This window comes from Erpetoichthys calabaricus, chromosome 15 (genome assembly GCF_900747795.2).
Source record: "Erpetoichthys calabaricus chromosome 15, fErpCal1.3, whole genome shotgun sequence".
NCBI lineage: Eukaryota > Metazoa > Chordata > Cladistia > Polypteriformes > Polypteridae > Erpetoichthys > Erpetoichthys calabaricus.
In genome coordinates this window covers 53,127,782-53,271,960 of record NC_041408.2, presented here as the reverse complement: position 1 = coordinate 53,271,960, position 144,179 = coordinate 53,127,782, and the positions used below count along the sequence as shown (strand labels likewise).

The 144,179-nt window shown below is 38.7% G+C and overlaps 3 protein-coding genes across 4 annotated transcripts in view; all 3 read right to left on the bottom strand.

Moving 5' to 3' along the window:
- b3galnt2 (beta-1,3-N-acetylgalactosaminyltransferase 2) overlaps positions 1-16,026 on the bottom strand; it is a 49,190-nt gene extending 33,164 nt beyond the window's left edge. The window contains exons 1-3 of the mRNA XM_028820871.2: positions 15,737-16,026; positions 7,991-8,123; positions 2,987-3,087 (exon numbers count right to left, since the gene is read on the bottom strand). Of these exons, the coding sequence (XP_028676704.1) occupies positions 2,987-3,087; positions 7,991-8,123; positions 15,737-15,842 (340 nt within the window). The 5' untranslated portion in view covers positions 15,843-16,026. The remainder of the gene's footprint in view (positions 1-2,986; positions 3,088-7,990; positions 8,124-15,736) is intronic.
- Positions 16,027-57,762: 41,736 nt separating this feature from the next.
- On the bottom strand, positions 57,763-99,858 carry LOC114665830 (guanine nucleotide-binding protein G(I)/G(S)/G(O) subunit gamma-4). 2 transcript variants are annotated; one of them, XM_028820467.2, is made up of 3 exons: positions 99,479-99,858; positions 89,861-89,966; positions 57,763-61,566 (listed from the first exon to the last, which is right to left on the bottom strand). In XM_028820467.2, exons 2-3 carry the CDS (start codon positions 89,957-89,959, stop codon positions 61,438-61,440), a joined length of 228 nt encoding a protein of 75 aa, XP_028676300.1. In that variant the 5' UTR covers positions 89,960-89,966; positions 99,479-99,858; the 3' UTR covers positions 57,763-61,437. The 2 variants fall into 2 exon arrangements, with proteins under 2 accessions (XP_028676300.1, XP_028676301.1); XM_028820468.2 differs by lacking the exon at positions 99,479-99,858 and adding an exon at positions 98,919-99,027.
- Positions 99,859-126,414: 26,556 nt separating this feature from the next.
- LOC114666077 (lysosomal-trafficking regulator-like) overlaps positions 126,415-144,179 on the bottom strand; it is a 125,588-nt gene continuing 107,823 nt past the window's right edge. Inside the window, exons 19-23 of the mRNA XM_028820815.2 lie at positions 138,606-138,745; positions 138,159-138,256; positions 136,833-136,989; positions 133,245-133,316; positions 126,415-129,234 (exon numbers count right to left, since the gene is read on the bottom strand). Of these exons, the coding sequence (XP_028676648.1) occupies positions 129,096-129,234; positions 133,245-133,316; positions 136,833-136,989; positions 138,159-138,256; positions 138,606-138,745 (606 nt within the window). The 3' untranslated portion in view covers positions 126,415-129,095. The remainder of the gene's footprint in view (positions 129,235-133,244; positions 133,317-136,832; positions 136,990-138,158; positions 138,257-138,605; positions 138,746-144,179) is intronic.

Sequence of the window (144,179 nt, the reverse complement as noted above, 5' to 3'; positions counted from 1 at the left end):
GTTTAATGTTTAGTTTCTCAAATCCCATCTTAACTAAAGTAGCACATTAAATGCTTTGTTTTGTATTTGATGGATTAAAGGCCAGAAGTCCACATGAGGACCGTCTGAAGTTTTTTTTTTTTTTTCTGTCCTCCCTGGCCATCGGACCTTACTTTTATTCTATATTAATTAGTGTTCCCTTATTCTAATTTTTATTTATTTTGTCTTTTTTCTCTTTCTTCATCATGTAAAGCACTTTGAGCTGCATTATTTGTATAAAAATGTGCTATAGAACAACAACAACAAAATGTATTTATATGTGCTCTGTGTGTGTGAATCACTACGTGCTTCCGGGCTTTCTCTTCCTCCGACAGGACACAGAATCCATTACATTCATAATATTACAACTCTCTGAATAATTAAAATACTGAGATGAATACGTGTTATCATTTTCATGATGATAGAAGTTAAAGCATGTTATTAAACATGGGAACACAGTGGCTCAGTGATTGTTCATGTCTCACGCAAGATGTTTGCTGCGCCATGCGCATCCTTCGATGAAATACTTTATTGCAGCAGTACTGTCTCTTTCAAATGTACTAACCCCCAATTCCTGTCCTTACTTTTCTTTCTCCAAATACCCAATCGCCACACAATCAGCTCTGTAATAGACATTAAGCCATCTGTAAGCTGAGAACACCGATTCTTCAAAACTTTTAAGGAACACTGAAATATCTTCATAGTACATGTTTAATTATTCTATCCATCTATCCTTCCAGCACCAGCAAGAATATAGCACGAGGCAGGAACAATCCGTGAATGGAGCGCTAGCGCTGCGGCACCGTGTCCTCACATGTTTAATTATTAACAATATAGATTATTTAAATGACGTTAAAGTTTTATTTGTATAATAAACATATTTTGCTGCATTTCATCTTAAAAATGATATCGTCATCATATGTAAATATGCACTTTATAAAGTGACTCAGGTTGTGCAATATTATAACTATCGCAAGTTTACAGTGAGGTAATTGTATTTATAGGTACAAACAGTTCTACAAGGAGCACTTGATGGACTGACTGAGTGCATTTATAGTTCTTGGGATGAAACTGTTTCTGAACCGCGTGGTCAGTACAGGAAAGGCCCAGAAGCATTTGCCGTGTGAGAGCAGTTCAAATAGGCAACATGGCCAAAGCAGCATGTGCTTGATGCTGTATACCGATAATTCTCTTTCCGATCAGCTGCTGTACAGCTGTGATTCCCCACTCAGATACAGTGATATAAATACTCTGAGTGGTGCAGTGAGAGTAATATGGAAAAAGATGATCCGCTGTGGCAACCCCTAACAGGAGCAGCTGAAAGAAGAAGGCGCAGTGAGAGTAACAACGCTAAAGCAGCTATTGTATTTAGAATAGTTTGACCATTCTGTGGACCATTATATTTCTACAGGTTAATTACAATCAGATGCATTAAACTAATAAACAACAAGCGGTTAATTTCAGTGTATTTATAAAGCGGCGTCAGATATGTGGATCTAAAAAAGGGTAACCACACAGGAACAGTAGCACTACTTTGACGCTGGGTGCCGCCAGTCTGCAAAACCGAGCGCAGAACTTGCGAAAAATTGTGGAAATGTGCGTGGCTTTACGCCAAGTTTAGGTTTTATACATCGCGATTTGAATGTGGAAACGTTCTTACGCAACATTTGTGTTTGTACGCACCATTTATACATGAGGCCCCTGGTCTGCAAAAGAAATAAAATCGTGCAGTACGTCTTTATATTCCCTGCTCTATGCCCCAGTTAATACAAACTACTGTCATTACACTAATAATCCAATTACCCTTCATTCTCTCAGAAAATGAAACCAATTTAGGAAGCACTTTAAGACAGAAAAGCTTTTATCTGCTGCACCTCTACATTTCAATCACCATTTTCACCCCTCTCAAAAATTACGCACTATTCAATGACTAGTAAATGTCTGGTATTTAAACACTTACAGACTTGTACATATTTTTGCATCATACAAACCATTATGCTTCAAATACAACTTCTCATCAACATAATTTCTCCACTACCTTCAAGCTAGAGACTTTGCTAAACAGAACCTGCCCAATTTTCCTCACCTTCCACCTTATATTGATCAGTCTTGAAGACTCAGATAGCATATCTACAATTTATAAAATATTTTAAAGTTTGTTCCTTTCAAAGACCCTAGAGTACATTAGGGAAAGGATCTGTCACTCAATATTTCAGAAAAAGAGTAGAGGGCAGCCATGCACAGAATATACTAGAACTCCACATGTGCAAAGCATTCAGTTACTCAACTTAAAACAGAGTGCATTTATCTTGTTTAAAATTGTCCAAAATGTTTCCAGAGCAAGATTCAACCTATGGACGTTGCAATCTAGACCCAGCCTCATTGGGCCACTTGTTCTGGGTGTGCACCAAATTAACAACATTTTGGACAAAAATCTTTGTATGCCTATCAGACAGCCTTGGTGTTACAATCCCTCCTAATCCATTACCAGCCATGTTTGGTGTACCTCCAGATGGGCTTAAAGTGGAAAAGGACAAACAAACTAGCACAAAGACTTATCTTACTCAAATGAAAGAATCCCACCCCACCACTCTTAAGTCAGTGGGTAACCGATGTTCTATACTACTTGAAATTGTAAAAAAATCAGATTTCACTTAGAGGATATGTTCAAAACTTTAAAATACGGTAGGATATAATCAATAACATTTTAGAATAAGCTTCGATTTCAGGGAAAAGCATACCCTTTTTTTCTTGCTCCTTTTACAGAGTAACTTTGGTTGCTGGCTCCTCTCTTTTTCTCTTGGGTGGTAGTTGAATTTGCTTTGATTTGGTAAATTCAACTTGACTGTATGGTATGTTATCTGTTTCTAATTAAAATCAATAAAAATCTAAGAAAATAATAATAATAAACCACAATTATTGTGGACACTAGTTTTAATGGCCCCTCTCAATATCCCAAAATGGTTACCTGGAGCAGTAAGATTAAGGGTTTTGCATGAATAGGGGTCTTCTCTGTCCTCCAAAGGGACATCACAGCCATGTATTCCAATAATAAACTTTACAAGCACCCTGCAAATGAAGACCAGAATATGTAAATTATGCATAATTACCAAGAAGGCACGTGTTTATATATCAAGTAGCTCAATTTCACTATAGTAGTTTGGAAAATGTTACTGTGGCTAACTCCATTAACTACAGTAACTCAGTGTGTGCCACACAGTTTTCTTTAACATTTCAATATGAAAACATTCAAATTGTTGCCATTTCTTAATACCATTTTTTAATTATACCCTCTTCAAAATGGATAAACATTGACAACTGCTCTTTCCCAGAAAAAACAAACATGCAGAAGAAGCGTAACTGTATTTTTCTCATAAGCATGCGTTTCTCTATAATTTCCGGCTAGTGTTTCATTGTTAGTTGTCCACAGGTAGAATGAATTTCAGTTGTCAGTAGAGTCTGCCACATAAATGCTGAACTTCTAGAATATCACCAGACTCCACAGGAATTGAAGCACAGAAGTTCAAATAAATATGAGGCAGCTACTTTTGTGTAACTTGTAGCAGGTCTTGGAATGCATCTGTCAGGGGTGTATAAGGCCTTTCTTCAAGAAAATGTAGAACATTAACTTATAGACACATAATGACACCACTGTGGCCTCACTGATGTCTTTACATGCTCTCTCTAAGATGATGGGGCAGTCTGTCAATGTTATATGCAGGCAGTGTGGATTTCAAAAACTATGCGTTGTGGTTTGAAATCCTGCTACTAATGGTGTATAAGGTGACTATGGTAATGTCACTTCATCTGCCTGTGTTTCAACTGGAAAGACAAAAAGAAATGCAACCAATTGTATCTTAATGTAGTAGCATGCCTAGGACAAAGGAGTCAGCCTAGTAATAATACTACTACTAATAATAATAGTAGTACTGTACAAGGTTCACAAGTAAATGACAACATTAAAAAAATTACAAAATTGCAAGTTTAAAGCACTTGCTGAGTCAGCCTAAGACTGAGGCACTTAGTGGACTATGATCAGCAAATAATATTTATAACATATGCCTTTTCAAAATGTTGATTACTGCCATTGAGGCAACACATGGAGGTCCTCACAGCCTGACTAGGTACACGACTCAGTCCACATACAATATACATGCAACTGACATTTTACCTCTTTGAATACTTTACAATGGTTGTTTCAAAGAATGAAGACATGCTTGTGTTCTTCTGTCACACTTGATCAGGTTCCTTTACTGTTCACTGCACTACTTTATTTTATTTGCCTTCAAGTGAGGTGGCCAGGGAGGGCGGTCTTAATTACCCAAATTCAGCTCTGGCCTCAAATGAGCACATTCTACTAGATCACATGACAACATTCAACTGCTTCTCTGCAGCTACTTTTAAAGTGACAAATATTGCACTCTGGGCATTATTTATCTTAATTGCTTTACCATCACTGCATTACTAAATGCCCTTACTGCATGATGAAGTGAAGCAAAGATGAAGTATTACTAAAAGGAAATGAAAATTTGTTATAATCACACTGTATTAAGTAACCAGCAGACACAGGACTATAGTAGGAATGCTTATGTATAGCTTCATGACTACTATTAGAATATTTAAAAAAAAAATGGAAGAATGGTGAACATAAATATTTTAACTATAAATACATAGATACTGAAAAAACTAAATGAAACCTTTGCAAATTTTCCTATTAAAAATAATCAATTTTATCCCAAAACATTCAATAAATGGGTTGAATTCTTAGATTTATACTCAATATGTAAATCCCATGGGCTCACCACCTATGAGAGGGGCCAAGGAGGTCAGGTGCAGTGTGAGTTGGGTGGTGGCCGAAGGCGGGGACCTTGGCGGTCCGATCCTCGGCTACAGCAGCTGGCTCTTGGGGCGTGGAATGTCACCTCTCTGAAGGGGAAGGAGCCTGAGCTAGTGCGCGAGGTTGAGAGGTTCCGGCTAGATATAGTCGGGCTCACCTCGACGCACAGCTTAGACTCTGGAACTATTCTCCTTGAGAGGGGCTGGACTTTGTACCACTCTGGAGTTGCCCCCGGTGAGAGGCGCCGAGCGGGTGTGGGCATACTTATTGCCCCCCGACTTGGAGCCTGTACATTGGGGTTTACCCTGGTGGATGAGAGGGTAGCCTCCCTCCACCTTCGGGTGGGGGGACGGGTCCTAACTGTTGTTTGTGCGTATGCACCGAACAGCAGTTCGGAGTACCCCCCCCTTTTTGGAGTCCCTGGAGGGGGTGCTAGAGGGCATACCTTCTGGGGACTCCCTTGTTCTGCTGGGAGATTTCAATGCTCATGTGGGCAATGACAGTGAGACCTGGAAGGGCGTGATTGGGAGGAATGGCCCCCCCGATCTGAACCCGAGTCGTGTTTTGTTATTGGACTTCTGTGCTCGTCATGGATTGTCCATAACAAACATCATGTTTAAGCATAGGGGTGTTCATATGTGCACTTGGCACCAGGACACCCTAGGCCTCAGTTCGATGATCGACTTTGTGGTCGTGTCGTCGGACTTGCGGCCACATGTCTTGGACACTCGGGTGAAGAGAGGGGTAGAGCTGTCAACTGATCACCACATGGTGGTGAGTTGGCTTCGATGGTGGGGGAGGATGCCGGTCAGGCCTGGTAGGCCCAAACGTGTTGTGAGGGTCAGCTGGGAATGTCTGGCAGAGCCTCCTGTCAGAAGTAGTCTCAACTCCCACCTCCGGCAGAACTTCGACAATGTCCCGAGGGAGGTGGGGGACATTGAGTCCGAATGGGCCATGTTCCGTCCCTCTATTGTTGAGGCGGCTGACCGGAGCTGTGGCCGTAAGGTGGTCGGTGCCTGTCGTGGCGGCAATCCCCGAACCTGTTGGTGGACACCGGCAGTGAGAGATGCTGTCAAGCTGAAGAAGGAGGCAGCTAATAGGTACTGGCAGGCCAAGCGGAATGCGGCTTTGGTGGTTGCTGAGGCAAAAACTCGAGCGTGGGAGGAGTTTGGGGAGGCCATGGAGAACGACTTTCGGACAGCTTCAAGGAGATTCTGGTCCACCGTCCGGCATCTCAGGAGGGGGAAGCAGTGCAGTGTCAACACTGTATATGGTGGGGATGGTTCGCTGCTGACCTCGACTCGGGAAGTTGTGGGTCAGTGGGGGGAATACTTCAAAGACCTCCTCAATCTCACTAACATGCCTTCCAATGAGGAAGCAGAGCCTGGGGAATCGGAGGTGGGCTGCCCCATCTCTGGGACTGAGGTCACCGAGGTGGTCAAAAAACTCCTTGGTGGCAAGGCCCCGGGGGTGGATGAGATACGCCTGGAGTTCCTCAAGGCTCTCTCTGGATGTTGTAGGGCTGTCTTGGTTGACACATCTCTGCAACATCGCATGGACATCAGGGACAGTGCCTCTGGATTGGCAGACCGGGGTGGTGGTCCCCCTCTTTAAGAAGGGGGACCGGCGGGTGTGTTCCAACTACAGAGGGATCACACTCCTCAGCCTCCCTGAAAAAGTCTATTCGGGGGTTCTGGAGAGACGGGTCCGTCAGATAGTCGAACCTCGGATTCAGGAGGAACAGTGTGGTTTTCGTCCTGGTCGCGGAACAGTGGACCAGCACTACACCCTTAGCCTGAGTCCTGGAGGGTGCATGGGAGTTTGCCCAACCAGTCTACATGTCTTTTGTGGACTTGGAAAAGGCATTCGACCGTGTCCCTCGGGGAATCCTGTGGGGGGTTCTCGACCCCCTGATAAGGGCTGTTCGGTCCCTGTACAACCAGTTTCAGAGCTTGGTCCGCATTGCCGGCAGTAAGTCAAACCCGTTTCCAGTGAGAGTTGGACTCCGCCAGGGCTGCCCTTTGTCACCGATTCTGTTCATAACTTTTATGGACAGAATTTCTAGGCGCAGCCAGGGGGCTGAGGGGGTCCGGTTTGGTGGACTCAGGATTGGGTCACTGCTTTTTGCTGATGATGTTGTCCCGTTTGCTTCATCAGGCCGTGATCTTCAGCTCTCTCTGAATCAGTTCGCAGCTGAGTGTGAAGCGGCTGGGATGAGAATCAGCACCTCCAAATCCGAGACCATGGTCCTCAGCCGGAAAAGGGTGGAGTGCCCTCTCAGGGTTGGGAGCGAGATCCTGCCTCAAGTGGAGGAGTTCAAGTATCTCGGGGTCTTGTTTACAAGTGAGGGAAGAATGGAGCGTGAGATCGACAGGCGGATCGGCGCGTTGTCCACAGTGATGCGGGCTCTGCATCGGTCTGTCATGGTGAAAAAGGAGCTGAGCTGTAAGGCAAAGCTCTCAATTTACCAGTCGATCTATGCTCCTACCCACACCTATGGTCATGAGCTATGGGTAGTGACCGAAAGAACGAGATCGCGAATACAAGCGGCTGAAATGAGTTTCCTCCGCAGGGTGTCTGGGCTTTCCCTTAAAGATAGGGTGAGAAGCTCAGTCATCCGGGAGGGGCTCAGAGTAGAGCCGCTGCTCCTCCGCATCGAGAGGAGTCAGATGAGGTGGCTCGGGCGTCTGACCAGGATGCCTCCCTGGTGAGGTGTTCCAGGCACGTCCAATCTGGAGGAGGCCCTGGGGAAGACCCAGGACACGCTGGAGGGACTATGTCTCTCGGCTGGCCTGGGAACGCCTTGGGATTCTCCCGGAAGAGCTAGAAGAAGTGGCTGGAGAGAGGGAAGTCTGGGTATCTCTGCTCAAGCTGCTGCCCCCGCGACCCGACCTCGGATAAGCGGAAGAGGATGGATGGATGTAAATTCATTTCATATTATGCAAAAAGCTTATCTTACATTAGTCATTTGTTGTCAGTAAACTACTTGTACAAGCAACATTTCTTTAGTACAAATGACTTAAACTTCAACAAAATTCCTGGCTACTAGTTGCAGTGGACTGCAATGTCCACAAACTTTCAGTACCAAAATGCATGCGCCTGCCCAGAAGTGAACAATAAAGACATATTACAGACCGATGTTGCCAGTGGGGATCCTGCCTCAGGTGTCCAAGCCATGTGCTCCTTATTGCGTCTCGGAGCTCATAATGATGTCGTGCTGAGAGGATTCCCACAAGTACTTCATAGGAGTGCAACTCTTGTTCTTTAACTGGTGGAATAAAACCACAAGAGCTTTCTAAACATTATATTCACACATGACAACACACAATCTAATTTAGAGTGTTCACAAGATTAATATCAGGACACAAATTAAGTGGTCCAACTATATTAATTTTATTCATTTTTAATTAAAAATAACAGAAATGAATTTAAAAACCAAAAGCAATTTACATACAAAGAACATCTGAACGGCACTGAAAACAACAGGCCACTCAGTCAAGCCTATTTGTCTAATTATTCCCAAACGGCATCAAGTGAACTTTTAAAAGTTCCCAAATCGCTACTGTCAACTACAACATTTGTTTATTTTGAATTTTAAGAAAAATGTTTGTAACCTTTATTCTTCCTTCTGTGCACATTTTAAAAATGTTATCAAGATTATAGATGTGTTTCCTGCCTCAGTCCAAAGACATGCAGGTTAGGTGGATTGGTGATTCTAAATTGGCCCTAGTGTGTGCTTGGTGTGTGGGTGTGTTTGTGTGTGTCCTGCGGTGGGTTGGCACCCTGCCTGGGATTGGTTCCTGCCTTGTGCCCTGGGATTGGCTCCAGCAGACCCCCCGTGACCCTGTATTCGGATTCAGCGGGTTGGAAAATGGATGGATGGATTATAGATGTACACTAAAAACTGGAACAGCCCCAGCACTGAGCCCCATAGGACACTGCTTTTAACATCATGAAGCACCTTATCAAAAGCTTTCTGAAAATCAATATAAATAATATCTTATGCATCACCCTGGAGTCATATCAGCCAAAAATACAAAATGTTCGCCTGGTGTTTTCACTAAAAGCCTCTTTGCTCTATAAGCTGGAATGCTTTTCACTTTTGGTTTTCTTTTCTTAACCCTGCAAATCTTGTCTGACTGATGTCCGTCACATACTTATATTGCGGTTATCCTTCTCTGCTTAATGGACTATTAGCCATTAACAATGGATGAAGTTAAACAGATAAGTTTATAAAGAGGTTTAGTGCTTCAAGCTCAAGCAGTTTATCAGTTGATATTCCCTTTTCAGGATCAGTCAAACTACCAAAGAGTGAGCTGCAGATGCACTGCAACAATGTACATTCAGATATACTGTTGGAAGACCAATAACTCACAAACAGGCACTCATTAGTATAGAAATCAAAGCAGAGCTGCATGTGTGGTCCTTCCAAAAGAGAAATTCAATATATTGTATAATAAGGAAAGACTGCAGCATTCCAAAATCAGATCTTGTACTATGAAAATGGGGTCAGAGAATGGCTGGGTAGCTTATTCTTCTGCTATAACAAGTGGGCACTGATGATGGATGGGCAAACTGATGCACCCACATTTCCAGAACTGTAGATTCTCTTATTTATCATTTGTTACTTGTCTGATAGACTCAAATGTCCACCATTAACCTCAGCATCACCACCAAGAACATCAGCTACCTACAATTAAATGCATTTGTTTCATTTTACAAACATAAATGAGTACAATTTACCTCACCTCATTCACCTCATTTTTACTTTGGTAAGAGAATTTATTTTCAAACTAGCTGTACTACCCATCTAAGACAGGTTGAAATATATATAAGTAATCAACATAGGCCTCAGCCTATTCAGCTTTAACGTTTGCAGTATACCATCTATTGAAATATATTTGTAACATATGAATTACTAAAATGCATTACTTTTTCATTCCAAATGATGGCATATCCCATACCAAATGGCATAAAATGGCGATATAGACACACAGACACTTGTCCTTTTAGTAAGGTGGTTTAGGTTATTTTAAGAGTAGCACCTGTTTATTACAAGGATTATCAGAGCAAAGTCCTTACTGTATGGACTTGAACAGAATGTAGATTTTAGCAAATATTTATGCAAACAATACTGGAGCTTTTCCTCATGGAATTTTGCACAAGGTTTCAGGAAAGCACTATGGAAACAGGAGTAAGTAGTACATCATGTAAGCTACTTTATGTTGTCTATTATATCATGTAAAATGATGTTCTGTAATTTTATTATATTCCTGTTTATCATGGCACAGCAATGAGTTTCATCACAAAATGTCAATTTTATAAAACAAATAAATAAAAATAGCACAAATATTAAGCCACAACTTGAATTCAACTGTGAAGCACCCATGAGAGGTGTGAGGCATACAAAGACAGTTTTAGCCTTGTCACATCGTTTTATACCCTTTGGGTTAAATTAAATCTTTTTATCTACAGCTTCTATCTAATATTGCAAGCCCACTTTAGACAGCTAGCAAAAGTTCCTAAACCTCCAACAACAATTTTAATGGCTTAAAATTAAAGAAAAATAACTGCAATGAGGCATACTGAAGAGTTTTCACACCCATTCTGGTGTTATTAAACCTGTGAAAATAATGCTGGAGTCATCATATCATAATTTAGAAGAGATAAAAATATGATTATATTCATTATTACGGAGATCATACTCTGCCAAATGATATAGATAAAAATAATCGTACTGTTGTAACCAGAGAGATAATTACAATTAGAACTTTAGGAAAGAATTTGTAGAACGCCTTCACCCAGCTGCAACATGAGAAGAACCAACACTGGCCGACCAGGATGTCACACCATGAGCAGCAGGGCCCTTTTCTGACAGCTCCACCACGACTTGACAAACACTGCAGAGGCTAATGCGTTAATGAGCCGGCCAATCGCTCCAAGGCTTATCGTAGGTCAGGTGGTGCTGGTCACTCAGACTGCTAACAGTTCACCGCTTCAGACAGTACTGAGGGAGGACAAAGTCAGCTGCAAGGCCCTACACCTGGCTGATCTACACCACTGTCATGTTGTGGTTGAAGAGATAATGACGCAGACTTTTTTCTTCTTTTTTTAAATAGGAGTTCATTTCTCCACTTAATTACTTCTCTATGCAATTATCACAGTGCCTGACTGCTGCTCACTTATAATGGTGCTCTTCCTGCTTATGACACTAATTACTTCAAATTTCAGCCACTTTGGTTAAAAGCACCTGCAAAACTATATGTAAATTTAAATCTAATGTATTGCATAAATTTACAAAGACAGATTTTATGGTATATTTCTGTCACAAAGTTTTTTATTTTTACTCACACATCAATGCATTTATATAAATTAATGGAAAAAGAAAGCAGTACTGTACCAGACTACCTGGACATCACTCTGGTGGCTTCTTTTGGGAGTTAGCAAAATCCAACAGCTCTACAACATACATGACAGCTTTGGTGATCAATATACTTATCAAAAACTATCACATACAACAAATAAAACATTTTCTGTATATGATGGCACAATCTATTTTCCAGGATTACAAAAATTAAATGACATAATTATGTGCTTATGGTAATGAATTTTTAAAGTGCTTTGTGATTTTATGCTTGGAGTACAAAGCCAATCCAGATTTGAGATCAGAAGATGTTTGATCCCCTGTCTCTATAAACATTGCAGATTAAAGATGCAATTGTCGGGGCATCATCAATTTTAAATTGAGAACTCAACATGACTATTCTGCACTTCCTGTAATCTTCATTTTGGCTACAGAGTGTCCTCATTGTTAACATTCACAAACTAATAAAGTATGAAAGTACGTTATTTAACATAGAAAAGTCCAAATGGACAAATTAGTGACTAAGAAACCAACCTTATCAATCTGGAAATTCCCTGGCTTCAAAGAAAATGTGTGGCCCAAGATTTTGAGCACAATGATAAATATATTTTTTATTCCTAGTTGGTGGCCATTTGTTGTATTTTGTTTGTGGTTATCGTTCCGTCTACATGTATTGTTATTTTTTTCGCATGATGGTGCAGTGGTTAACATTGCTGTGTCGCAGTTCAGGTTACATTTTTGGCCCCAATAATCACTCCAGCACAGTTGGCCGACACTGCCCTAGTCCTCAGCAACACTTAAAATACCATTACACCATCACAATTCCCTCAAAACAGCTCCTTCTTCTCCATTGACTTCAGTGCATTAAATGAAGTTTGACAACATTCTCTAACATGTCCATGATTTTGCTGAACTTACAATGAGGTGATCTGCTTATACAGGCTTGCCCTCTCCATGACCATGAGTGACCACTCCTTTGCTGAAACATTACCAGGGTGGCACACAATCCACACACAGAAAAGACTCAACGGTGCCAAGACATTTCACACATGGTTTCAAAACCTTTTAGAAAAAACACAATGGAAGCAAACCAGGAACCAGACTTTGGTGGAGGTTGCTAGTCGAAAAACAACTCTAGTGACCCACAAGTATTTTGCAGGAATAGCAATCATAAAAAAGCCCCTAAAATGCACAGTACTTCAGAAAACACAAAGGCCCAGGAACGAAGGATGTAGATAAGTTACAAAATTAAGGGTAGAAATAGGCCTTTAAAGTAACACAATTAGAAAAGATGAGGAACCAAAACAAAGTGTGCATTAGCTTTTTGTTCCAGTGGAGTAAAGCATACTCAAATCTACATAACCTAGGGCCAGGTGGGACAGAAGCCTATCACTACAGCACCATGGGCAAAGCCGGAAGGAATGTGGGACGGGGTGCACTGCCCAAGGGCTCACAAGCGCACACGGCCATTCACAAAAGGCCAATCTGGAATCACCAGTTAACCGTACGGAGTAGAAGATTTGTTTATTTGTTTTTTTTATAAATTGAATCAACTCTACAAAGAATGACATATTTCATCAATTTTTTTGCCCTCTACTCTGTCTTCAGTTACAGAAGCACATACAATAAGGTTATATAGACAAAAGACAATCCACATTAAAAGATTAACACTTGTAATTAGGACAGTTACAACTCTTCAAACCTGGAATCTCATGGAATTCCTTGTGAACAAATGCACACTCAAAACAAACATGGCAGACAACAGTCAACATCAATTTGCTGCAATAGCTTGCAAGTTATTTTGTATTGTAAAACTGAAATGACAAAAGTTAATGTTGCTCTGCAGAAATAGGCTCTCTCTTTGCAGGCCTGTCTTCTGCTCCTCTCTTTATGGTTATCAGTTTTTCACATTTCAAGACAAACTGCATACAGGAGGAGGAGTATAGAAACCTCATCAAGGACTTTGTTAAATGGTGCGACTTAAACCACCTACAACTGAACACCAGCAAAACCAAGGAACTGGTGGTGGATTTTAGGAGACCCAGGCCCCTCATGGACCCCGTGATCATCAGAGGCGACTGTGTGCAGAGGGTGCAGACCTATAAATACCTGGGAGTGCAGCTGGACGATAAATTGGACTGGACTGCCAATACTGATTCTCTGTGCAAGAAAGGACAGAGCCGCCTGTACTTCCTTAGAAGACTGGCATCCTTCAACATCTGCAGTAAGATGCTGCAGATGTTCTATCAGACAGTTGTGGCGAGTGCCCTCTTCTACGCAGTGGTGTGCTGGGGAGGCAGCATTAAGAAGAAGGATGCCTCACGCCTGGACAAACTGGTGAGGAAGGCAGGCTCTATTGTTGGCATGGAGCTGGACAGTTTGACATCCGTAGCAGAGCAACGGGCACTCAGCAGGCTCCTATCAATTATGGAGAATCCACTACATCCATTAAACAGTGTCATCTCCAGACAGAGGAGCAGTTTCAGCGACAGACTGCTGTCACTGTCCTGCTCCACTGACAGACTGAGAAGATCATTCCTCCCCCAAACTATGCGACTCTTCAATTCCACCAGAGGGGGTAAACGTTGAACATTATTCAAGTTATTGTCTGTTTTTTACCTGCATTTTTTATTACTCTTTAATTTAATATTTTTTGCTGCTGGAGTATGTGAATTTCCCCCTGGGATTAATAAAGTATGTATCTATCTATCTATCTACAAAATGAAATCAGAGCCCAACCCCCCTCTGCTTACTACAGGACGGAGTCATAAATACTGAACATTTGTAATATTTACAATTTGAAGTTGGGTGGCTCCTACTGCCTTGTCATTTAATCAGTGGGGTTAAGATGTATCACCATGTTACCTCATATTAAAGGATAACTTTTAAGATTAGCCTGAAATCAGGGCACCTTTTATAAATGAGAGCAGAGTTGGGCCAGTTATCCTTGTAAGGCCGGGGTTCTCCGTCACAGTCAGTCCTGGAGAGCAACAGTGGCAGCAGGTTTCGCTTCAACCAATTCCTGTCTTAGGACTCATTTATTTGCGGCTTCATCTTGTAATTTTAAGCAGCTTTATTTAAATTAATTGTTTCCTGTTTTCTTAACCAGCCAACAGTTAGTAACAAGATGCAAATAAAAAAGAAATCATCAACTCTCCTGTTAAATTGGTTTCATTTAATAGTGTGTATGTGCATCATGAAGTATCAGTGATAACAAAATGTTTAGAAATAAATGAGAGAAAAGGGAAGGACCATGAAGTGAAAATCTGTTCTGGCCCACAAACCACTTGGGTAATCTACAGAGTAATTAAAATTTGTCTTGGATGAATGAAAGCACGAAGAGACCATATAGTTAAATACAATGTTTCATTATCAGCAAGGACGATCTTCTAATTAGGAAACTTGTTGGAGAGAAAACCCGCAGTTACTATGGCCCTTCAGGATCATAACTGAGGACCCCTGCTGTAATGTTTGCCCAATATAATGCACACATCTTTAGGGATGTGGCATGAAACTTGGTGGAAAACCCTCTTAGACACAAGGAGAACTTGAAACTTCACTAGAACAAAACGTGGTGTTATATGCATGCCTCTTATTGTATAAGAAAGCAGACATAATCATCAAATTGATGTGTCACATACAGTTACTATGTGACATTTTGATTTGATGATTATCTCAGCTCTCTTATAAAACGAATTCAAATACAGTAAATATTGAAATGTTTAACAGCTGAACTTCAAGAGTCTGCAATAAAAGAATATAAAGAGACAATAAATAGTAAACACCAAACTCTATAAATATCAATGTGCAATAACAGCATTATATTAACATTACACAAATATATATTAAATAAATAACTTAGAATTAGAAATAAGGCGTCATGTAGCTCTAGGCACTGCCCTGCACTGTGGAAAGAAGGAGCTTCTAATGAACAGATCAGAAATGCGATTCTGCTACTGTTGAGAAAAGTAATCACAGACCATGTGTTATTAAAATTTAAGAACACTTCAATAAAAAACAACTTTATTAATGGATATGAATTAAATGAAGATTTACAATGATTCAAGTGTAACTTGTTTTTATTAAAAGGAGTGGTGTGCGATATTATTAACCGATTCTGAAAGTTTTGAAAGATTTTGCCTGGCCACTTAAGTTACTAACAGCTGAACCCCGCAAACCCATTCAAGTTTCCCACCTTCATTGAAGGCTGAACTGCGAATTCGGGAGGTAGGACTGTCAAAGCAGACCAGGACGGACCTCCTCCAACAGAGTAACCGATTCTCTACAAACCAGTGAGCAGATGAAATGCGGGCGCCCAGAGAAACCAGTAAGCAGGCGCCGCTACTCAAGACGGTGGTGTCACTGTGGCTTTAAGTAATACGATACGGGCATGAGCGCTCAAGGTCGAAGTGAAGACGGGCAACGGTGCCCAGTTCTTAAAGGAACGAGAGGCAAACTGTCCGCTATACTCCCTTGAGGCAGAGTCCACAACTTGTGCCGGCGCGGGAACAACGTACCTGCGTAAAGGAAATCCAGGAATGAAGCCGTCCGGTTTATCACCATCCAGAAATGCACCACTACCGCGACAAGACACGGGCACAGCAGCACTGTTAGACTTCGCATGGACAGTCTCCGTCTGTGTATTGAAAAAACAGCAAAAAGGAAAAACTCATCCGGCCTCAAACTTAGTTCTGTTCCAAGAGCAGGTGCGATAAACTGAAAGACTCCCGCAGTGCTGAATTTCTAGAGGTAAAGATGATACCTAGTCAAGGCTGCCTGCTTGTCGTAACGTATTACGTTGTATTGGGACGTTGAGCCAATCAACGGCAGGGCCCACGTCGCAATGAATCATGGATCTTGTAGTTCTCGATCGCAACACGGACCTTGACACGCCTGAGGGTGGTCCCTCAGTTGAAATGTTATTTATTAAGAATCCCTTAGTGCGTCACATTTCATACATTAATGGCAGGCCAATATAAATTTACACAAGGAAACAAATTGAATAAAAGGAAAATAAGCATAAAACTGCAAAATTAGTTAATTGAACAAAATGTTGGCCTCTTAACCGTTACAATTAATGCGCATTTCAGATAATTTTTGTAGCACCTTCTTACCTGTCTAGCTATTGAGTAATTATTTCTATTTTTCACAACTGGAACGCAAGCTGGTTATATGGTTTGCAGTGAGAGGTATGGGAATGAGCCAGCAGCCTTGACGTTTGCAGTCCATCGCACTAACTGCACGGTCACACTTCACTTACTCGAGCACTTGGTGCAAACAAATGACAAAACACAATTCCATTTACATTTTCACACAGAAATAAATTTAGCTAAACTAACTTACGATTTAAAATGTGGCACTGGAGAGGCACTCTAGAGTTTTCAAAGTTCCTGAAAAAAGTCGGCGTTTAGTGGTCCACGGCCCAAGTCAAAGAGTAGGCACATTAAGCCAATTGGACAACCCGTTTCGCAAAGTAAATTTATAAAGGAGCAAATGTTAGTATCCATAATGGCAATGTTCTTGAACCTTTGTGAGATTTTTTTCCAGGTGGCAGAAACGCGAACTGTTCAGTAGCACACAGCACTTTCAAATCTCCCGGGGGCAAGTACGTGCAGCGTTACTGTGGGGAACAGCACAGACACGAAGCGGTGCCGCCTGATTGACAGCGAACTCTCTAGAAGCATCCCGTGGTCTCTTCAACGGCTTCATATGGAGCGCTGTCCAGGGGCCAGGAAACCCGTAGTATGAAGTACTTAAACGGGAACCCCATGAGGGTCAAGCGCCCGGGCGTTTCTAGCGGAAGGAGTTGACGATGTTGAGTGGTCTGAATTGTGGCGGACGAGGCGTCGGGGGCCGTGACGAGCCACGTGTGGAGAAAGGCAGCCTAAAAAAGTGGCAGATGCACGACAGAAGAACGGCTGGCGATCACCCCGAGGTGAGGCGCGACTTGTCTTGGTGTTTACCACCCTATTTGTTGTTTTCCGGTGGTGTTCTCTGTGGCCCCTAACAGCGGGGAACTTTGGCACAGTAGAATTGAACAGTGTGCCAGTTGTTTTGTTCTGTGCCCGACTGTTTGAAGGCTCAGACCTGCCTGGTATCTCGCTGTGTGTCCGTCTCTCCGTCTATCTCTTACGTCACCGTACTTGTTACAGTACAATGGCATGATGCCAGGCAGAAACTTTTTAAGTGATGATCATTTAAGACCGACAACTGAGGGACGCGTAGACTGTGAACTGCCAGACTAGCGTTTAATACTAAAGAAAAAGGAAACCCGAAGAGCCATTCAGTCAGGTGGCCTGGTTAATTCGTCACATTACATACAGATTTTACATTCATCCATTTGCACAGGTGCCAGGACTGAAGCCTATCTCAACAGCAAGCTGTGCAAGCAAAGCAGGAGCCAAGGTGACCGACTTGTAGGATTGAGCAAAATTCCTAAATAAAAAGCGTATAAAATTTACATTTGCATGATACCTTTATCCAAGGCAACTTGCAACATTTATGATACCATTGGTTTTTGGAGTACAGGCAGGTCAAGTGACTTGCTCAGGGTCACTCAATGTTGGTAGTGGGATTTGAACCCACAACTACAGATGTTGAAGTCCAGAGCCGGGCTGAAGTTCAAAACCTTAACCACTACACCATTAAATGGTTCAGACCTTCGGAACATCAACACAAAATGCTGCTCCTCCAGTTTGCATCTTGCTCAGTTTAGGAACAGAGAGCAGGCCAACATTTAATGGACTTTAGTCTCTCAAATCAGTATACAATGGATAACAAAAAAACATATATATGAAATAAAAGAACTAGAGCTTTGTTTAAAAATTGTTTGAACTGTTTTACCATTAATGTGGATTTCCTCTGGGGGCCCCAGTTTCCTCTCATAGTCCACTGCAAAGACATACAAGTTAGCTGGAGTGGCAATGCTACGTTGGCCCCTGATGTGTGTGTGTGTCACCCAGTGATGGACTGGCGCACTGTCCAGGGACTGTTCCTGCCTTGGATAAGCAAGTTCACATGGAATGGATGGAAAGATGGAATTATTGAGTGATTTATGAAATGTGTTACTTAGAATTTTACCTTTATTTGATTCTGGTAAAATAAAAGAAATGCCATCATTATTGGGGGAATATCCTTGGAGTGGAACATAATATGTACAGATTATAGTAGTACACTTTTGGAAAAACATAGAAAAGAATGGAGAGATTAAATTTTACTCTTGAATATACAATTTATGACATTGGTATAAAAAAACAGTATGGACAGTTTTTAAATTTGACAGCCCTTTCCCTCTCTGGTTGAGCTTCTCTGGGTGACTTGGTTTCCTCCCACATCCCAAATGCATGCCTGTTAGGCTGTTTGGGTGAATCTGTGTCATATTAAAAGTCATTGATCTTGCACACTTCAGTGAATGCAGTTAAAGACACCTAAGATTCTAAGATTAATCTTCTCTATTGTTAAATTAGATTATCTGGCATCATATAAGTGATAATAGTGCATCTCTTTCAAGGCCTCATTTGTACAGGGCTTGGGTGAAGGATCCATATCCATATTACTAAACGAGAATGGTAAACTGGATTTGGACGCAGGGACCTGCCCGTGGACACAAAAGACATAGTGCGCAGGCGCCACACAAAGGCCCCCTCCACTAACAGAAATAAGAAATGAGGTAACGCGCCCATAGCACACAAAAAAAAAGGAGTCAGACGCAGGCGCCACACAAAGCCCATAGCACACAAAAAAGAGGAGTCAGACCCACGTCCCTGAGTGAAACGGGACAGACTACGGAGTCCACAAAGGGTCACCCATCAAGCCCGAGATCATGGCTCAAAAAGAAAACAGCAACCGCAAGCAAACACCCGATATCATACAGAAACTCCACAAATACGGACAAAACAACATATTTGAATTACATTATCCCCACCCCACAGTGAAACGGGGCATACTACGGAGTCCACAAAGGGTCACACATCAAGCCCGAGATATTACGGAAAGCGAATTGTAGTACGGAAAACGGCAGATGCTACGATAGGAGCATTCGCCTACAACGCGCGTCTGAAATCAACGTACACACTACACAGCATAATCCATGCACTTCTAAAAAACCGCAGGCGGACACCCGACGTCATACATAAACAACAAGAAACCGGACTACACTACATATTGGAATCACATTACAGTAATGCAATATTAACAGGACAACCACAGATAACACAGGCGCAACACCTGATGGGTAATAATAAGAAGAAACGAACGCTCCATATTAAACATACGTCATCTGAACACGTACAAACTATACAGCATAGATAAATCTCATTACAGTGATGCACTATTAACCGTACAACCACAGAAAACGCTCCATATTAACAGTAAGTGCGATCATCCTTATTACTTACCCATATTACTAATGATAAAGAACAGACAAGTCATGAATTCACGGTCACGGGTGCAAAACGATACGGCTCGAGTAACGGGACCACAAAGACGAGCCCGCATGAAAAAAAAACAATAAACGTAGGCGCCTACAACGCGCTTCTGAAACCGCGGAAGAAAAACTGTCTCGGCTCCAAAAACGAAAAGCTCGACTAACACAGGTACAGAAACGAGCCCAAATGGACAGATACAATGAACGTGGATGCGTGCAGCGCGCATTGGAACAGTGCGCCCTGAAACAAATCACGAACGCAGATTTGCAGAAATCTACATCTTAGATCCAGATGACGCAATCTATCAACGAATGAACCTTCCTGAAAACAAACAATGCACGGAGCTTATACTGAGAAACGTCACTAAGATCATAAACAATCACCCATTACCTAAGTCTATAAAAATGCTACATGAGATTGAAAGAGAGGCCAATACAAAAGCAACCTACGGCTGCCCGGCGGGCACGGGTTCAAAACGCCGGGGGTAGGTGAGCGAAGCAAGCAGGGGGCTCCCTTGTTTACATATAACATGGCCACTTGCCCAGTTATTTTCTTCTTCTGCCCACAGAGCCGAAGATGAAGACCAGTGACGTTGCCTCTGACCCTGCCTCTTTCATTCCATCACTTTAAATGTCTCCCAAGACAGGAGGCCACTGTCATCAGAGAGCAACATTTAGGAACAAGAACAATGGTGGTTGCTTTTTCTTCATTTTTTTCCAGACTAGCCTGTTTTACCTATGGCTACTAAACAGTCATACCTATGGTACCACAACCCCTAATTAATGCTCCAATAGCCTATAATTAGGGCAATGTCATAGTTAGAACTATTAAGTGTGCGTATACAGTCTGTATGCTAAATACAACAGGTATCCACACTGTAGCAGTAAAATATGGAAAAATCTAACAGGGCTGGATACTTTCACATTTCACTACACTGTATACATGTGACAATAATGACCCTTTGAAACCATTACCCTTGGTACATTTTTCATCATTTTGTATCTTTCAGATATTTTTTATATTTATACATGATTTACATGTGTCAGGCGTCCATCCTGACCTGGGTTCGCTTCCCGGGTCCTCCCTGCATGGAGTTTGCATGTTCTCCCCGTGTCTGCGTGGGTTTCCTCCCACAGTCCAAAGACATGCAGGTTAGGTGGATTGGCGATTCTAAATTGGCCCTAGTGTGTGCTTGGTGTGTGCTTGGTGGGTGTGTGTGCCCTGCGGTGGGCTGGCACCCTGCCTGGGGTTTGTTTCCTGCCTTGTGCCCTGTGTTGGCTGGGATTGGCTCCAGCAGACCCCCTTGACCCTGTAGTTAGGATATAGTGGGTTGGATGATGGATGGACGGATGGAGGCGTCCATCCCTTTGTTTATATTTGTTAATTATTTTTTAGTTGTTTCTTTTTTGTTAGTTAGTTGTTTTCTTTCCATCTGTTCTTTTGGTTTTGTTAATTGCTTTCAGGTAGTTCCCTCGGTATCTGCTAATTTCTTCTCTTTTCTCTGCTGTTTGAGTCTGGCAGGGAGAAAGTAAACTGGCACAGCACCTGACTCCCACCCTTGGCCTTGAGAGTGGTGAGCCCCACCAGTTTACACGAGTCATCTGGCCACCAGGTGCTCACCAATGAACTCCACTCCCAGTCCTGGCTTCAGGGGTGAGCCTTGGTATCAACGTTCCAGACTAGGTTTTAATCGGTAAACTCAGACTGGTAAATTCTGGAATGTTTTTTGTGGGTAACCCTATCAAGAGCACCCATCTTCAGACAACATGGCTCTAACACTCCCGGAGGCATACCGACTAACCTACAACACCAAGCACAGAGTCCTAAGACGGGTTTCATTGTTTCCAAATATGTTACACTTTTGTGATTGGTGAAGATCAAGAATAGTAACTTTGTACCCTACAACCAGTGCAATAATTCTCTGTTCTGCACCTTTTATTTAGCTGTATTAAGTTTCTTGAAAAAGAATACAGGTGGGTGCATTTTCCCGAAATTCACAAAATACTGAATCAGAATTTTATTGTTTGTCTTCTTTTAGTTAGGGCGTAAAGTGGGCCAATACACACCGGAGCACAACACTGGCAGAGCGTCAGAAGTAAATGGTTGTGTACCATTCGATATAATATATGTATATCAGCTCAGTTGAAACTCCATGGGGGGCAACAATCCCCCCCACACCTGCTGTTTGATATAATGTATCAACATCAACACACTTGAAATTCTGACAAGGCAGCTCGATAAAGAAATTGTGTTAAATTTATAAAGTATCACGAGGAGGTCTACAAAGCCTACAAAACAGTGTGCCTGCAATTATTTGTTTTCACTCCAAGCATTACTTTCAGTTGAAGATGCAATGAAAAAGCAGGGCGTCACCATACAGGCGCAGAAATGAATACAACGTTCAGTTTAATCTCTTCCAGCTCTCCCCTGTTCTACTGTTAAAACACGAGGTCTCAAGCCTCCAGTTTGGATCCTTTAATGACTTACTGTATGTGCTGGGAATATGGCATGAGGTGGAGAAGCCACTCTCTCCTTGCCCAGCATGGCGTATTGTTACTCAGGGTGGTTGGCCAATGGGGATGGAAGGATTTTCCCCAGTGGTCTGACAGCTGCCATGGGCCATTTCACTGTATGATATAAATATGAATTAAAATTAGTAATTTAGACAAGAATTTGTATTTTTAATTTACTGAAAATATTAAACTACAATGATAAAAATATGTATTAAAATATATTTAGGTTTAAAGATAGCAAGCTTCATAGGACTATTAGGTCACTACATTCATTGCAACATAAAACTTCACGTGACTTACAGAGAAATTTGGGTTATGAGGAAGAAAGAAGAGATTGTAAAATCTGCAGTAAGATGCATTCCAGTATGCAAAAATAACTGACCTGTTCACCCTAACACCTTCATGTGAGATGGAGAAGGAGTCTGAGTGTGTGATGGTGGCAGCCCTACTCAGCCACAGCAAGTGCCGACTGTGAGAATTCTTAAAGTACTTCAGACCGAGTTAACAAAAGGAGAATAAGACTCTGAATTTTCTTCAATATCACAACCTCATTCAGACAAGTTAGCCAAACATCTTCAGGTGCAGATATACTCCTGGCTATTTCATCAAATTAAACCAACGGACAGAAAAGGTTTATCTTAGTGTGAGAAGATGCGTATTGTCACTGTCTTACACGAGAGATGATGTGTTTATCAAAGGAATGAAGCAAGATAGAAGAGCATGAGGGAAGCAATGCATGTGTAGGGTTCAAGTCCTAGTGCCGTGTTCACTGTTGGTATTTTTTAAGTTATTGGGAAATGATGTCTTAGTTATGGGCCTATGTGACCCAGATTTGATGTCGTAAGAGAAGTGTATACAGCAAACACAATAAACCGAATGCCATCTTTTCAGATTGGATTTAGATCACCCTTCTGTTAGAATTTCACTTCTTTGTAATTTTTCCAGAAACTAGAAAATTCATCTTTGTGGTGTTTTAGGGGGTTAAATACCCAATGAATGTAATTCTTCTGCAGTCATAATTTAAATTAGAGCTTCCATTTTGAAACAATTTTTTTTATTTTCTTTTTCCAACGCTATTTTAGGTTCACGACTGGTGCCACTATTTTGTGGCTTTTGTGTCGGCCGTTCCCATTGAGATATGCCCACTTTTTAACTCCACTCTCTTCCCTGATACTCACGGGACAGCCTTTTTGTCAGGACACCTTCATGTGTGGTAGTAGACAGAGACACAGACAGACAGACAGATATATATATATATATATATACTGTATATACTGTACATATATATATTGTGAGAAGGCGCTATATAGTGCCCGACCCGGCACAGACTGAGACAGAGGCACATACTTCAATAAACACTCTTTTATTTCTCTTCAGCCGTGGGGCACGCCTTCCCCGTGTCCCACAGGCCCAACTCAGTCCCACACAAGCACAATTCACCACAGCAACAATCCTTCTGGCAGCACCACCACTCCTCCTCAGGCTTAGTTCTCCTCCTCCCGACTCTGGCTGTCCCGAATGGTGGTGGCTGGCCTATTTTATACCCCACCCGGAAGCGTTCCAGGTGCTTGATTACCTGGTCCTAATTGAACTTCTGGGTGGGGCTGACGAGTCGACCAGCTGGGCTGCAGACGTCATGCAGCTCCCCCTAGCGGCCATCCAAGCCCCCAACCAGGCTGTGGAGGACTCCATCTCCCATGGAGCCCTGCGCCAGGTTGGGGAATCATCGTCCACCAGGGAGGCTGCCACCAAGCGTCCCGGGGGAGGTATTGAGCTGCCCATGGTGGCTCCCCTGGAACAGATGCAGCAGGGGCGTCCCTGCCGGGCATGGGACCTGGCTGTCCTTCACAATATATATATATATATATATATATATATATATATATACTGTATATATATATATATATATATATATATATATACACACACACACATATACACACACACACACACACATTTTCCAGAAAATTGTGATTAGACCATTCAAACACAGGCCTTATTATACAGTGTATCTCTCTCTCTCTCTCTCTCTCTCTCTCTCTCTCTCTCTCTCTCTCTATATATATATATATATATATATATACTGTATATATCTATATCTACGTGTTGTGGAAGATCAGCCTCGACACAGACAGGCAAACACCAATGCTCAAATCACCACACACGTTTATTTACAATCAATAATGTCCCTGCGCACAACCCACTGCCCCTATACCACACACCCTCAGTCCAGGCCTTTCAAACTCCTCTCCTCTGAGTTTCGTCCTTTTCCATCTGACTCCAACTGATGACTGGAGGGAGGCAGGTGGCCCCTTTTAAGCCCCCCCAGATGTGTTCCAGGTGCCTCCTGACGAGCTTCCTGCAGCACTTTCTGGTGTGTCCCTGGTATTCCTTCCGCCAGCACCTCTGGGTGTGGCGGAAGTGCTGACGTCCAGGGCATACCAAAATGCTCAAAGTTGCCTAAAAGGCAATCCAAGTAAAATGAGTCCCAAAACACAACCCAGAAGAAGAATCCAACAAACAGAGCCAAAAGTAAGCAAAACCAGTAAATCCAATAAACAAAACAAAAGTCACAATTATGTTCAAAACATCACTCAATGAACCACAAAAAACTCACCTCGCAGCCTGCTTTTAATGGGCCGGGGTGGTCCTGCCTTTTGGGTGTTTTCTTGCAAAACACAATGGCTGCACATTTAAAGGTACAGAACCCAAATATTACATTATACTGTAAATAAACATAACAAAAATGATATGGAATCATAAAATATTCATAAGTAACCCATCTATAAAGTCTATAAGACAGAGAATACACCGATCATCCACAGCGTTAATGTGTAGGTCCCACTCATGGCGCGGAGTCCACCAGAGCTCTGGCAGTGTCCTGTGGTGTGTGGCACCAAGACGTAGCAGCAGCTCCTTCAAGTCCAGTAAGTGGTGAGGTGGTGACTCCATGGGTCAGACTTGTTTTTCTAGCACATCCCACTGATGCCTGATTAGAATGAGATCTGGTGAATTTGGAGGTCTAGTCGATATCCTCCTGTCATAAACAAGTCGCACCATTTTATTCAGTGCTAAGTAAGGCATCTCACTACTCTTTAAAAGTAGAGTAGAGGCTGGCGGGGCTCCAGTCACTTCCATTGATAATGGTCACAGTTTATATATTTAGTCTGCGCACAGATGCCCCTTGGTCTTTGCTGCAGTCCTAACCTTCATCGTTTGTTTTGTCTTTTTTAAAGTCTTTGACGGGGATTCTTCACTGCTGAGCCCCCCTTATCGCCACACTCGCCCGGGCTGTTGTTTTGTGTTACTGTGCAGGGCTGCTTTGAGGTTGTGTGTTTTTGTCTCTTTCAATAAATAATTGATGAGGGGAAAAAAAAACTTCCAGTTAACTGAAGACTTTTTGAGCTGCTTTTTTCCATACAATTTTATTTTAGTTTCATTTAGAACTGGTGTTATAAAGGTGCTAAAATTCAATGTTTGCAAAACCAGCAAACATTAAACCTCTCAGAATTAGGTAGTGGCCAATGTTGTAAAGTCAGAATCTTGCTAGAGACCTTACTTAGTCCTAGTAAGTGAAAACAAAATAAAAGTAGAACTGAGAACTGGTGGAACACGCAATTCTCTATCTTGATGTAAATGATTAAATGAGAAAGTACCCAGGAATATTACCAGTTTTATAACTGATAAAAACCAACACAAACTAGATGAGACCATCTTGAAATACAATACAATCTACATCATGTTGTAGATTTCATTTTAAATGCATACATTTGCCATTTTTGCCCATTAATCTGCACTCAATAACCAATAATGACAAAGAAAAAATGCTTTCAGAAAGGTGTGCACATTTATTAAAAATCAATCATTCATAGAAGTATTTAGACCCTTAATTCAGTACTTTGTAGAAGTCCCTTTGGCAGCAAGTATAGTTTTGAGTCTCCTTGTGGAGGTCTCTACAACCTTTGCACACTTGGATGTGGGCAGTTTATCCCTTTTTCCAAGGTAGATCCTATCAAGCCATTTGATTGGATGGGAAGAGTCTATAAACTGCCATGGATATTCTGTGGGCTGCCACCATCATGCGTCACCTTAGGGACAGGACAGTATTAGGCAGGTGCCTGGTCTTCACCGGACACAGTGCTTGAAGTTATGCCCAATGGATGTTTTCTTTTTTTTTGTCATCAGAGCTGAGAATCTCTTACCTGATGCTTTCAGAGTCCTTTAAATGGCCTTTTACTCAAGAATAGCTTCCATCTACCTACTGTACCATAAGTGCTGCTGAGATGGTTGTCCTTTTGAGTTTCTCAGCAGAGGTCTTCATGAAGTTCTGTCAGAGTGACTTTTGGATTTTCTGTCACCTCTCTAATCAAGTTCCTTTTTGTCTACTTCTTCAGTTTGGCTGGATGGGCAACTCTACAAAAAGTCTTGGTGATTTCAGACTCCTGGGATCATTCAAACCTTTACAAATGGCTTGATGCCCTTGCCCTGATCTATGCCTCAACAACATTTGACAAGTATAACCAATTTAATGTGCCACTGGTGGACTCCAGTCAAGTTCTAGGAACATCCCAAGGGTAAGTGAAGCTCACAGGAGGTACCTGATCATAATCTGGCTTGCCACAGCAAAAGCTCTGAATGTTTCTATGAATGAGAGATTGAGGATTTGATTTTTAATAAAGTTGCAGATCTTTTGGAAAACATGTTTTCACTTTGTCATTATGGGTTATTGAGTGCATTATAGGTTTTTGATAGGCAAAATGACAAATGTATCCATTTGAAATTAAATCTACAATATAATAAAGTGTGCAGAAAGTGAAAACTTTCTAAATCTACTATAAATAATATGTAATTATATAAATAAGTACTGCTGGAGAACTGGCAAGCCCAAATGGAATGTCCACATACCCACAAAGGCCAAATGAGATCTTAAGTGCAGTTTTCCCACTTGCCCTACCTTTGATGTGAAATTCATTTTGTAAGTATTGTTGAATTATTAATTCATTTTAGGAGAGATGAGAGCAGAGGAATAGTGCAATTAGTCTTATCAGTAGTCTTGGGTGACCCGTCCTTTTCTAAACCAAGAAAAAAAAATACCTCCTGTCCTGGCAGCCCGAGCATGTCAGACCTCCATTGCTGCCAGTGTGGCTCTGCCACCCCAAGGGCTTTTGGTTGGTTGTCTTCCTGCCTGCCAGTGTGCCAAAGGTGGGAACTATCTATGTACAAACTCATACAGGTTTGGTTGACGCCTTTATCTGAGGTGATTTACAACATTTTTGATACAGTTGGGGACATTTCTTTTGTTTTTCCAATTGGAACACAGAGAGGTGAAGTGACTTGGTGTCAGTAGTGGGATTTGAACCCACAACTTTATGGCTTGAAGTCCAAAGCCTTAACCCACCACACCAGGATCAGATGAACCAGGGCACCTGCTTTCCTTCAAAGCTGAACTCAAAACCTTGTGTTTGTCAGTATAGTTTCTGATACAACAGTCATGATAGTTGTGTTGTCTGATATGCTTTATTATCTTTCTTTTTCTGTTATTATTATTTATCTTTGGTTCTGTGTCTTATTATAACCTTAATAAAACTATGGGTTTGAGAAAGGCACTATATAAATAAAGCTTACTATTATTAATAGATGAGAGGCAAACCGAATGGAGAGTTGTATAAACCGAGGTGGAAGACAAACTTACTGGTGTTAAAGCAAATACAAAACAAAGAAGTTGAGTTTAAAATGTAACAAAGAGTGAAGGACCTAATGTAACTAGAAACCTTTTAATTAAACACATTTAAAGCAAAGTTCCATCAATAATTCTTTTTTATCATCAAACACTCGGACACTGTGAGACGCTCATGGCCATCCTGAATATTGAGCATGTATGAGGTACATGATGACGATATCTGATCATGCGCATAACAAGAGAAACCATAAATAAGATGGCCGAGGATCTCAAACACAAAACAAAATGGTTGTAATCATTTACTAAATAACAGGAAACAAACCGGTGTTGCAATAACTTAAAACATAACCAGAAAGCTGATAAATCATTTAACCTTTGTAATTAATTAATCAATGTTCTGCCCAAACATCAGAGAACACCTGCGTTCTGCCATTCTAGTGGTGCCCTTGCCCCTGTAAACGTTTACAATTCTCATTTTTGCATACGCTGTTAACAATGAGCAATGTTTAATTGTATGTTATTAGAGAGGCCACCATCATTTTCAGCAGTTAATGCAGAAATTATCAGCCCATTAACAGGGCTTTGTCTTAACGGCTCGCCATCCAGCCCAGCACTGGCCAGATGACGTTTCTGTCCACCTTTGACTTTATTTTTTAGCTCTTGATTGTATTTCACTGACCCCTGCCTTTTCTTCTTAGCTTGGCCAAACCTTTTGTGAAGATGAACTACAGCAGGAGCTCTGACTTCTGTTCTTTAAAAGACTGTCTGCTATGCACAAAGATGCCACTGGAGGACAGAAAATCCCAACATTTATTGCATTTCACACCATAAGCATTTTTGAAAGCACTTGTTTTCAATACGGTGTAGGAAAATATGAAGAATAAAACACATGGATGTGAAGTGAAAAGTTGGGTGTATCAGCAGTCTGTGGAAAACAATGTCTTACAAATGAAACATCGTTTGTGTCTTCTTAATGCATCTGACCATTTATATTAATATTGAATTGTATACAGTAGTAGACACCCACAAGTGCTTCAGGTTTACAATCTAAAACAAAACTCATAAACATGAAGGACAGACGCTGGACTTTTCTTTGACCATTCGACACTCCTTTTGATTGCATGTTGGTTGTGACCTCTCCTATGATTGGCTGTTGCTGTCTAACACTAAGCAGTCACATGATGAGGGTGGGAAGGTAAATGAAAGAAGAAGCTCGCAGAGGGATTTTGTTCAAGCTTAATGCATCACGCGCCTTTAAAAGGCCCATGTCACTCTCCCTTTATGTATTTTATGGTTTTTGATCTTTGCCTGTTCTTAGGTGCCATCCACATACATCAGGGAGGTAACTCACTGTCTGTCTGTCTGTCTGTCTGCATGAAAGAACTCGGCTCCAAGTGAACTGATTTTGTTAAAATCAGCCACACTTATCCTTGTTTCACAGCTCCTCATATTACTGGCTTTATAATAAAAACAAGGTAAGAGTGTCAGACCCATTAACCAAAAGTGACAAAGGGAGCACAAATATAATATTCTTTTGAGTGGGTAGCATACATGATGAAAAGATGCACATTAGATATTTTCTGCACGTCTGCCTTGTATTTAGATGGCCTATTATGTCACATTCAGCCCTTCATTCATCATTATGGCACCCGCCTGGTAGGACCACATCTTCCACCAGCCTTTCCTATTTTATGTACACAGTGCTACATCCACAACGCCACATAGGCAGGAGAACTTCTGTGCGCAGCACATAAAGGCAACCCAGCAAGCATGTCTCTGCACCTGACATCATTTTCACAGCAATGTCCTTGCGACCAGTGCAGATCTGTCAGCTATAAAGAAGCTTAATTCTTCAGGTAAATTTGTCAGTGTAATGGTGAGTAATATCTAGCAAATAAGTTTATCTAATTTTAAAAATATTGAATGTGGTAAGGAATCTGTATAAGCCATTCCATGCTTGCACACATTTACAACTAACCAGATCAGATAAGACTTTGGCATGCAGGTGGTTAGCCCCTCGCTAAAAATACCATATCAGATCAAAGGAGAGACGGGCAAACTTTGATTCGCAGCTGTTGACGTTTCAATCAAATGATCATAAGATCCATCCAAGTGAGGCAATGCCCCAGTAATTTGGGTTGGTTGAGATTGCTGACCAAATAATCTGTATAGGGCTTCATTGTAGGAAACTGGTGTGTATGAATGGCATACTGGACAGTTAATTAGAAAACTGTTAATACCGTGTGCTAAAGATGTACTCAATAAAGGGCTCCGTTTATGAAAGGAGGGCCTCAATCTCACTATTATAAAAAAAAACCCTGGAGAGAAACACTAGGGCGTCGAGACACGATCTTCATGTTAAGATCATAGAAGACACTTAAAAGACCCGCGAGATGAAAGAAAATGGCCACAGAGTGTCTCATGGGGACCTTAAACTTGAGACATTGTGCCACGAGATTGACCCAGGACCGTCTCGCGATGACGCAGAACATGAGATTCTTGCAAGACACGCCCTACTTACAACCAACATCAAATAAGACAGCAAAAACATTCAGTCATCTAAAGGATCTGAGCACACACAGATCCAGGGTCTCAGCGCATATAAAGTGTATAAGGACAATATGTTATAAATGAAACGTCCACGACTAAGCGGAGAAGAAAGCAGTGCGGAGAAAAGAGATTCAAAAGTGTTGGAGAGGAAAAAAGAGCAAAAAACAAAAAATAATCGAGGTGCAAATTCAGAAAAAAAGGAAAGTATTTATCAGCCCGGAACAAGTGGAATTGAAGAAAAGCACATCCAGTCGGGCTCAGAATTAAAAGACAGTAAAAGACAAAGTAGAACTTCATAAAGATATTCACAAACGTTGGCGCAGGTTAGAGATTATGAAAGCAGTGGAATTCGAAAGGCTCAAAAAAAAAAAATGTTGGCGCGATACAAAAGTGGAGAAAGTTAAAGAATATGAAAGTAGGAAAATTAGAAAGTATAAAAAAGTAAAGATCGCAGTAGCGCAAACAAACGGAAATTATTACTCGAAAAAGGGAAAATAATCACCATGGACCAGGTGTCATTGAAAATAAAACAGAACAAAGTGAGGTCAGAAATAAAAAACAGAGTAGAAAACAAACATCATAAAGAGGTTAAAAAACAAGGGGGCCAAACACATGGAGAGGAGGTTTGAGATAATGAAAACTGGAATTCAAAAGACTCAAAAAAAACGTAGGCACGATACACATGCTGAGCAAGATACAGAATATGAAAGCAGAAAACAACGACAGTGTCAAGACAATGACAGTAAACATCGCATTAGCGCAAAAAAAGAGAAATTAGTACACGGAGAAATAATGAAAAGGCGAATAGAGATCAAATATATGGACATAGGTGATATGTATATTGTAAGGCTTTGAAGTTTAAGTCAGAGAATTTCAAAAACAGGGTTTACCTCACATGCATTTATTGGTTACTTTGCAAAAAAAATTATTAACTGCTGATGATGTTAATCGATTTGTCTGTGCTGAAATTCCAAACAGAGAAACCTATCCTGAATTATGGTACAAAGTCATTAAACACATGTCTCACGGACCTCATTTAAAAGATTCAGTATGTTGGGACTCTAAAGATTCCAAATATTGTTTTTACAGAATTTCTGAAATAAAAGTGAAACTAAAGAAATAGCAACAATTCAAAGAAAAAAAAAAAATCTTAAAAGTGTGTATCCGGAAAACCAAACACGGGGGTTGGCGAGCGAAGTGAGCAGGGGGTGAAGCCCCTTAGTTAAAAAATAAAACCAAAACCAAAGGGAGTGTGGAGGGAGACCAAAATAACCTGAACAGACAGCCAAGACAGGGGAGGGTTTAGTGAAGGGTGAAGAGGTGCGGAGGGCACATATGAATGCTCAACAACGTCAATCAAGACCAGAAAACTACAACATCTTGCCGTTCAGGAGTTCACTTTGATTTTTTTTTTTCTTCTAAAAAGTCTGGGCAAAGCAGATCTGAAATCAAATCAAAATTTACTTGTGGGGGAAAGAGGGAGCGTGGAGCTAATGAAAGTAATATGGGGAATTATATTCATTTTAATGATACCTATTCAGGAGTGGAGTATAGGGATGAAGGACCAAGAGAAGAAGGAGTCTTTCACATTAGTTATGAAAGGCAATATCAGGTACAAATACAGAGAACTCACTGCCCATGCGTATGTATAGGTGATGGGAAGGAGGACAAGACTTCAAAGGAGTTAAATAGATTAAGGACACAATGAAGATACAAAGGGTAGCATATGGAGATGGACATGATGTGCGATAGATAATGTGTGCAATCAGGTCTGTTTTCTAGACTGCTGTGGTAGAAGGCTGAAGAGACAGGTTGAGGTGTAGGGGACTGAGAAAGGCCAAACCTGTCTGGCACCATTAGAAATTTGGAATGGTTTAGAGATGATTGAATATCTAAGTATAGCTGCAAAGGAAGATGGACGTATGGTTTAAACTAGGGCGGTGTATTGGCAAGAATTTTGCGATACGATATGTATCATAATACAGGGGTTCGATTCAATATATTGCAATACTATAAGCAAGGTGATATATTGCAGTTTTTTTAAATCTAATTTTAGGAAAACTATCATAGTATAAAGAACACACCGCTATATGCATAAAATCTGAGTAAAAAAAAAAAGTTTATATTTTTATGCAATCAGAACAGTGGAATCTGCAACTGCATTTATCACAGTCTCTGTAACTTTAGATTTCATAGCAATATCTTTTGTGTTATCTGAGGAAGGGAATTAATATACTCCTATATCACTAAAACAATCACTGTACTTTTTGATCCTGCTTTAAAGGTTCACAGTATGCCACTCTGTTTCAAATAATTTATAAGAAAATGCATAACATCATAGCACTGTAATCTGACCAAAGGAATTAACATTTGATTACAGTATATCAGTAAAAAATAAAATTGCTTGCAGGATTCTTTAGGTAAACAAATTGAGAAAATTTTAAAAAATCAAACAGTGTTACATATGAATTCAGACAGCATATATATTAAATTCTTTAAAGGTTCACATTCTCTTGTAGTATATAGGCCATTTTTTAATTTTTCAATCTCAAGTGGTTAATAAAAGAAAATGCATTGTCCCTGTAACATCCAACATCATAACACTATATTTTCTGCAATCTGTAAAAAGGAACTACATTTGCCTTTATCAGTGAAAATTGAAAGTGTTCGCAGGATTCCTAAAAAAAATATTAAACAAACGTAAGAAAATACAGTCATATGAAAAAGTCTGGGAACCCCTCTTAATTCTTTGTATTTTTGTTTATCGTTGGCTGAGCTTTCAAAGTAGCAACGTCCTTTTAATATATGACATGTCTTATGGAAACAGTAGTATTTCAGCAGTGACATTAAGTTTATTGGATTAACAGAAAATATGCAATATGCATCATAACAAAATTAGACAGGTGCATAAATCTGGGCACCCCAACAGAGATATGACATCAATACTTAGTTGAGCCTTCTTTTATAAATATAACAGACTCTAGACGCCTCCTATAGCCTTTGATGAGTGTGTGGATTCTGGGTGGAGGTATTTTTGACCATTCTTCATACAAAATCTCTCCAGTTCAGTTAAATTTGATGACTGCCGAGCATGGACAGCCTGCTTCAAATCATCCCATAGATTTTCGATAATATTCAAGTCAGGGGACTGTGACGGCCATTCCAGAACATTCCTCTGCATGAATGCCTTTGTAGATTTCGAACTGTGTTTTGGGTCATTGTCTTGTTGGAATATCCAACCCCTGTGTAACTTCAACTTTGTGACTGATGCTTGAACATTATCCTGAAGAATTTGTTGATATTGGGCTGAATTCATCTGACCCTCGACTTTAACAAAGGCCCCAGTCCCTGAACTAGCCACACAGCCCCACAGCATGATGGAACCTCCACCAAATTTGACAGTAGGTAGCAGGTGTTTTTCTTGGAATGCAGTGTTCTTCTTCCGCCATGCAAAGCGCTTTTTGTTATGACCAAATAACTCAGTTTTTGTCTCATCAATCCAAAGCACTTTGTTCCAAAATGAACCTGGCTTGTCTAAATGAGCATTTGCATACAACAAGCGACTCTGTTTGTGGTGTGAGTGCAGAAAGGGCTTCTTTCTCATCACCCTGCCATACAGATGTTCTTTGTGGAAAAAGTGCTGAATTGTAGAACGATGTACAGATACACCATCTGCAGCAAGATGTTCTTGCATGTCTTTGGAGGTGATCTGTGGGTTGTCTGTAACCATTCTCACAATCCTGCGCATGTGCTGCTCCTGTATTTTTCTTGCCCTGCCAGACCTGCTGGGTTTAACAGCTACTGTGCCTGTGGCCTTCCATTTCCTGATTCCATTCCTTACAGTTGAAACTGACAGTTTAAACCTCTGAGATAGCCGTTTGTAGCCTTCCCCTAAACCATGAAACTGAACAATCTTTGTTTTCAGATCTTTTGAGAGTTGCTTTGAGGATCCCATGCTGTCACTCTTCAGAGGAGAGTCAAAGGGAAGCACAACTTGTAATTGACCTCCTTAAATACCTTTATATCTCATGATTGGACACACCGGTCTATGAAGTTCAAGGCTTAACGAGCTAATCCAACCAATTTGGTGTTACAGGTAATCAGCACTGAGCAGTGACAGGCATTCAAATCAGCAAAATTACAAGGGGGGCCACATTTGATTTAATTTCATACAACTAAATACTGCTTCACTAAAAATCTTTGTTTGGAAAACACCTCAATACTCAGATGTTCATAGGAAATGAAAGACATACCACTGTTATCTTTTCGGTTGAACGGAGAGTAAATTATTATGCAGGCTGAGAGGGTTTCCCAAACGTTTTCATATGACTGTACGTATATATATCGATAGTGGACATTTTCAGGTCATAAACTTGGATTGCACATGTTATTACAGTTTGTATGTATGTCAATGCTTATTTTTTAATGTCAAGATTTTTGTGGAGGAAGATGAGCTGGTCAACATGTCCAGCTTTCAGAACACCACTCTGCAGTAACAATGTCTCCTGTGGTGGAGCTGAGAGATTCCAGTACCTTCATTTTTACCTCCTCGTACAATTTGCGCACAGCGATGTCAGTCATGTGTTTGTCGGGAGGGTATGGTGTAACGAGGCTCCATTTTATTCACCATATTTCGGAAGCCTTCATTCTCTAAAACACTCTGAGGGCACATATCTTTGCAAATGAAATAGAGTATCGAGCGAGTTATTTTGTTTGCTCAAGTCGAGGTCTGGGCTAACTTCGGCGTGTGAACTTGTTCCATAATGAGTTGAGAGGGACCCACTTTTTTAACGCTTGCCGTTTGCTGCTCCTTTATCTGTACATCAGAATGGTGTCTTACTAAGTGTGCTCTCAGATTCGTGGTGTTCCTCAAATATTTGATTTTGGCATGGCACAATTTGCAGACAGCATGACGTGTGTCAATCTCCTTAGTGCCTTCATTATTGTGAAAGCCAAATGAGCCCACACTTCTGCTCTGTACGCTGCGTGAACTGGTCTAACTGCCTCTGGATTCAGCCATCGGTTGTCATGTTCCTAGTTAGCTCGGTTTGTCACTGCACAATCCATGTTGTCTGCCAGATCCGCACGCCTGAGTATTGAAAGCCTACATACGTCAACCCTTACGCTATTTGCTGTATCAATTTATGTTGTTACGTTAGCTACTATCTTGTGATCGGGAGTTTAAACACAACGCAAAATGAACTGTATGCCTTGAATCTTTGAATGTAAACTAGTAATTAAAAATCGATACAATGCTTTTGAGAATCGATGCACTATCAGAAAACATAATATTGCAATACTCATGTGTATCGATATTTTTTTACACCGCTAGTTTAAACCATATTAAAGGAATGCTCCATTCAAAAATTATATATTTGTACATGTTACCTTATGTAGCGTGCAGTGATGGGTAAGAAAAATTTTTAATCTCATGTTTTCTTGGAGAACAGGCATAACAGAGTTTCTAATAAAACAGGATCCAATGTTGACTAATGCTGGACAACAGCAAACTATATCAAAAACGTCCATGGAAAATTTCATATTAGTCATGTTGTATACAGTAATCCAAACGTCAAGTCATACCTTCACAATGTTCAAAACGCATACATTTTTTGGTGTTAAATAAATAACTCTGGAAAATGAAGGTAGTGCATAAACAGGAAGCCAATTTTACACAAAGTTGCACTTCTGAACTGGAAGACACACCTCTCCCCCTCATTCATTGGTCAAGAGTCTTGTCTCTACACTACAAACTACATGGGGTAAAAAACATTTTAAAAAATACTATTTTGGGTGGAGTATTCCTTTACTAATGCTCTCACCAAACCCCTTGGAGAGTAAAACCTGCCATTAGAAGACCCTGTTAATGCAATCAGAAAACTTCTTTGCATCCAATTAGAGAGGAACAACTGGATGTTGGGGCTTTGGAGCAGCATTCATAACATATAGAAGGAGACGTGACACATACGAGTACAACCAGTTTTGTCTGGATGAAGCAATTTGTGGAGAACAAGTTGCAGTAACTTAACAGTGGAATTCACTAAAGAAATTGGGCAACACCTTGTTCATCTGAATGGCTCCTGTGAAAGAATGAGTCTCAACACACGAAAAAGGTCAGGGGCAGCCACCCTTAAATTTTCCCTGGCTGCAAATGGGTATTCAGATGAATGTAGAAGTGCTCTCTTTGAGTTCCAAGACTGAACTGATTTGGTTTTGAAAAGATGGCGGCTTTATAAGTCGAAACCGGAAGTGATGTTGTCTAGGGCCGGAACTGGAAGTGACGTCGTTGATGTTGAATCAGGCAGGTTTTCCAGTATTTGGCCTGCAGAGATAACAGAGGTAGGTTTAGTGCACCCCACCACCCCCTGGCCTGGCGGGTAATTACCTCTACTTGGTCCACTTGGCTCCCTCCTAATCGCACGCGTGTGACACTCCATATCCTGTAGAGATGAAGGAGAATCATGGGCATATTAATTAAGGAGCTCATTTTGGAGTAGGAAATGGTATTTAGTATTTGGAGGAGTGAGGTGGATACAAGGTTCTCAAAGGATAATACCTCTGGTGGCATGCCATTTTGGCTTGATGATTTATTTTTATGCTTGTTTGCAGAGCCTCTTTAAGCTCATTTAACACAAGAAGCAAATCAAGCAGTGATGTTTCCTCCCAGCTAATTTTAGGCAAGGTTAAATGATCCAGGAATGAAGGAAATACTGAGAATAACTCAGATAGTAATCACCACAAGATTTATTAATTGAATTTAGAGCACTGGATTAATAATGACGTGCCTGAGAGTGATGGACTTCAAATTCTTCCTTTTGTTATAGCAAAAAGTTTAATTCTAATCTTGTTTGAGTAATTAGGAGTTTATATTCAGGATTCCAGTGCTGCTTGCTTTGACCAAACCAGAAATGAAACTGACTTTAAAGTTGCGCAGTGCTCCTTAGACTGCCAGCCAAGCACAACAGGGATCATCAAATGTGCCAAGATAGGCTGTGATGAAATTACTGAGATAAGTGATTCAGCATTTTTCAGGAGGGAGTATTAAACATGCAGCAGACAGCAGAGGAAGGAGATGATGACAGATGGAGGTAAGATATGGCTGTTTGGTAGTATAAGAGAGAGAGGCAGCCACATTTGCAATCAAGCAGGAGTTTGAGAAATAAAACTTAAATCACTTCTGGCCTGGGAGTGAATGCAGAGAGAAGAGAAGGTATTGTTTAGTGGAGAGATTGAAAAGGCAAAAAAGATAACTTCAACTCAAAAACAAATGTACACAGAAAAGAGCTGAGTGTGACATCTTGTCATGAACAGAGTTGTACAAATTACTCAAATGATACCCGAGTAAAAGTCAAAGTACTTTGTCAAATATTTATTTTCACCGAAGAAGCATTTAATTAAAAAAATGTATAAAAGTATCTGCCTTCAAAAGTACTCAAGTACCAAAAGTAAAAGTACATTTTATAATAATGAGAAGGTGCAAAGCTTTGACTATCGAACACAATTCATTTCTTCTATTTTTAAACCCCACTCCCACAATATTTTTGCTACAGAACTGCACTACAGAATAATGAATCATGCAAATGCAGTCCTGCCTTTAATCAGAACTTCACTGCAGTCTGTGTCATGGTGATGACCTCAAGTGCGGCACTAATGACTGTGCCTCCCCTACTGGGATACCTGGCAGCAGTAGATAAGGCAACCCTACTTAAGAGAGACGAATAATTAAATAAAATACAAAAAGAAGAACAAAAAATAAGTGGTCAATTCTTTTTTTTATTTTGTTGATTTTATTGTAATCATATCCATGCAAATAGATCAATTTTTACAAAAAATAGGATTGAAAACAAATCAACCCCCACCCCTGAGAAAGAGAGCATGGCCAATGGAGTAAAACTTAAAGCTAGTAAAAATAAATAAATTGAAGAGTTTAATAGGCGGATAAAGATAAATGGAGAAGAAAAAGAAATGGGAAGAGAATCTGCTTCCTCAGTGCTTTAAGAGCTTATTCTAAAATATTACTGATTAGATCCTGCCAGGTTTGGATAAAGTTCTGCACAGATCCTCTAAGTGAGAATTAGATTTTTTCCAATTTCAAATAATATAAAACATCTGTTACCCACTGACTTAAAAGAGGAGAGTTAGGATTCTTCCAGTTTAGCAAAATAAGTCTCTGCCCATAGTGTAGTGAAGGCGATCACAGTTTGTTTGTCTTTCTCCACTTTAAGGCCCATCTGGAAGAACACCAAACACAGCTGTTAGTGGATTAGGAGGGACTGGGACACCAAGGCTGTCTGAAAGGCACTTAAAAATGTTTGTCCACAATGATGTTAATTTGGTGCAGGCCCAAAACATGTGACCCAGTGAGGCTGGAACTTGGTTGCAGCGTTCGCAGGTTGGATCTTGCCCTGGAAACATTTTGGACAGTTTTAGGTGAGACAAATGTGCTCGATATATAATTTTGAGTTGAATAATTGCATGCTTTGCACATATGGAGCTCGAGTGAATTCTCTGCATTGCTACCTTCCACTCCTTTTCTGATATGTAGAGTGAGAGATCTTTTTCCCATTGTCCCCTTTGATATTTGAAAGGGAGGGACTGTAAAATATTTTTATATATTGCAGAGATGCTGTCTGAGTCCTCGAAACTGAGTAATATTTTTTCCAGCATAGAGGAAGGCGTGAGATGAGGAAAATCGGGCAGGTTCTGTTTAACAAAGTTCCTAATTTGAAGATGGTGAAAGAAATGTGTAGCTGGAAAGTTAAATTTGGAATGTAATCGCTCATAGGATGCGAAGATGTTGTCTATATAAAGATCTCTATGTAATTCAGTCCCAAATGTTTTCCAGATATTAAAAACTGCATATGTTTGTGAGGGTTGAAAAAGGTGGTTCTCATGCAGAGGTGCCACAGATAAAAGATTCTCCATCTTAAAATGCTTTCTACATTGGTTCCATGTCCTGAGTGAGTGAAGCACAACTGGGTTATTAGTAGATTTGCAATAACTTGCATTTTTTGGGGCACAAAGCAGGGAATATAAAGAAGTACCTCAGGATTTTATTTATATTGCGCACCAAGTGGTCAATTCTTAACATTATCACCTGAATAAATACAAAATATAAACATACAAGTGAAATTTAACACAGATTGGGTTTAGTATACTTCACTGAAGTAAATATGAATTTTAGAAGAGCAATTATTGCATTAAATAGAAATACAGTAATTTCAGAATTGTGGTTTATCTTTAAGAAGAATTATCTGAAGAAAGCTGTGGTTTCCATTGCTCAGTTTGGTACCAGATTTTATCTTTAAATTACCCCCTTGAGCACTTATGTAAACTATAGAATGAACCACAATTAGACTCAAGGCATGCTATTAACTCTCCAGCATACCAAATGTATACTGGTTGGTTGTCTCGTAATATATATTCATAGTTTTAAAGTACTCTTCTCGACAAATAAATTCTACAGAATAATATTTTCCCCACACATGTAAGCATTAAACCAATTTGCATTAATATTACACTACAGTACTAGGGTGTTGTACCGTGTTAGCCATTATGAATGTAGAGAAAAGCCAAGCAAAATGACACCTTTTATTGGCTAACTAAAAAGATTACAATATGCAAGCTTTAATTCCACATCATTACAACAGAATAAAATGTCAATTAGAAATCTGATAGTTGATGTTCTGCCGAAGAAAGTTCTGGGTAGGTGTCAATTCTGTTAAATGTCAATGCTCTCTACTAAATCGCATAATGAGAAAGACAACTCAGAGAAAATTAAAGTCACACACTATGCAATTCAGTGGAAGAAGGAATAACAGGTATGCTAATATTATCCAATCCTTCACCAAGACAAAATGTATTGCAACTCAAACTTCACCCTTGCACATAAAACTAGAATATTCATTTAATAAGCCACATGCGTTTTCATTTGAGTTTGCGGCTCTAGTAGATTCTGTCTGGCAGGGGAACGTTCTGTTAGCTTTCCCAGAGCTGAAATTCCATAAAGTAGAAACAAAGATGTTTACCTCTGATTAAAGGAATGCTATCACGCCTTTTATTAGCACTCATCTAACAAGGGACAGTAGGACTTTGGCATCACTCCTCCCAGGCCACGAGATTTTGCTGGAAGCCCAAGCCTGTCTTCTCCATTTAATCAGAACTTTTACAGTACAGCTCACTCTAGAATTTCAGTAATTGGGCTCGTTAAGAATCTGCCACAATATCTTGTGGGTAAAAATTATAGATATTGTTCACATGGTATATAACTTGTGGCCTCAAGATATTACTTTGCCCATAAATTCTTGTTTGCACGTGATTAAAAAGACACAGCTTTTTGGAACTTCAAGGTCTCCATATAAGATAGCGTAAGAAGATGGGGAAAAAACCCCACTTATTTCAACTGTTTCTTTAGCCCTTAACTACTTGCACTGGTGTATCTTGTACACCAATCTCAGTTATTTATGTCCAACGTTCTTTTACTTGAACTTACCGGAAGCATCTGCCATCTGTCCTCAGCTTGATTCACTACAAGTACAGAGTCACAATGGTTTCCCTCGAGTGGTCCACCAGCTGGTTTTTTGTGTGGATGCACAGTCACATGTTCCACATGCTGCATTTGGTACACCGCGCAGGTACTTATGTATGTATGACAACGATGAGATGTCCTTCTTGCAATGACTTTGTCATTTTAACAACTGAAGTGAAATGTGATACATGTGCAAATCCTGCAGTGGATGAAAGTGTGACTGGTGATGAATGAGCACTGGAGACGTGGATCAGGTTTATTTTCAGACAATCCTAGACTTTGTCATACTATTCAGTAGTATGGTAATAAATTACATTAAAAACATGTACAATTTAAAACTCTTGCAATATTTTATATTACAATCTCACAGCATGGATATAAATAGCCATTTTAACACTGGTGCATAAAGTACACCATGCAAGTACTTGTGAGATGAGAAATGGTGTGAGCAGTTAAGGGTTAAATTAGAAGTCCTGATTCTTGAAAGTGGAGATTTCTTTAGCTCCTGCTTGTTAATGTAGCCATGGGGAAAGTGCACAGTCTCAACAGTGAGCAGGAACCATAGGGCCGACCTACCAAATGAGCAGTGGAAAGCATGCTAGTGCACTTTTATTTCTGAATGATATGTGGCTTTCTATTGGCTACGCAATGCTGAACTGTAACCCAAGTTGACAACCCAACTGTTTGGTCCCTTTTATGCATTTATAATAGTTTGATTTGTGTAACGAGTTCTTGCTGTAAAATGTTGCCTATTTCATCTAAAAATATAGTGGGATAAAATTAAAAAATAACTCTAAATCAAATTTACTCAAGTACGGGGAATGGGGAAAAGGGGACTTTATCTACGTACAAATTGGCTTTCATTCCAATGATTAGTCAATACTGTTTGAAACTAAGAACTTGTAAGAAGTTATTAGATAGATAGATAGATAGATAGATAGATAGATAGATAGATAGATAGATAGATAGATAGATAGATAGATAGATAGATAGATACTTTATTAATCCCAAGGGGAAATTCATGTACTCCAGCAGCAGCATACTAATAAAGAACAATATTAAAGAGTGATAACAATGCAGGTATACAGACAGACAGTGACTTTGTATAATTTTAACGTTTACCCCCCCCTCCCCTCGGGGTGGAATTGAAGAGTCGCATAGTGTGGGGGAGGAACGATCTCCTCAGTCTGTCAGTGGAGCAGGATGGCGACAGCAGTCTGTCGCTGAAGCTGCTCTTCTGTCTGGAGATGATACTGTTTAGTGGATGCAGTGGATTCTCCATGATTGATAGGAGCCAGATGAGCGCCCGTCGCTCTGCCACGGATGTCAAACTGTCCAGCTCCATGCCAACAATAGAGCCTGCCTTCCTCTCCAGTTTGTCCGGGCATGAGGCGTCCCTCTTCTTTATGCACAGCACACCATGAGCACACCACCGTGTAGAAGAGGGCGCTCACCACAACTGTCTGATAGAACATCTGCAGCATCTTATTGCAGATGTTGAAAGACGCCAGCCTTCTAAGGAAGTATAACTGGCTCCGTCCTTTCTTACACAGAGCATCAGTATTGGCAGTCCAGTCTAATTTATCATCCAGCTGCACTCCCAGGTATTTATAGGTCTGCACCCTCTGCACACAGTCACCTGTGATGATCATGGGGTCCGTGAGGGGCCTGGTCCTCCTAAAATTAGCAGTAAGGGTTAAGGAGTAAACACAGCAAAATGTGATCTTTTCACTGCCCATACCTGGTAAAAGATACAAAAGCCTTCCTTGATTCTCTCTATGGAGATTTTTTCATTTTTAAACTACAATATGCCAGAACAATCACGTCATTCTTGTACAAATCTGCCAAGGAAGAAGCAACAACCGTCATTCTGGAATCATACTATCTATATAAAGTCATATCTGTTCGTTTGTTTGATTGATCATTTTCCAATCCTGCAAAAATAGATAAATCAATTTTTATATACAATAGTATACATAAAACTATATGTGAAAGAAAACTTGCCTGTTTTGCTTACTCCTACGTATTATTTTGAATTACACATAACCAACAGAACAAGGATAGTGGTGGCCTGCTCAGTGCTGGTCCAACATGTAGAGGAATTTCACTGCACTCTGCACACATGACATGACAGTACATTTTTTATTACAATTTTTCAGTCAATGCTATTGCACATCTACATAATGTTACTAAGTGCAATAGAGATTAGACATAATGAGGTCTAATGACACATGATTTTTAAGCGAATGCTGAGACACTATTCAGCATATGGTAGAAGAAGAATGACTGACTGAGGATGGCATTAGTAACTTTTACTGTTTCATGATGGTAGACATTGAATCAAGCTCCACTTATGATGAGGCAATTATAATTTTACACTTTGATGCCAATACAGTGTTGTGATTATAAATAAATGTTGAATTAATCTGCTCTGAATTATCTGTATAGCATTATTGAATATCCCCACTGGTGTTGTCTGCTGTAATAATATGAAGACTGTCAGTGATGCTTTCTCAAGTCCATGGATTCAGTTATTTAACAAAGCTATCCAGCTTACTAATACTGTATGTGATTAAACATTAATTTGTGAAATCACAATAAACCAGAAAATAAAAAGTAGCATTCATAGTGCCAACCTAATGCAGAGTAACATCAATCATGGAATCCAATCACACACAAAAAGAACAAATTCTCATCTCTATGAGAACAGAGAAATTGATAGAGAGCAGATGACTTTTTAAAAACATAATTAGCTGCTTTCTTGCCTTAAGCCATTATATAAATATTAGCAGCATTACTTGATGATAAGTAATGCGAGTACATTCAACAATATTTGATATCTTGCCTTACATGTGTCGTTAGCGTTCCTCATATGTCTTTCCTCAGGATCCTCGTGAGTTTCAATCCCTTTTGCCTGGTGCTTCCTTTTTTTAAGCCTCTCTTCATAAAGCCTGCTGCACACTCGCCTCTTGCTTGTTTTTCAACTACCACTAGTGGTAGAGAGGTTTCCATTACCCACTGTGAAAACCTCATTCATATTCTTGAGATTACTTCCCATCCTTGAAGGGGGCTCTCAGCATTCTTCCTACACCTTTCCTTGGTATCCACATGTGTGTCAAACCCCCCTTTCCCAGAGCTACCTGTCTTGATTACATTTGACTGAGAAACCAAAGGAAAACTGACCAATCAGGACTGGACACACACACGCACGCACGCACGCACACACACACGCACAAACGCACGAACACACACACACACACACACACACACACATTAACATTTCATCATATAAATACCTTGGCAATGCTGGGTATATCGGCTAGTCTCGTGATATTCAAAATGATTTACAGATTTAGGTGTGCGGAATCCATTTCTGAATTTAGAACTTTTATAAAATAAACTGTTTCTGTGAGATATTGGGTTTAATGAAAAAATGCAGTTTTGGGAAAAAAAAAGTATTTTTATAAATATGTCACATTTGTTTTAAGGCATATGTTTTTTTATGTTCAGAATATTATTTAAAGTATATTTTTAGCTGAAAACTGGCAGTAGAAACAACGCAAAATCAAGTAACTGCTACACATTGTTAGAAAGATGCTTTTTTATTGTCCAGAAGAAATTTGCTTTTTAAATATCTTGAACATGAAAAAAGGTTCTGTCAGGCCATCACACAAATGGAGAGACGTTACAGTGGACAGTGGAGTGACTCTGTGTTAGCAGACATTTGTTGGTTAGTGCTCCATGAAACTCCTTCAGAGCACTACAAGGGGAAAAAACGAGCAAGTGACTTACTTTTTTTGTAAGTAATAATAAAATTTAAAACAATTATCTGCATAACTCTTGTCTTTCAAAAACTGATATGATAGAGAAATTCTATTGGCAGATTTGGATTTTTTTTTATTATAAATTTTGTTTAATAAAAATACATTACATAGTTCAAGTATTGTATGGGCCAGGTGTTTTGTTGTTTTTGGCTTTCCCATTTGGGCTCACTCATAACAATACCAGGAGAACAGGAAATTTGTTAGTATTTCAACTTGCAGCATTTTACTTCTCTTTCCAGCTGCAAAATGTCATGATGTGGGTCACAAACATGTCACTTGGAGTAAACAGAAAAAGACATAACTAGCAGGCTTGATTGTGTGGCAGCACTCCAGCACTCACCGTATGCCAAATCTCCATATCCGTCACTAATGAATGTCATTATGAAGATCTGTCACATCCTGTCCTCATCTGGCAACCTGTTGTGTCACTTATTTTAAATCTAAAGAAACATCTGCTTGGAAGGTATCAAAAACCAAGCAAACAACTGATCCCAATACATCAGATTGAAAAAAGGACCCTCTTATGTGCAGGTGATTGACTCTGAATGGTGCTGTGCTTATTTTCCTGTTCACTTTGGCCAGTCTGAGTTTTCTGCAAATCTCAAAGTAAACAAAAGTGTAAAGAACCAAGTCTGCTCAGAATACTTAGCTGGTAGGGGGTGTCAGCTGAATGTTCCAGTTTATTAAACAGCTACATTTATTAAGAACTGTAATACATGACCATATGACGGAGAATTCCCTGGACACCACTTGCCACGAGTACACTCCTCTTAATGAAAATAAAATGGAGCAGAGTGCTCGGTGCTCATGGCAGGGCCCTGAAGATCTGATGTGCTTGTTTCATCTGTAACTGTCTAGAGAAGAGGAAGGAGGGAGGGAGGAAGGAAGCTGAAGTGAATGAAGCGTTTAACAAGTTGTAATGTTTGTTGATTGAATAATCATTTCAAAAGAATGTTTATTAAATCAACACATGAATAGATTATTCTGATTTAAATCTACTATGATCATCAAAACATAGTGCTGGAAACCGCATCATAATCAAGTAACAAAGTAACAAAAAAGGGGGCGCGAAGATGTGAAAAAAAGAAAACAAGAATCGAAAATATGAAAAATACATCTATTGAAACCAAAACAAATTACAGTAACTTAAACTACATTCTGATACTAGAAAAATAAATATAGAGTTAGATAAATGTTAAGTAGGTATAATAAAATATGCATCTATGATATATCATTAATTTTAAAAGAACAAATTGGTATTAGTGAGCTCCTTTCAAAAAAACGTTAGGGGGGTGCGATTAAAACTTATGAAAACTCGGGTCGCAAATACTCAAAGGTTGAGAAGCGCCTTTCATACTTGGTACTTTATCTTAACAAAGCAATTATAATAGTAATAATGAATTCAATAAGGAAATCAGACAATTTAGTTTTAAATGAGAAAATAGATGCAACATAACCCTAAAAGCTTACCTAACAATGCACTAATTGGGCAAGGACAGATTAAAATGAGAATACCAGGCGAAGATACTGAAGACTCCAGAAATTAACAGGAAAGGCAACTTTAGAACTGACCCGGAGCTCCCCTCCTGCCAAAGGAAGACTAGGAGACCAAAACGAGAGACACAACAAGCTCTGCAGAGCACTAGTCATTTGAGAGTGCTCAGACTTAAGCACCACTCTGTCCTTGGCGTCAGCCGGTTCTTCCTCCCACAACATGTAGGACAAATATAGACATGCTTCAGACTTGTACATTTCTAATTCTACATTCAGAATTTGCCTCCCTCAGGTAAAATACAACCAGGGTGCCCCCTGATGCCAGAGATGCCTCAGAGTACCTATTGTTATGATCGATATTTTATTTAATGTTTCCGTTTAGGTCAAAAAATCACCTTGGCACCGTTTGTTTTTTCCCATTTTTAAAATACACTGGTTAACGTTACACCTTTTTGTCTAATTGCTTAGCTTATTATTTTTTCACATCCTTTTAGACACCATGTTGCTTAGTAATGGGCACTGCAATTTTGTGAGCATTTGTGTTGCTCGTTGTCATGGTGATGCTTCCCCTAAAACACTACAATTGTGTAATGATGAAATCATTAGTACAACATTATATACAGTAAATGTCTTCTTTATATCAAGTCATCTGAGACTGTATAAACTTAGTGTTTCTTGCAGCACTCTTTTTGTGATTCCTGGCATTTGAGATTTAGCTCTGAGCCTTTGATTTTTGTTTAGCTATCTGACTTTTAACTTATTTTAAAATATCCACCAAACTTATGGCCCTCCTGATTTTGAAAATGTCAGTCATGTCATCTCTGAATCTGTATTTGCTTAAACAGAAATATTCAGCTCATTCAATCTCTCCTCCCTTTCTCTAGTGCTGCTCTGTATTTTTTGTTATAATAAGACCAAAACTGCACATAGTACGCCAGATGAGGCTTCAAAGTTACAAATTATATCATTTGAATTGAGCCTCTCTTAACTTGTACTCAACACATCCCACTCACCTTGTTAATCATTACTGTATGCTGTCTGGATGTGTAAGGTGAAGGGTCCACTACGAATCCTAGGCCTCATCCTTAAGGTGACTTCACATTGTCAAGACCCCCATATTTGTGTATTCAAATGTAACATGTTTACTTCCCATTTTTGTGTAATACTTAAAGTTAAATTTGCATTGAGTCTACCCAACTCTGAATTCTGTTCAGGTCGATCTATAATGGTTCAGCTGCTAATAGGTTGTCTGCCATTGCACTCAATTTAGTTTCATCTACAAGCTTAACAAGTTTGTTGCTTAATTTTCTGTAAAGTTCATTTACATATATTCAAATAAGCACTGGCCCCTGAAGTGTATCACTTTTAACATCACTTAAATTGGAAAAACCTCCTTACAATTAAATTGCTTCCTGTGTTTAAATCAATTTTTCCGCTCATTCACACACTGCATTCTCTTGCAGTATCTTACCAAAAGCTTTCTGAAAATCAGGGTAGATACTATCACGTGCTTTTGCTCCGTATATATAGAATTCCAACATATCCGTTACATGTGAGTGTCCCCTTCCCACATAAACACATGCTGTTTACTGATACACCAACTTCTTAAGAGGTTTTACTTGATGTTTTTCTTTAATAATTTTTTCCTTTAATTTACCCATAATGCATGTTGAACTTAATGGCCTATAATTGCTCAATCACCTTTTTATACAATGGGGCATTTTGTAACTTTTAATCATTAGGAATGTCACAAGTATGCAGCCATTTTATGTGTCAAGGGTTTACAGTATATATGTACTCACCGACCTCTTTAAGCACTTGAGGATCAATGTGACCTGGCAGTTTATTTGATTTCAGATTTTTTTAATATAATCAGGACTTCTCCCTCTGCATTTTCTAAATCATTAAGTACTCCTTTAACAGTCCCTGTAATTGCTGAGAGGATGCAGACTTCTTCATGTGATAAAACATCATAAAAATGTGAATTATGAATATCAGCTATTTCATTATCTGTATATTTAAGTTTACCCATTCTGGCCTTAATACACTTCACCTCCTCCTTAACTGTTATTTTACTACAAAAACACTGTAAAATCTGGTTTGGTCAGCTTTCTCATTTTCTGAAGGATTTCTCTTTAACTTCCTTGTAGCTTTCCTGATGTCCTTTTTAACTGTTGTTTTCATCTTCTCATAAGCCTTACGGTTAGCACTGAACTTAGCGGTCATGTACGCCTTGAACATCTGTTTCTTCCAATGCATTCCTTCTTTAGCTCTTATTTATCAATTCTTTTAAATTTGACATGGATTTATCCTGCATTGAATGTTAAATGCTTCTAGGCATGCTTCACTGTTAACTGATTCCCTCCACAATTAAAAGTTTGCATATAGGATGTTGAAACCTTGGAGAAATGTGATAATACTCATATGTTATTGACTCTCTGTCTACATTTTATGACCCAGAGCATGTAGTGTGTTTCTGTAGCATGTACTGATATCACATTGGTGCACACACCTTGATAACACTGTCTGTAAATATTTAATGGCAATACTTACACTGTAAAACAGAACTGCCAGGTATCCAAATAAGCAGACGTTTGTATTGGAGGGTGTTGTGTAAAGGCAGCCTATATGCAACAGTGATTTATATTCCCACCTGTATCATTGGGATTTTATTTTTCCAATATGAAACATTTTCAATCTTTGTAGTAAATTTCTGCTACAGGAGCGCACTAAATAATTAACCAGTGTGACAGATGGCCAGGGCCCATGCCAGGCCGGGACGCCCCTTCAACACTTGGTCCAGGGGATTTGCCATGGGCTGCACACTACTTCCCCCGGAACACTTGGTGGCAGCCCCCCTGGGTTGCACTGGGGCCACAGGCGTGGGACTCCGGAGCTCAGCTTTCCCCCACCAGGGGGAGCTGCATGGCTTAATGAGCCCATGTGGGCTGGAAAGCAGCCACACCTGGAAGTACAGCCTGAATTAGGTTAAGTATCACCTGAAGCACTTCCGGGTGGGCTAATAAGGGGCCAGCAGCCACCAATCAGGGAGCCTGAGTCAGGAGGAGGAGGACAATGCTTGCCAGGAGGAATGGTGGTGAAGACCAGTGTGTTTGGTTTTGGTGTATTTACTTTGTGCTTTTGGGACTGTGCAGTGCCTGTGGGACACGGGGAAGACGTGCCCCACAGGTGAAGACAATAAACTTGGGTTATTTTTACGCGTGCCTCCCTGTTTTTTGTGCCGAGTTGGGCGCCTATATAGCGCCTTTTCACACCAGCAAGGGGCAAAGTATGCTCAGCTCATGGTCCTGCCTTGGTATCTCTTCCATTGTTTTCAGACCAGGCTCAACTGTACAACTGATAGGATTGAGAGAGTTCAAAAACTGACGGATGGATGAAGTTCCTGTAAAGAAGAAACTCTGAGAAAAGAAAATTACAACAAGGCAAGCACTTTTTTGACAAATGATTGTAAAGTATACAGTTAAATAAAAAGGGTTAATGGAAGGATAGGCTACATAACAGTTTTAAGTTGTTTTTTATTATTCACAGACAAATGAGACATTTTAAAGTTATTCAAAAACCTTTATTACATTTCATTTAAGTTTGTATCCAACGAAATGGTAACAAAAACTGGGATCTCGTACGCAAAAAAGGTACCATTGTTAATATATGGTGCACAATACTAAATAACTAGGCTTCCAGAGTATAGTGCAAACGTGTAAACATAGGTCAAACAGTACTCGCATACAGGAAGAGTTGTGCATTATTTACAAAGTCTTGAAATGGCATAGGAAACACAACATTGATAATCAGTTTATATCGTGCACAATAAAAGTCAAAAATCAATATATCCAATTGAAATGTGATTTTTTTCTGTGTTAAATGTGCCCATCTAGGGTGCTATAAATAATAATCCTTCTGTGCCCCCAACAAAACAAACTCTTGTGGACAGCATCAGATGATAACGCTACTCCACTGTCCAGATTTTTGTTTTGTATTATCTAAACTACCCAATTAATATCACTACTTAGCCTAATAATTTATAATAAAGACTACAAAGCACATACTAATAAAAAGTAAATTTGTAAACCAGAATTACATTAATAAACTATGTACATATGTGTTATATATATGTGTGTGTGTGTGTGTACTCATTCTTTTAAACATAGTTAAACTATGATAATTAACAATAAAGTACAAAGGAACATGATTGTAGACCAAAAAATTAAAACTTAAAATACAAAGTATTGGTAAACACATACTTTTAAAAGTGAGGGGTTTCAGAGACTTACAACACTGTAGCTGATAAGAGAGGGGAGACACACACATAGGTAAGTTATTTTGGAAAAGTCTTCCTTCCCAAACGCCTTCTCTAAATTGTGTTTTTCAACCCTAGGTGTTTGTTCTGAAGTTCTGCATACCAATATTTGTACAATGTCTTGCTCCAACTGCGGCATATTTGTGTCTACAGCTCTTACATGCTATAAAATAAAAAAACGCCACAAATATAAGTTCTTTACGCAAACTTCAACTTTCTCAACCATCAATTTTTTTTAAGTCCTTTTTAAAGAATGAACTGCTTGTGGAAAATCATCTGTTAATTTAGAGCACTGGTTCCTGAAACCACCTAATGTAAGAATATTGCTTTAAAAAAAAAGCAAAAGTTTCTTTTTTATTATCGTTATGATTGTCACTCTGACTGGCAGACATTTGTTAGATTATCTGAGGTTGAAGGAGGAGGAAATTAGGAGCATGCACTGAGTGCTACAAATATTCTTTTTATAAAGGTGGCCTGTAAATCAATCATCGTGTAAATTTAATAACCTTTAATGATGGCCACTACAGCAGCAAGGAGAGTAAAAACAAAAAATAGAGCAAGAGTTGTATTGTGAAAACTGCATTTTTATTTAGGAAAAACAAGGAAAATTTAATTGTATTATAATTAACACTGTTCAAACACAATTTAGTATTGTTCGAAAGAATAATATGTTGGCTTGTTTAAACTGAACTTCCTTTTCTGTGTGACTTTTTGTAAACTGTAATAGAAAAACATATGAAAAGTGGTAACCTGAACCTGGAAAAATGACTTTTAGTGCTTAAAAAAGCAAAACACCAAGCAAAACTTGGTAGCACAGTACTTGAAGAAAATGTGGATCTGGAAAGAAAAGTGGTGTTCTGGTTTTAAAATCAGCAAAAATACTGCGCTATTAACCATTATATGTGTTTACAAGTTGGCACAGTAGCAGTGTGGGCTTCTGCATCTCTGGTGCCCCTGTGTGGAGTTTGCATGTCCCCCTTTGTATGGGATTCCTCTGACAACCCAAAGGCATGCAGGTTAGGTAGACTGGCTTTAGAGTGTGTGTGTGTGTGTGTGAGAGTGAGAGTGATGTGCTCACCCTGCAATGGACTGGCGTCCTGTCCAGAGGTTGTGTCTGTCTTGTGCCAGATGCTTGATGGAATAGGCTCCAGCTTCCCTGCTCGGGATAAGCAGGTTTGGAAAATGTATGGATGGATGTGTTTACTGTGTGTATATGCATGTACATAAATGTGTGAGTGAGATGCCTGTGCCATAATAAATATTGTACAGTACACACACACACACACACCTAATGATTGGCATATTGGTGTTATACTTGTAGTTTAGATTCAAGATAGCGTGCCTTTTGTATGAAGACTGCATGTTTTCTAGTGTTGTTTCTAGTCCCCTGTTACAGCTTACTGGTGATGATACTCCATTGTCCTAATCCGAGTATGTGTGTACACTCTGATGAACGGGTCTCCTATATCTCTGACTTATGACATTACTGCCGGGACAGGTCAAAAGAGAATAGCAACCACATTTTAGCTTCAAGAAATGGAAGAGCAGCTATACAAATAACACTGGAAAAGATACTTTTGTTTTGTTTTTTTTTGAAAAGTAAAAAAAGTAATTTTTAATGTATTTTGTAATCATTTTCAGGGTTTCACAAAGAAATAAAAGGTATGCAAGAGTAAAAGTGTTTTTTAACATTCTAAGCAAACTATTTTTACTTATTGTGACAATTACATTTGTATTTTCTTTGTCCTAGCTCAATTCCTTTTTCTCATTAGTGCTCTAATCCTTGATAGGTAAGACTTTTTGATTTAAAACATTTGATGACCTGTGTATGTTGGCGAGGAAGGAAGGAATTGTGCAGGTTTTTTTTTAGCAAACATAAAACAACTCCATTAAATCAGAATTGATTGAAGAAGTAGGTTTCTTTTTGGCATACATATTGCTCCCTGAAGTAGTACCAAAAATAAGAATTGTGTACACTTCAAAGGAGTTCACTGTAAGTAATCAAGCATCTGACTTAGAGATTTTTGGAAGGGTGAACCTTCTTCAAAACCTCATTTAATTTAGATTTATCAGTATAAATAAATACTTAATTTCAAAGTCAATTTTACAAACACTGAGGAAAAGAAATTACATTTTACTTCCAGGTAACTTGACACATTTTACAGGGTTTTGCATCCTAAATGTGAGACCCCGATAACTTGTCATTTCTCTCCACCCTGGCAGCTAACATTGTTCTTGGCCAGTCACAAGCAAAGCAACCTCTGAATTTCATGACCTTCAAGTGTTCCATCCAGCTTAAACAGCTGCTCACTCTGAGATTAATCACAGCTCAAGAAGAAACATCCGCGCAGTCATTTATGACGATACTTCTCTATTTACAGAAGAAATCTTATTGCATATTTCATTTACCAGATGCTCTTAAAATGTAACATTTCTTGGATATGGCAAACATATATTTTTTTAAATAGAATACAAGAAATGAATAAAGAGCTGACAGAGAGGCCTACTTGTCTAAATCAATTTCTGTGCCACAACCTGCATCCTCACACTGATCATCTAATATTACCTTCAAATTTATACTTAAAATAAATGTATCTATAGCTGTGCTCAGGTGCTCCTGCACAAAATACCTTAAGATGGTTAGGCCTTCTACACTCTTCAGGATGGACCGATCAGCCATCAGCTAACTGTGATCTTGTTATTTTGTTAGTTTAACATCTAGTCTTTGCCAACTGTAGTGCAAAGCTTCTTATGATCTATTGTAAAATGTTTTTTTTTATTGCTTTTTACATTTGTACTTTTTTTTGAACATCCATTGAAGTGCACTTTTCTGTGTATTTTTTGAGCATTTTAAAAGTGTCTACTGACAATAATACTTTATAAATAGTAATTCAGTTCTTGTGAAAAATGACTGGCATGCTCCATAGGTTACACTTCTATTCTAAATGAAATGTTAATTATCTGGCAAAAAAGGTTACATCTTTAAAAAAATATTGTTTTTAAAAGAAAGTAACTCCCGTTCACACTATCATTTTTACATTGTTTATGAAAGTACTTCCGTCCACAACTGAAAACGCATGTGATGTAGACACAATCACCTACACTGGGCATGCAGTAAAATACTGGAAGGTCTAGTGATGCCGCCTGCCAAGGGATTTAACACAAAACTAAAGCAACCTATAAATTATTTGCCTTTTACAAATATATGCAGCATTCAAACTGTACAAAACACAATGTAGATACATACAGGAAAGTAACATAACAAACCATGGAAAGCAACTCTTCTGTGTCTGCTATGTTCCATGAAGGGTTACCAATCAGGAAGTGTGACATTGTGAATTTCCCATTGGGATTAATAAAGTATCTATCTATCTATCTATCTATCTATCTATCTATCTATCTATCTATCTATCTATCTATCTATCTATCTATCTATCTATCTATCTATCTATCTATCTATCTATCTATCTATCTAAGTGAGCAAGAGCCAATCAGGGAAAGGCCACACAATAAGCACGAACAAATGAAACTGCCATCAGAGTCTGCATGATTGAAAATCTGTGTTTTCACCTGTTCACATTACAACGCTGACATTGCATTTTCAGAAGTTTATGGCTCTGGAGAACATTTCAAATGCCTTCATTTTCATGGGTTGAAAACGGCAGGTTTGTGTGGACAAAAAGCAAAAACTAATGTCTGCATTTTTAAACAAAAACAAACTATTGTGGATGGGGACAGTAATTTCGTATGGAATGACATAACACTGCTCAGAGTAATTAGAGAATGATTAGTTGGTTTCATTTGCTGCTGATTGTCTATTTTTCCTGTTAACTGTTGTCCTTATTCAGAAAAATATCATGAATATTCTACTAAAAATGTATTAATAATTAACATTTTTAATTTTTAAAAATAACTGAAAACAAAGAACAATATAATTATTAAAACAATGAGTAGTATTAAATGGAGAGTGATATTCATATTGTTAACTCACATGCTTCGGAAAAGAAAATCAAAGCAAACTATTGAACTATAGGCATAAGAGTCCAAATTCCCATTTAACATATGCTAAGCACTCATTTGCTAGCTAATCCCTCTGATATTTTTCTGCATCTGTTCTGTTACTATTAGGAAGCATAGTGTCAAATCACTATTTCCGTTAGTTATGAGAAACACAATTAACACAGTAGGGCTTCCTGACTTCATCAACCTTCCAAAATACACATGCTGAGTCAAGACTGGCTGGACAGCCCAGTGCTTCACGAGCACCTTCAACTGAAACAACTATAACACTTCAGATTTTCTTTTTTTTATCTTAAGAGGAAAGACAAGTGAGCCTTCTGTGTAATTGGAGCCTGTGGATGGATGTGCAGTATGTATGAAAATGCATGGTCTGTGTGAAATCCCTGAGGAACGGCTCGGCCAAAGCAGAAATGGATTTCAGTAAGGACCATTCCAAAATTATGAAACAGGAAATATATACTGGATTGAAGTCTATACTGCTCTCATTTCTGCCTATTCCATTAAGCAAGTATGGTTACAATGCCCCACAAATTAAAGTCCATTCACTTCTTAAAATAACATTTTCATGAGCTCACTTTTCAATGAAAGGGAATGATTCTGCTATTGATACTGCAGTGAAGATCTGCAGCTAAACTCAGTAACACTGTGGATACTGGTGATATACAGAATTAAGCAGAAGCTACATTTATACAAACTCAGCACTATGAAGAGTAGGCAGTGGATTATAGTCTTTATGCCCATTATTATTATTAAAGATTATTTCCTGATTGTAATCCCACTTATATTTAATTCAGCATGTTGTCAAGCTTTATTTTAAAGGCTTATTAATACAGTGAGAAGCCTCCTTGAGACCATTTCTGCCAGGGAACAGGTCTCAACTTCTGATGACCCTGAACTAAAAAAAAATAAAAACTTATATATGTATCACAAACCACTAGTAATTTATTATGTCTAGACAATAAAAGGTAACAAATTCAGAAATTATGCCAATTAATACCTGTATAGTTCCCCTGGAATTGTCTTCATTAACTTGAAATGTATAATGTATATAAATATAATGTAATGTATATAAATGTATAACTTGCTAAGGACAAAAGAAGTCACTTTGTAAATAACTGTATTTTTTATAACTGTGCTAATCAGTTATAAGCAGTTCCCTGCAATAGGCTGGTGTCCAGTGGAGGTGTCCTTGCCTTGTGCCCATTAGAGATACAGTAGGTTCCACTTTCCCCAGTAACAACAGCAGAACTGAGCTTGAGCTATACATTTATAAAAGGGTTCCACATTTACATCCTGGAGGGCCACAGTGGCTGCAGGTTTTTGATTTAACCAATTTTTTAAGCAGAACCCATTTATATACTACTAAAGCAATATGTTTTTAGGCTTTGTTTTGGTTAACTTATTTGTTACAATTCAGAACAACTAACTGATTTTTTAGTTTTAGAAAGTTATATTTAAGGTTTTAATTGCTGTTTGCTTTGTTAACTAGTCACCAGTTAATAATAAGGTGCAAATGACAAAGGAATCACCAGCTCTCCAGCTAACATACTTCCATTTAAACCAGTGTGCATGCACCAAGAAGTATCCATGTTAATATAATGTTTTGAAATAAATGAAAGAGAAGGGAAGAACCAACAGGTACAAATTTGTTCCAGACCACAAAACATATGGATAATGATCTCAGAAAACGACAAATCTAGAGTGAAATATAAATGAAAGCACTATAATTAATACAATTAAATAGCAACTTTCATTATCTGCTAGGCCTTGCTTTTAATAACGAAACTGGTAAGAATGAAAACCTGTAGCCATTGTGACCCTCCAGGATGATATCTGAGGACCCCTAATTTACTACATATTTTATAATGCCATTAAAATAGCCCTTAAAATAGAGCCTAACTCAGCACCCTGTGTGTTTTGTCTTTGTAAACTCAGTCTCACCAGCAAGCGTATTGTTGAAAAATTAATTTTACAGCAGTAGTTAAATGGTAATGTAGTAATAAATGATTTTAATAAAGAAGGCAGTTTATCACAAAGATGTGAATACTTTTTAAGAACTGTTTAGAAAGAATTAAATTCTGGGGACTTAAACATTTCAGAAGACCTCAGTCTGAGCACAGATACAGGAACAACCCAATGTAACTAGGCAAGAAGTTCAATGAAACACAGATTAAAGAGTGCTCAGCTTGAGAAGTCCTGCCCTCAAGGGTGTGTGTGTGTGTGTATGTGTTAGGGGAAGACTTAAATATGCTTTTTTGAAGTAGAATAGATGAGGCCTTGGCGTTCCTTTATTGAAACACAAGTGTAGTGTATGAAGTTCTCGTCACTATGCAACAAAATGTAAAACCTGAAGCTGTGCAGAGAAAATCAACCAGTTGCACCCTAGGACAAAAGGACATGCTCTACTGTGACTGGCTCAAAGAATTAAAACATTTTAGTTTCAAGCAGAGGAGACTGCATGAGGACCTAACCAAAGTCTTCACAATTCTCAAAGGTGTTGATAAAGCGGATTCAGCAGAATTCTTTCAATTAATTAGCAAATCACATACTCAAGGACACCAGTGGAAATGCAGATAAGACTGAGCCACAAAGCACTCTTTCATGCAGAGTGTTTTGACTCTGCAACAAACTACCAAATCATGTAGTTGAAGCAGAAGCCTTACCAGCCTTTAAGAAGTACCTGGATGAGATATTGGGAAGGTACACATCTGATTTTCCTATTTATCAAAGACAGACATAATTAGCATTTCCCATTCTAAATGGGTAAAAACTGGCACTGACAGCCTGCATTGTTCCACTACTGATATTAAATTATATTATCCTTTGCCTCCTGTGATTTAAAAAAAATAAAATCAGAATATAGTTTCCGTTGTTACTGCCCTAGCCTAAGATAGTTCAAGGAATGTTTTATAGTAATTCAGATTCAGTTTTTGTTTTATTAGAAACCATATATAAACTTAATGTTGTTATGTATGCTTTGTCTCGACAATAATGTTTGGACTGTTAGGAAAAAACTGACTTTCATTAATTCACAACAAATTGTCGATTTTCAGAGTAACTTTTGGAAATGCAATAAAACACATGATAAGAATATTTTTTTAAATTACAAATATAGAATGGTTGATGGGGCAATTGTGATCAAAGATTAAACACCAGAAAAACTCTTTTCCAAGATAGTTTAGGTTGATTTTCTTGTAAGTTAAAATGTGGTGGTGGAGTTTCTAAGTTGGACAGGGGTTACTATGAACCCCCCTTAAACAAAACTAAGTATAAGGCCTCAATATTGAATACTTAGCAAAATGAATCAAATTTCTTTGAAGCAGCTTGTGTTTGCCAGCTAAAGTAAAGGGTGATTGTTAGAGGTAGCTTATATATAACAAATTGTGAAGGCCGAGGCACTAAATATTGGGGAGCACATGCAGATGCACTGCATGTAATAAAGTCTTTCATGAAGCTGGACTAACTCTTCAGTTACTATTCTCTCCAAACATTAGGGTTTAAGTGGCCATACTTCTGCTATCCTTCACCAGAAATCTCACATACTGAGTGTGCGATTGAACATCGATTCAAGTTAAAGAGTTAGGAGAGTGAATGCTTCAAGGCTTACTTTGATTTTATACAAGCGGAACACAGATATTTGGCTCTTCAGTTTGTGTAGCTGGAAAAACTTACATCTTTCATCACCTCAGGATATTCCCAGCTCTAGAGGCAATCAAGTTTTAATGTCCCTTGTGAGAGAATGCACTTTGTTGCTTCCTGCATTGGTTCCATTCATCAATCAATTCTGCTTGTCTTAAGAGTGTAAAAGAGCCATTCATCAAACAGCTTTCTTCACCTAGCAGACTGCCATAGTTAGCATCAAGTAATTACTTCTGTAGTCCATTACCACTAACAACATTACTTAACCAACTTTATTTTCCTAAACAATAGATAATCCCCATAAATAGCACAAAAATGTATGAACCTGTTAATCACTCAAAACGTATTTGTAATTAAGTGAGCACAACCTAAATATATTGCTTTTTCTTTCAATATTGTTGACTTGGGTCTAACACTTCATTAACATGTTTAAAAGAGTGCCCTTCACCTTGAATGAGCTGCAAAAGTTAAGCATACTTTTATTTTCAATGTTTTTGATATAACAGACCTCTTTGCATTTTATACGTTACTTTACATGATACAAAATTACTTTACAAAACAGCTGGGAATTCAAGTTTAAGCTCAAAGCACCCTCATCACTTAAAAAACATTTCTATAGCATTTTATAAAACTTAAGTGGGGAATCAAGAATCTGGTAAGCAATTATCTAAAGTTGTGCTTTTCTTCAATTTCTATCATCAGATGTTTCTGACTCACAGTATTTGAAGCTAAATTAGCTGTTTTTACAGCATTTAACAATTAAACACTGTACATTATAAACAGTCACATGCCAAGCAGAATCAAAACCTGGACCTACAGAGTGTTTAGAAAAAAAATATTTTGTGGCTGTGTTTGCTGTAATAATTGAAAAGCAGAAGTCACAAACATGGCCTTGCTTGCTTCTATTCTCGAGCACATGCAACACTACGAATGACATGTAAAAAAACTCCATAAAGTCTTACTCTTTATGAACACACTTGTTAGTAAAATGCTTCCTGTGAAGTATTTAAACAAAAAAAAAATGCTAGATTTTTTTTCTGTGTAATATTGCACCATATAAAAAACAGACTGCAACTGGATATGCTTTCAAGTATAACAGATGGAAATTGATTTTGGAGTTCATTCAGTATGGATGGTGCTACAGCAAATAAAGATCAACTGTTAACATTCATTCTTCCATATACAGGAAACGTTCTGGCATATTGTTCAACATTAAAAATGCTAAACGAAATAAACACTGATTTCTAATGTATATGTAATACAATAGTAAAGCACTATGGGATATTGTATGTTTAAAGATGCTATATGAAATAACAGCCTATTGCTCTATTTGCTGTATCAAATATGGAAAGCACTCTGGATCGGTATCGTTTATGAAAGGCATGATACCAAATAAAAGCCAATGTTTATGTTAGACGGACTGTACATGAAACACAATCTTTGACTGAATTTGTATGAAATGCAAAATACTACGTCACATTAAGGCTAATTAAAATGTTAGATGTAAATCATTCACTATATGAAATAAGGACTGACAATTGTGACAGCTGTATTGTTTACTGTATGTAATCCTAGTCAAGTGTCATTCATGAAAGGAGTTATATCAGGTTTATTAGTCATACTGTACATTTAAAGCTGGATATTTGCCATGAAAGGTGGTTTAATAAAAAATGCTTAACTACTCCCTTAGTTTTATAATACAAGTAAAGCACTCTGAGATATTAATACGATCTTACATCATAACCTGCTAGATTAACAAGGTAGACTCTTGTAAATGGAGAACAGTCACCACAGCTAATAAATAAGGCATTTTTTTAAACAAATATTTTGCACACAGGCTAAGGGCTCTATAATAAAACACTAATACTTAAAAACATTTAGCAGTGTTCACTGCAACAAAAAGTAAGAATGGATTGTTTTACATTAAATGTTTCCAACCTCAGTTTGTTGCTAAAATATGTGAGGAATTTAATAATCAAGTTTTCTGTGCACTAAATTCTAAATATATTTTAGATTGTTAAGTAGATTCTGAAGTGTGTGCATGCAAACAAGACCTTTACAAAGGTCCACTGTACCAGTAGCACAACATGTTTTTCGTGGAGTCAGGCAGTACGTCCCCTATTGGCTACAGCACTGGACTCTATAATCCACACGGTTGCCAGTTTCATCCCAATTACTTTGTGACTCTGAGTCACTTAACCTGCCAGTGCTCCATGACTACAAATAAAAAGACAGTTGTACATTGGAAAATGCCTTAGAATGGTTTTCAAATTGGAAAGGCACTATATTTAAATTTTGTTTTGTGTTCATTTGTTAGAATATAAAACAATGCCTTTTAAAAATGTACATCTTCTTATAAAAAAACAAACTAGGAGGAAAGTTGGATCAGACATACACATAATAATTCTATTTTAAACAGATGATGTCACCAAAGTATGGGCAAGTTCCACTTACCAGAAACAAAAGTAGCACAAGGAAGGTTCACTTTAAATGAATTTCAGAAATGCATAAATTAAAAAAAGCAGTTAGTCTTTTATTTGATTTTTTTTCAGTGCCAGTGCCTCAAGAAAAGTACACCTGATGATGTGTCTAAAGGCTGAACACAACATGCGGCATTAGAAGTGAAGACTTCAAAGAATGATGATGCCTACCATTATTCTCTTCTTCGAAAAATGTACACTTGAGGGCATCAGTGGGAAGTTTGCACATTAGTTTGATGCTGTGCTACTGTATCTGAAATGTACTGTTAGCAACCTAATGCTCAACTCAGTATGTGAAAATGCTGCATCCAGAAATTCAAATTTGTTTTTTTTCTGCTTCATATTTTAAAATGTCAAACCAGGCAGGTAATAATGAAAGTAAAAAGAGCTTCTTTACATGCCTCATAAAACTCAGGACACAATATACAGTATCTAAATAACTTGAGAGATTCTCTTTTCCACTTTCTCTTCCTGTGGATCTAAAAGCTAAATCACTTACAGAAATTCTTTTATTTTTTACCACTGAGTGATGCTTGTTTTCTACAAATAAGCATAATTAACCTAAACAAAACACAGACACTCAAATAACACCAACTATTGAACCTCAGTGTCCCCTGCAGCTTCCAAACTGCAAACTGCTCTTATAGGAAGCGGAATTGCAACTGTTGCCCAAATATCAACTCCTGGATGGTCTTGACTGCTTCCCACCTCCAGCTAGGTGGATGGACTTACACAGGACATAGGTTTCAAAGTATGGTACAGAAAAATTTCTTCTCCCGGAAGGGGTTTTCAGATGCTGGCACTGGGACAATAAGAGGGTCTTCTCTTATGTGAGCATCACAATATGCCATCAGATCCGCTGCAGCCTTGGACACCTGAAAAAGGACCAAAATGCTGTCAAACCCACACTTTTTATATAGCCTGACCACAAATCACAAATGATGTACATGTACACAGCCAGTGTTTACATATGCAGTAATACAAAGTGAGCTTTGGCAGATCATGCAGGGACTGGACCAGAAATGCTTAGCTTTACAATCTAGCATCTAAGATATTAAGGGCCACATGCTGCCTTTTAACATGTAATTAAATAAATTCTCCCAGCCCAGCATAAATCAGAATAATACATTTTTAATGTATCTAGACATAAATCTTTAAATGGCAGTATATCGTCTTCACATGACCTCTAAGCAAAAGCTATATCAAAACCTAAAATGTCCTATGCTGTGCTCATAGATGCCTCCCTTCTGCGTCACCACTTAGAACAACTCTGCTAAAAACACAAAGATAGGCCTGGTGCAATGCCTCTGGCTGCAGCTTGCAGCATTCAGTGTGGTCAACGTGTGGCTATTTTCTCGCATAGCCTACATTGATAAGGACCCCCTTTATGCTAACAAAAAAAAGCAAAGTATCTCTCTTTACAAGTTTGTCTTTGTGGATTTCCACTGTTTTTCAATGATGATTAAAATAAAATTGGAAAAATGAAAATTTGTTTTTTGGTAACCAAAGCAAAACATATATACTGTACTTTGTATGCATTAAAATAAGAGGAAAAGGACAACTACGTTAATAATAGCGGATTTCTATGATTAACACAGCTAAGACCTAGCGCAAAATAAAACACAGAAAACGTACCATTTTAAGAAAAGAATCAGGTCATCTTGAATTTGATGGTAGCAACACGTCTCAAAAAAGTTGGGACAGGGCTACTTTTACCACTGTGTAACATCCTATTCCCTCCTCTTTTAACAACAGTCCATAAATGTCTTGGAACAGAGGAGACTAGTTGATGGACCTTTGGGAGAGCAACGTTGTCCCATTCTTGTCTGATATAGGATTCCACCTGCTCAACAGTCCTGGGTCTTCTTTGTCATATTTTTCGTTTCATGATGCGCCAAAAGTTTTCAGTTGGTGAAACATCTGGACTGCAGGTAGGCCATTTCAGCTCACAGACTCTTCTACTACAAAGTCATGCTGTTGTAAATAGATGCAGCATGTGGTTTAGCATTTTCTTGCTGAAACATGCAAGGTCTTCCCTAAAAATGATATTTTTTGGATCGAAGCATATGTTGCTGTAAAACCTGTATATAACTTTCAGCATTGATGGTGCTTTTCCAGATGTGCAAGCTGCCAGTTCCATAGGCACTAATGCACCCCTTATATCGTTAGAGACGCAGGATTTTGAGCTGAACGTTAATACCAAGCCGGATGGTTCCTCTTCTCTTTAGTCCAGAGGACGAGGCGTCTGTGTTTTCCAAAAAGAATTTCAAATTTCGATTTGTCTGACCACAGAACTGTTTTTCACTTTGCCACAGTCCATTTTAAATGAGCTTTGGCCCAAAGAAGACAGCGGGTTTCCTGGATTATGTTCACATTTTGCTTCTTCTATGCATGATAGAGCTTTAACATGCTCACGAAGTGCTCCTGAACCCATGCAGTGATTCCAATGACAGAATCATGCCTGTTTTTAATGGAGTGCCACCTGTGGGCCCACAGATCATGGGCATCTAATATTGACTTTCAGTCTTCTCCCTCGTGCACAGAGATTTCTCCAGATTCTCAGAATCGTTTGATATTATGTACTGTAGATAATGAGATATTCAAAGCCTTTGCAATTTTACATTAAGAACAATTATTCTGAAATTGTTCCACAATTTTTAGATGCAAATTTTTTGCAGATTGGTGAACCTCTGCCCATCTTTACTTCTGAGAGACTCTGCCTCTCTAAGATGTTCTTTTTATGCTCATTCAAGGTAGTAACCTGTTGCCAATAAACCTAATTAGTTGCAACATGTTCATCCAGCTGTTTCTTTTTAGTACCACTTACTTATCCAGCCTGTCCCAACTTTGTTAAGATGTGCTACTGCCATCAAATTAAAAATGAGCTAATATGTTTCTTAAAATAGTCAAATGTCTTACTTACAACATTTGATATGTTTTCTATGTTCTATTGTGAATAAAATATAGGCTTATGAAATTTGAAAATCATTGCATTCTGTTTTTATTTACATTTTATGCAGCAATTTTTGAAATTGGAGTTGCAGTTATTCTTGTGATAATAAAATATAATTAAACAGTGTGAAAAAATATATAAAATGTATTGAGACATGTATTCATTCTGTCAACAACATCCCTGCACGGCATTGCTGAATGTTATATGAATTCATAAATGTTTTATGAATACTTAACTAAGTATACCGTTTCAAATCTGATTAATCAAACTCAGGGACACAATGGGATGGACTCTACCATGGCAGGAGGGGCTGCTGGACAGGAACCCTGGATTAAATGCCAGATCATCACAGAAAATAATCACAGAGGCATGCTTATTCACACATAGCCAATTTAACAACAGCAATTAATCTAACCAGCATGTCTTTGTGATGTGGAAGGAAAACCCACACGGAAAAAGGAAGAACATGCAAACTCAATGCAAGCCCAATCCAGGATTACGAAAGTGTGCACAACAATGCTGTTCAATATCCATATTATCACATCTACTTAATCAAATGTTAGGTATGTTGAACTGGGGCTAGTCTTGTGGGGCCAGACGTGGTTCTCGAATGAGAACATACAGTACTTTTGGGGACAACCAGCTAAAATGTTTGTAGTGAATAGTGGCAAAATCTGCTGGTGACAAAGCTTTGCTGACAGGGACTCTTCTCATCCCCAGTTTGCTTCAGTCACTTTAAATGCTCGGATTAGAGTGTTCCATTTTTACTCGTGTATTAGAAAAATATGTAAAATAACTATAGAAAGACAAGAAGAAAGAAAAAGAAACTAAAGAGAAGATTTCACACTCAGAGAAAACAGAAAGCTAAAATTGCTGTTAAAAAATTAAGAAGCTTAGTAGCACAAGGTAACTAAATCTTAATGATGAATTTGTATATTGTAATGAGCGTGATGATAAAAGAGTTTAGCAGTGCTATGTGAGTTAAGAACTTTAGCTCCCAGAGGTCCCTGTGGTGGCTGTGATTGGACAGCTGCAGAGGGTGCAGGGGCTGCTGGGGACAAGATCAACCAACAGGAACTTTAAAGGGAAGCTGGCTAGACAGCAAGGAGGTCTGTTGTTTATATCTAAGTTCACCCATCTCTTTGTCAGCAATACCATCACCTTTGGATTATCGTAGATTTCCTGAATCATCACACCTGCATGGATGTATGGACTGTCTTGTGCCTGCCTGTCATGTGAGTAGTGAACCGGATTTATCATCGTGTTTCATCGGAGGGAGCTCACCCAAATCTTGCCACCCCCCTCACCACATTAGGAATACCGGTAGGACTGTTTATACATTACTTACAGCAAGCTCTTCCCTGGATTGTCATTTTTCTCCTTCGCTCCACATAAGCTGTTGCCACTGCATATTTGACTGTGTTATGGATTTTGCCATTAAGTGTTTATCGTTAGACGTTTATTGTGCTTGCTGTTTTTGTTGTATGTAAGTATTTTAAGACCAGTTATGTTTTTGTTTAGTTATAGTTTTACAATCAATTTTGTGCTTAATATTTTCAGGTTCATTATTTGTTTCTATGTCTGTGTGAGTGACTGTGCACGCGTTGGGCCAAGGCTGGGTGTGTTCATGGGGTCCCCACCGAAAAAATAAATAAATCACCATCCCTTCTCAATGGTGTGAATCTCGGCAGACACACATGTTTACAACTGCAGGCAGTTGGCCTCACACATTTCAAAAGTGCTCATATCTTTCTGTTATTTAGACTATTGCATCACTAGATGGCATAACAATAGCAAATTGAGTTTAGACTGGCAATGTGGCCCATGTATATTCTATGTGTTTAAACACATCGGTTACATTATGGCATGGCATGTTTGCATTTCCAATTAGACAGTAATATTAACTTCAGTTGATCTTTTAGAACTGCCGTCAAAAGGTGGATATTGTGCAAAACCCAACCCAGTGTTTCTCCTGAAGTGGTGTCAATGTCATTAGGCACAATTACTGATTCAGGTATTTTGTGTACCAAAATCTGCCTCTCCTGTGGCTCTTTGTTATCAGTTGTCTTAACAACAGTCCTTTTCATCTACTTTTGATGAAGTAAGACACACCACTTACATTGAGTGCATATTTTGCAATTCTTATTTTCACAGACGTAGCACTCAATTGTTTCAACCTTACATCCGACACTATCATTGTAACTGTGAACAACAGCAATAACGTATCTTCACTTTTACCACTATTTCACTGAGATCTTCAAATGCCAATGTATAATCTGATTTTACTGAAAGGTTTTTCCATTGCAACTGATTGTTTGTTTTTTACACATTCATTTTGCTCACTGCACATGTGACACACATTCACATATTTAATAGAGGTCTTTTTAGGAGAAGACAGTTAATCATAATCGGATGCTTGCTCTCTGTCAGACTAGGTTAACAAGAGCACCATTGCTCTTTGCAGGTCATAATCACCACCCCTTCTTTGAGCACCCCTTTCATGAGGGATTGGATTGGTATAGAAATGTGGCACTCAGCGAACCATGTAATTGTTCCCACCCACTTTTAAGCAAAATTCATTCATGGTTATTTACTGTGGGACAATGCCTGGACCTATCAAGGCAGCATCAGGGGCAAAATACAACCAGCCCTGGACAAGCTGGCATACCACCACATTGCCTGCCATCTAATAGTGAACATCCATCCATCATCCAACCCGCTATATCCTAACTACAGGGTCATGGGGGTCTGCTGGAGCCAATCCCAGCCAACACAGGGCGCAAGGCAGGAAACAAACCCTGGGCAGGGTGCCAGCCCACTGCTGGGCGAACATACACACCAAGCACACACAATTTAGAATCGCCAATCCACCTAACCTGCATGTCTTTGGACTGTGGGTGGAAACCGGAGAGCCCGGAGGAAACCCACGCAGACACGGGGAGAACATGCAAACTCCACACAGGGAGGACCCGGGAAGTGAACCCAGGTCTCCTTACTGCGAGGCAACAGCGCTACCACTGCGCCACTGTGCCGCCTAATAGTGAACAATGAAATCAAAACAAATCAATTGAAATGAATAAGACTGGCAGGCTTTGTTGGACTAAATATCCTGTTTTCATCAAAATTGTACTAATGTTCTAAATGAAAAAATGTAATTTATTTTTATAAACACAAGCAGTATATAATGTAGAATAAATGTTCTCTTGAGTTTGATAAATGATCAGTGAGGACATATATTTTCCAGGCTAGCGCATAATGAAGGTTTGGAAATAAAGTTTACTTTTTTGCAGTGTCTTAAAAATGGGCACAAAAGATAAGATGTAATACCTAATATGCCAGTCTAAGCATGTAAACAGTGTAAGTTTTTTAACCATATTGTCATTGTATTAGTCATGTTCTGTGAGCTCGTTCTCAGTGAAGATAACCATAAAAGAAAAAACTGAATTGACTTGAATATAGCAGATGTCTCACTTGATGTGAGGTTCAGAACAAGCTGGGAAGAAACAGAAATTCAAGTTGAATTTAAATGCAGCAATAATAATAATAATAATAATTAATTTTAAAAAACAGGAAATATCAATTCCACCACAGCGCACTTCTCTGATGTACAACAGGCACTTCTTGGATTACTCATTTCCAGCTGAGGCACCATGCTGTCTAGAACAGCCTATCAATCTTGTAGGCACAGTATCCTTTCATGTCAAGAAGGCCAAAGGCATTTCAGCCATTAAGGCATATTTTTGGAAATTAAGGCGCTTACAAGAATCTTAACTAATATTCACAATATCAACTGTAGAAAAGTTAACTTTGATGGCAAAACCTCACTGAAAGCTACCGTGGACCTCAATGCTCAAATGTACGCATTCTGTTGTTGACGAGCAATACCAGTAATTAAACTAGAAAAACCATTGAGCAAATTCTATGTACTTTCCATGGTGAAGACCACCCTTAACCACTTTGCAAAACCATTTTACCATAAAAGGATATATCATACTTTGAGCATTAGATGGTAAAGAGTAGATGGCACCCACTTTTGGGGAGGAAGCATTTTAATATTACATCATAGCCTCTTGTTTTTAGGTCAAAATCCTTCATAAAAATGTCACACTATCTACCTGATAGATGTTTATTTACTTCAGTATAATTTGTATTTCCTTTATTAACTGCTTATATCAAAAGGTGACTTAATGAAGAAACATTTTTGGAGTTTCCAGAAGATTCCAGCAACCCTTGAATTAAGTCAACATTTACACTGCATCTGAGACTATGGACACACTCCTATGTTCTCATTTGAAAGTGGCGTTTTTACATAAAGAAGATCTCCGCCCATACAGGCATTTTCACATTGTTTACAAAAGTATCTCTGTTCATACTAAAATGAATGAAAACACATGTGATGCAGATGTTCATCTATACTGGGCATGTGTGCATCGGTGGAAAAATCTTTGAAGGGATGATAAAACAGCCAGTCAGGGGATTTATCACAAAACTGTAGCATCCAGTATATTATTTGCCTTTAGTACATATATGCAGAATTCAAACTGTACACAATACAGTTTAGATGTATACTGGTAACCAGCACAATAAATGCCACTGGAAGCATCTTTTATATGTCAGCTATGTGGCAATATGGTTTTCTTCTATGAAGAGTGACCAATCTGGGAATGGGATATTTTTATGAGCAGGATTCCGTCAGGGAAGAGCTGCATAATAAGCATGAACAAACCGGAGTGTGATTACAGTTTTCATTTTTAAAGGTCTACTTTTCCACGCATCCACATTGCAAACCAAAACTTTCATAAATATATGGCTCTGGAGTGCGTTTTTTCAAAAGTCTTTATTTTCAGAGAAGTATGGAAAAAAAGGTGAAAATAGCCTAATGTCTACGTTTTTAAACGAAAATGTAGTGGTGTGGACATAGCCGGAGTATGCACCAAGTCTGCATACGCACCTACTCATAGAGTAGTACTGTAACTACTGCTTTTGCCGGGTAGTTTCAAAGGTGTGGGTTTAAAACCTAAACTGATCTGCTCACTGTACTGCAGCAGGGATTGGTTCTTTTCTTTTGTTCCACGTAGCCAACAGAAGTTTTAAACCATTCTTTACAATATGTCATCTACTAGAATTAGTGCATTCAGAAATTGAAAGAGTGAATATACTAAAAGAAAATGCTACTCTGGAAAAGCAGATTTAAGGAAAATGCTGAGCATAAGTTTTTACTAAACAAAAAAGCAGAGGAACTGAAAAGTAATTTGTAAATAAAACTCAGAAAAAAATGCCTTAGAGACATTCATGAATCGTGTTAACAGATTTGTCTAGCTCTATTGCTCTCACAGATAATCTCTGTATAAAAACAAATCTGTTTCACTGATGTGGGCCGCAACAGCTTTGCTGTACTATGGAAACTGTTGTTTGTGTTAGTGCCGAACTGAGATCTCGCTAGCACAACATTAGAATGTCATCTCTGAATCTTTTTCATAACCTGATGTTTTCACTTTTCAGTCTTACACAAGTTTTCTGTTATTGCTGCATTTTTATATTTGCTTTGTTTACATTATTCTTCCCAGTTTGTATGTTTAATGCTGTGTTGCTGTTTTCCTTGCTGTTTATAATGTTTTGTGTATTTGGCCTTTTTCCATGATAAGTTGTAAGATACATTACAACTGTTTATGATAATTGTTTTTCAACTGGAGCACAGGATGAGAACCAGGTAGTTTAAGGTCACAGGTAATGTTTGAACCAGCACACTTGTGATTCAAAGTGCAGTGCTGTATTGTTGAGGAATTTGTGAGACTTACCAAGTTTGTTTACTAGAATGGTCCACTCTTGCACCTAACGATTAACATATACACACACACAGATCCTGTTCTCACAACTATGTATGAGTGATGCCTATCTGCCAGTCATCTCTTATATATATTTCTCTTCTGGATCGTCCTGCTTTCACTTCAAAATCTGTCCCGCCCACACGCAGCCGACATGGCATTTCTTGATTCCTATTCATCCTCTTCCATGTCATGCACTATACTGGCCTGCTGAGTATAATACATCTAACAAGTACTCGAGGTGCTGCCACAACAGGAAAGTAGCTTTACCACCTTTGCGGGAGCCACCTGTGTCTTTACAACAGCTTCTTACATAGCAAACATCAGAAGCTAAAAATTATCGTAAACACATTCGAGAATACAACTCTTCTCTAGCATTTGCTTCCATGGGTGCACAGATAACTCAACCTCCTGGCCATGGACCATACTGTTTTAAAATACACAGGCAAATTTATCACCAAATCTCTCCACTACTATACGCTAACACTTCTACCTCTCCAGGATATGGATAGTTGTATGTTTTTGACACAGCGTAAGCTACTGAAGTACGCTTACAAAGTAAAGTAAACTCTGCATGCAGTGAAAATGTACTTCTCCAGCTAGATTCCATGCTCAGAACCATCAAGCCCTTCGCTAAATAATGCAAACACGTGCATGAAATTGCTCAGTCCAATCCAACAGCATCTGTACGAATGGTTTTCAAGGAAAACCCTAGGCAGGATTTACGACGATACAATGCCCTGACATGTCACACCGATGTTACAGTAATTTTCGTCGGAGAAGATGGCAAACCGCCTGCCAAAAGGGACATTTGCATCTATCCCATAGGCAACTCCTTTAAACAGATTTCCACGTTCAATATGAATTGCGATCCTATGGTTTACCCACTTTTATTCCCTTACGGAGACATTGGCTGGCACAAAGATTTACAACATGTTCCCGATAAAAGAACCGCCAAGCGAATAAGGCTTACTCAATGCCAATTTCATGCGTACAGATTAGCAATGTGGAATATATTTATGTATTTGGAAACTCCAGCGGCAAACTATTCCAACAGTACGTCGTAGATGCGTATGTTAAAACAGAGGGTGCGCGTCTAAACTATCTCAGATTACATCAACAAGAACTGCGCATGGAACAATACAAAGGACTTTCAGACGCACTGCAAGCAAACGCTGGAAATAAAAACGTACATGTACGCAAAATGATCATATTACCGTCCACATTTCCAGGAAGTCCAAGATGCATGCAACAAAACTATCAGGATGTCATGGCCATAGTATGTAAATTTGGAAAGCCTGATTTATTTATCACTTTCACATGTAATCCTGCTTGGCCAGAAATTCTACATACACACTGCGTCTTTCAAGAAGTATTTATTTCTTCTTGATTTCTGAATTCCTTTCTCACGGTTTTCTGTTTCTATTCTTACACTGCCGTATGCTACGGCATGCATCGGCTAGTTCTGTAATATTCCACATGGATCCCATTCACAGGAGTATGTAAAAGTGGTGCCTCATTCCTGTCACCCTTCAGAACTCCACAGAGGGACTCACTATCACTAGCACTATAAATGTACGGGTGTCTGCAAGACACACAAAGGCTCAACATCCTTTTGGTTATATGGCACTTACCAGCCAACAATGTCTTACTTCTACAGCACTTGTGCTTCTATTGAGATGCGACCTCTCAGCCTTGATAACCCTAAAGCAATGACCAAATAGCAATCTACCCTGCAACAGGTGCCCTAATATTTACTTTATTACTTCAATCACTCAAGATATAAAGACAAAGTATAGAAATGCGAAAGCAACATGGTATTTATTATCGGATAATAATATCAATAGAAGAAAGTATAATAGAAAATAAAATTGGTAGCCAAGTCTAGAAATTATTAGTCTTAGAAAAAGCTTACTGAAAATCAGCAATGTCAAGAATGGAGGCTGCCAATGAATCGCATCTTTAAAAACCAGCCAGCACTCTTTACATGACGCACATTTAGAATTATCATTTTAGTTTACCATTTGTGCAGAATTGTCACAATCATATCACTAGAACTAGAACCTCAAGTATAATGCTGTCACTGGTGATTTCTGAAGAACTGTCACTATTGAAACATGACAAATCACCTTCTTCTTTGTGTAACTTGTGTTCTACAATAACCAATTCAACTATCCTGACACTGGAAATGCTGGTCTAACATCCACCCTATCTCAGTAAGTGTTGTTCAAACTGTGTGCGTGCTCGCGGAGAAAGTGTAATCATAGGAATAACAGTAAAGGGGTTAAAAAAGAGTAGATAGGCCAGTCTAGTGGCAAAAATAATTTAATTAAAAAAATACATAAAAAGTTGGGTTTTTTTGTATATCTTGACCAGTTTCAAGACCTCTGAAGCCCAGGTTAATCCGTTCAAAAGTCCTGCCATGCTTATGGTTTGGAAAGATTGTTTGGCAGTGAAACAATGCAAACATCGTAGAACAACCGAGTTGGCAGGATTTTCACTAAACAACAGGTAAAGTTTACAAGAAGCTTGACAAGTACAGTATGCAGTAAACTTGTGTTTTTATTTTATTTAATTTTTAGGTTTATTTTCATTTGGTTTTTTTTTCACCTCAACAACTGAAAATGCCTGATATTGTGAAGATAATTTATTTCCAGAATAATATTTTTAAATACTTTTCTCTCTTAAAACAGATATACCATCTTTGCTTTTAATATTTGACATGGCATACTGTGCTCTCATAGTAATGAAGTATAATGTTAAAATTTGACATTACATTCTCTCTCTTTCTTTATATATATTATGTATGTTAAAATCCTAGAAATCTTTTAAGGATTTTTGTAATGAATCAGAAAGTACATAAACATTTACACAGAAATTTGAACTTATTAATGTATTTACAGCATCTCCAAACAGGCAGCTTTAATGTTTGTCTTATTTTTGCCAAATTTTGCTAAGAACTGGAAGGTCATGTAAGTTGCACTGTGCCATTAGAATGTCTAGTACAGAGGTCTCCAACACGTCACTCGCAAGCTACCGGTAGCTAGCCAAAGGGTTAATGAATCCTACATAAATTTGAAAACTTGATTAGTCAAATTAGGGGTGGGCGATCTTTCTAAAAAAATCATATCACGATCCTTTTAACACAAAAATCATGATCCACAATCTGAATTTCAATCTATTTTTTCAATGTAGCATACACTTAAGAGAATATCCAGACTCAAACTCATCAAGACATAAGTAACACTTTATTTTAAATATCAAACAAAGTTGAATTCAATTGTTTTCTTGTTCACTAGTTAAGCGGAGTTAAGGAACACTCTCTGAAGCTGGCGAGTGAGTGAGGAAGGCCCTCTCCTCGGTCCGCTGCGTGTCTCTGGGATTTGCGCAAATAAATCGGTACCGCAAGTGAACTATGATTCTTAGCGCAATGACGGAAGTAGCAAAATCAACCAGAATGTTCAAGCGAATTATACAAAAAGAAAACCTGATCTAAATCCTTTAAGTAGTTCTCTCGTTCGCTAGCTAAGCGGGAGTAAGGTACATGCTCCAAGGCTGCAGCTTGAGTGAGGAGTGCCCCACTCCCCTCTGCCTGCTGCCTCTCACTCGGATTCATGCAAATAAATCGGTACCGCAAGCGAACTATGATACATAGCGAAATGAGAGAAGTCACAAAATCAACCGGAATGTTCAAGAAAATGATAGAAAAAAACTCGATCTAAATCCGTTAAGTAGTTCTCTTGTGAAAAGTGGACAGACATACATTGGATTTTATATATTATATATTAGTAAACCTTCAATATAATTTGCAGTTAAAGTCTCGGCAGCATTCTCATCATTTCTGGAGCTTAGTAGAGCCAGAAAAGTGGTGGCTCTGAGGCTAAGGATCTGCGCTGGTATCCCAAAGGTTGCCGGTTCGAATCCCCATCACTGCCAAAAAGGCCACTGCTCTGCTGGGCCCTTGAGCAAGGCCCTTAACCTGTAATTGCTCCAGGGGCGCTGTACAATGGCTGACCCTGCGCTCTGACCCCAAGGGGTATGCGAAAACTACCAAATTCCTAATATAAGAAATTGTATAAGGCGAAATAAAGAAAAAAGAATAACTATAAGAATCTTCACCAAGCAGCTCTAAAAATGTCTGCTTTGTTTTTGGTCTACATACAGTCATATGAAAAAGTTTGGGAACCCCTCTTAATTCTTTGTATTTTTGTTTATCGTTGGCTGAGCTTTCAAAGTAGCAACTTCCTTTTAATATATGACATGCCTTATGGAAACAGTAGTATTTCAGCAGTGACATTAAGTTTATTGGATTAACAGAAAATATGCAATATGCATCATAACAAAATTAGACAGGTGCATAAATCTGGGCACCCCAACAGAGATATTACATCAATATTTAGTTGAGCCTCCTTTTGCAAATATAACAGACTCTAGATGCCTCTTATAGCCTTTGATGAGTGTCTGGATTTTGGATGGAGGTATTTTTGACCATTCTTTCATACTTCCATACAAAATCTCTCCAGTTCAGTTAAATTTGATGGCTGCCGGGCACAGACAGCCTGCTTCAAATCATCCTATTGATTTTCAATGATATTCAAGTCAGGGGACTGTGATGGCCATTCTAGAACATTGTACTTCTCCCTCTGCATGAATGCCTTTGTAGATTTCGAACTGTGTTTTAGGTCATTGTCTTGTTGGAATATCCAACCCCTGCATAACTTCAACTTTGTGACTGATGCTTGAACATTATCCTGAAGAATTTGTTGATATTGGGTTGAATTCATCTGACCCTCGACTTTAACAAGGGCCCCAGTCCCTGAACTAGCCAAACAGCCCCACAGCATGATGGAACCTCCACCAAATTTGACAGTAGGTAGCAGGTGTTTTTCTTGGAATGCAGTGTTCTTCTTCCGCCATGCAAAGCGCTTTTTGTTATGACTAAATAACTCAATTTTTGTCTCATCAGTCCAAAGCACTTTGTTCCAAAATGAATCTGGCTTGTCTAAATGAGCATTTGCATACAACAAGCGACTCTGTTTGTGGCGTGAGTGCAGAAAGGGCTTCTTTCTCATCGCCCTGTAATACAGATGTTCTTTGTGCAAATTGCGTTGAATTGAAGAACGATGTACAGATGCACCATCTGCAGCAAGATGTTCTTGCAGGTCTTTGGAGGTGATCTGTGGGTTGTCTGTAACCACTGTCACAATCCTGCGCATATGCTGCTCCTGTATTTTTCTTGGCCTGCCAGACCTGATGGGTTTAACAGCAACTGTGACTGTGGCCTTCCATTTCCTGATTACATTCCTTACAGTTTAAACTGACAGTTTAAACATCTGAGATAGCTGTTTGTAGCCTTCCCCTAAACCATGATACTGAACAACCTTTGTTTTCAGATCTTTTGAGAGTTGCTTTGAGGATCCCATGCTGTCACTCTTCACAGGAGAGTCAAAGGGAAGCACAACTTGTAATTGACCACCTTAAATACCTTTTCTCATGATTGGACACACCTGTCTAATATGCGAATATGGGTAGAAAGGGGTGGGACTTGGGTACTAATAATTTTTTATTTTCCTAATATAAAATCACTCATAACCTGAGATGCTGCTTTTACGTTTTTTGAGACTATTGAGTCACCCATTTCATACTTTCCTGCTCGTTTTTTGCAGTGCTAATTCAAGTTCAGGCAACTCTTAAGCGTTGACATTACATACTAGCTTTCCATGGTTCCCTCAGTACAGCTAGATGGGGCCTAAATAATGATTCAAACCCAGGGGCTGCACTCCCTACTAAGACCAGCTCTGGGTACAGACCAGCAACTTTCAGATCTCCAAACTGGATAATATTCAGGTTTTAGCATAACCCCTTCAACAAAATGCCATAGGCTACACAGTTATAAGTATTCTCAAAGTCCACAAAGCTCATGTAGAAGGGAATGGGAAACTCCATGTTTCTATGGTATACTGAAGTATAATTACAGTAATCCCTCGCTATATCGCGCTTCGTCTTTCGCGGCTTCACTCTATCGCGGATTTTATATGTAAGCATATTTAAATATATATCGCAGATTTTTTGCTGGTTCACGGATTTCTGCGGACAATGGGTCTTTTAATTTCTGGTACATGCTTCCTCAGTTGGTTTGCCCAGGTGATTTCATACAAGGGATGCTATTGGCAGATGGCTGAGAAGCTACCCAATCAGAGCACGTATTACCTATTAAATAAAACTCAAATATATTGTGAGCACAGGGGCTGTTCACACCCCTAGAAGATACGGCCACTCCTCAAAAAACACTGAAAGATTACCTCTCTTCCTTGCTGGGCTTAAATGTGGCTGTTTTGTCAAGCGATATGCTTCCTGCATGGTGCTTCGCATACTTAAAAGCTCGGTACGTATTGATTTTTAATTGTTTGTTTTTCTCTGTCTCTCTATCTCTGACATTCTGTGCTCCTTACAGAGGGGGTGTGAGCAGTGGGGGGGCTGTTCGCACCACTAGACGATACGGACGCTCCTCTAAAAAAATGCTGAAAGGCTACCTTAACATTGCTCCCATCCTAGCAGCTGAGTTGTCCGGCGGTGCTTCGCATACTTAAAAGCCAAACAGCCCTATTGATTTCTGACTGTTTGCTTTTTTCTGTCTATCTCTCTGACTTTATCTGCTCCTGATGCGCACTCCTTTGAAGAGGAAGATATGTTTGCATTCTTTTAATTGTGAGACGGAACTGTCATCTCTGTCTTGTTATGGAGCACAGTTTAAACTTTTGAAAAAGAGACAAATGTTTGTTTGCAGTGTTTGAATAAAGTTCCTGTCTCTCTACAACTTCCTGTGTTTCTGTGCAAATCTGTGACCCAAGCATGACAATATAAAAATAACCATATAAACATATGGTTTCTACTTCATGGATTTTCACCTTTCGCGGGGGGGTCTGGAACGCAACCCCCGCGATAGAGGAGGGATTACTGTACAAGCATTTAATAAGTTTCAAAGGCTTTTATTGGCAATTACATTAGGTTTATGTAGTACTAGGGTGTTGTACCGTGTTAGCCATTATGAATGTAGTGAAAAGTCAAGCGAAATGACACCTTTTTAGTTAGCCAATAAAAGGTGTCATTTTGCTTGACTTTTCTATTAGGTTTATGCAAAGAGTCAATATTTGAAGTGTTGGCCCTTCTTTTTCAAGACCTCTGCAATTCACCAAGGCATGCTGTCAATCAACCTCTGGACCAAATCCTGACAAATGGCAGCCCATTCTTGCATAATCAATGTTTGGAGTTTGTCAGAATTTGTGGGGTTTTGTTTGTCCACCCACCTCTTGAGGATTGACCACAAGTTCTCAATGGGATTAATGTCTGGGGAGTTTCCTGGTCATGGACCCAAAATTTCGATGTTTTATTCCCTGAGCTACTTAGTTATAACATTTTCCTTATGGCACGGTGCTCCATCATGCTGGAAAAGGGATTGTTCATCACCAAACTGTTCTTGGATGGTTGGGAGAAGATTTTGAAAACCAATGCTTGTTGTCATTATCAAAACGTTTGGCCATGACTGTGGGTTAAACTCTCATACTGACTGTCCTTTCCAAGTAGCCTAAGACGTTTCATCACTTGGTAATTGAAACACGGCCTTTTCCCAACTCTTGAAAATGTGGACAACCACCCCACTCTGTAAGCCTCAAGGCACTATCGCTACCTTCCAGACACCATTTAAGAGGCATGTTAATCAAAACATATGCACAGCATTCAATACTTTAATCAATTCTATTTTCAGATATTATCATAATTGGGATTGTTAATCACTACAGCAACCACAGCCCCATAAATTGATGGATTCCCAAATAATGCTTCCAGTACTACCTCCTCCTAGTTGGGAATATCCCTTGCACTTAGGAGTTAATCCAAGTACTGCTTTCACTTCTCAATGACACTTCCTATTAAAGGTAACATTTCACCAACATTTCTGAGAGCAAAAGAGGGTGAAATCTCACCTGTCTTTTTTGAGTCACTGAATAGTTTACCAAAACCAACAGGCTCTACGATCTCACCAAACTTTTACTATACATGAGCATTTTCGCTTTGAGCACTGCTTTCTTGATATATTAGTATGTCTAAATCCAGTTAGCTTCCTTCTTTACTTATCTGCTAGGAAGACGGTAAAGAATACTAATGTCAGTAGCACTATGATGTTTCTTCGAAAGCCACAAAATGTGCTTCTGCTTAGTTGCAATAACTACCATTTTGGCACCAATATCAGGGTCTTCATCAAAAATACTTGCCTTTAAGGATGTGGTAGATTTTTGGTCAAAACATTCGCATTCAGAATATTGCAAAAAGGGACCAAAGAACAACACAGTGACTACTACGTAAAGGGAAAAACTCAAAAGCTAAGGGCAAGGTAAATATATATGAAGTAGAAAGTGAGTCAAGAGACAAAAAAAATGTCAAATATTGATCACAAAGCCACAAGCTGCTGGATGAGGTTAATTTTAATTGTCCGGACTAATAAAGGATAAGTCTCAGGTGGATATGCCATGTAAAATAATACAAGAAGTTTGACTAATGAGAGGAGACTTTTCAGTCTATCAAACTCATCTGTTTAAGTTTCACAAACATCTCATCCAGAGAATTTTTAAAAATTGAAAGGCTCTTCCTTCAACTAGATAATTTGTAGTTTGCTTCAGATTCCGGTGACTGTCTGTGTAAAGAAGTGCTTCCCAGCTTCAGTCTTAAATGAACTTTCCCATAAACTCCACAGGTGTCTTTCAGTACATGAATCACTGTTTGCAAAGAATTCTACTGGATCTGCTTTATCAATGTTTTTGGGAACTTTGAAGACCTGGATTAGGTGCTCATGCTGCCTTCTCTGCTTCTGTGTTACTACCAAGCAACACAAGATACTATAGTTGAAAATGACCATGTCCAAAAGTTTAAAAAGATATGTAGCATGACTCAAAAGTACCAAATCACATCATTATGTGAACAGTGATTAAAATACAAAGAGTGTAGTTGAAGTCTTTTTCAAAAACACATACATTTTTGCAAACAAAACAGTACACTAATGTAAAGAGGCTTAATGGCACTGCCCTGTAAAGGAGTAACCAATCTGTGTTGTTAGGAAATAGGGCAATTAAAGACACAAAGAAGCAAGTGGATACAATGCTGCATCAAAAAGCCTATACATAAACATACAGACCATCAGAAATGTGAGGCAACAGCATCAACAACTGGACCAGAAGGATTCTTAATCTTTAAGATTTTAATCTGCATCAGTGTTCTCCTACAAACAGAAACCACAGGCACTCATGCTACATTTTATTATCTCAGATGTCAGATACCAGACTCTCAAAGTACAGTAAGTCTTCTTTCTTTTCCGACAAGGGAGTTGTTAGTTGCAGAAGTTCTTTCAAAATGGCCACATGCAAGGAAAATAATTGTGACTTCACCAGTGTGTAGTTCACAGCTTTTGATCTAGACACATGGAGAACATATCTAAGAGAAAGATTCTTGCACAATTAAGTAAACGGCTGAAAATCAAAAACTGATGACAAACTCTAAAGAGTGTAACCATCCTTGCTTGTGAGGCACAAATGAAGATGATAGCGTTTCAAACAATGAACATCAGCCGTTCAACTGTTCAATCAGAAACAAAGTAATTCTTAATACAGAAAAAGCTGCATTTAGCCATTCTGATATAAGTATCTAAGCACGCCGGGATATCTACTGCTTCATTAACCCAGGAACCATACACACATGGAAGCATTTGCTGTCAGCCGAGTTTGTGTCCATTATTTACTCATATTGCTTCACCTTTATGGCCACTACCTGTAGCTATACAATCTGTTAATTGGGTCTGTAATGTTAAGTTTTAGGTTGAAAAAGAGTTTATGGCCTTCTCCAGTTTGGCTGTGACATTTGTTATTTATTAGATCTCTGTTACTGTCATGTTCTCAATTTAAATTGCTATGCACTACAATAAAGTGTCACAGGAGTTTTGAAGAAACACACATTTCCCTTAATAAAAAGGGGAAATAATGCTGAATTATCCAGTTTTAAAGTACTCTGGGACAGAGTGTATATGGGCAACACTGGAAAATATTCTCTGATAAGGCTTAAGTGTAAATTAATAATAATAATTAATAATTCATAATAATAATAATAATTAATTACATTTATATAGCGCTTTTCTCAGTACTCAAAGCACTATCCACACAGGGAGGAACCAGGAAGCGAACCCACAATCTTCCACAGTCTCCTTACTGCAAAGCAGCAGCACTACCACTGCGCCACCTGTGAGGACGTTGTGCTTTCTACGCTCTTATTACCTCAACTAAAGATACATGTACTTATATGACAGCATGAACTGCTTGTAGACAAGGTTAGTCTTTTATTGGTGTCAACATATTGCAGTAGTTTTATTAAAAATAAGTGTCGGTCGTTCTAAAACCGTTCACATGTGAGATGCCTGTGCACTGTGTCATCCCCGGGAGCCCGGGATTCCCAGGAATGAAATGCGGGATTCCTGAATTCCCGGGAATGGATAAACCCATCCGGGAATGGATTCCCTAGTCCCTATATTTTTGTATTTTTGATTTAGTTTGGAAAGATGGTACCAGATGGGTTATTGGTCCTTATTGTACATGTAGAACTAGTGTTCTTCCTTCTTATGTTGCTGACTTTTCAAAACTTGGTTTCTCTTCTCGTTTATGATTGCCATAGTCTCCTAGAAAGTTGAATGACTTTTGAAAGCAATGTACCATTTTGGCTTTAACACTTGTCACACATGTGCGCATGGGAGGCAGCTAAGGGGCTTGAGTGATGGCAGTTCTGAGACAGGCCGGGAGGTGGCAGAGTGCACTGACTCTTTTTCTCTCTTCCCTGTAGGCCATTCCCGGGAGATTCCATCTGCCTCTCTTGACGTCACTTCCAGGACCGAGCCAATGGAAGGAGACCTTACTGGCTCCGGCCCCTGTGATGTCACGTCCGGGCAGGAACCAATGGCTAAAGAACATGGGCCAGATCCTTATGACCTCACTTCCTGTCTTCCCCTTTAAAAGCCTTCCCCTTTCCCCTATTTGTCAGTCTTGTTCTGTCAAATGTATGCACATCTGTGCTGTTTATTGCTACAAAAACGATTTTGCAGCCAGGATACCATATTATACGGGTGGCTGCCCCAAACCTTTATCTGTGCATGTCTCGTTTTTCTGACACACTCCTTGCACTGTAAATGCTCCCTCTCGGATCGGACTACTATAATTAATTGTATTTTGATATCAGTCAATCCTCTTTATTTCAGCTGCAGGTTTGCAAAATGCAGCAGCTAGGTTACTGTAATAGAAAACATATTATTTGTGTTTTGGCTTCTCTTCGCTGGCTACATGTCAAGTACAGGATTGAGTTTAAGGTGCTTTTGTTTGTGTTTAAAGCCCCCAAAAGCCTAGCTCCTCCCTATGTTTCAGAACTTCTTTCTAAGTATTTCACCACTAGGTCCCGCAGTTCCTCTTGTCAATCTTCTGATGGTACCATGTTCTCAGCGCATATGGAGTGGTGATCAAGCGTTTTCAGTAGCTGCCCAATGCCCTGCCTTTTAATGTAAAAACCACTCCCACTGTTCTGACATTGAAATCACGCCTGTGGTCCTACATTTTTTTTTACTTTGGCTTCTGGGGATTCAGTGTAAAGAATCTGTTTATGTTGTTTGTTGGGAGGAGGAGGTGATGCCCTTGTTTTGGCTTTTCTGAAAGACTCAGTCTAGTGTTGATATACTGTGATGGTTTTAGTCTGAATTTAGTGTTCATATTATTTCGTAAAAGTTGTTTTTACTCTGTACAGCAATGTGGTCAGCCTTTGGTAGTCTTAATTGTGTAGGAGCAGTTTTAAGTGGAAAGGGATTCAGCAGAAGTTGGGAGGTCTAAACAACAAGCCAAAGGATGAAACTGTGAAGATGTGAAATAAAAAAAAAGCCCAGAAAATGAATCAAAGATCAAAACTGGGGTGAACTGTGGGATTTCAAAGACAAGAGGGGGCATGTAATAAGAGCCAAATTGAGCAGACATTACAAAAAGTCTAAAAAGAAGAAAAATTTGTAATCAGAATATACTAATAAGCCCAATCACTAAAGGTTTATTTTTTTATTTATATTTTTTGGAGGAATTTGTAATTTCAGACACTGTGGGGAATACACAGTTTAACATTTATATAGTCGCACTGATGATGTGATGTGTCGCACATTCCTATTGGTAACTGAAAAAAATGGATGTGCCTGTAAGAAAGCAGTATGCTGCTGCAGAACACTTTGAAATAAAAAATAGATGTAACCAATGGATTCTTTGGTGTTCAAAATCCTGAAAGCAATGTTAAAAAAGGTAAAACACCAAGGAACAGTAAAAAAAGAAATTAAGGTTGTCATCTCAGTCACTGCAAAAGGTATGAATGTATTCAATCCATTGTAGGAGTCTCATAAATGTAAACTAGTTGTACTACCACTGCATCTTCCTAGGTCTGTTAAAATAAAAATTAGCAAACAACATTCCTTGATTGGAAGATCATTATGTAATCATACAGTGCAATGAAAAAGCTTTTGAACTAAAAGCATTTTATCCATTTTTTTATTTTTAAGTTATGTCTTATACATTCTTCTTGATATATAGGTCATGTTTGTTTCAAGGAGATTTAGATGGTGAAGCTAGGGGCTTTTTAGGTACTACTGAAACTACAGCCAATCATATTCTAATGCTGCTACTTACAGGGTGGCTTTTAAACCAAACCCAAGGGTTACTTCCTGAACAAATGTTTTCCTTGCACATGGGAATCCTATAAAACACAATGCCTTCTAACCCACAATGATGCCAGTGGGTCACTCTAGTGAATTTACACCAAAGTTACACCATTGGGCCCTTTAATAGTCTCAAGAAGAGGTGCCTACTTTAACTTTTGCACTACCCATTGTCTAAAGTTAATAGTAAGCCACCAATCAATAACCTTTCCTTCTGCCCACAAGCATCTTGGTAGAACCCTGTTACCGCCCTCCCCATCCACTTTGACCTCTCACTCTCATATGGTGGTCCTCCTTTAGAATTCACTTTATGGACACCCTTTGTGCCAGTAGTGGCTTTTTTGCCCTCTTCAAGAAACTTGGCAGGTCTGTGTTTTCTGAATTATTTCCTCTTGGGTAACTTTATCCCTGGCAGTTCCTGCTACCAAGGCATTACCCTCATAATATTTAAATTGAATAATGTTCTGCGTTTTGATTGTTTTTCTAAAAATTATTTTATGACAAGACTTTTTTTGAAAATTCATTTTGCATAACTTTAGTACAGGTTAACAATAACAAAGCTTTGAAAAAAAAATATATTTCATACAAACAGCCCTGCTTTTGTAATCATTAGAATACTTGAATAAATAAATAAATGGCTTTTCTTACATTCGCTAGCATGCTGTAAATGTGACTCAAAATTCAATGATAGCCTAAGCTTGCTTGTAATCCAGTTAGATGAGCTGTAATTATAAGCCTCAGCTATAGCAGTGAAGCCTTCTAATTACCGCATATCACATTCCACTATTTGATTGAAAAAATAATGAATACCTACACCAAGCTATCAGCTGAACATGTAGTTTGCTCTCAGATTCAACCAATCAATGCTTTCTCTTCCCGGCAGCCCCATATTTAGATCTGACAACAAGAAGTTGCCTTCATAATAGGAACTGTGCATGAGAGAGAGCAAAACAAGATGCCAAAGGAAGAAGATGCAGCCAATGGAACCAAAGCCAAGTGAGCTTGTTAACAGCACTTTCCTGCACTTTGTTTCGGGTTTAGTAAATTCTGCGTGAATTTATTCAGAGAAATACTTTTGTCTATCTATTAAAATATAACTACATAGATGATGGACTTTTGAAAGTACAAAGTGGATAAAAGCAGTGAACATTGACAAAATGATATTTTGCATGTACCAGTCTCTCTTATATTGACACAGCATGTTGACATGTTATAAGCAATGGCAATCAACTTTTATTTATTGCAGTCCGTTAGCTGCTTTTCAAAGTTTTGCTTTGGTTGGTACATACAGTATTTATAACTTGAGATCAACTGTCACATTCAGTCAGGTTAGTGAGTAGCCGGACTTTAGTTGTTCTACCCATGTCATTCATGAAGGTAGTTTATGCATACTCCAATTGTATGATAAACTGTAGAGAAAAGTTACCAGTTAGGTGAACCTTTAAAAAGCCCTGCAAGGAGTTTGTGTGTGAAGTGTGACCATGCTTTATAGTGAACACTGCAGCCGACTGGAGTCCTATAAACAAACATCAATGGCATGTTGATCCCAATCAGAATAGAACCAGTATGGAAACAAAAAGCAGAGTTTGAAATAAACAAACTCAGTGCTGACAGTCTGCTTCAGAACTTCAGAAAGTAGAAGCTTTGTTTTGAATCATTTTAATGATGACCTTCCATTTTTACTGACAGCAAGTATGGTGGCTTTAGGAACAGAAAATTCAGAGAGACGGAGTAGTGTTGTGAACACTGATCAAGAAGTACACAGAAAGCCTATATCCTGCATGCCATATTACACTATTAATTAAGTCTGTGATCAAAAAGAGACTATTCATAGCTTTCTTAACACTGCCTGGCCACTTTTAAATTCCCACTGCACAAAACCACCAGGTTTGTAGCCATTATTATTATTATAATGCAATGTTGTTGAATAATTAAATTGAAAACAAAAGTGTAAAATGATTGCAAGTTACTTTTCAATCAAACAAATGACATCTAGATTCTTTCCACAATAAAGAACCTTCAGTAAAATTAAAAGGTAAAACAATAGAACCATTAAGTTAACCCAGTAACATTTGCATTGCATGTGCCTTCCTATGGAGCCTAAAGCCCACCAAAAACAGGAACAAGTCACAGACCTGACAGAGCTCGGAGATCCTCCACCCTACACAGATTCTACTGAGCTCCTCACACTACACAATTATGTTTTTAAAATATTATACTTACAAAGTTGTTAAGCAGTCACCTGCATACATTATTTAAACAAAGTTAACAGCTGTTCAACTGAAAGTTATCCATTTTGCAAATTCTGATGCTAAATTATTTAATATACATCAATGGGACAAGCTGCAGAGCAATTGTCAAAACAGTGCACTGTATGTCCAAACTGATAACATTACATTTAATTATTTAAAGTATAAAATAGTTTTATCTAAGACTATTAACAACTCACATGTGAATTAAAAAAACATTAGGGCAACCATATACATTTTAGCTAATATACAATATAAATAACGTGAAAACTAGGTATCACATGGAAAACACCTTCAAACTGAATGGATAAAAGGGATTTTTTGCTTGAATCAAGGGGTAAAATACAGGGGGTCTGGGACACCCCAATTAACACTTTGGACCACTGGAAGACTTAAAATCAATATTGTGGGGGTCCCTGAAAATGCACAGACATAAGATAGTGTTATAAATCACTTAGTATCCATTATTAGATTTGTGAGGAAATATGCCAAAATATGAATTCAGAAGAAAATCATGTTTAGGGTGTTGCCTTTCATTACTGCCAGCTTTATTCTTCGAAATGTCCTGCATATGTTTTTTGTGCCATTACTTGGCTAGAGCTGCAGTGTTGGTCTGTGGCTGGCAGGGTGGTGTTAATGACAGTTTGTTTAACACAATACCACTCCAAAACTAAGAATACTATACAATTCTGCTAATTTCTCAGCTGTTCTATGCCCACAAGTATTGAATCCAAACAATGAAAATGTCCCAAATGATGAAATTTTCAACTCAAACAAGCAAGTATCAGCATCGGTACTATAAGTGAGCTGGTGAATTCTGTTCTCCTTCAGAAAAGTGCATGTATATCAGGTAAAGGGGCCATTCTGCATGTTGCTGGTCACAAATACAAGGGGTGTGGTTTTTGTTTGCAGATTGTGTATTTATTTATAACACAATTTGTCTACTTATGATATGAAAATCGTAGGAGATAGGATTCTGTGTAGCTAATTGTACATTCCACGGCCCCAGAGTAAGATTTCAATGTTCAGCTAAGAATGTAATAACAGAACCCCTCGATTACCATGGACTGTTTCGCACACTGGTTTGGACCAAAAACAGGCAAAAAAAATAAGAAACATTGTTGAGATGTTTAGTGTCTTTGGATTTAATCACATACCTAAAATGTAATATTTATCTTTATCTTCACATCTCTCTACAGCTTATTCATGATGACAGAAAAGACTGTAATTTAATTTGAAATCCTTTTGATTCCAGTATAAAACAATGCAAATTGTCATTCCCCTTCCTCAAAACAAAATCCCAGGCTACACAGAGCAGTAAGAATTTGAAGTCAGGTGCACTCTGCGAGAAATACTTGCCTTCAATTCCTGTACCACAGTTTTAACATCCAAAGGAAGTGAAAGCCACACAATTCCCAGAGGTCATTTCGAGTTCTAATTTTATACCTATGGATTATTTGAAGGGGATGAGCCATAGGACAGATAACCCATCAGCTCTGCACAAAGAAATGCTACACTGATTAAGGTTTCAACTGATTTTTAACCTTCTTTTTTCCTGGTAAGAAGCTTATTACATATGTTGAAGACTCAATCTTTTGTGATTTAACCTCTTTGCAAAATAAACTCCATACCCACCATTTGAAATGGTTAATTTAGAATTTTAATATGCTTAATTTGTTGGTTTCATTCAACATAACTTACCCTCCATATGGGACAACAAAAACCATCATTGGCTGGCCTTCTCAAACACTGGTTTTGTAACTGTGATGAACACAGACTCAGGTTTGTGCTCCCTGCCCTCACAAACGTTCTCTCTAAGTTTGTTTGTGGAGTTCTATTGATGGACATATGACATTGGTGTCATATGTCAGCGAAACACCCACTTTTTCTCCCACATATTAATCAACTGACTGTATTGGTGTTTTTGTTCCATTGTTATCTACCAGCCAGTGTTTGAAGTGGGCAGGAATAGTCAGGAAGGGCATTCTACTACTTCTAAAATGTAAACTTTTCTGTTCCTATATCATTCCTTTACTTTTCAATCTCCGAGGGTACAATGAGTACTGGTCACGTATCTTGCAGATATAAGATTAGAAGCTGGTTTTTCCTTTGTGTGTCATACCCATGAATGAAATGTAAGAAAATAAATAGCCTTAAAATACCATATTAGTTAATAGATTTGCAGATATTGATAAAGTGGATGGCTCAGGAGTTCACATTGGTCAATTAAATATATGGTAGAATTATAGTAATTGTTTGCTGTAATATAACTGTTCAGTGTATTGTGTAGCAGTGTACTGTGAGCTCCTGCATTTGGAAACATGCTTTCATCTCATCCCATCTTCCCATCCACTTTTCATGGTGAGTGTCACAGTGGCAGGCAGCCAAGCAGGTTAATCCAGACTTCCCTGTCTTCAGCTACAAGTTCCAAGTCTTCCTGGAAATTCCCAGGAGTTCCCCAGCTGAGAGATATAATTCCTCAAGCGTGTCCTGGGTCTGCCGCATGGTCTCCTCCCAGTGGGATGTATCCAGATCAGCTGTAGTGGGAGCTGCCTGGGACGTGTACTTAATACATGCCCAAACCACTTCAACTGTTTTTTCTTGATCTTTACTCTGTTGTTCTACTCCTCTCTACTCTGTGGCTCTCTCGAACCACTAAGCTTCTCATCCTATCACAGAGTGTCAGCCCAGCCACCCTGCAAAGTAACCTCATTTCTGCCACTTAAATTTATGATATAATTCTTTGGGTCATTAGAGTCCACTCCCGCTTCACAACCACGACCAGTACCGCACCTGCAAAACAGCTGCTGCTGCTCCAATAGAAACATGCTTTCATGTTTGAAAAAAACCAAAGAAGATGGAACTATTATCACAAGCTCCACAAACTCACTCTCTGATAATCATGGTACAGATGCAGAAAATTCTGAAAGCCACAACAAAAATGGCCAGTCAGTTTGAGCCTTAGTGCAGCTTTTGATTCCCATGAGAACAGACCTTGAGCTTGTGTGATAGCTTTCCTATATTTTGCTAGCAGAATAGTAAACCAGACGTGTGTTCTTCATTTGGGTGACAAGGAGGGAGTTGCAGCCTTAGAACTACTTTTACCAATAAGAGTCCCTGTTCTGTTTTCAGTTCAGTTTTTAGTTTAGTTTTAGTTAAGTCGGTGCTTTGTTATAAAATGGTGGGTTTGGTTGCTGCCCTTCTGACAATTTAAGACAGACATGGACATTTAAATGGGGTTTGCTATCTGCCGGGCAGCTGAGCTCTGTCTACAGCAAGAAATCTGTCACTTTTCAGTTAAGGACATATAACCTGTAACTAACTAACTGGTAAATCTGGAAACTGTCATCTGGGAGTGAATAAAGACTGCATAATATAGGAATTGCATTACCTATATTTTCTGTTATTGGTTATTACGCAAATAAAATCATTTTTAAGTAAAAGCTTAAACTCTGTGTCTCTGTCTATGATTACTAGTGCAGCATAGAGGCTATAGTTGCTCTATCCTTGTGTAGCTGTGCTCCCTTAAAGGTACAAAGGATGTTTTGTAAAGTCATCTATTGGCAATAAAGTGGGCTGAAGTACAGCACTTAAAATATAAGACAGTCCCCATTCAGCGAGCGGCCTGCCATTAAGGGTTCCTAAGGTTGAATATTCAGGGTACAATAAGGACAGTGAGTCAGGTAAGAGGTTACAGAAAAATATGTTTTGACAATTCTTCCTATCCTTTATTAAGGAAAGAACCTATGAGGTTATATTGATACTTCTCGTACTAGGAGCATGTAACAGGCAATCTAGTAACAAAAAATAACTCACTACTAATTCATAACAGTAAACTGGAATACAGCATACTGAAGTCACTGAATTCATTTAGCCCATCTGTGAACCAAGGCTTTTAGCTGTAAAATGAATGGAGTGAGTGTACAGACTCTTGCAGTGGGAAAATTTCACAAACTCTGAAAAAGTACACCACATACATCAAACATTATGCCAAAATTTACATACCCTTCTAATTACAAAAATTGGCAGAATGCTGAATTGGATTAAGTGAATATGTACATATCTATATCTATCTCTTGCATGGTGTTACGTATTTTGACTCTATTTGAGGCACTTTTTTCACATTTTGTTATGTTGCAGTCTTATGCTAAAATCATATAAATTCAATTTTGATTTATTTATTAAAAAATCAGTGTGTTATTGCTGAAGCTGGTTTAATATTAACTATCATCCACTTTTATCCAGTTTACTGGCTCAAGACATTTTACATTTAATCAGAAACACATTACAGTTAAAAAAAATATCAAATGATAACCAACTGCAAACCCAACATCATTTTGAAACTCCAACAGGAAAACACAATGCAATGTACTGTATACAAAGTAACACGTTGTACTTCCTGAATGAGGAAATTAATCGACGTGATTGAGTCCATGACTTCCAAGAATTTTACCAAGAGTGTCAAAGCCTGAAAAGTAATTAAAAAATGTCTGTATACAGTACTGAATAGTGGTGAATGGGAGTAAAAAAAAAAAAACAAAAAAAACGAGAAATGACTGAGTAACAAGACATTGCCTTTAGAGCTTTGGGGTGAAACAAAGTGGGTAAAATATTTATATAATTCCCTGAGACAATGGGCCTTGGTTATAGTGCTGTTGGTTAATTAGAAGTACTATTTAACTAAGTACTTTTCCTAAGATAAATCCAAAAGGAGGCTACACTTTCAGTTAAGATGAAGCATTTACTGGTGGAGCAAAACAAGCACAGCAATGCCAAAAGCTGGGCATCTCAAGAAGAAAGTCGTCCACTTCAGCAGAAAGCCAGACATGTCTCAAAGCTCATTTACTTAACAAAAATCAAGATGTTCTAAACAACAAATTCCAAATGATCTTTTACCGCCAAACATTTCAACTTGCCGTATTATCGTATACTTGACCAACAGCATTCCATGTTTAAAGTGCCCACATAATTTATGCAGATCAACTAGATTAATATCTTCTTTCAGACATGAAGAAATGAGTTGATGCTATAAAAAAAGAAACTGACCTGCTATCCAACAGACAATCTCTGACTAAAAGCTGACATTAGGCTGTAAGAGCAAACAGTTTGTAACCTTTGTACTGTCCTTTCTGCTGCATGTAAATCTGCACTCTCCTTGCATTCCTTAGCATAAGGTTCCTTTCATCTTATTGACTATACAAGTAGTATGTATATGTGGATTTGTTATATTTTTGCACTCCATGTTAATCTGGGTTCTGCTTTCACGTTTAAAACAACTATGAAAGATTTATTGCAACATTTATGATTAACTTGTAAGCATGAATGATTTTATAAAAATAGTTAAAAATATGATTAGCTAGATAAAGCCTCCCATACCTTTATCCTGTCCATACAGGCTTCCATTTTGAGTTGTTCCACTGCTTTCCTTGCCTGAGATATGCTGGCTGTGCTGTTGTTTGCCATGCCGTCTTTCATGATTTTCCTAAATAAAAAATAATAACTGAATTTAATACATACCCACCAATCTTTGGAGTAAATTACATGATTTTTCAAGCAAAGAGTACAGTTATAAAGCAATTTAAATGAAAGGAAAAATGGTAAAAAATGTGTAAAGACATATTAGAACAAATCATAACATAAACATAAAAAGGCTGTCAGTTCTCCTATCAGCCTTAAACTGATGGGAAACTGTAAAATTCCTAAAACGGCACCTAAAAGAGGTGACCTCTTCTAGGAGATCGTTTCTCCCCCAAACTATGTGACTCTTCAATTCCACCCGGGGTTAAACGTTAACATTATTCAAAGTTATTGTCTGATTTTTACCTGCATTTTTGTTACTCTTTAATTTAATATTGTTTTTTGTATCAGTATGCTGCTGCTGGAGTATGTGAATTTCCCCTTGGGATTAATAAAGTATCTATCTATCTATCTATCTAAAACAATTGGCAAGTTATTTACACACATTTGACAAGAAATTATGGTTCACAAGATTTATCAAAATCTTTCATTTTTGAAGAGCTCACTTCATCATTCAACATTTTAATGCTTAATTTAATAAACATTCAATCAAACAACTAACCTACAACTGCTGATTGACTACACTTGCAGAAAAGATGAGGGGATGGTCCAACTGAATGTTAAAAGCATATATTCAGCTGTATTAAGCAATGAAGGTCAGTTTATATTCAACATGTCACTGTGGTCTGTGTATTTGATAAACGTTGAGCTCATACTGTATAAATAGCCCTCTTATGAAATCGTATCATTTCATATAAAGTACATATTTTACTTGTGCTTATTTTTGTGTCGCATTACTTGTTTTTCCATTATTGTACACTCTGGCTTTTTGTTTTCATTATTGTGCTATATCATTCTGTAAAAAAATATTTCTCAGGCTGTGCCAGGAGAAATGCTGATAAGATTGTTTCTGGAAATGTATAGCAAAATGGGATAACCTCCTGTTGAACACTGGTTGGTTTATGGTATCATAACCACTGACCTGCTCAACTCTGTGACATTTCAATTGTAGTCCTCCCATAACCTTCCACTCTCTAATCTTCTCTGCCCACACCAGAGCACCTCAGCAAACAGATATGGATAAAGTGAAAGACAGCGAGTACCCTAACTGTCACAGCAACATTAATCATGCTGATATTTATTTGGTGTGTCCCAGGCAGAGTGTGATGTGGATTGTATATTGTATTTTATAATACAAGCTACGTAAAAATGATATCATAATTGCATGTTATTCTTATTTTGCTACTGTTGTGGCTCTGTGGTGGTACTGTAAATGGAACTATGTTTCCACAGTGTATTTCCTAGAATTGAACCTGGTCCACTAATGTAGAAAATGCTCCTTGCTAAACCACAACAGTGATGAATATGATGATTTAAAACTGGGTACATGGAATGCTGATGTCTACAAGTAAGCTCTTTACATGGCTACAGGTTAAGCACACTTTCTATATATTGTCAGACATCTAGAACATCTTTGACTTTTTGAACTGGACAAGCTGGCCAGAAAAAATGGAGTCATAGATTTACCAGGCAGATTAAACAGAGATGCTGAGGGTGATGCCCTCCCTTCTGGACTGAGAGTAGTACTGCACTAAACTAGTAAGCTCTCCAGCAACTCATGCTATTGATATAAGGTTCAGCACTACCAACAATCAAACACTTACAGTGGGGGAAATAAGTATTTGATCCCCTGCTGAATTTGTAAATTTGCTCACTTACAAAGAAATGAATAGTCTCTAATTTTTATGGTAGTTTCATTTTAATGGAGAGAGACAGAATATCAATCAAAAATCCAGAAAAAAACCACATTACATAAAAGTTATAAATTGATTTGCATGTCACTGAGTGAAATAAGTATTTGATTCCCTACAACCCAGCCAGAATTCTGGCTCCCACAGATTGCAATCAATCAATCACAGATACTCCTGATCTCAACTCGTTATGTGTATAAAGCACGCCTGACCACAGAAGCAGTTTCTTCCATTCCAACCTCTCCACCACCATGGACAAGTCCAAAGACCTGTCAAAAGGAAGTCAGGGACAAGACTGTAGACCTGCACAAGGCTGGAATGGGCTACAAGGCCATCAGCAAGAAGCTTGGTGAGAAGGTGATAACTCTTGATGTGATTATTCAGAAATGGAAGAAATATAAAATGACTGTCAATCGCCCTCGGTCTGGAGCTCCATACAAGATCTTGCCTCATGGGGTGAGGATGAGCATTAGAAAGGTGAGGGATCAGCCCAAAACTACACAGGAGGAGCTTGTTAATGATCTGAAGGCACTTGGGACCATAGTCACCAACAACACCATTGGTAACACATTATGCCATAATGGATTGAAATCTTGCAGCCCTTGCAAGGTCCCCCTGCTCAAGAAGGAACATATACAAACATGTCTTAAATTTGCCAGTACATGGTTTTTTGGACGATATTCTGTCTCTCTCCATTTAAATGAAACTACCATAAAAATTAGAGACTGTTCATTTCTTTGTAAGTAATCAAACTTACAAATTCAGCAGGGGATCAAATAATTATTTCCCCCACTATATTTCATATGTGGCATGTTGAAACTGGAATTACAAATACAAGTCTGCAATTAACTGTATTTCTCATTCACATGACAACATAAGCATAATGAGTCTGATATTTGAGCTCACAATGAAAAAATGCATTGCTGAATGACATTCCTCTCATAAAATGTAGTAATCAGAACTGCATTTATGGTTTTCAGTCAGACAGCCCAGCTTTGGCAAAAACAGGGACAGCATGGAAGAGGAGTAGTACTGGAGATCATACTCTCAAGATGACTATTTAATCATAATCACTGACGCAACTAGTGTCTACCTCAATACTATGTTGCCTTGTTGTCAGATATCAAATTCCCAAGGCCTTTGGTTTTCTTCATATCAAACAGCATGGTCAAATTGAAGTTTATTACCATATGTACATAGTGATTTCTAACTGCATGTCTCCCATGGGTTAGTGACAGCACTACACACCAGACAATAAATACAACATCAGGTGTTGGGTACAGTACACACTAATACAGTTGTCATTATGAGTGCCTTTATGAACCTGTGGATAATATCTGTCCCTAAATCTAATAATGATCTACCTGTACTGTACCATTTGCCAGAATAAAGGGATGTTAAACATGTCTGTACATAACAATGGATACCTTTAATAAACCTTTTCTAAAACAGCATGTGTTACATAAACTAAGCCTTTTTTGCAGGGTGTATCAGTAATATTCCGATCTGACTTACTGTAGTCATCAGCCATACAGTATCAGAATGTTATGCAGCTAGCAAACATTGATGGAGACATGCAGGCTTTGTTCAGGTATCTGTGGAAGTAATGGCATTAATGAGTCTTCTTGATTCAGCCAAGATGTGCTGTGCCTACTGCAGATTGTTAGTGAAGGAGATTCTAAGAAATTTAAAGTTGCTGACCGTCTAAACAGCATCGTCCTAAATGCAGATGGGAGTGTGGTTTTCCTCCTGATTTCTGAAGTTTTTGACCAACAATTTTGATTTAATTAATGGAGAGATTCATGCTCTGGCCCCATAGTATTAGAAAGCAAAAACCCTTCTCTGTTACCCTTCTCATCATGTGTGGTTCAATCTTACTATGGTGGTGGAGTCGGCTGTAAATTTAATGATGGAGTTAGAGCTGTTTTGGTCACACAGTCATAAAAGAGGGATCAACATACTATCCTATGGGATTCTTGGTTGAGAATCGGTGTTTTAAAGACAGAGAAGGGGTGTTACAGGCATCTTTAAGATCAATATAAAGTAATGCTACACCAATATCACATCTTGAGGCAATCAGCTTGCTGAGTAATAATTTGAGGGAAGGTCTTCTATACTATAAAGCAGAATGAGACATATATGTCAAAAGTGGGAGTGATGAACTTAACAGAGAAAATAATGACCCCCATACAGATAATCTTGTACCATCTATTCCATATGGCTGCAATAATCCATTTTTAGCTAAGGCCTCTCGACCTTGGTCTTGCCAGCTATGTCCAGTCTCACAGATTGAACTATGGAAATCAATCATTGTAGTTTGCAAGGGATAGGGATAGCAGACTAAAAAAAATAAATAAATAAAAACACATAGATAACATTATGCAATGGGTTAATTCTTTTCTTGGTGACCAAATCTTAATTTTTGAATTAGATGCCCTTGCCTTCCAACCAGTCATGTCATAAATAAAGCATAATAAAATGTAACTAAATGAGTGTAAACATATGCTTGAGTGTCTCTGATGATGGACTGGTACCACGTCCAGGGTCAATTCCTGCCTTGAACCTGATTTTGCCAGACCAGGCTGTAGCCATTGTGACCATGACCTGGATAACTGGTTTAAAAAAAAATGAATGAATGGTTATGATTTTAGATTTGAGAAGGTATTTTATTTTGTACTGGAGAAACAATTTGCAGTTTTGAACCTGTATCTGCGGACAATCATTATTATTAGGCAATGAGGTAGGAAGAAAAACAAAGAAATACAAATCACAGGATGTCTGCTTAGAACTTATGTTAAAAAAAAAATCTCAACTCAGTTCTGCTTGTAATGGAATTCAAAACTTCCATTACTATTTCTCATCTCTTCTGCTCATATCACTTTTTGGCACTCCAAGAATACTGAAAAATGCACTGAGTTTACTTTGAGTGGAGGGGTAATGGAAGAACACAATGCAAAGCTAATGCTTTAAGGCCCTCTGCTGAGATATCATTCACTTGACTAATTACAACTTGATTGATTCAATTAAAATAAATCGATAAGAAGCTAAATTGGTTAATTAATTAAAGCTTGGCTAATCAGCATTGTGGATTCTATCACCAATGAATGCTTTAGACTTCACTCTTTATAAGATTGTATTTGATATTGTGCTGCCTGTTGTAACTAACTACTGTACTTAAGACATGTTTAAGTCAAGAACAGTACAATATGATGAGTAACAAAAATAACTGGATGATTCCCAAAACCTGGGAAATACTTTGAAAATATAATTTAATATGGACAAGCATATACAGTAGAAGTACATTCTGGTAAAATTAGCATTTAATACAGTATATAGTAAATGCAGTGTAAGCTCAACTACAAGAAGCTAACTCTGATTTACAATAACACAGTGGCAACCTGCATGCAATGTACGAATTCTAAAATTCTGTCCATAATAGCTGGGACAGTAAAGTTAAAACTGATATTTTCCCTGTTAACTTGAGATTCAAATCTGATGTGAAAGGATGAATTTGAGGCTAAGGTATATAATTTGCCCATATTTTTTCTGGATATTTCTGTGCTTTAAAAACACACCCCTGTTAGTGCCCAGTTATTTCCACATGGGACTAAGTTAAAGTGGTTTAAAACATGGTATTTGGCTTCTAATTAATTACATATCATCAATTCATTGAGGCTGTGATTCACTGGCATCATTAAACTCTTAGATTGTTAACTAAAGACGGTTTATCAAGCCTTTGCTGCAGTCATTTTACAGTATGTTGTTTAGTTTGAATTGTTTCTGAGTTCAGGCTCCTTTTTACTTGATTGGATTTAAATGGGATGAAGCTGTGCCTTGTTCTTTCAGAAAATTATTGGTTCAATCCCCACCACTGGCTCACTGTGTGATTCTAGAAAACACACCTGGCCTGCCTGCTGCTTTCTAAATGAAAAAGAAAAAAATAAAATAAATTATTATATATATATATATATATATATATAATCTGCGGTGGGTTGGCGCCCTGCCCGGGATTGGTTCCCTGCCTTGCGCCCTGTGTTGGCTGGGATTGGCTCCAGCAGACCCCCGTGACCCTGTGTTCGGATTCAGCGGGTTGGAAAATGGATGGATATATATATATATATATATATATATATATATATATAGCAACTATATTGTGTTTATGTGCTTGTATCCTCAGAACAGTATTGACTTAAAGAAGATGCTATTATAAATAGATGGTTTATCAGTTAAACATGTGAGCACCACATTCATTCATTCATTCCCCCATGGAATTTTTTTCTTGGTTCAAAATAAACAATGCAGGGCCTCACAGAGGGTGAGATACTAATTAATGAGCAAACATGTATAGTCATGTGTTCAGATATAGATAGATAGATAGATAGATAGATAGATAGATAGATAGATAGATAGATAGATAGATAGATAGATAGATAGATAGATATCTGCCCCTAGATGAAATTTGGCTTTTTACAACAACACAAGAAATATAACAAACAGCAATCCGCCTTTCAATTTCATAATAGCATGATTTCAATGAAGGAAAACTAAAAAGAAAAAGAAACTCCTGACTTGGCTTATAATAAAAAGAGCACCCATAGTCAAAGTGAGGCGTTATACAGGCATATTGCTATTGGCGAAAAGGAGCCCCAATCACGTTTTTTGACACACTTCTGCTGAATAATTCTTTGTCTGAAAGACCTGAATGCTTGTAGGTCACAAAGAAGATGTACAGCATTGCTAGTATAGATGCAATTTAGCAATATCAGCCAATTTAACCAGTCTTTGGACTGTGGGAAAAAATCAAGGATACCTTGAGGAAACTTGTTAAAAATGCTAAAAACATGCAAATTGCAAATAGGACACTCCACAACTGGGAGTTAAACCTGGGCTTGAGCAGTGTGAGGCATCAGTGCTAAACATTCTGCATAAGTCTACATCTTAGTTATTATATCATCCAAAAAACAATTTCCTGAACACATTCAGTTCAAGGCTAAAGATTTGAAAGCTACCGTAACAACATTGGGTATGAGGCAAAACCAGTGTAAGTCCCACTTACACTTACTCATTTTTTCTAGTCCAATTTACACTTAGTCATCAACCAAACCTACACATCTGTAGGAGAATAAACAGAATACCTGAAGAAGGCATGGTGATAATGTGCATCAGCCTGAAGGACACGATGATGTTGGAAAGTTCGATACCTTCAGATTACACTATGGAAGACATTATAGATTTGCAATACACTATTAAGACTTTAAAATGCTTTACAAATCTATAATGACCACAAAAATTGCAATTATGGATGCTGATAAGCTCAAGTTACAAAGATTAGAAGCACTGGTGCTCAAATGAAATGTTTCATTACTGGAGTTGGTAAATGTAATTGAAGTTTTATGTAACCTGTCTGTTGTTTCATTGGTGTTCCTGCAGACTCCAAGGAGGACAGTAACTGGTCTGGGATTAAACTCCAGCCTCTTGGAGCTGTGAGTCACCTGGGCTTACCATTGTCACCCCATAATTATTACTTTCATTCTTAAAATTATTTAGAACTCATTAAATTGCAAGTACAATGTTAATAAGCATGTTGCTTATATGTAAATAATGTTTCACTTGCAGCACTCCCAAAGTTGGCACTGATCAGTCCCTGTGTCCTTAAACTACATTTGTTCCCAATTCATTTTCAGGAGATCAAATTTGCATGGTTTACAAAAATGAAATCATTATCAGTATCATTATTGATTTTTGTATTTTTAATTTTTGGTATACCTTGCAGATAAATGTTTGTATTTTTGTTCTGTTAAATGTATTTGTTTCTTACACCATCCCAAAGATGAACAATCTTATTATTAATTGCAGATTCTAAATTGACACACAAATAGTAAATAAGGGGATGTGCCAAATAATTGCATGTCATTACTTTCAAGGTTAGTCAGCCCCTGCCTGAAACTGAAAGGTCCTGGAATAAACTTTGGTTCCCCATGACTCAGTAATGAAAAATATGATTCAGAAGGTGGATGGATTAAAGCTTCTCAGTAATTCATACATTTGTAATTTCTTCACACAATTTGTTTTGCAAACATCTTTAGATAAGCTGTGTTTGATGCAGTGCTACAAAACTTTACTGTAAAAAAGAACAGGTGTAAATTATGAATTGGGGAAAAGCCTGCAAACTTAGAATGCAAAATACAGTACAGTCATCTAAGAGTACCCAACCCAAAAAGGAATATTCAATGAAGCGAAAATCTGTTTTATTTAATAATTCTGACTTACAAAAAGGAAAACCCCAAAACACTGAGTCCACTGAAGTTTGAAAAGAATAACACCTTCATCCATCCATCCATCATCTAAACCTCTTACCTATTTAATAGAATTGATTATTTTGATTTTCATACAAATCACACTTCATCATATCATATTAATATATAATGGTCTACTATGCATCTATATGCACTATATTCTTATTCGACATCCTCTGATCTACAGGTTCATTGACACTGTTCCTAAGACTCCCCTGTGTGTTCTGATAGCTTCAAGATTTACAATAATGCTACCATACTACCATAGTTTATTGCTTACTTTATCTAAACAAAGGGCACTTTCATTTAGGGATCCTCAGCTTCTATCCAATATCTGTCAAAGTCAATACTTGGCATCATTTATTAAAAGGCTTGATGGATTATTTGGAGAAAATGTAAGAAAATTAACCTAAAAGACAGAGGTATTGACAATTTTACCGTCGTCTACATGTGTAAAAGAACAACTAGTTTAAGTTTTGCATGGTATGTGTTCTGAAGCCTCTGCTGTCTTAAAGAATAACTTACAAAAAAACCCAACTACTCTTCTGCAAGAATGATATGCAAAATATTTTAAATTATGTATGGAAAGGCAAAAAAGTGATAACCAAGGTAAAAAATTGCATTTGATCCAAGAAAATCTTTCACACTAAAGATCTCTAAAACTGACTGTGATAAATAAACAGTTGAATAGTCAAACGTGGCTAGTAATTAAAATGTAAACTACGGAAAATGTGGAGAAAATCATGATAGATAGATAGATAGATAGATAGATAGATAGATAGATAGATAGATAGATAGCAAACTAGTGTGAAAAAAACTGGGTAAAAGGACGAAACGGCTTTATGTTAAAAAAAATAAATAAAAGATTACCTGTGAAAACGCTAAAATATTAGCGAAGGCCATGCATTCTTAAGTACTTGGTTAATTACACATGAGGCCATCCTTCTCGCACATTAAACTTTTCATCAGCTGCTGCTAAGCTCTTTCGCAACTGAAGACTAGCCACCGGATTCTGCTGACGAGCACTCCGCAAGTAATTTATGTGGGTCAGACCACCGCTCGCCTGTCATACTGGGGGTGGGGTAATCGTTTCTCATTTTGCTGCCAGGCAGGCTAAGCTGAAGAACACACTGCTGATCTTGTGCTTCTTTTATTCCCAGCTCTACCTACGATGCTGTCCGCTGCGTTATCTTAGATTGTAAGGCAGATCTGTACGGTGAAACGGTTCTTCTCGCCACCACGCACACGTATCACTAACTACATTGAAAACCCCATCGTGATCTAATTCTACCGCCTTTGATAATGCACTGTGAAGAAATACTTCTGACCCGTCGTTGTATTGCATAAAACTACATTTTTGGTACACGGTGCAAATGGAATGGGTGTCTGCCCGGGTGACAGGTGCGGGGGAGGGGATGGGAATTGCTTACCTGAAGTGCACCGCTAGACAAAGACGCGCCACTTGGGGGTTTGCGCCTCGCGTGGACAATCACAAGCACAATAAGATGAGGAGGTAATACCTATGGAGGCAAGCTCCGGCGCACCCAAGAGAATGTGCCCGTTCACCGTTTAAGACGTTTCGTCGCCGGCATGCTATAGAGTGTGCCACCCTAATCTGGAGCTCTGCTGGTCACGCGCCCGCTGCACTCCGGTGTTCCTTTTCGATGAGGACACTTGGGGGTGATGCTTGATCCGCAGAAGGACCTGGAGCGACGGACCACTGATGAATACAACCGGGAAAGACCTCTCCCCTCTCTCTCTCTCTCTCTCTCTCAGACGAGGGAACTACAGAGCGCAAGGAGGACTGTCACGACTCGCTCCAGCACGCGACTCACGCGCCCCGCCCCCGCTATGTGTATGGGCGGGGGGGGGGGGGGGGGGATTTGGCAGGATGGTGTGCTTATTGTGACCCCTATTGTAAGATTTCTGGCTAGTACTCCTAAAAACGTTTGAAAACGAGAGGTACCAGCGGGACCCTGTGCCACCCGTACAAAATTTTATTTTTAATTGTTAGTTTATCAACAATCCCCCCACCCCACCGCATTCACTCACTCGATGCAGCAGAACGCTGATGAAAAAAGTAACCAGCAGGCTTCCCCGTTTCGTTTTACATCATGCTTTACATCACCGGGTCTCCCAGCTGCTGTGCGCGCGCACACACATAAGGTTCACAAGCAGCTGCCCGCTACATGCGCTCCAGAGTAGGCGGGCATACGGAAAGAGAGGACTTGAGTGATGCCAGAACAGACGCCCAGAGAACACGTACTCAAAGAGTTTGAAAAGCGGAAAAAAATAATGTGCAACAAAAACTTTACAGATGCCGTGTTCATCATACGCTGGAGCATGATTAATGGAATAAATCAAAAGTAAAATATGGCAGAAACATTAAGGCTAAGTCCATGGCATTCATAAAACCCAACTCTATTTACTGGGCAGAATGCATAAACTGTTTTTTTTTATTATTATTTTGATATAAATTAAAAAACTATGATATGGTAGAAGATGGTCCGCTGTGGCAACCCCTAACGTGACCAGCCGAAAGAAGAAGATAAATTAAAAGACTGCACTAAATAGGCAACCTGACCACCAGGTTCTAGTCAGATATAAACAACCCATCAGTCGCGCCAAAGGCTCTATTCCTTAGGACCAGTGTTTCAATGGATTGGACAGCTAGGTTTGGTTGAGGTATGTTACAACCAACCAGAAGGAGATACTTAATTATGAGGCGTTTTGAATAGACAGGTGGGGGAATGAGTGTAGCTTTTTTGGTGGTGCATTGGCAGTTAATGTACAGTAAGTGCACCGTGTTTATGCTAATAATAAAGAAAGTTTCTCTAAATGCAGTCTTGTCAAGTGGAGATGTCGGTAGCATAAAGGACTAGAAAAAAAAGCAGAAATTCAACCATCTGATAGTTTTGACTTCACTCATCTTACTGAGTGATCTAGAATTCTAGATGTAGAATTGCAACAAAGCTTCAGGATGAGGAAAGAAAAACACAGGTTATCACCTTAATAAACTGTATGCCATGGGAATGGAGGCCGTTTACTGTATAATTTCAAGTACTGGAAAGATGTGAACAATTTTCATACTGTAACTGCAAAATTCGATGAATACCTTGTACATAAAACAAACGGTGTCCACGGATGTGCATGCTTTTACAAACATTAACAGAAGCCAGAAGGCAGCGTTGTTTGAACCAAAGGAAATCTGCGGTTTTGGATATACAGCCGGGAAAATAAATATTGAGTGCTTCAACTTTTTTCTCAGCAAATATATTTCTAATGGGGCTATTGTCGTGAAATGTTCACCAGATGTCAGTAACAACCCAAGTAACCCACACATACAAAGAAATCAAAACAGATAAGTCCATAAGTTATGTGTAATAAAGTGGAATAATACAAGGAATAAGTATTGAACACATGAAGAAAAGGAGGTGCAAAAAGGCATGGAAAGTCAAAAATCCAGCTGAAATCTGTCAGTATTTAGAAAGTAATCCTACCCCATATTAGAACAAATTAACAGTGGCAAGAGTATGCCACTCTAAGTCAATATGAGAGGGTACGATAGGCAAAATGGAAAACATTTTCGACCTAGGAGTGATCCACAATGGGAAAAGCATCATACAGCACCAGATAGTGAAGCTGAACATAGTCGGTAAGCAGGTGTATTTCAAGTTAGACACGGGACCAGACGCTGTGGTTATTAACAAACAGATATACAGAGAGCAATGTACAGAGAGCAGATACAACCCTGAAGAGCCCAGGAGGAAAACTAGACTGTATCGGTCAGTTTAATGCCTACAGTGGCGGAATATTTTCTTTACTTGATGCTGCAAGTGCACGTTGGCAAATCCCACTAGAAGCGAAAAGCAGATTTCTCACTACATATATTATTCCATCTGCAACATACATACCAGGAATATTTCAAATAAAAATGATTTAGCTAGAAGGAGTAGTGGTATATGTGGACGACATAATAATCTTTGGAAAAGACAAGGCATAACACAAAAGAAAACAGCCACTGATCTCCTAAATTAATAAGAAGGGATCTCAACACCATGTCAGTAAAATGCCATTGATTACTGCTCAGGCTGATGGGCTTTATTTAACGTAACAGCTGAATTTAAATCTAGAAAAACTAGTGGTGGCAGAGGCCCTATCCAGAGCCCAAAACAAACAGACCTCAGCTCTGAAGAAGTAACGAGTCAAGTTAATGAGGTAATAGAAAGCTGTCCAGTGTCAATGAAAAAAATAGATAAGTTGACAGAAGAGACAACATCTAATGATCAACTGCAAGTGATCTGGAAGTTAACAAAAGAAGGCTGGCCTGATTGAACAAAGAACGTACCACCTCATGTAAGAGAAATTTACATTGTCAGAATGAATTGTCAGAAGTGGCTGGCTTAATAACAATAGAAAGTCTAATCGTATTTCCAGAATCAATGTGAACTGACATCTTAAGAGATAATCAAGGATTGTTGCACAGGAATATAAAAAGGTAGAAAAAAAAATTTAAATGATAGGGGAATGGCCAGGGATGACCTTCAGTATTAAGGAAAGAACAGAGAACTGCCAGTATTGAATCACGCATAGAAAAACGCAACAAAAGGGGCAGTTGCATCCTATGCCACTGCTGGAAAGGCCATGGCAACACACTGGCATAGATCTTTGTAACTATAAACGAAGAAGCTATTTAACCGTTTCTGATTATTACTCCAGATACCTGGTAAGGCTCCATTTACCAGCTGTAACAATTGAACAAGTCATCAATTAACTCGAAGCCATCTTTGTAAGGTTCTGTGTACTCGAACAAACACTGCGTGACAATGGTCGGCAGTTTGAGTGAAGAATGAAAACAGTGCATGACACAGTATGACTTTGAATATCATACATCAAGTTCCAACCATGCTCAAGCAAACTGACACACTGAAAGGGTGGATTCAGTGTGGCAAGAGTATTTCGTAACAAAAACATCCTCTTTTAGTGCTGATGACTTAACAAGCAACTACAACCATTTCTACGGGTGCAAGTTCAACAGAACTGTTAACATGAAGAAGAATAAGGACAGCTCTGTTGATGCTGAAAAAGAATCTATTTCCAGAATGGCCTGACGAGACAGAGGTTTGTAAAAGGAATGAAAGAGGCAAAGGAAAACAGGCTTACGATTATAACAAGAGACTTGGGGACAGAAAACTACCCCACCCCCCCACACTGCACCCAGGCAATCCCATCTTGATAAAACTGGATGATGAAAAAGAGTGGTAGAGTCTAGCTGAAGTGCTAAGACAGCGTACAGACCACACGAGCTTACATTGCCCTCTCTCAAAAGCAATAAGAGAAATGGAGGAACCACAGGAAATTCCATCTGTATGCCAGGAGGAAGGATTAAAAAAAGAGAGAAAGGCTAGCCCTCTATCAATGGAACAAGAAAGAAAAAAAAATTATTTAAGGACATTTGTAAACTTAAAGTACATTGCAAGGTTCATCTGTAACCAGTTCAGGCAGAGAAACAGATTAAACCTTTACATAACAATGTTTAAATGCAAATTAAGTTCTGTTAATGATTTTAAGCAATGCTAAATATGATTACTGACTTAACTTTAATGTGAAGAACATTTAGTTTCAGAACAAACTGTATCAAGAAAAAGGGGGACCATCTTTGAGGGGAAGGTGTCAAGGGCTTAGACACCTATGTTTTGATTGTGTTATGTTTCAGCTAAGCAGAAAGACACACTAAATAATGGGGTGTTTTTAACAAACTGGAGGGGGGGGGGGGGGGGGGGGGGTGGAGAGTAGCTTTTTTGGTGTTGCATTTAATGTAAGTGCTCTGTGTTCCTTTACGTTTATGCTTATAATAAGGAAAGAACCTTTAAAAGAGGCTCATCTCTAACACCATTTTATCCTATACAGTTTATATATGATACAATGCCATGGTTTAAAGGTGTCTTACAGCAAACCCAGTACTACTTTGTAATTTATCCCATTTGTCAATAGTTCTGTGAGAAAATAAATTTCCAATGTGCTCCTGTGTTCTTTAAAGTAACACTTCAATCATGTCACCTCTTTATCTCCGTTTGCCTAAAATAAAAGCAAAACTCCTCCCCTGCAGTCCTGAAATCAGTGTGGTTGCTCTTCTCTGGACATTCTTTAGCACTTGTATGTCTTTTTTGTAGCCAGGAGACCAAAACAGCATGCAGTACTCCAGGTGCGGTCTCATTAGTGTATTATAAAGCTTAAGCATAACCTCTTTTGACTTTGCATTCTACACACAAGTGATGCTATATAACCTAACATTCTTTTAGCCTTCTTTACTGCTTCTGAATACTGTCTTGATGTAGACAGCGAAGAGTCCACTATTACCCCTAGGTCTTTCACATAAGGAGTATTTTCAAAATTCAGGCCTCCCATTGTGTATTGAAACATAATACTTTTAACTCCTCCGTGTAATACTTTACATTTACTCACATTAAATTACATTTACCACAAATCTCCCCAAGCCTCTATGCTGTCCAAGTTCCTCTTTAATTAGTCTGAATTCTAGATTATTATAAATAGCAGTGGCCCAGCACTGGCCCTTGAGGGACACCACTCCTAACATCATCCGATTCTGAGAGGTGGAAGCCTGTGCATAGACCATCACCTGAAAACAATTTCCCAAGGGAAATATACCGGACATGAACAGAGGAAAGGAGAACATTAGGTAAGCTATTTTGTGCTTTTTATTAAATTAAAAGGTGCTAGAGAGTGGTGATGCATTGCATGTTGGTCATACATTCAAGTATGAATTTTACTGTAACCTGTACTTGTGACTTTAATACTACTACTACATCTTGGCTCTCACTTCTACTGACAACACAGAACAAATGCTCCTCCATCCATCAATGTCACAGTTTTAGGATGGATGGATGGATGGATGAATGTATGGATAGATTGAGTGGATTCAGAAAGTATTCAGACCACTTCATTTTTTTGCTTTTTGATATTTTGTAGCCTTGCTCTAAAATTGTTTAATTTCAATTTTCTGCTATATTAATATCCCAGAATAACAAAGTAAAGGAAGGATTTTATCATTTTTTGTAAATCTATTAAAAATAAAAAAATCTGTGGTAAAGTGAGGTCCATGGCTGATCGACATCTTTTTAAATAAACAAATCGCTGAAATTGCGTCTTGGTAGGAGGGGGTGTAGTAGCGTGGCGAGAGTGGTTCCCAGACGCAATGTGGTTGTCCATACCACACCCCCATTTTAAAAGAGGAAGCCGAGTGTGAGAGAGGGGTGAAATCAAGAAAAGACAAGGTTAAAAAAGAAAGAAAAGAGACTGACAGAGAAGGGGGGCGTGGGCAGGAGGCGGAAGCAGTCGGTGTGAGCAAGCTGAGGAGAGCAGGCATGAGTGAGAGAAGGCAGGCAAGCTGGGAAATGAGAGCCTGATGCCTGGGGCTGAAGGAGTAATCACTCTGGCTGAGCAACTTGGGGAGCCAGAGAAATGTGTGTTAAAGGAGAAACTCGCCATATAAGACCGGTAAGGCAGCAGGGGTCGAGGAGGCCTGGTAGGAGAGCTTCAGCATGAGCGCCCTGGCTGTGGTGGACCAAGTCTTGGTCCGGCAAGGGAGCCTTTCCATAACCATTGGATGGCAGTCTACTGGACCTGAAGGAATGTCAGCTGCATTCTGCTGTTAGGGTGACTCCTCTGCTGCAAGGCCTGTACAGGACAAGCAGAGTAGCCACCAGTTAATAGAGGAATGCACTGGGCTTTTTAAAAAAGGACTGTTTTCTGGCAGCGTTTTTTTTTTTTTTTTAATCTTGTTTTAATGTATTGATATATTTATTGGGATTATTTTAACCTCCACTTAACACCTTGTTTTATGAATTATTTATGAATTTTGAGCATTGCACTTTCTTTCTGAACACATTTTTGTCGATTGGTTTAAATAAAAGCACTGAACTTTTTTGCACCTTCCCCTTGCATGTGGTGTCCTCATTTGTACAGCTCATCTCGATCAAGACTATCGACAGTGTCTGGTTCAAGAGGCTCCCAATTGAGAAGAGGGAGCATGGAGCTGGACCCGCACGGTTATAGTATCCCAATCTATTTATTATCATAGAAATGTTTCTAAACCTTGTTTGGAGTCCACCTGTGGCTAACTCAATTGATTGGACATGTTGGGAAAGTGCATCAGAGCAAAAAACTATGCAATGGGGTTGAAGGAATTGCCTGCAGTGCTTAGAAACTGGGTTGTGTTGAGGTACAGATCTGGGGATGGTTATAAAAACATTTTGCGGCATTGAAGGTTCACAAGAGCACAGTGGCCTACAGAACTCTTAAATGGAATATGTATGTATTAACCACAACTCTTCCTACACTGTTTAAAAAAAAGAAGCTACATTTACGGTAAACAACTGGCAGCTGCCCTTATCAATATGATCAATTATCAATTATGATAAGAGCTGTTCGGTTTCTGTACAACCGGTGTCAGAGCTTGGTCCGCATTGCCGGCAGTAAGTCGAACCCGTTTCCAGTGAGAGTTGGACTCCGCCAAGGCTGCCCTTTGTCACCAATTGTGTTCATAACTTTTATGGACAGAATTTCTAGGCGCAGCCAGGGCGTTGAGGAGGTCCAGTTTGGTGGGCTCAGGATTGGGTCACTGCTTTTTGCAGATGATGTTGTCCTGTTTGCTTCATCAGGCCGTGATCTTCAGCTCTCTCTGGATCGGTTTGCAGCCGAGTGTGAAGCGACTGGGATGGGAATCAGCACCTCCAAATCCGAGACCATGGTCCTCAGTTGGAAAAGGGTGGAGTGCCCTCTCAGGGTTGGGAGCAAGATCCTGCCCCAAGTGGAGGAGTTCAAGTATCTCGGGTTCTTGTTCACGAGTAAGGGAAGAATTGAGTGTGAAATCGACAGGCGGATCGGTGCAGCGTCCGCAGTGATGCGGGCTCTGCATCGGTCTGTCGTGGTGAAAAAAGGAGCTGAGCCGTAAGGAAAATCTCTCAATTTACCGGTCAATCTATGCTCCTACCCTCACCTATGGTCATGAGTTATGGGTAGTGACTGAAAAAACAAGATCGCGAATACAAGCGGCTGAAATGAGTTTCCTCCGCAGGGTGTCTGGGCTTTCCCTTAAAGATAGGGTGAGAAGCTCAGTCATCCGGGAGGGGCTCAGAGTACAGCTGCTGCTCCTCCACATCGAGAGGAGTCAAATGAGGTGGCTCGGGCATCTGATCAGGATGCCTCCTGGACGCCTCCCTGGTGAGGTGTTCCGGGCACATCTAACCGGGAGGAGGCCCCGGGGAAGACCCAGGACACGCTGGAGGGACTATGATTCCCGGCTGGCCTGGGAACACCTCGGGATTCTCCCGGAAGAGCTAGAAGAAGTGGCTGGGGAGAGGGATGCCTGGGCATCTCTGCTCAAGCTGCTGCCCTCCAAACCCGATCTCGGATAAGCGGAAGAGGATGGATGGATGGAACTGGCAGTTGTGGATGCTAGAATTTTAGTGTAAAAAGAGGTGACAATACTTTAGGTCTATGGTATAACTTTATAGTAAATAACTGTTTTTTCTTTATAACACATTACAATAGAAGTCAACATTTAACCATAATCTGAATTCCAACAACTGTAATAAATATGAAAATCATTAAACCATTAGAAAATGTTGTCAGGATCAAACACCAGTACAAAGTTTGCATCAGTAAAGTAACAACAACCAATAGCAAACGTGTTGCGTTACGTAATTATATACATTGAAAAGAATTCAATGTTTAAGGAAGTTACAGTGCATCCGGAAAGTTTTCACAGCGCATCACTTTTTCCACATTTTGTTATGTTACAGCCTTATTCCAAAATAGATTAAATTCATTTTTTTCCTCAGAATTCTACACACAACACCCCATAATGACAACGTGAAAAAAGTTTACTTGAGGTTTTTGCATATTTATTTAAAAAAAAAAAAAAAAAGAGAAATCACTTGTACATAAGTATTCACAGCTTTTGCTCAATACTTTGTCGATACACCTTTGGCAGCAATTACAGCCTCAAGTCTTTTTGAATATGATGCCACAAGCTTGGCACACCTATCCTTGGCCAGTTTCGCCCAATCCTCTTTGTAGCACCTCTCAAGCTTCATCAGGTTGGATGGGAAGCTTTGGTGCACAGTCTTTTTAAGATCTCTCCAGAGATGTTCAATCTGATTCAAGTCTGGGCCGCTCAAGGACATTCACAGAGTTGTCCTGAAGCCACTCCTTTGATATCTTGGCTGTGTGCTTAGGGTCGTTGTCCTGCTGATAGATGAACCGTCGCCCCAGTCTGAGGTCAAGAGCGCTCTGGAGCAGGTTTTCATCCAGGATGTCTCTGTACATTGCTGCAGTCATCTTTCCCTTTATCCTGACTAGTCTCCCAGTCTCTGCCGCTGAAAAACATCCCCACAGAATAATGCTGCCACCACCATGCTTCACTGTAGGGATGGTATTGGCCTGGTGATGAGCGGTGCCTGGTTTCCTCCAAACGTGACACCTGGCATTCACACCAAAGAGTTCAATCTTTGTCTCATCAGACCAGAGAATTTTCTTTCTCATGGTCTGAGAGTCCTTCCGGTGCCTTTTGGCAAACTCCAGGCGGGCTACCATGTGCCTTTTAATAAGGAGTGGCTTCCGTTTGGCCACTCTTCCATACAGGCCTGATTGGTGGATTGCTGCAGAGATGGTTGTCCTTCTGGAAGGTTCTCCTCTCTCCACAGAGAACCATCGTGTTCTTGGTCACCTCCCTGACTAAGGCCCTTCTCCCCCGATCGCTCAGTTTAGATGGCCGGCCAGCTCTAGGAAGAGTCCTGGTGGTTTCGAACTTCTTCCACTTATGGATGATGGAGGCCACTGTGCTCATTGGGACCTTCAAAGTGGCAGAAATTTTTCTGTAACCTTCCCCAGATTTGTGACTCGAGACAATCCTGTCTCGGAGGTCTACAGACAATTCCTTTGACTTCATGCTTGGCTTGTGCTCTGACATCAACTGTCAACTGTGGGACCTTATATAGACAGGTGTGTGCCTTTCCAAATCATGTCCAATCAACTGAATTTACCACAGGTGGACTCCAATTAAGCTACAGAAACATCTCAAGGATGACCAGGGGAACCAGGATGCACCTCAGCTCAATTATGAGCTTCATGGCAAAGGCTGTGAATACTTACAGTATGTACATGTGCTTTCTCAATTTTTTTATTTTTAATAAATTTGCAAAAATCTCAAGTAAACTTTTTTCACGTTGTCATTATGGGGCATTGTGTGTAGAATTCTGAGGAAAAAAAATGAATTTAATCCTTTTTGGAATAAGGCTGTAACATAAAAAAATGTGGAAAAAGTGATGCGCTGTGAATACTTTCCGGATGCACTGTATGGCACATTGTCTGGTGGAGAATTAAAGTTTGCTTTTGTGGTGTATGGTGTTCTACAGGTGTCCCAGCTTATCCAATACAACCCACAATAAACCACCTTCCATACCCTCAAAAAACCTTTGCCATTAAATATAATGACATTTTTTACAGTGTAGAGCTGCGGGGATCCAGACAAACTGAGCAATTGTGGGAGAAGAGGCTTAGTAAGAGAGATAACCAAGAATCCAATGGTTATTCTGGTTGAGCTGCTGAAAACGTGTGTTGAGATGGTTGTTTTTCTGGAAGTTTCTCCCATCACTGCAACAGTAAACTGATCTGGGCTTCATGAAAGACATGTGGAAGCCCTCTGGGAGTTTGCAAAAAAGCACATAAAAGGACTCACAAACTATAAGAACCAAGATGCTCTGGTCTGATGAAACCCAGATGAGCATCAGGTCTAAAAGAAACCAAACATTGCTCATGAACAGTGCCACATCATTCCAGTGGTGACATCATGCTGTGGGGTTGATTTTCAGTGGTAGGGACTGACAGACTAGAGAGGATTAAGGGAAAGCTGAATGGAGGCTTGTACTGAAATACCTTTAATTAACCAGAGCTCGCTGGGTCAAAGGTTTATCTTCCGACAGGACAATGACCCCAAGCACAAAGCAAGGCAACACAGGAGTGGCTCAGTGAGGTTAAAAAAAAAATTCCGTTAAACACATCATACAACAAACTAAAACGGTAACAAAATATTTATTTTATAAAAAGAAAAAATAAGTATTCACTTTCCAGTAAAATTAACATTCTAAATCTTTGTACAGTACTCTATAAATTATAAAACTGCTGCATGCCATCTGGCTCTTGATTTTGCAGACAGAACAATTGTTTTTGCTAACTTGATATACAGTCCATTTGACGTGGGTGTAGGACTTTGGAAAGAGTGCACCAAATCTGCTCTTATACTTATATTTTTTTTGTATTGGATATCAAAATACAGTTGAGGCTTGCAAATATTGGGGATCTGGGAATTGCATTTGTATTAGATTAGGATAATATCATCCTTTTGGTTTTATCAAACGACGATCTCAGGACGCAATTTGGCTGATTATGAAGCAGCCACAATGAGAATAAACATCTTCAAATAAAAATGTCATAGCATGTTAAGGTAGCGACATCCCCAAATTGAGTTGTTTTATTACTTAAGGATCTTATTCACATGTGAAGGTGGAGGCGATTGAGGGGTCAATAAGAAAAATCTATACAGTGAAAGCACTTTAGCAAATGTTGTATTAGGCTGTGATGGTAAAGCAGAGGATAAGCCTTTGTGCAAAGATTTTGCATTACTGTTCTAAGTACAGCATTTTCCACAGGTATTGCTAGTACGGTTGGCAGGGACGAGAAGAAAGTAATCAAGAAGAAATGAGGATGTAGTGAGGTTTCTGGTCTGGACTAGTAGCCTCACTCTTCATGACAAGGTTTGCATGTTAACAATTCTGTAGGAAACCAGAATAGAACTTTGTTTATCTGGATCAAGAGGAGACATTTGAGCTAATCTGTGCATGTGAGGAGGATGCATTGGGCACCTTGTACAGGAGGATTACCAAGCATGACCAACTAGGAAAAGACTGGCACAGAACCAAATATCACAGAATAACGATTCATCTTGATTGATAAGGGAATATCCCAGGCTGAAATGGACAAAATAAGCTGCACTGTTTCTACCACTCCCCTCAACAGGACATGCAAAGGAAAAGTAGAGATAATTGAAAAGATATTAATTTTTATACAAATGTACAATCTGAAATAAAGCTGGAAGAGAGCTGTAAACTACAGTTTAGTGGTACAGTAATTTTCTTTATCCAGCTACATAATTTTTAAATTATGTGAAATTTAAAAATTATTATTTTAGCATTAAAGAACTTCTTTATGCATTCCAGCCATCCTCTTAAATGAATGAAGCCTTAAGACAAAAATGTCATGAATCCATTCAGCCTCATTAACACAGAGAATTAGTAAAATCCGGGGTTACTCATTTACACATACCAGGAGATAATTTCCCAAGAACTTTTTCATGACCGTGCCAGAGAAAGTAATTTATGTTCATTTGAAAGACGGTGAAAGGCACAGATTTTGCTTATTAATAACAAACTATCTTTAGTACAAATCCACATGCTGCATGCAGAAAACAATTTTATACCAACATTGAAAATGATAATGTTGTCAATGAATTGCCAGAACTGCTCAGTAGAAATCCTTTAACACAGTCAGTTAGTGTGGTCAAAAATGTGCACCAGTAAGAATCTTTACAGTGAAATGCCAACATCCCTTATGTTAAAATAATGCATAGTGAAGCAGCCTTTTTTACACTTGCATAACTTTCATAACATTAACATTTGTCTATTCATATTATTTCTCAATAATAGTAACATTTTGCTCTCCATCTATGATGATTAAGGCAACAACCTGTTTAAGTCCTGTTTATTGTCAATTAATTATTGTCTTCACTTTTAGCAGAACTAATAGTTTGTGAGACTTTTAAGTTAAGAGGAGGACTTCCATTTTCCTTACCATTCTCTGTGAATTGGGATTCCTGGCTGTTATCATTCATTTGTTTGGTTCACACAAGGCTTCATCTGGTTACAGAATTAACCAGTCCTAATCTGCCCTTTTCATTTTAAATAATTTTTGACAGCAATATTCCATCTCACATCATGCATCCCAATGAAAAATTCATTGTATGATAGATAGATAGATAGATAGATAGATAGATAGATAGATAGATAGATAGATAGATAGATAGATAGATAGATAGATAGATAGATAGATAGATAATCTTTACTTTCCATTAAAATTAGATTGGTTTCATCCACTCCATTTCAGTTCTTCCCTTTACTGAAGACTTGTTTTCATAGTTATGACCCTCTTATATCTTATACACTCTTACATATTGTTAGCTTGAAAAATACCACGGTACATTTCCACATTGGCACACTTATATTTGAATCTTTCGCAGTGAAACTCTTAGATGCTCAAGCACTCTTTTGGCCTGGATATGTCTGGGTAATTGCATCCTCTGAGATATCTTTCTTATTTCCTTTTCCTCTTTCTTCTTTTTGTCTTTAAGACATCTGGATTTCTGTTACTGTATCTTCTCCTCTACCTTCTGAGCCTGTTGCCATGCTGCATGCTGAATTTTGTAAAGCATCCTATAAGCCTTTGACAACACTCAATTTGGCAGTGTGATCTCCTGTCCTCCATCATTCTGCCATGGAATGGCACTTTTAGAACTGTCATGATTTCTTCCAAGAAAACCAGTAATCAACATATTTAGTTCATATTTGTACATTATCAAGATATTTGTTGATGTCATGCTTGTTTGTTGGATGTAACTAAGAGCAGAGTACTGTACATTGCTGTTGTGTGAAATGTAATTAAACTACAACATTTGTTCATAACAAATTTAACAGTTTTTTTTCTTTTTGATATTTTTTTTTAACATTTACTTAACTGCTCATGAACAAATTATTGTGTGTATTAAAGGTGTATTTTCCATTCCATGTGGGCTTCATGCAGCCTCTGGTGAGCTTCTAACACCTATGAACAGACTTCAATGTGGACTATATGCTATGTGGACACCACATCAATCCTGGTTAAAGTAAATTTAAAATGCAAGAAACCAACTACTACACACTGGATATGTGGTGGGAGGACAACATATAAAATCAAAGGAGTCCAAGGTGGAAGCAATATAGCCATGACCTCAAGGTTGGGAGCATGCACTGATACAGCACATTGCTGCACCCATCACAAGACAAACCACCTCAGGATCCCAATTAGGACCCGAGTGCCTCTAGACCACTTACTATTATTGGACATTCACACCATATTACTCAGAAAGCTTTAGGTAAGTTACTACATGAGATAATTGTGCTCAAATTGTAACAAGTGGTAACTAAAGGTACAGTGTATAGATGGGTGCAGAGCTGGCTTAAACACAGGAAAGAAACTGTTATGGTATAAAGACCTCTTTCAAGAGTTAAGATGTTAAAATAGGTGACTCTCACTGGTTAAGTGGTGGGGTTGCTGTTCTTTTTAATACATATATGATCTTGATAAGAATATAAATAATAAGCTTGTGCTACACATACATGTGGAGAAAATGGGCTTTAAACAAGAAACTATAATAGAGACCAGTTATGGTGAAGCACATGCAGTAAACTGCCTTCCTCATCCAGCTCAAGAGTGGAGGAGGAACGCACTGAATAGCAGTGATGCAGTTTCTTTGGAAGCCCAGAAGCCCCACCCCTTTTAGTTCCAGCTAACTATATGTAACCATTGTAACAGTTGGAAAAGTGCAGTCATTTTGAACCTGTGACTGCTGGTGCCACACTAGCTTGCAGAAGCACAAAAGACTGATCCTAAGAATAAGCTGGAAACACCCACACCAGATTTTTTGTTATTTTTTCTAGTATCAGCCCTGGGCAAATCTACTTTCAAGTATTACACATAATATGCAAAAATGTAAGATCTGAATGTTAGGCTATATAGCCTGATGTGTGGAATACAAGACAGTGGAGGTTATACAAGAATTCAACCTGGAGAATGAGATCATAGCGGGCTACACTATTTGCACCATCTTGTACATCACGGAAATGGATCTGTTGATAACAACTGCAGGGAAAGAATCCAAATAGCTAAGAATTGAGTCCAGGACCTGCCAACCTCCAGCCAGTTATGGATCACTTTATAGTGATCTGACTGCAACAATTCCATCCCATGTGTAAGCAACGTAGATTGGGGTAATGTGACAACATGGTCAAGAAAGAGGTTCAAACCCAGGAAATAAGGAGCATGGTTATCAGAAATGGGAAAAAGACTAGAAGGTCGAAGTCCCAATCTAGGCAAAGGCCAAAACATCAATTGAGAAAAAGGCGATAAATGCCTAGGGAAGTGGTATAACACCCCTCTCACCGATAGAAATAATGTATCTAGGACAGAGAAGCAGGTACATGAAATGCTGAGAAAGATCAATAGATCAGGCTTAGCAGGAAAACTCAAAGCTCATATAGCTTTGTGCTTTTTGCTTTTATTTTTTATTTTTTTTATTTTTCATTTGCTTTTACTGCATTTAGTTTGAAGTAAATTCTAGTATCTATAAGATATTATTTGTTTGATTAGTAGAATGCTTTTGTATTGTTCAGGTTATTGAATTTAAAAAACTTTATTTTTTCTTTTTAGTTTATCACACCACAAACATGGACAATGGAAGTCCGTGTAAACAGTTTGTAAAGCACTGCACTGCACTGATCATGCAATCCACTTATGTCCCTAGCAAACACAGTGTGCTAATAACCAGGCACCAAATACAACAAAAAAAAAAAAAAAAAAAACTGTGTCATGGTAGAAAAATAAAGATAATAACATTTCTGTCTTCAGTATAAGGCTTCTAATTCCATAAAAATAAAATCTAACAGGAATTTTTATAGTATAACACTATGTAATAAGGTGTTCTGCTATGAAGCAAGAGCTAAATGCAAGTGGAACTGATGCTGGGTTGTGGGGGTTTGGGCTAGTGATAAACAGTACAAGACTGATGCATCAGCCATATGTGGACACACCAGCTAAAATGTCAATTGACAGTGATTGATACTATGTATTCTGATGGAAAGATTCAGACTAAACACCTAGTTCTAAGTGAAACATATGGAAAGGGAAGACTGTCAAAAATAAGTCTTTAATTACGACCAGTTTACATTTCACACGTGTGAATTATGCTTTCACTTCCCAAAATTATGCTTGCTCCTGAAAATTATGTTTGTGCTTCTCAAACCCACGAGTAGAATTCTCAAGCCTGAACTGTCACGTCTTGAAAAGGTCCTCGCTGCAGGTCACGGTATGGGGTGGAGATGGAGATTCGGGGAGGTTCAGAGCTCAGGGGGGTGTGCACATACATGCGTGAGGTTAGGATTTCAGACCCACCCATGGAATGTTATCTGGGTTTACACAGTTAGATGTGGGCGGCTCACAGTCTGTCACCTCATCCCATACTATCCTGTTTGCCATTATTATGCTGCGATAAAATGTATAATAACTTAAAATTTTTGAGCTTACAAAGCATTTTATAAACTGATCATTTCGGGAGAAACATGAAGAAGTGCTTTGGCTGATCGAGTAAATCTCCCAGCAGTGGCAAACAGGATTGGATGGGGCAACAAACTCCAAGCCACCCACGTCTAACTATGCAAACAGAGATAATGTTACATGAGTGATTCTCAAATTCTAACCCCATCAATGTATGTGCACACCCCCTGATCTCTGTCTCTGCCCTATCCAGTGGACCAGTGACAGTTTGTCACGCTTGAGAATTATACTCGTGATTTTCAGAAGCAAGTGTTATGTTTGACAGTGATCTTACTCCATAGAAATGAGGCACACTAATGGCTGGGCTGAGGAAAGTAATGCTTCATTTCCCTAACATGACTACAAATTCTACGGTGGGCTGGCAGCCTGCCCAGCGTTTGTTTCTTGCCTTGCGCCCTTGGTTGGCTGGGATTGGCTCCAGCAGACCCCCGTGACCCTGTAGTTAGGATATAGCGGGTTGGATAAATAGATGGATGACTATAAATTTTAAAAGAATCCACTGATTTAACAAAAAAAGAAGAAAAAAAAAAAACAAAACAAAAAAAAAAAAAAACTATGGAACTGCAGTTCCACCATTAATACCAGAGTCTAGTGTTATGAAGTGTTGCTCTAGACCTAATCATAAAAATAATAATAATTCATTACATTTATATAGCGCTTACAGCTTTTTTGCATTTAACAGTCTCTTAAATTATTTTAGAAATGTGCCAATTTGAATTGTACTGAATGATATAACAAACTACATCTGGATGTAAGGCATTATCAATTAATTATTTTTATTTAAATGTTTTACCAAATGCTGTTTTTATCTGCATAAATTCCACTCCTGTATTTTAACATAAAAGCTCTACTTCATTATTGTCCTTATTTTTCACACCTCCTATCACACACCTGACACACTAGTGTTCCTCCTGCGGTATACACTGTTCTTATGTCCATTGTTATAGGGACCCTACATATAAATTGATAAAGCAGGCATTCTTTTTGCAGTGTTGCATTTGTCATCAATGGTGTCTGTGTGTAAACAAAACTATACAGAAGACATTTTTTTTTAACTGTGATTCCAGATTTTTTAAGTGAACAGATTGTAATAATGTGACATGGCAGGCAGTAGCAAGTGAAACCTAAACATTACACAGTGAAATCTAACAGCTGGTATACTGTGCTGTCTTGATGCTCACTGTCAAAGGCATTCTGTTAATCAAAGACAATGACTGACCACGATGAAGCCCCAATAATCCAATAATGTGCATCCAACTACTTTGGCCTAATGTTCCATATTAAATACTCCAGATAAAATGCAGACTCTGTTTAACTCTGTTAAACAAAGAAAATAAAACAGTTATATTGCTTACTTTACTATATACAAGGCTTTCAGCTTAGTCTCAAATGACAATACAGTTTACAGTCACTAAAAAGATGCTTAGTGCTGGCATTCCACCAGAATACTCACTTTGCACACTGTGACAAGCAAGTGAAAGCAATGCTTTACAGGTTCTAAGGAATCTGTTTAGACAACTCAGCCAGCAAAACAATTCAGACAGGCTTGGATAAGAGAGAAGTAAGTGCATGAAAGCAGATAGACCTTTTTAAAGCTCTTCTCCTTGAGGAAAAAAGACTTGACACTCTGTTCTGTACTTCAATATCTATACCCTATCTATAAACACAAAATCTATCATTGTGAAAAGTGCTAAGCTGAACCAGTACTATTAAGACTTAATTTTATGAGACCCTGGCTTTTACTATTAATTTGTTCTGGATATTACACATTAATCAAACAGGTAAGAAAGGTGTAATATGACATAGAGACATGTATGAAAGGAACTGGCCAATACAGTGATAAACACAGTCATAACGAAGGAATCAGTTGTAGATGGTGTGCTATTCATCACAGGACATCTGCATTTGAATTACTCAGTCACCTACAATTGGTTGGCATCATGTGCTGATAGCACGTTGCCATACCCACCACATGACAAACCACCTGAGTTGGGACCCAAGTGCAGCAGGTGACATCTCAGCACCTTTTTTTTTTTTTTTATGGTGGCTAGAGTGCCAATCCTACAACCAACCCCCAAGTTCTCAGTCCACTTAAAATGCACATGTTTGGGAAAACTGGAGTAAAACCAGAGTGACTGTGCTGGTAAATCAAACACAAGTCTATGAAGCTGAGATACAGCAGTAGTTAATAGAGAACAGTCTTGACAACCATTGTTTCAGTGATGCCATTTGGAGACAGAATAAGAAAATGAACGGAAGGTTTCCAAAAATGCAGTGTCAGTAAGCAAACATTTCAGTACAGGCTTTACTACTCAGTAAAATTAGACAATAAGGTAGGTGTCTGACATGAACTATGGAATAGGTAATGGCTTCCCCTCAATCCCCTTTATTTATTTCATTTTTGATCAAATTTTTATTAAATTTCAACTAGACACATCAATACATCAAATATTGTGAACATGAAAAAATTGCGTTAGACTAAAACAAATCCTTCCCTATGGCGTCAAACACCCTTTAATAGGGCCTGTGTGTAAACAAACTATGTTTAGGAGACAATGACATTTTTTTAACTGCCTTTCTAAACTCTGCAAATGAACAGACAGTGTGATAACATGACATGGTAGATAGTGGCTCTTGTGTCTAAAAACTTGCAAGTGAAATTTAAAGATTACAATACATGGTGAAATCTCACAACCTAGTACACTGCATTGTATAATGATGTGTACCCATTCCACCCACACTATCCTGTAGATGAGGTCAGTGGTGGATTAAAAGTCCTTGAAATGTGCACAAACTGGGAACAGACATATAGCAGGTACATGAAGCCACAGAGTAAGGAAGATATATATCCAAAAAGCAAATTAGGAGCCGATGCAGATTATCAGCCAGCCAGGCCCTGACCAAGTGCACTTTGGCTTATAATTTCTCTATACTGGCACCAGATGAACTGTAAATTTGTGATGAATGTTCAAATAAGGTTAAATTAAAGAAAGACGATTTCAAGAACAGTAAAGAAAGAGAATCAGGTAGATTCCAACAAGAGGCTATTACTGATTTTGCAGCAATTGTTCCCAAAGAAAATAGCCTCTGCTGGACAAAAGTGAAGGAAAAAAATCAGAGAGCTCCATGAGGAGGAGAAATATATTTCTGTGCCTTTTTATACAATATTCTTCCCTGAAGACAAGCCTAGTACACTTATATTTACAAACACAAAAAATAACAGTAAATTACATGGATACATAAAACACTAATTACCCTAAACCAAAACCTCCATTAAAATAATATATACTGAAATACACAGCAGTAAATGAACTGTTAACTTTTGTTAGTTGAATGCTTTAAGTCCAGCAATGTAGCAATATTCATTCTGGATAATTACTCAATTTTTAATTAAACTGTTTTAAAGACAACTTTTACCAGAAGAAAAGATCTCCATCAGACTTTAGGAATAGTTTAACACAGAGATACAAGTGTCTTGCCCAGAAATAGTTTAATTAGACACATTTCTCAGCATGTTTGTTGCAGAGGTTAGAACACTGCTGCCTCACAGCCCAGGGGATTTTTGTTTAAATCCTGGCCCAGTCACCACAAGTGTGGAAACCAAGCATTTGTTTTCCTTCCACCTTCCAAAGCCTTGCAAAATAGACTGTTGTGAGGGTACCCATATAAATGGACTGGTTAACCCCATAGTTTGTTCTTGCGCCTTGATCCTGTTGTTGATGGTACAAGCTCTGGTTACCCATTGCCATACGATCTTATTAAGCGGGATGCAAAAACCAATCTATCAATTTTTTTCTTGTTTTTTTATCTGTTGTGACCTGTAGGGTATGGAGCCCAACACAATAAAAGGAGAATGAGTGTGTTCTAGGTAGAGAAAAGGCATCTTAATGACCAAATTGGGTTAAGCCATGGGAAAGACTTCAAAAGGAAATGGTAAAAGTGAATTGTGTCACCAAGACATGAACTTTTACCGCTGGGCTGCAGTGCTGTTGGTTTTAGCGCTGTGATGCAGTCACCTCAGCCAAGAGTTTCAAGAAGATTTCAATTAACAGATTATACTTTAAAAAAAGTCTTCTCTACAAAATTATTAAAAGGAGAGAGGCAGTGGGGAAAGCAAGCATCCCATATTAGTCTCTCTATTATAAAAAAAAAAAAAAAATTCTGGGAGGGAGACTAGGGAGACGAGACGTGATCTTCGCAGAAGACAGTTTGAAGTCCCGTGAAAGATACTTTAACGTCATGCGAGACAAGGCAGTGAGACAACATTTAACACAAGTTCACGGACATCTAACCAAGCAGTTGTTGGAATGCTTTTGGCAGACAGACATCATGTGCTCCCAGCTCTTAAACAACGACAAGCAACAAGCAGAACACGTAGCTTGCCAGCAGCAGCAGGACGCAGATGATCCGACCGCTTCTCCTTAGCGTGCATTCAGCCCGCCTCCCCCTTTCACAACATGAGTGGAAGAGACACAAAGTGGCAAAAGGACAGCTGCTGTACAGGCTTTGAAATGATTGACACAAAACACGACTAAAAGAAAACGCAGCTCACCAGGAGCAACAAACCAGCAGATGATCCGACTGCAACTCCTTAGTGTGCGTTCAGCCCCTCCTTCACAACGCAAGTGGAAGAGACACGAAGTGGAAAAAGGACAGCTGCTGTACAGGCTTTTAAATGATCAACGTGCAGCGCGACAAAAAGAAAACGCAGCAGCAGCAGAAAGACAGCAGATGTTCTGATGGCATCTCATTAGCGTGTGTTTAGCCGTGCCCCCTCCCCCTTCACAACACAAGCAGCGTTATACATCCTGTGAGAAAGATTTCACTACGCCCGGGGCTGGAAATAAAGGACAAGTATTGTTTTTACAAAAGTTTTAAAGTAAAAGTGAAAATAATGCATATGTAACAATTCCCATGAAAATAACAATCTGTTTAAATTGTATATCTGGTAAACCAAACCCGGGGGTGGGTGAGAGAAGCAAGCTGGGGGCGGAGCCCCCTAGTAATTCAAAAATTAAATTAGGGTGACAAAAATGTACAACAGTTCTTTAAAATGTAGGTTTGTACTTGCCCATATTTAATGATTTTATTATGACCTTAGGGTGCTTTTTCCACTAGTAAAGGCCAATGAAAAGAAAACCTACTTAAAAGCATTCACTTACACACCAAATAAAGATGGCTTGCACAAATTACAATGTGTCTTTCCTCCCTAAAAATAAGCAAAAGTGTTTAAAATAGTGCTATATTGTGCAGCCTCAAATAAATGAACACCTCTCTCAGCAAACCACTAAAACAAACAAGTATAGGAACCAGCAGATACTTAGCTCACCATTTTGAATGTAGCTTTGAATACATATGATGGCCCAAGTACTTTGGGGGTGAGGGTAGGGGTTTAGGTTATCTGCCAACACATTCACTCCTTTTTAATCATTCTGTAATTTTATGTATGTGTTTATTTACCTATGTATTCTATGGAAAATGCCAGCTGATGGTGTTTTCTAGTAAATATCCCATATAAAGAAGCTAGATTGATTAGGTCTTCTCGTCAATGTTTCTTGCTGTCACAAAAGAATGAAGATTACAGTAATCCCTCGCTATATCGCGCTTCGCCTTTCGCGGCTTCACACCATCGCGGATTTTATATGTAAGCATATTTAAATATATATCGCGGATTTTTCGCTGCTTCGTGGGTTTCTGCGGACAATGGGTCTTTTTACTTCTGGTACATGCTTCCTCAGTTGGTTTGCCCAGTTGATTTCATACATGGGACGCTATTGGCAGATGGCTGAGAAGCTACCCAGCTTACTTTTCTCTTGCGCTGACTTACTCTGATCCTGACGTAGGGGGATTGAGCAGGGGGGCTGTTCGTACACCTAGACGATACGGACGCTCGTCTAAAAATGCTGAAAGATTATCTTCACATTGCTATCTTTTGTGCAGCTGCTTCCTGAAACGACATGCTGCACAGTGCTTCGCATACTTAAAAGCTCGAAGGGCACGTATTGATTTTTGCTTGAAAAACAAACTCTCTCTCTCTCTCTCTCTCCCTGCTCCTGACGGAGGGGGTGTGAGCTGCCGCCTTCAACAGCTTTGTGCCGCGGTGCTTCTCATACTCAAAAGCCGTTAAACAGCCCTATTGATTTGTTTGCTTTTCTCTATCTCTGTGACATGATCTGCTCCTGACAGGCACTCCTTTGAAGAGGAAGATATGTTTGCATTCTTTTAATTGTGAGACGGAACTGTGATCTCTTACTTGTCATGGAGCACAGTTTAAACTTTTGAAAAAGAGACAAATGTTTGTTTGCAGTGTTTGAATAACGTTCCTGTCTCTCTACAACCTGCTGTGTTTCTGCGCAAATCTGTGACCCAAGCACGACAATATAAAAATAACCATATAAACATATGGTTTCTACTTCGCGGGTGGCTCTGGAACGCAACTCCCGCGATGGAGGAGGGATTACTGTATTGTAAATGCCATTTAGTCATCACTACACCAATTTCTCTCTCTCTCCTATTTTCTTATACACACACGCAGACACACACAAAGCAATCACAAATGTCGACATACTCTGTGTCAAAATGGAATAAATGAAAACCTTGATCAGTCTACAGCGATGATGTTGGTGTTGTCTTGTCATGCGTGATATGCTGCCTCTGGGTCAGCACGTACTTTGTTCTGCATGCATCGGGAAACTGCCTTTTCACAAAGCTCTTATGAGGGGGGAAAAAAAAATACGCTGGTCCCAAATCCGGGCAAATGGGGAGGGTAGCGGAGAAGGACCTGGCAACCCACTTTGCGAATTTATCGCCAAGAAAATTCTATGGATACACTCTCGAACGTTTCAGATATAGTGCCCAAAGGTAGGACCCCCAGGCCGGCGGATACCCAAAAAGCTACTGGGGAAGAGCAAAGGCCGGACACTAGTAACCGCGGCAATTATGACGTGCCTGGGGGAAATCCCCCGGTAAGCCCAGGTGCTAATGCAGCCAGCGGTGAACGGAACAGCCTGAGCTTTAAAAAAAATGCTCAAAATTGCTACTTGGAATGTGCGAAGTATGAACCAAGGAAAATTAGATGTTGTAAAAAAACGAAATGGACAGGCTCCAAATCAATATCCTCGGAGTCACCGAATTACGCTGGACTGGCAGCAGTCATTTTCAATCAGACAACTTCACCGTTTATTATTCTGGTCACGACAACGTCAGAAAGAATGGGGTAGTGATTATTGCTCATAAAAACATTGCACGGGTTGTAGAAAGTTACAAAATAACTAGCGAACGCATAATGTCCATCTGCCTGCATGGAAAGCCAATGAACATCATGATTTTGCTGGTATATGCTCCTACAACGGATGCATCAGAAGAAGAACTTGAGCGGTTTTACTCTGAAGTACAAAAAGCTGTCGATGAAACACCGAAGGACGTCACTTACATTTTGGGCGACTTCAATGCGAAAGTAGGCAAGTAAGCAGACGCCGACATTGTTGGTTGGCAGTTTTGGACTAGGCAAGAGGAATGAATCCGGGGGAACGCCTGATTCAGTTCTGCCAGGAAAACCGATTAAGAATCACAAACACATGGTTCATGCAGCAAAAGCATCGGCTATACACATGGACATCACCTAACGGATTGTATCGAAACCAGATTGATTATGTCCTTTGCAGTCAGCGTTGGAGAAGCTCCGTAGTTGCCGTGAAAACATTCCCTGGAGCATACTGCGGCTCAGACCACGAACTGCTAGTCGCGAAAATCCGGGTGAGACTTTGTGGCATCAAAAAACATGCACTGCCGAAAAAATTCGATATATCGAAAATACCAGCATCATACGCCATCGAGGTAAAAAATCACTTTGAATTACTTGATGCATTGGAGAAACCACCAGAAGAATTATGGGACGACATCAAATCAACAATCACGGAAATAGCGAAGAGGTACATACCAAATAAGAAGCCAGAAAAGAAAGGCAAATGGTTAACGGAGGAAACTCTTAGGATTGCCCATGAAAAGAGAATGGCTAAAGCTGCAGGAGACAGAGATAAGGTGAGGAGGCTGAACATAGAATTTCAAAGATCCGCCAGGTAAGATAAGGAACTGTACTGGAATGAGTGCTGCAAAAAGCTCGAGGAGAATTGCTTGAAAGGTCACACGAGGCATCTATTTGCTCAGGTGAAGAACATCCGAATGCCTTTCTCTGCTCATAAAGGACCAATCAAAAACAAGGACGGAACCGAAGCATACGACCAGCAAGGTATAAGGCACAGGTGGAAAGACTTTGCAGAACGATGACGCGCTGGAATTAGAACCACCGATCTTGGAAGCAGAAGTTGCATTGGCCATCAAGCAGCTTGCTAAGAACAAAGCTCCGGGCATAGATAACATCCCAGTGGAATTACTGTGCCCTGTACCATCGGCAGTCATCACGACCTTGTATCAAAAGATCTCGGAATCTGGCAAATGGCCGAGGGACTGGAAAAGATCCATATTTATCCCGTTACCGAAAAAAGGTGACATCCGAGATTGCTCAAATTATCGCACAATAGCTCTGATCCCGCATGCAAGCAAAGTGCTCCTAAAGATCATACAGGAGCGGCTGATGTCAACAATTGAGGCAGAATTGCCCAATGTACAAGCAGGTTTCAGGCGGGGACACGGCACTCGCGACCACATCGCAAACCTGCGTTGGGTCATTGAAAGATGTCGGGAATATCAAAAGAAGATCTACCTGTGCTTCATACACTACACAAAGGCATTTGATTGCATTGACCATATGAAACTGTGGGAAGCCTTAAAAGAGTTGGGTGTACCACCGCATCTGGTTAAGTTGATCAGATCGTTATATTCTGAGCAGGAAGCCACAGTTCGAACACAATGCGGAGACACTGAATGGTTCCACTGTAGAAAAGGAGAGCGACAAGGTTGCATCCTCTCCCCTTTTCTGTTTAATCTGTACGCAGAATTCATCACGTGGAAGACAGGACTGGAGGAGTCAGAAATTGGAGTAAAAATTGGCGGAATAAACATCAATAATCTCCGATACGCTGATGACACTACCTTGTTGGCTGAAATGAAAAAGGGACTTGAGAAATTGATAATGAAAATCAAGCACAAAAGCGAAAAAATGGGTTTGCAATTGAACTTAAAAAAGACGAAAATAATGACGACTGCAGTCAACAACATCAAAATAAAAATCAGCGGTGAGGAAATAGAATGTGTTCAGGAATTTACTTTCCTAGGCTCAAACATCGACCGGGGCGGAGAACTTTGCTCAGAAGTAAAAAGAAAGATAGCACTCGGCCGAAGTACAATGCTGAACATGGAAAAAATTTGGAAAAGCAGAGATATCAGCCTCACCACTAAATGCAGGCTAGTCCATGCAATTGTTTTTCCAATAACCATGTATGGATGTGAAAGTTGGACCCTGAAAAAAGCCAACAGAAGGAAGATTGACGGTTTTGAACTGTGGTGCTGGAGAAAGCTACTCCGCATTCCATGGATAGTGAGAGTAACGAACAAAGAAGTGCTAGAGCGCATAAAGCTGGATATCTCGTTAGAAGGGAAAATCACTAGACTCAAACTGACCTATTTCGGCCATATAATGCAATCAAATTTGCTAGAAAAATCAGTCATACTAGGGATGGTAAGCGGCAAAAGAAGACCCGGCCGCCAGCGGACTCGTTGGCTTAACACCATCAAAGCAGACATGGGCATGAGCATAACACAGCTCAAAGAAGCTGTACAAGATCGAAAAGCATGGAGAGAGCTAGCTTATAGAATCGCCGAAGGTCAGAAACGACTGAACGGATGACACACACACAGATTGTGAAAGAAACAGAAAAGTACATAGAATTTACACAGCCAGCTATCAAGCAGAACATTATCAGTCATCAAATTTTTTTTTAATCAGGTTAAGTGTCAGGAGAGGAAACTAGAAAAGGACACAAACACACACACCCCAGTGATTCTGAGTTACACCATAACCAACCAGGCTGTATTATTCAATTGTATAAGGAATCTTATATTAAAGTATAAGAGGATGAAGTGGTGTTCAAGCATCATTGAAGATGGTAGCTAAAATTAGTACAGATTGTTTCAGTGTTCTGCACTATTGTGTTAAATTTAAACTTATATAAAAGATACAAAAATAAGGTATTTAAAACAATGACTACTTACCATTCTGCTGTGCTCCTCTTAACAGTTAAGAGTTGGAGATCATTCAAATTTTTCCAGAATGGAGAGAGGTTAGGCATTGTAATTTATTGAGCAGTTCACAAATTATTCATACCATGATATCACTTTAGTAAATAAAATTATTATATTTGAAAAAAAAACACTTTAGTAAATAAAATTATTATATTTGAAAAAACTAACAGGCTGAACAAAATCAATGTTTTGTGATAAAAAGCTTATAGTACTTAAATCCAAATGAGATACTGTAACTAAAATCCACAAATCTGCCGCTAACCTGTAAATGCATTGTATACAGTACCTCCTAGGCACCATAACTAAGAACTAAGTTAGCACCAAAAAAAAACAAAAAACAGCTGACTCCATGGGTATACTAGACAGCTAGGACAGTTAAACTTGTACAAAAGGGAGACACAAAGTGCTTTCTGAATTTTTCTATCTAGAAGAATAATCTATCCCACTTTGTTACTGAGACTAATTTCTCTCTTTATTATTACACATTTTATGACATTTTAACATTCCTAACAGTCCTGAGAAGCAGGTCTTTACTTGTATTTTGAATTAAAACACTGACTGAGAACATGAAATTGTAGGTAACAGTTGGACTACAAAAATGTTACTATGAAGAATAAAACCCAAAGTGGCCTGTAGTATTTAAAGCAGTAAAGCACCCAAAATGTATATTGTAAACGGTTCTTTTGTCCCATTTAGTAGCAAGCATTCAAGATTAACAACAGTGTCAAAGATCTCTGCTTTTATACACATGTATTTTGTTAACTTTATTTTGTACATTCTTAAGTACAAAAAATAGCAACATCCTCCCCCTTTTTGTTCCCCAAGCAACACTTTGGCAAATAAACACTTCCTGAATAAATCTGAAGAAACATAATTTATAGCATTTTTAAACCCATACAGTAATGCAAATCAACAAACATTTACAGATGTTAAACTTATGAAAAATGTTCTCCACATGTAATCCAGCATGCAAACAGATTTCCAGAAACAGTTCCATAATAATACTGCATTGTCAATCAGCCTGTAATTCCAAGTAAAATGAAAAATGGATGTGATAAATTGACAACAAGCAGAAAAAGTATGCGTTATGCAATTAACATTGAATAAGGAAAATATATAAGTTTGTGCACATACAAAAAAACATGTACTAAAACCACATTACAGGTGGCAGTTAAAGATCGATTGTAAACTTTAAGAGAAAGCTGTTATCACAAATGCAACATTTTTTTTGGATAGTACATTTAACACTGCACTGGAACTACATAAGATGAAAGCAACACATTATTTTGTTTTACCCATTTGCTTACATATAAAAATTATTTTTTGATGTCTTCTGCATTAAAATACAAAAATTATCATCTGTGTAATGGCTCTCCTATTTTGCATAATTTATAATAACATGACTTGCCTGTGATCCTTTTGTATTGCTGTTTAAAAGAAGGGCTGGCTTTGAATAACCCTGCTAAGAGCAGAATAATACACTTTAATTTGTGAAATAGACAGTAAATCAAACAAACCAACAAGCAGTATAAGGACCTATTAACCATTTATACATTATATGTATATATTTTTAATGTGTACTTAAAAAAAAAAAAAAAAAAAAAAGTTGCACCACTTAAATCACATATTACAACTCGGTGGGTATTAATCTAACACCAGTTGGCAAGATGAGTACATTTCAGCCAATTTATGACAAAAGTAAGAATATAATAATTTAAAATAATTTAGTGTTGACAGAAATGTCATCTTTAGAATGTTTGTGTAAAAATAATTAACAAGAAAATATATGTGCTCTCTCTCCTAAACTAACATGTTTTCTCTTATTTTCATATTATTAAAATGTGCATCTGATCAACTGTATTTTCATGTTAATTTGACCTATCACTCTTAAAATATGTAGGACTATCACAGGTAACTTTCTTACCAAATTAGGAAATGCAAAATAATGCTTCACTTACCTGATTTAATAAGAACATCTCTGGCTAAGTGAAGCAATAACATCAACGTCTATAATGCAATACAATTCTAGCATCCCACCATGAATTAGTCAGCTTCTCTTAACCTGAACCTCTTTCTCTGATTTTTACATCACAGGTGCATCTTTTCCAATGTATTTAGTTTATTTTTTGTTGTTGTTATAAAGTAGCACATCCAAATAGAGAGGAAGAAAAAAAAAAACAAACGCTTTCCTACCAGCTATAGTGAGGAATTTATAAATACCTCAAAGTCCTGAGAGAATTCAAGCAAAGAAGTCTGACTTTCTTACACCAGTGACTGATTTTCATGATGACAGGCTATAATCCACAACTTCAGCAACAATGCTAACTGTTCAGTACCTTTTGTGAGAAAGTCAGAATATTCAAGTAAAAGGCAGAAATACAGGCATGGAGTAAGGCTGAGGTCTTTGCACACTGAGTGATCCACAAATGGTAAAGCCCTGAGGAGTTTAACACAATATGTGTAACCAGAGACACAAGTAGGGCTTGGTTGTGGTTCAAGTTCAGCACAATGATAGTGTTACATTATCACTAAACCACAGCTTGCGCCGGTTTTCAGTACTGTGAAAATTTTTAAATGGCTTGGAAATTAAGGTGGTTCTGAAAAAAAATCGATAAGGACTGAAAGATAAGAGGTGAGTTATCAAAGATGGTTAATAGTAATAGTCTCATAGTTCATATCTACTTACTATAAAATGGCTGTGATAAACACACTGTAGACAAATGCCTCAAGCAAAGAATCTATTATTGTTTGCTTCTCCCCAACAAACCTTAAAGTCTTCAACTGATTTGTGTCAGAGATCCAGCTGTGTCAGTAAAACAGACTATAATCATAACTAACCGACTTCTCAGATAAAACATTTGTTGCAAGTAAAGAAAAACAAAACTATAGGAATGGGAAGGACAACTGAATACATAGGATTGGGCTCACCATTAGACAACAACAAAAAGTAAAAAAAAAAAAATAAAATAAAATAAAATAACATTATTTTTGTTGGAGGCCATGCTTTCAGCTCAGCTCTCTGTAAACATGCCAAGCAAGTGATGTATGTTTTGCATGCTAGACTTTGAAGAAGGTTTATATAGTATCAGTGCTCTGTGCATGGCTTTGTGCTGAAGCAATAAAAGCAGTTTATACTAATATGCATGTTAATTATTTCACCTTTGGAATGACAATTTACTGATGTTCTCGGAATTTTTTTGTTGGTTACTTTTACAGAAGCTGTCAAATGCTCTTACAATCTTCATTTGTGCTTTTCAACACAAGGCATGAATGATTCTTTGCTGTATGAAGATGTATGTGGCTTCATGCTTTATTTGTTTTGGACAACTATGTTTTCCTTGACATTCATCCAGCAGCATAACTGCTGAGGAATGAGTAGAACATGGGTAGCTTCATCTTCTGCTGGTCTCGACGGCACCATGCGATGACAGTTCCCTCACTATTTGCCGTATACAAATGGTGACCATCACAGGAGTATGTGAGGCTGAAAAATAAAATAAGAAAAAATAAAGGTCTATGCTACTCACAGATCTCTTGCTTTGTTATGTCCAGACCTCAATGTTCTCAAAAATCTTTCTCATTGTTTGTCTTAGAGGAAAAATCTTTAAAGGTTTAAAGTAGATCTGCAAGATGTAGACATTTCACATTGTGATTATAATGCTACAAACTGCAATTGTCATATGACATAAAGGTAATAATTAAAATATAAAATCAAAAATACAGCTAAAACATGGACAAGATACTGTAGTAGCATTGTTTAACACGTCTCCCTGTCCTATTCATTTTTGCTTACCATGTATGAAATACATGTGAGAATTTCACCTTAACACTAGAATTACCAGAGTCTACGAAAAAACTCGTAGATCAAGGCCCACCTTAAAACCGTTCTCACCTCTCTTTTGTCTTCTAAATGTGCCAATTAAGACGAGCAGCAAGCAGCCGGCTATTCCATCCCCCCACCGCCGCAGAACGTTCAATAAGTTTTCCCAGCTCATGCCTTGTTTTATTATCTGGAAGTGACTGAAGTGCTAGAGTTTTAGAGTGGAAATAATAGATCTCTATTTGGAACACACACATTTAATGTGTGTTCCGTTTCTACAGTAATCTGTGTAAACACATTTTTAAAACTGAAACGTTTTTCATATTTTAGTAGTAAATGACAAAATGTAGGCATAAACTATATAATGTATGAAGCCTGAAGTCCAAAGATCAAGTAAACACTTTCACAAAAGATTCAAGAAGTAGACTACAGCATCATTGGCATAGTGGTAAGATTTGCTGACTTGTAATCAGGAGTCCCCGGTTCGATCCCCACTCACTCCAATATTTGCTGTTTTCAGTAGTGAGCTGCTCCTTTTGTTAATATTATACAGTACACGCATACATTTGGTTTGCGTCTGTAACAAATGGTGTGCATTTATAGGACTTGTAAAAGTTACCGTTTTTTTAACTTTTATTCTCTCTAAATCACGATCACGATACATACTACCGCCCCCCCACCCAGGGATCTGACGCTGTTATTTTTCATTTGAAACGGAATAACTGGAGATGTGAGTGGTGTTTTGAGACAATGGAACTGGACATTCTCTCATCTGGAGGGATAAAAGCTGACACACAAACGCTGGTGAATCTGCCTTGTTCGTATCTCACTGTCACTTGATTTTTTTTTTATTCAGTTTTATTCAGTGTTCCTGCTCATGCTGAATTAGTGTGCACCTTATGGTGTATGATGTCAAAAAAAAAAAAACAAAACACAGACGTAGGTATATATGATATTTGGAATTATTCGTTTTATGACCTGTATAGTACATTTCGGAAAACTTTGTAGCACGGATGCAACATTATTCATATTCATTCGCATAACATCTTGCGGTTTGTAATCAGTGACTGCGTGCTTTTTTCCCCCGATCTTGCCAGTCCCCACATGTTGCTGTATGCTGCCTCTTTTGTACTCCAGAACATGCAGAGGATAGAAAAGTACAGAGCAGTAAGTTCAGCGCTATATGCAATCATCAGATTGAAATGTTAACTGTTCACACACATGCAAGGATCGTCTTTCCTACATTTACAACGTGTGTACCTGTTACAATGTACACACTTTTCTCTATGCTGTGGTTCCTATTACACATCTGAAAGAAAGAGACAATATATGTGAAAACATCATTGCACTAATGCAATATTACTTGAAAATGAGCAGCGTCAGATCGGGTGCGGATTTATGTTGGTGCTATTACTGAAAGAAAAAAAAGATCACCATTTGTGTTGATCCTGCAGCACTAAATAAGCTCATGCGCTCTAACATAAGCTCCCCCCCCTTCCCCGATCTGACTCTAAGAAACAGTGCAAGTACAGATGCAAACCAAGTGTGATCAAGAGTCCCCGGTTCGATCCCCACTCACTCCTATATTTGCTGTTTTCAGTAGTAAGCTGCTCTTTTTATTAATATTATACAGTACACACATACACTTGGTTTGTGTCTGTACTTGCGCTGTTACTTAGAGTCAGATCGGGGGGGGGGGGGGATTGTTAGAGTGCGTGAGCTTATTCAGTACAGCAGGATCAACGCACATGATGATCTTTTTTTTCTTTCAGTACATGTACCTTCCCTATTTATATATCTAGTGACTTTTCTGCCTGTCTGTCTCTCTATTACGCAGTGCTCTGTCTGTCTGTGTGTTATGGATCTTAAAAATAACAGTTATAAGGACACTTGTTCATATTAATTGCAGTCTCAATTGTTAAAAAATATTTTAAAAGGAGCATCCCACATGAAAATATAACGATCTCATTAACTGACAGTGCATACCAATTTATAAATTTTATGTTCGTTTGAGGTTAAAAAGAAAAAAAAAAAAAACACTTTCTCCTCAGCGGGGAATCAAACTCAGGTTTCTGATGGACAATAAGCCTGCTGCGCTCTGAGACAGCAAATCTTACCGCTACACCACGGAAGTTGTTATATTGTTCTAGAAACCTTTTGTGAAAGTGTTTATTTGATGTTTAGACTTCATGCTGCTTCACACATTCTATAGTTTATGCCTACATTTTGTAACATTTATTACTAAAATATGAAAAAGTTTCTGTTTTAACAATGAGTTTACACAGATTACTGCAGAAACGTAACACACATGAAATGCGTGTGTTCCAAATAACGACCTATTATTTCCACTCTAAAACTCCACTTCACTCCCAGATAATCAATCAAGGCATGAGCTGGGAAAAGTTTGTGCACGTTCTAAGTCGGAGGGGGGATGGAATAGCCGGCTGCTGGCAGCTTGTCTTTATCAGCACATTTAGAGGACAAAAGATGCTGGCGGAGAGGTGTGAACGGATTTAAGAAGCGGTTTAAGGTGGGCCGGATCTACGAGTTTTTTCGTAGGCTCTGGTAATTCTAGTGTTAAGGTAAATTTGGGTGCAACTGAAAGTGGTGTGACACAATCAACACAGTAGTCAAATTCATGTGGAACAACAATTGGAAGGACCATAGCCCAGTGGTTTAAATACAACTCTAAGAAACTATATGACCAACTGGGTACATCTTCATGTCTTTTGTGATATGGAAAGTGATTACACTTACACTTTCTTGTGAAATGTAGATATGGATGCCTTTCTGAAAAAAACATATTTTGCTCTCCTAAACATATTTAAGATTGATATTGTTTAATTTCAAATAGGTATGTTTAATCATACTTAGCATGCTTCATTATTGTTCTACAGCTTTGTCATTAGTCTGGAATTTGCCATACACACAGAATGTGCATGACTGAAATGAAGTGCTGCAATTAATATATTACATTTCTACATATTAAGTATGATACTTCAAAAGATTTTAATTTGAGATACAATTAGTATAAACCCAATATTTTAAGCAGGCTAGAAAATTTGTGAGTTATTTAAAGACAGATACACACTGTTTAGGGTTTCCACTTTAATGTTGCTCAAACATTACCTACTGTAACTTGAGGGACTTGGCCTGGTAAAAGGCTAAGCAAGGTGTCAATAAAGATGCCTCATATGTGCAATTTGCAAAATCTTCTTCATTTTACATTAGTTTCCTACAATAGATCACAAATAATGCTTACAAGCTAATTAAAACCACTGAAATCCTTGGTGTGAATGTTCTCTGTGGATGTATACATTCTATAAGAGCCAAGCTCCTCTTCTATGTTTAACATTTTGCTAGTACAGGCTGTGGCAGTTCTTTGACCATGAGTGAAGTAAACTTGCCAGGCAAAATGTCATCTAGAAGATTAATTATATCTTCATTGGAGGAGGAAGAGGAGAGGGGGAGTTTGCTTCTAAAGAATATTAGTTACCAATAAGAATCTGCCAGAAAAAATAACAAATTATAAATTGTGTTGTGAATTCTCAATCCGAATTCCATCCTTTCCCATTTCAAAGTACTACTCAGCCCAGACTTTTACATCAATACCCCAACTCCACCAAAAAAAAGCAGTTTTAATAATAATAACCTAAAATATGCATCATCCTTACCTGACAATTGGTCTGTTTGACTTTGGAAAGGTTATTTCTCTAACAGGTTTCAGATCCCAAGTGCTCCATAGTCTAAAATGAACACATTATATCTAAATTAGGCAAGAAGAGGCTCTTTCTTGGAAGAATGCGTTAAAAATGTACAATAAAATGCACTTTTAAAAGCTAAAATATTTTGCATCTTTTAGTTGTGTATTTTTTAGCAAAGAAATATGTTATAGCTATTCTACACATAAACATAGCAAATTTTACTGAAAAGGACCCAAAATTTCACTCTATAGAACAAAATGTTTTCAAGCTCTACAAGGAGATTTTACTATACAGCTTTTGGAAGTGCAGTGCAACTTTGCAGTCAACCAATCAGCCATATCAGATTCTTGTTGTACAATGCAATTCTAGTCTGTAACTGGTATCATACCCAGCCGGGATGCCTATATAGCGCCTCTGCTAGGAGAGGACAGCTGCCCTGGTTGCTATGGGGGTCATGGGAATCGAGCTGGGAAGCTCAATCCTATAGGGGCCCGTGGCCACCGCCAGGGGGCGGGTTCTGGTTCCTGAAGCCCTGGAAGCCAGCACTTCCGCCACAACAGGAAGTGCTGGCGGAAGGTAGTCCAGGGTCACCCGGAGTGCTTCTGGTTGCTCAGCCGGCACTTCCACCACACCAGGAAGTGCCGGTGGAAGTTCATTAAGGGGCACCTGGAGCATATCTGGGACAGCATAAAAGGGGCCGTTTTCCAACAGTCAGGGGCTGGTGTTGGGCGGAAGGAGACAAGGCTTCGGAGTGTGGAGAGAAGGCGGCCCGAAGATGACCATTGTGAGGCCAGAGAGAAGGGTGATTGGTGGTGGAAACACTGCATGCTGTGCGGGACTGTAATATTTGTAAATAGAACTATAAATAAATCGTGTGTGGTGGACTGAAGACAGTGTCTATCTGTCTGTGGTCGGGCTGGCTTTCACACTGGAAACTTTTGAAAACTTACATCTATATAAAAAAAACCTGCTGATGATCAGCGATTAGTTACCGCTTTCCTTTATGCAACACACATTATTTCAGTGATAACAGACAATGAATTACCCAAGTACATATACAGGTTAATTTCTGTTTCTAACTCATAGCACCAAAATTTCTCTTTGATGTAAAAGGGATATTTAACTCTTTAGTTTAGGGCTTTGTCTTCATTGTCCACAAAAAATGGAAATATGTAGGAAAGCATTTAAGGAAGAGCTTCAACTGAAATGAACAACACAGACAAGACATCATCAACCGTTGACTGCAATGAGTTTTAAAAGAAGGCAATAACAATATCTATTGAATTCCAGTTAATTTCTCAAATAATGTTAAGTTTAACCTTTTAGTTGATAATTGCTTAGTCGGTGTATTTCTCTTGTTGCTCCCTTCAGCTAGTGATGGGTTGTTCAGAAAAACACTTTCAAATCTGACAGCTGCTTGCAAAAATTTGTGAATTTCCCCTTGGGATTAATAAAGTATCTATCTATCTAAAAAATACCTTTATTGTGAATAAACAAACTATTTTTTATCATACATGACAGGCAGATTGTTTACCAGTCTCATCTTTTTTTTTTTTAAGGAATTCATTGTGGCTTTGCAGGCTGGTATTAACTATGAGACGTTTGTACTTTCAAATGGGCAAGTATCCAGATATCGCCATAGTGCTTTATTGAGCAAACGTACTTACCAATCCAAATGAGTTCCAGATGGTGCATAACCGCATCATCAATTAGTGATTATTTAATTAAGGTTCTGCACAGGCTATTTTTAAACTGCACAGACACTTTACCATCAAATATGAGCATCTTTCTATTTTCTTTTAGAGTACAGGGACACCACCCACCCCAATCCCCTTAACTTAGTTTAGTGCAATTTGAATAAACATTAATGGACAGAAGCGTTATCTGTCTTTAACACTAGAATCCCTGAAGGCTACAAAAAAACTCGTAATCCCGGCCCACCTTAAATTTCTTCACACCTCTCCATCAGCATCTTTTGTTTTGTAAATGTGTTGATCAGCACAAGCAGTAGGCAGCCTGCTATCCCACCCCCCCTCCTCCACCAGAGCTCAACTCGGGCAAAAAGTTTTTCCAGATCAAGTCCTGTTTATGTGCGTGTGAGGTGCCTGGAGTTATATAGGGTAAATAATATATTGTTATATGGAACACATGTGTGATCCATGTCTACAATGATCTATGAAAATGTAGGATGAAATGCAAGGCAGGAATTGTTGAACACATAACTAAAAAAGAAACGTTTTTCATATTTTAATAATAATTGATAAAACATAGACATGAAGTGTGGTGGGCTGGCACCCTGCCCAGGGTTTGTTTTCTGCCTTGAGCCCTGTTTTGGCTGGGATTGGCTCCAGCAGACCCCCGTGACCCTGTAGTTAGGATATAGTGGGTTGGACAATGGATGGATGGATGGATGGATAGATGGATGGATAGACATGAAATGTATACCTGTAGTGCGTGAAGACTGAAGTCCAAATTCCAAATAATCAACTTCACAAAGGGTACAAATATAACAAAACAAGTGTGCTTTTATTCAAGGATATAACTGTAGAAAAAGAAATCGAGGTGGGTACAATGTTGACATGACTGCTTGGGTGGTGCAGAGGTAAGAACTGCTGACTAGTAATCAAAAGGTTGCGGGTTCGATTTCGAGGGTGTCCGTTTTGAGTAGTGAGTTGCTCTTATTGTTACTATTATAGAAAAAAAACGTACATTTGATTTGAGTCTGTAACAGCCAGTTTAAATTTATGGTACTTGTAAAATTTAGTGTTTTATTTTATTTATTCAGTTTTATTCTCTCAGTCATGTTCACACTCCCCCCTATCTGACACTGCTAATTTTCAAATAAAGACATGCTATAACAGAGGTGAACTCAGATGAGGATTCTACATCGGAGAAAGAGAACAGAAGCCCTTCCTTCAAGAAACGTCCACTCACACATAAGAACAACACAGCTACACCAGGAATAAAAGCGAAAGATGGCACCATTTGGAGGCAGCAACAGGTTGAGCGTCACCCTGCCAGTCAGTCTGCCACACGCATGCCCTTCAAAGAAAAAGCAGGGCACACCAAACTTGCCAAGGTATCGTGCAAAGTCCTTTTAGTGATTTATGTTTTGTGATGGTCTTTATATGAAAAACATTTATATGTTCCTTATATAAAAACCACATCATGGAGGGAATTGGTTAGCAGGCTGCTTGCTGCTTGTGCTGATTGACACATTTTCAAAACAAAAGACGCTGATGGAGAGGTGCAAAGGAATTTAAGTTGGGACGGGATTACGAGTTTTTTTGTAGACTCCAGGGAATCCAGCGTTAAAGACAGATAGACAAATATGCTAATTGTGCAGTGTGAAATGGAACAACAGAAATTAAAACCATACTTCAAGGTTAGATTCCAAAATTCCATTTAAATACCTTTAGGTCCCCTACATAATTTTTAAAACTGAAATGCAACTAATGAACAGAAGCAATAACTAGAAGACATTAAGTAAAAAAGCCTCCATATACAGGTGACTGGAATAAAAGCATTAGAACCCATTAAAATAGAAACATGAATTACCTAACAACTCCATTTTCCAGTCCCCCGGCAATCACATTGACAGAAACTCCCTCAGGCTGGTTGGAGAATGCAACAGAACAAATGATTTCCCTACAATGAACATGTCCTATGAGGTCCCCATTTACAGTCCAGAGCCTCAGGTCACTACCACCACCAACTAGGAAAACATAAATGTGTTAAATAAGTGTTATGTATTCAAATGGAACATAAAGGAAGTATTAGATCAATATGTCATTTATTTGCACATTCAAATCATACTTCTAGAAAGTTTAGAAAAATATTTTTGGAAATAAATAATAGTGATACTTGAGATACCATTAGAATTAACAAAATCTAAGTAAATTTCTCTAAAATTATTAATTCATAATAAAATACATATTATATAAACAGAGTCAGATTACTAGTGAAGAAATTACTACTGTTGAATGCTATTTTTCACCAAAGTATGGATCCACAAAACTGGTCTCACTAATTTATTATGGAGACAAGGTGCCAGTGGAATCCAATGGATTTGATTTCATACTAAGTATGTGAACACAACTCTCTCTGTGCCAACACAGGGACTAAATGGGACATAGCAGCAGCTCTGTAACTTCATACTCCTGTTACACTTTCCACAAGATACCACAGAGTACACAGCTCCATTCTACTACCCTGGCATTGACTTTCCTTGGAAGGCTAAGTAATGTGATTCCTCAGTAAGAAGAACACACCCTCTTGCTCCCCCTTTTAAAAATGTGGAACCACCACCACCATCTAATTCTGCTAGCACGGTATAAACGTTCCAATTGCCCAAAATCTGTGTTTAATGTATCACTAATGCACATAAAACAAAAAAAAACTAAAACAAATTATATTTAAGTTTATTATATTATGGGTAAGCAACACAATGGCACAGTGGTTAGACACTGTTTGTGTGGAATTTTATGTTCTTCCATTGCCAATACTGGTTAATCTGTAGTCACTTTAGTTACCTCCCATATCCTAAAAATGAATATACTGTGTAAATGAGCCCTGTAGAAGAGAGAACAAGTACAGTATGTGTATCCAAAGCCACTAAGTTAAATTCCTGTACATTAAGTACATTAAGAATAAAAGTGATTCTGATTTTGAAATAGGTTTGAATTTAGTTTAAGAATGGTACACATGTTTTGCTTGAAATGTTGATGTATTCATTAATCATGAAACATTATTAGAAAAAAAAAGTTATTTTTTTCTCAAATAATAAATAGATACACATTGAAAGTTTACAGAATGGTATACATCTGACTATATTATACTGTTTATTTATGTTTTAGCAATGTGAATGGTAATGTCACTACTCACCTGAATCACAAACAGTTGCAATGTCTCCCGTGGTTTCACTTGCTGAAACTGCTGAGACAGGGCTTTTATGCCCAGTAAGACTCTGAACATAACACAGTCTGTAACAAACATGTAGCTTAATGAACACAGAGACAGGAATAATATCAAATTTAAATATGCAATTATTTATGTTGAGGCAAACTTAAAAGTTTGTTAACCAACAATTTAATAAATCTGAGTATACTTTTTATTGTACACTCTATGAAATCTTAGTTTTCAATGTTTCTAACAGTGTAAGTTCTGTAATTCAAACAGCTGAAAATTTCAAATAAAAGTATTTTTACAGACGAGCTCTCTTTGTTAAGCTCAGATGACTTACATATGACTAAACAGACTTATCTATTTGGGACTCAATCGAAGAATAACAGAAGACACTAAAACTAAAAAGGGGAATGTAAAGGTACAAACCTATTTAAGTCCCATATTATGCAAGAGCCATCCTTGCTGACGCTGATTAAAATGCTGTAAGGTTTACATACAAAGAGGCTGGTGACTTCTCCTGAATGCCCATACAAGTACACCTGTGACTCCACTTCCACTTCAGAGGGCTAAAGAAAAAACAGTATACCTGATATATAGCTTGTTTTGGTAATAATTATCTATATAAATTAAAAATGCAATATATATGTTATATAAAAAAATCTGGATTAACACCCATCTAGAGCAAAACATAGCAATTTAAAAATATATATATAAATCCCACAACAATCTGTGAAACAAAAGGAAAAAAATATACACACACACACACACATATCTATACACACATATACATAGATATATACAGTATATATTTATAATTTTTTTTCCCACACACACATACACAAACACACATTCATTCACTGGTAACTTTATTAGGTGCACCTGATTGTTAACAGATATCATCTCCTCTAACAAATACCCACATTTTTGTCAGCAACCTAATATGTATACCACACTGACGTGGTCAAGAGGTTTAGTAAGATAAGATGGATGAACTGTCTGCAATTACAGTGGGCCATGGAGCATACAAGAATGGTGGCGTTTTGCACTTTACGGAAAGCTGGCTTCCTGATATACCTGACACTGTTTTAATGTTAGATGAATTTCATGCTATTTGAGTAGACAGAGACCAAGTGTGGTGTGGAAAAAAGACAGGAGGGGAACTGGTAATCTATGCAAATAAGTAATGCTGTAAAAGGGAGCATATTACAATTAAAACTACAGTCAGTAATTCAGACACTGAAATTCTGGCTGTCAGAATTTGTTCACATTATTTGCCCAGGAAGATAAAATAAATCTTCCTTATTAATGTTTGTATTCCACCCTCCATAAATGGTGACCTAGCAATGGAAATGATTTATTCTGTCACCAACACTTTAATGATGACTCGCTCTGACCCTGCAGTTAAAATATGTGGCGACTTCAACCATGTGACTTTGGAATGAACAATGACACATTTATATCAGTTTGTAAACGGTTCTCTCGATGAAATAACAAACTGGACCTGCTGTATTCAAATGTTAAAGATGCCTTTAAGTGTAATCTACCCGTTCCTTTATGAAAATCTGATCACAACCTAATTCATCTTATTCTCAGCTACAAGCCTGTTATTAGACGGCAATCTGTTACCACCAGAATAGTAAGGAAGTGGACCCTGGAGGCTAAAATGGCTCTAAATGACTGCTTACAAATGACAGACTAGGAAATGATGTGTGAGTAACTTGGGGACGATATTAAGGGACTCTGTCACTGCATCACAGACTATATTAACTTCTCTGTTGATACAGTGGTTCACCTAAAGACAGTGCATTGATTTCAAAACAACAAGCCCTGCATTACTAAGGAGCTAAAAGGTCTCCTGAATGAGAAAACAAATCCGGTGACAAAGCGGCTCTGAAGTACGTACAGCATGTGCTAAAGAAAAAGCTGAATGAAGAAAAGAAAGCTTACAAAAGCTAAAATATTAAACAAACTCACTTAGAACAACATGAAGGATGTCTAGAATGGTCTTGGGTATAATTACAGGACTCAAGAAATCCAGATCTCAGGATCTAGAAAGGGATATGGACAAAGCTAATGCCCTTAACCAATTTTTAATAGATTTTTCCCTTCCACTGCTACCTTCTTTTAAAGACCAGCCTCCCCACACCATCTCTACTACATCAATAATTCCTACCTAATAAACTGAAATGGCCAGTGACAAGTCCACCTCTTACCATCAGTGTGGACTGTCCATAACTGAAGACCAAGTAAGGAGACAACTGAGGAAGCTAAACACAGGAAAAGCAGCGGAACCAGATAGAGTTAGTCTTTGAATTCTTAAATCCTGTGCTGACCAACTTTGTCGTGTCCTCTGTCACCTGTTCAGTCTGTCCCTAAGGTTTCAGAAAGTGCTACTCAGTGTGGAAAACATTCTAAAATTGTTTTTGTTCCGAAAAAGACAGGTGTCTTTTCACCTAATGACTACAGTCCAAGGGGCACTTGCATCTCAAATCATGAAGACTTTTGAGAGACTGGTCCTGGACCTACATGAGCCCTCATATGGTAGACCAACTGGACCTTCTGCAGGTTGCCTATCGGACAAAGATTGGAGTGGAGGATGCAATTATCTATCTGTTCTACAAGGTTTATTCTCACCTGGACAAAGCTGGCAGCACTGTGAGGATTGTGTTTTTTGATTTCTCTAGTGCCTTCAAAACCATCTGGCCATTCCTGTTAAGGGGTACATTCAGATATATGCAGGGTGATAAGCCTATGTTGTCCTGGTTAATGGACTATTTTTAGGGCAGACTGCAGTCTGTGAAATTCAAAGACTGTGTTTCTGATATGGATGTGAGCACCACTGGAGCATGACAAGAGCAGTCCTGTCTCCGTTTCTCTTCACTTTGTATAGCTCCGACTACAAATATAACACCAGGGCACGTCACTTGCAGAAATTCTTAAGATGATTAGGCACTTGTGGGGTTAATTGATGAAGGGCATGAGACAGAGGAGAGGAGTCAGGTGGAGAAGTCTGTTTCTTGGTGCAAACCAAGAATTGTCTGCATCTTAACATCAGCAAAACCAAGAAACCAGTTACTGAATTTGCCGAAGCAAACAGCCTCTATGTCTGGCTACTATTCAAGGAGTGGATGTAGAGGTGGTCCACTCCAACAAGTACTTATCGGTCTACATCAATGATAGGTTGGACTGGTCACGGAACAGAGAGAACTATGTAAGAAAGGGCAGAGTAGGCTCTTTTTCCTTAGGAGACTGTACTCCTTTAATGTGGAAAGTGACATCCTTCACATCTTCTGTAACTCCATGATATCTAGTGATGAGAGAACATTGCCAAGTTCGTTTTGCCGTGAGTTCCACAAAATCATGGAAATGTTTGTGATACTTGCCGAACTTGGCGAACTGCATTGAAGTTAATAGGGAAGGACTAACTTCATAAACTAGATTTGACTAGATTATAATGGTGCAGTCATCTTTAAAGTGTCCCTGAGGGCTAGGGAAACATCTGCCAACTATGCTGGACTAATTATTGTGACCAAAAAGGTGACCTGAGCTGCACAGCAGCAGTGCCAACCACTGCACCACTGTGCCTCTGTGAAATCAAGGAAGAAAAAATGCAGTCTGAGCCATGCAATCATACATTTCATTAAAACAAAGCGGAAATTGAAAAATTGCAGTCAAAAGTCAGAAAAAATATGTAGGTCTTTTAAGGGCATAAAATTCAAAGTGGCGTGTCATGATTGAAACTGCTGGCTCGTTTTATTTTTTTTTTTAAGTTGCACTGAAGGCTCTCTAAACTGTCTGTGCTGAGGCTTTTCACTTTTCATTCTATCAAAAAGATAAAAAGGTCTTGTAAATAGTAATAAATCTTTCGTTACTATTATTATTTCATAGAGTCTCATCTGTTGGGGGGGGGGGGGGGGGGGGGGGGATCGGCATCAGGCACAAGGTTTGTTTTTACTCTCGCTGCTCCACATGGCTAATTATTATGCATGCATATGGCACACACCTCCTTCATTTATGTTGATGTGAAACTATAAATCAACCTACACATTTGGCTTACAAGCACACATAACATCCCACAGAGTCTGTAATGCAAATGATCAGCATTATACACCCGGGGGGTGGTCCCATCAATCAACAAAAAAGGGCGAATGCAGCAAATTTGCTGCGAATAACGCTTTGGTGAAATTCGCTGATAATAATAATAATTTTAAAAATTTTACATTTTATTTAAATAGCGCCTTTCCCATGCTCAAGGCGCTTCACAGAGTCTTAGAAAAAACAGCAGGGTATATGTAACATTGGATACAAATGTTTTCCTAAATACAGTAGAACAATAAAACAGATAACAAAGCATTAAATAGAATAAAGAACAATAAACCAGAGTAAAATACTAAATTCAACAATAAAAGAAAAACCTAACAAATAACCTAATTTGTGATATAACAGAGACACAAATTATCCTGAGCACCTGGGCAGAGAGGTAATCTGAAAGAAAGGGCAGAATGTTAAGTTAAGTTAAAAGCCTTCCTAAATAGATGAGTTTTAAGTTGTCTTTTAAAAGAATGAATGGAGTCAGCTGATATAATTAATTTCGGGATGTCATTCCAAAGTCTGGGTGCTATGGAGCTGAAGGCCCTGTCACCCAGAGTGCAGGTTAGTGTGAGGCATAACAAGATTACCAGAATCAGAGGACCTTAGTAGGCGAACAGGAGCATAGTGATTTAGAAGGTCACTGATGTAGTCCGGTGCAAAGCCATTTACAGCTTTGTAGGTTATTAATAGAATTTTATATTCAATCCTGTAAGATAGAGGGAGCCAGTGAAGGCGAAGCAGGATGGGTATGATGTGCTCACTGTTGCTGGTTCATGTAAGGACTCTTGCAGCAGAGTTTTGAATCAACTGGAGCTGTGATAGAAGATTAGAAGGGGCACCTGCCAGCAGGGAGTTACAATAATCGATGTGGGATGTGATAAAAGCATGGACAAGTTTCTCAGCATTAAAAAAGGAGAGGAATGAGTGAACATGGGATATGTTATGGAGGTGAAAGTAAGAAAGTTTCTTAATGTGGTTTATGTGGGCAGAATAAGAAAGGGAGGAATCAAAAATTACATCAAGATTCCTTGCATCAGAAGGAGGTCTGATGAGATCACCGTCAAGAGTGACTGAAAAGGAACTCATTTTCTTAAGTAGAGCTTTAGTGCCAATTTGCAGGAGTTCAATTTTGTTGCAATTTAATTTTACAGAGTTCTGCTCCATCCAGGTTTTAATTTCACTGAGACAAGTTGTGAGCTAAGAAAATTCTGATGAAGTTGCACTTTTGACATTGAAATAAAGTTGAGTGTCATCTGCATAAAAGTCAGATAGGACTTGAACCACTGGAGGGCAGTGCCAGAAATACCCAGCATGTTCTCCATTCTGGACAGTAGAATGTCATGTCTGACAGTGTCAAATGCTGCACTGAGGTCTAACAGAATTAATAAGCTGGCTTGTCCAGTGTCTGCTGCCATAAGAAAATCATTGGTTACCCGAAGAAGAGCAGTTTCACAGCTGCGCTGCGCCCTGAAACCAGACAGAAAGGGTTCCACCAAATTATTAGAGGTTAAGTAATTGGTGAGCAGGGAGGCTACAACACGCTCAAGAACTTTAGACAGAAAAGGTAAGTGGGAAATAGGCCGAAAATTGTTAAGATCGTCACCATCAAGACCAGACTTTTTTTAACATGAAAAACAGAAGCGATTTTAAAAGTGGCTGGCACAAACCCATTGCCTAGGGATTTATTGATTATTGTCGTAACAGTCGGGGTTATGGCATGAAGGCAGGATTTAAGAAGTGTAGTTGGCCTTATCTTACAAAGAAGGTCATTAACAAATGCCGATGTGACTGGTGAAAATTTAGAAAAGAGTGGAGTGGGAAGACAGGGAAGGATATAAGTGGATGATGGATTTATGTTAGTTGAATTATTTAGATATTTAATTTTATTGCGGAAAAAGTGGAGGAATT

Coding starts and splice junctions, on each gene's coding strand:
- LOC114665830 (XM_028820467.2), bottom strand. CDS start 89,959: ATGAAAGACGGCATGGCAAACAACAGCACAGCCAGCATATCTCAGGCA. Junction 61,567..89,860: donor CCTGTATGGACAGGATAAAG/GTATGGGAGGCT, acceptor GTCCTTTTTCAG/GTGTCCAAGGCTGCAGCGGA.